General features: G+C 39.0%; 4 protein-coding genes across 7 annotated transcripts; all 4 read left to right on the forward strand.

Moving 5' to 3' along the window:
- Positions 1-8,767: 8,767 nt before the first annotated feature.
- LOC121897490 (copine-8-like) lies at positions 8,768-78,769 on the forward strand. 3 transcript variants are annotated; one of them, XM_042412011.1, is made up of 20 exons: positions 8,768-9,041; positions 27,181-27,221; positions 35,436-35,482; positions 36,660-36,763; positions 44,761-44,800; positions 49,533-49,609; positions 56,163-56,226; positions 59,289-59,392; positions 60,097-60,201; positions 62,293-62,334; positions 63,383-63,458; positions 66,294-66,350; positions 67,335-67,396; positions 67,688-67,734; positions 69,567-69,748; positions 72,382-72,509; positions 75,126-75,228; positions 76,279-76,336; positions 77,050-77,123; positions 77,394-78,769. In XM_042412011.1, exons 1-20 carry the CDS (start codon positions 8,959-8,961, stop codon positions 77,604-77,606), a joined length of 1,707 nt encoding a protein of 568 aa, XP_042267945.1. In that variant the 5' UTR covers positions 8,768-8,958; the 3' UTR covers positions 77,607-78,769. The 3 variants fall into 3 exon arrangements, 2 of the variants coding, with proteins under 2 accessions (XP_042267945.1, XP_042267946.1); XR_006096231.1 differs by lacking the exon at positions 76,279-76,336 and having other exon boundaries at positions 8,769-9,041; positions 77,394-77,408; XM_042412012.1 differs by lacking the exons at positions 8,768-9,041; positions 27,181-27,221; positions 35,436-35,482; positions 44,761-44,800 and having other exon boundaries at positions 36,699-36,763.
- Positions 78,770-94,126: 15,357 nt separating this feature from the next.
- On the forward strand, positions 94,127-101,771 carry cpa4 (carboxypeptidase A4). Its single transcript, XM_042412215.1, has 11 exons — positions 94,127-94,840; positions 96,167-96,248; positions 97,279-97,413; positions 97,580-97,678; positions 97,975-98,076; positions 98,732-98,833; positions 99,203-99,313; positions 99,601-99,691; positions 100,169-100,368; positions 101,111-101,195; positions 101,541-101,771. The coding sequence occupies exons 1-11, from the start codon at positions 94,776-94,778 to the stop codon at positions 101,726-101,728; spliced, it is 1,260 nt and encodes a 419-aa protein (XP_042268149.1). The 5' UTR covers positions 94,127-94,775; the 3' UTR covers positions 101,729-101,771.
- A 1,596-nt stretch (positions 101,772-103,367) lies between these two features.
- On the forward strand, positions 103,368-119,778 carry smc1b (structural maintenance of chromosomes 1B). 2 transcript variants are annotated; one of them, XM_042412009.1, is made up of 25 exons: positions 103,369-103,687; positions 104,007-104,195; positions 105,299-105,411; positions 105,661-105,864; positions 106,774-107,012; positions 107,397-107,652; positions 108,235-108,375; positions 108,546-108,628; positions 108,792-108,999; positions 109,813-109,998; positions 110,158-110,349; positions 111,291-111,437; positions 111,641-111,778; positions 111,958-112,074; positions 112,648-112,754; positions 113,188-113,329; positions 113,497-113,642; positions 114,122-114,275; positions 114,414-114,512; positions 114,640-114,796; positions 115,033-115,187; positions 117,248-117,399; positions 118,199-118,268; positions 118,671-118,781; positions 118,875-119,778. In XM_042412009.1, the coding sequence occupies exons 1-25, from the start codon at positions 103,579-103,581 to the stop codon at positions 119,016-119,018; spliced, it is 3,759 nt and encodes a 1,252-aa protein (XP_042267943.1). In that variant the 5' UTR covers positions 103,369-103,578; the 3' UTR covers positions 119,019-119,778. The 2 variants fall into 2 exon arrangements, with proteins under 2 accessions (XP_042267944.1, XP_042267943.1); XM_042412010.1 differs by lacking the exons at positions 118,199-118,268; positions 118,671-118,781; positions 118,875-119,778 and adding an exon at positions 118,069-118,172 and having other exon boundaries at positions 103,368-103,687.
- Positions 119,779-120,784: 1,006 nt separating this feature from the next.
- borcs5 (BLOC-1 related complex subunit 5) lies at positions 120,785-126,176 on the forward strand. The gene is made up of 4 exons (XM_042412975.1): positions 120,785-121,543; positions 122,875-123,018; positions 123,790-123,947; positions 125,274-126,176. Exons 1-4 carry the CDS (start codon positions 121,486-121,488, stop codon positions 125,505-125,507), a joined length of 594 nt encoding a protein of 197 aa, XP_042268909.1. The 5' UTR covers positions 120,785-121,485; the 3' UTR covers positions 125,508-126,176.
- Positions 126,177-129,690: the final 3,514 nt, after the last annotated feature.

The raw sequence follows: 129,690 nt of genomic DNA on the forward strand, positions 1-129,690 counted from the left end.
CTCTGCCTATGTTGTGAGCCTAACCCCCGTCTCCCAATTCTGATCCTTTTGGGGCCTTCCTGGAGACACTCGTAGTCTCCCTGATGTAACTGATCTATGTGTCAAGATTGTGTGCTGTCACATTTTGAATGTTCAGTAAAATAAAATAAAAAAAACAGTTGTAGGCATCCTTTAAGTACATATCTAATGTATGTAAACAATGTATTTAAAAAAGAAATCTGACTGAATGTTAGTTTCGTGGGACCACCGATCTGAACGGAGTCTCGCACGAGAGCCGAGAGGACCAGAATTGCAGGAGGACTGAGCTTTACGAGCAGGATTAACGCTTCGGGCGGAGCTTCTCCCTCCCCCCCCCTCAGTAAGCTGACTGATTAAGTTTATTGGCCTACGGTTAGTTTTTTTTTTTTCTTCTTCTTCTTCTTTGTTTTGTTTGTTATGCTGTCTCTGTTCCACATATCCTGGGCGTTCCCCTCTGGAGTTGTAGTAGCCATTCCCTAATGGCGGACTCTGTAGCGATTCTAATGTCAGATGCCTGGTGAGAATAAATGCCATCTGTCAAAAACGACCAACTCTGTGTGGCTTTCTTGGCTCTATTTGTCATTTATAAATGGTCTTCTGCTGTTGGTTTACAGCAGGTTGCTTACTTATAGAGATATTTACAGGTAAATGGAGTGAAGTATGGGTCATTTTTGTCATTTTTTTTTATGAATCTTAAGCTGAGAAAAGAAGTTTCAGTCATATTTCCATCTGTTAGATTTACTTGGTTTTAGACACACAGTTCACTTTTTATTTGTAACAAATTAATTTATAGTATTTTACAAGAGAAAAGGAGAAAATATACATCAGTAAAGTAAATTATACATCACTAGGTTTTATTTTTTATGTCCATAATGTCCTCAGATTCATTCAGATCCAGATATGATCCTTGTTGTTTTCAGTGAAGGTGATCTGTTCCTCCCCCTTATTCCTCAGGGGGAAGACAGCTTTTATCACAAATGTAATGTTTTATGTAAACCAGCATTAAGTTGTTGCTTTTTTGCAGGCAACAAGTCAAATTTTGCTTCCTAACATTACTTCTGTTATCTTAGATACAATATGTTGCTATTCTTGGGGCTCTCGTGGCGTAACATGTGTCATAAGGTTAAACATATGTCCTCCCACCATATGTAAATCTTTCTCATGTGACTAGAAGAAACACGGGAATCGTTTGCATTTTGCTGCATCTGCCCACGTACTCTCCAAACCCGTGAAGCAGGCTCTTCGTTTCTGTCCTTTTTCCTGCTATGATTCCCAGAATGTCTGTGTTTCTTTCCACATCACTGTGTCTTTAAAAGCTACTTTTTGTAAAACAGATGGTTTTAGAGAGGCAACGCTCTCAGGTGTCTGAAGTGATGGAAGTTGGACACAAGATGGCAGTAGCAGCAGTGACAGGACTGATCAGGGACAGTATAAGCTGTCAATATCCAAGAATACTTTCAATGACATATGAGGCATTTGGCTAATAAGGGAAACAATAGAAGAGCTTTAGTTCCTCTGCAGACAGATTAACCTGCTTGGAGGCCGCAAGGTAATGAGGATAAACATGTATTTTAGACACAGGTTTCCTTTACAAGAGTCAAGACAGAAAATAATGCAAGTGTTGCCTTAAAGACCTTGTTAATTCAGTTTGATCCTCCAACAAATCAATAATCTTTATTACAACAAACCAAAAAATGAATATGGGGCTCCTCTGGGTCTGGAGTCCAGAGGTTTTGCCATGTTAGTAATCCAGTTTTGTTGATAACGACACAGGAAGCCATCAGTGAAGAGTGGAAGGACCCAAAAAACAAAATGAAATGACAAAAGATGCATCAGCCTCTGATGACGAAGAGCTGCAGTAGGTGTGTTTGCTACAATACTCAAATGTTTTATGTTACAGTATTACAGATACTAATAATGATGGTATTATGTAGGAGAATATTTTTTTAAGATAGTGAAAGAAATTCTTTTGAAATTCGTACAGATCAGTCTGATTTAAATAAGTCACATGACACTAAATGACCACCAAAACGTTACTTCTAGGCTGGATTATTGCAGTTCCTTATTATCAGGCTGCACTAACAAGTCTCTAGAGACTCTCCAGCTGCTCCAGAATTCAATTTATTTGCATATTCATAGATTCTGGATTTTTTTAAATGTGGGAGAAAGAATAGACGTAATTTGAAGAACTTTTAGCTGGGTAATTGAACTTTTTCAGACACAAAAATAATTATTCAAAAGTATTTTTATGCATCTTGAGACATGTCTGAAGGGGATCTTAAAGATTTGAAACTGTTGGAGGCTTTAATAACTGTTTTTTTTTGTTTTTAATTACATTTTGCTTGGAATCATTAATTTGTTCACACCTTTATAAAATGATAACACAATATTATCACATTCATGACAAGTTTCCACTGGAAAAACTCTATGTGATCTATTAATATTACTACTCTAACAACTTAAAGTTACACTCTATCATGATGTCCAACATGTACAAGAGATTCTTTTTGTTGCCAAAATCCAATGAGAACACTCAAACAGAGACTCTGTTCATTCGTCTAATGAACGACTCAGGAGGCCATCAGGGTCTGCAGTCATAAATCTGCAGGACTGTCTGACAGGCGGCACCAATCACCGGCCACCTGATGTGAATGTTACAGGGTTTGCGTGTGTGTGTGCGTGTCACTGAGGTTATGTTGGGTTTAATTTGACCCAGAACCGCCTGCAGAAGACTCAGCAGTACTTTCACTTTGTCCCATAACTCCACAGACACCAACGCCAGTTTTAATCCACGTCTTTGTTGTTTTAACAAAGAAGAGCTGCTTCTCCGCTCTTCTGCTACATCTGTATACGTAACTAAATTATGCTGCTGACTTTCTCCACAAACACCAGATGTGGCGTTGAAAGGCCAGTAGCCCCTTTTCTTTGATGTAAGCCTATTAATCCTCATTTAAAAAACAGCACAACCAGCTGTTTCACAAGATGCAGAGATGTGCACATTTTACTCCTGTGTTGTTGTTCGTTGCTGAGCACATCTCTGACCCTCGGAGAGAGATTTTGACCTAGCTAAGCACAAACTAGATCTGAAAGACCCTTTTACACTGAACAATGCAGGACTAGAGCGGCTGAGTCTTGCAGAGGGTTTGTTCTTACTAATATTTAACTGAAATAAAGCTCTAATTATTATAGTTTTGGGTCTGAAAATCTTTCTTGTCATGTCTTTTTGTTGTGCTAGTAGATTTTGCTGAGATGTAATAATCCTTAATGCCTAATTTAAAGTCCCTTTCCACTCAAAAATATGTTTTTCTTACATATATGTTCCTACAGTTGGATGTTTGAGCTTCACTGTGCAGAATGATGTATTTGCTAACAATGCAAGACATAATATATATTTATATGTCCCAACACTTCATTGAAGCTATATGATGTTTGTGTTCAAACCTGAGAACAAGCATCAAATCAAAATATAGATGTTTTATGAGTCATTTCCCCCCCGAATTTTAGCTTTGATATATCTGCTATCTTGACTAGAGTTGAAGATAAAGTGTTGTTGGTTTGTAATAATGTCTCCAGCAGCAGGTCAGGCAAGGTGGAAGAGGGTTAATACAGTTTAGAAGAACTCTACATCTGTCGCAGCAAGACCACTTCTCCGGCAAATTAAGAGAAAGGGAGATTGAAGAGACGGTAATTAGGAGCAGACAGAGCTGCTTCACACTCTGATAATTTGAAATCTATTTGTGGCACCGAGGCATGAATATAATACAATTCTTTATGTCCAGATAAACTGGGGCAGCTTAAAGCAAAAACTTTTCTCTCTTTTTCTTTTTTCTTTTACAAACTGAGCGATTAAACACAAACTCAAGTCACGCAAGTTTGAATTAAGTTGCTCACCTCAAGATTCTGGTGCAATATTAAATTCTTTTTCTTTATTATTTAGATATTTTTCCATCTCAGAACAATTTAATGATGTCTTTAAGGATTAAAATATTGTCCCGATCCAAGCATTTTCAATACATTTATGACCAGTATTAATCTCCAAAGACTTAATTTTTTTTAAAAAAGAGGGAAGAATTAGAGAAATTAACTTAGTGGAAGTGCAAGAGATGACAAAACAGTTCACCAATAAAGTTCTCAATAATGAAGTTCATTTGTTTGACAAGGCCATCTGTAAATCACTACCGCTTCCTTATTACAAGTGATCAAACTAACTGCTTCATCTATCGCTCCCTCAGCTGCTGTGTAAAGCCGATGCTGCTCTTGTAATAAAGAGGAGGTGAGATGAATTAGACCCATCATATCTCCTCATATCTCTCCCAACAGAACCCAAACCGACAGAAACAAGACCACAGAGTCAAGTTAGCTGCTCTGTGAAGCAGCGCTTTTAGGCACATTGGTGCTTTGAGATTCAGTTAATCAGTTGTTCTCAAACTTTTTCACCCTTAAACTGACACAAATTAGACCACAAACCCCCCATCTGATGAGATTTTTGCATTTTAGATGTTTTATTACAGAAAGTGTATGAAACCCATGAACAAAATAGTCATATATTCTGTCATTATGTTACATAGCAGACTCTTTTGGCTTCATGCACCACTGAGAAACTTTCACAGGAATGAATGGGTGTCACCTTTGAACGCGGTCTCCATGAATGTTTGTACCAAAGTTCATGGCAACTCGTTAAAGAGTCGTTGAGATATTTCAGTCTGAACCAAAGTGGTGGACCACTTAAAATATTAGCCAACCACTTTACACTTAACATATGAACCCAGATGAAACACCTCTTGAACTATCTTAGCTGTTCAATCATTATCTACCAAAACTCATCTGACCACTTATGAAATGTAAAGGTTGGATCTGTTTCACAGAGGTCGTCACTTATCTCCCTTTCTATTTGCACTGGATACAGAGCTGATGTACCTGAAGCGGTTATAAAGAAACACAAATAAAGGTGTTTATACTGTATGCTGATATCTCTACAGACCTTTTTCAGAACACAGTGTACTTGTCAACGACTGTGATCTGCATAAAGCAATCATTAAATGTGTGAAGCTGAGACTTTTCGCACTTGATAAGGGTTTTTAACTGTCTGCTGTGTTCCTGGCTTGAAGAAGATATTTTCATTTTTGCAAGTAAGGTGCTTCCAACATTTCTGATTCTCATTCTGTCTGTTTTACCTGGATGAGTCTCAAACAGAGAAGCAGCAGCAGTGTCCGGCATGCCAACACCACCGGAAGACAAAACCAAATGGATCCATAGTGGTCATCCATTTCCAATTCATACTTTTTGCTAATTTCTTCCCGGGAAATGAGAGTTGGATCACCCTGTGGTCATTTTGTACAAATTGCCAGGTGCTGTATTCAGGTAGAGAAGATGAGGCTGCAGTGTAAGTAGGCATCATTTTAGCGAGCACTGAAATTGATGAAGCCACATTCAAGTTTCCATCCAAAATGTGACTCAGAGAAGTCTGTGAAACATAGAGAAAGATTGTGGTTTGAGCTCAGTGACAAACAGAAAACATATCATACAGCATGGAGAGACTTGTATTACTGCATATAAGTGAGGGCTGATTTGCATTAGATACTGTATTTACAATTGCATGATTTAATTGTGGAAGCTGCATAATTTCATGTTATTTTGTTATGAACGTACATCATATGCCCAACTTTTTTTCTTGGTTTGGGCCCCTTGGTTCTAGTAACATTATTGTGGTTCCAACTTTGTGTCAACAGTTTTTAGAAGGCCCTTTCCTGTGCATAAAACCGGGTCCAGTTGATGTTCAGTTGATGTGCATGAACTGACTCGCCAACACCGTTGGGAACGCCGACTGTTATCACCCAACATCATCAGTGTTGGACCGCAGTAACGCTCTCATAGCTGAATGACACTGAATCCCTGCAGCCAGTTTCCAAAATATTATGGAAAGCTTGAAGCCAGAAGAGTGGAAGATGTTATAGTTGCAGATTAATACCGAAAGGTTTTGGATTGAGATGTTAAAACACAACATTTTCAGTGTCATGTTCAGGTGTCTGAAGCAAGGCTGTGGAAGCAGGGGACTCATTTTGAACAACATATCAATTAAAAAAAACATGATAAATACTTGGAAGGACAAACTATGTCTATATAGTGCTTCCTATGGGGGTCATGAAACAAATGTGAGGATTCGCTATGATTAACTTAATAACAAAAGGGGAAAAAAAGATGAAAAATTATACTTGTTTGTTTTTTTTAACCATGTGGACAGTCCATCATTTTGGTCCAGATGTTCCCAGATGATGAATCCTATTGACATCCAAGTGAAGTAACAACAAGCAAAACACATTTTTGAGTGAAAGGGGACTTTAATTTTACATTTTGAACACTCAGAGAGCTGAAACATAAACCTTCGTAAGACCCATATTACTCAACAGAAAACACACGCCTCCATATTTGGTTCATCTAACAGGTGTTTGACCTGCAGGATGAACTTTCTGTCTCTCTCTTCAGCCTAATAGGAACCGACAGACATGTTTCCATTTTTAGCTCTCAGGTTCATGCTGAGCTGGTTAATTGAGTTTGTTTTGCTCAGGTGCTCTTTGTCATCTGGCTTCGATGTGACACTTTTCACCGCGATCCGATCACAATGTCATCAACCGTACGCCTAACCCTCTCAGGTTTGACTCTGGCCTCGAGTTGGTCGGACACACAGTGACCATGTGACCTTTATACCTTGTCGAAAGAAGCAGCTAACTCCGTGTGAGTGGAGAATGAAATATGTTGTGCAGGTTGCAGGCGTACAGATAATAATAATAATAATAATCCATGTGAAGCCTAATTAATCCATAATAATTTCACCTTTCAGCTGCAGGCATTTTCATTTTGGAAAGTTAATATTTGATAATGCCCTGCATGTATTTAATAATTTTTGTTCCTTAACTTATAACTATTTTAAAATCACACTGTTAAGTTTTATTACTTTCCAGTTCTTCTCCACACACTAATTACATTTCCTCCCACCCACGAGGATAATTCAGTTGGCTCCTCTAAGAACTATTCTTAATATTTCGATGGAGAGAAAGTCAACTTTCTTTTTATTCTTTGCCATTTTTTTCATCGCAATTTCCTCAATATTTAAAAGAACGGTTGCGAGGAAAATGAGTTTGTGAATAATTCACCTCGATTCAGACGAGGAGCTAACGAGGAAATAACAAAACAGCTCAATTAACTGTGAGTCAACCCAGAGTCTCTTCACCCCTCAAATATAACTACATTAACGAGCAAAAATTAACAAAATTAAGTCACATTTTCATTAAAGGAAGAATTAAAGTAGAAGTTTGTTGTTCCAATGTGAGTTTGCATGAATCTCAGCTCCCAGCCAAATCAATTAATGAGTTTATTGATCAACGACCTTATCAACCATCTGCAGATACTGTATATTGTGTCTTGCACATACAAGTGTTCAGCTCACACGGACTTACAAGACACCAAAATACGCTGCAAATAAATAACTTTTGTCCTCTGCAACATGTGAATAAAATCAGCCACACAAAATGTTTCCTTCCTGAAACTCAGCTCAAGTTGTTGTTTCCATACGAGAGGTGAGTCTCCAAAATATGTGAACAGATTTCTGGGATTTACAGACACATAGAATTCGCACTTTTTATCTCATAATTAGGATTTTTTTTTCTTTCAAAACTTACATTTCTTCTCATTTGTCCTGATATTTTAAGTTTTATTGTTGTAATTCTGACTTTTTTCTGAGATCTGTTTTTATTCTGACTTTTATCCCCATATTCTGTTCTAAAATTTCAGCTTTTCTCAGCCGATTTTACGCTTAATTTGACGTTCCCAACCCTCATCTGAACCACATCTGACATTTATACCAAAATCATCTAGTTTCCACAGTCGACCCAAACACCAAACTCTGAACTTTAATCCTCTGCTTCTCTTCTATCACACAGTAATAGAGTAATAGAATAATAGAGCTGTGGTTTGGCAACCAGTCAGTGCAGTTAAAGCCACTGGTCAGCAGCCTCATACAGAGGACCATGGAGATATTGTTGGAGTCAAACGACACCCAGATCTCCAGATCATATATGAGGAAAACATCATCTCTCAGGCCAGAAAAATGATTTCTGACCCCACTGTGAATACCAGCTCCTCCCCTCAGGTAGGAGAAACAGATACAAACACTCCTTCATCCTTCAGTCCATTAAAGACATAAACAAACACCCCAGTGGCCGACAGCAGCGAGGGCTGATTGTTGTTATTGATGATGATGTTTGTGTACTGCTCTGTATGGTGAATGTGTAATAAGTGATAATGTCAGGGACTAGTGCAGTAGATGAGATTCTTCACTGTTTTACCTTTTATTGTGAGAATCTCAGAATTATGAGTATTTATGGCACTTTTTAATCATGGTATCTATGAGATGTATGATGTGTAGTCATGCTGAATTATTTGGTGCTGTACAGCAGTAGCATTATGTGTCCAAGGCAAATTTCCATGGGACAATAAAGTCTTATCTTATCATATCTTATCTTATCCCCAAAACTCAGATAATGCAGAATTTATCCTTTTGCGAGACTTTGTGCTCATTATAAGTAGATAAATACATTTCTATGGTGTGTGTGTGTGTGTCTCTCTGTGCGTGCGTGTGTGTGTGTGTGTGTGTCCGTGTGTATGTGCGTGTGTCCCCTCCCCTTCACACCGCCGTCTCTCCTCCGGAGCACCGAGGCGCACAGAGAAGCGACTCCGGCGCGCTGCAGCTCCGCGTCCGCGTTTCTCTCTCCAGGCTTTGCGCTTCCAGACTGCAAAAAAAAAAAAAAAGAAAAACCCCGACTACTTGACGCTTGGTTGCAAGGCTTCCTCCTTATTCCTCCTTTTCCTTTCTCTCGGTTCCTCCCATGCCGCCGTTAAGGCGCTGGATACGGGGCGATTTGTGATCGACCAGGCAGCAGCTCGATGAATATGGCGTGTATCGGGGACGCTGACCCGTTCACCGCTGCGATACCTGCCACCAAAGTTGAACTCACGGTTTCTTGTAGGTGAGTACAAACTGCTGCTGGTCCACCACACTGTCTGCTGTAGTTAGAGATACACAAGACATGTTTATGTGTGTAAAATGATCTAATATTATTCTAATATTTGACACCTGATAAGGAATAACTGTACGCTTCTAACACGCTGGATGGTTGGATGCCTTGTGGAGAGTAAACGCACCAAAAGTCTTACGCGCTCGTTTTTATTGCAGAACACAGTTTACTATCATTGATTTTAAGCCTAAAATGCACAATTGTAATGGTCACTTCTCTCTCTGTATCACAGTAGTGTAAGATGAATGATGATATAGTGGTTTATATGTGGAGTTAAAGGGAAATACAGTCGGATTTTGTGCGTATGTTGGCAGCAGTTCGCCTTTGGATAATCGCCAGATGGAGGTCAGAGTTGACGTGCCTGGTCTTTAATGTACTGTCACATCTCTGGGCTGTAATACAGCTTCCACATAGAGCTGTGAGACTTTACTACATGTTGACAGTAGCTTCTTAAATAGTCACTTTCGGTGTCGGATTATGAGGGAGTATTATTTTAAATTCAGAGGATTTTTGTGCCGGAAAGATGGATGAAAACGTGCGCGAGCTGTGCGGTTCATGCTGTGGCAGCATCCTCTCTGACTGTAGCAGTGATAGTAGAGAGATTTACAGTAGATGGAGATGGGAAGTAAGGAAGGAGGTGGAGGGGAGGGAGGAATTTCTGGATACTGCAACTGGCTGATGAGACTCATTTAGCCACCTTTAATTATGTGTTTAAATGAATATATTTACTGTATTTAATCATCTGAATTTCAATGCATCTCTATCTATCTATCTATCTATCTATCTATCTATCTATCTATCTATCTATCTAGAGCTCAGACAATTAGTAGATTAAATGATTAGTCATCACAGTAAATGATTCTGCCAATATTTTGATAATTGATTGATTGTTTCAGTTAGTTTCTCCAGTGTGAGGATTATTTGTTGTATATGATAGTAAACTGAATATATCATCTGAAGACGTCAACATGAGCTTTATGAACTTTTCTGACTGTTATAGACCAAACGATTATTTGACTATATTAAAAAATGATTAACAGATTCGTCAGTAAGAAAGATAATTGTTAGTTGCAGCTCTTTATACAGTATCTGTCCATCTATCTACTGCATCTCTTCATGCTTAGAGGTGGGCGTTATACAGCTTCTGTTTTACATCATCGTAAACCAGTCGTTGGGTTGGTCGACCAAAACGAGACATTTGAAGATAAAACCTTTTTTCACAATTGTTTTATAATTTCATAGACGAAACGATTAATCAAAACAATAAGATTTTTATCCTAATAAAACTCAATTAGACAATTGACTAATTCACACACACATTCATTGACTGATGACACAGCCTTCGGGAGCAGTTTGGGGTTCAGTATCTTGCCCGAGGACATTTTGACATACGGACCGGAGGAGCCGGGGATCGAGCTGCTGATCTTCCGATTAGTGAACGACTCGCTCTACCTGCTGAGCCACAGCCGCCCCAATTTATCATATCCTCCCATTTGAGAAGCCACCACCATCAAATCTTTCTTTAAAAAATGACTAAAACAATTTGCAGATTAATTTTCTGTCGTCCGACTGAGTGATTGATCGACTAATCGTTGTAGCTCAAGAGGAAATAATTGGCACATAGTCAGTTGCAGTCCTACATCATCAAAGCATTCAGTGACCAATCCTGAATCTGCATCTGTTATGTTTCTAATCTCTTCTATTCAGATTTTTCCTTTAATTTGTCACCTGTCTGTATAATTTCAATATAATGATATGAGACAGTATTATGTGGGATGTGCAGTAGCTGAGGATTTCTCTCTGCCTCCACTTGCTCGATCACTGTATCACATCATTTTAACTAAAGTTTCATGTGTGTAAACTCATGAGGCCACAAGTAACGATCATTTCTAGATTATTAATCATCTGTCGGTTATTTCCTGAATGTTTTATTTATCATTTTGTCTATAAAATGTCAGGAAACACTGGGAAAATGTACATGATCTTCAGATAGTTTGTTTTCCCTGTCGTCCAGCTCTGTACGGTAAGAGTTAGGTTGTGCTTTCATGATATTATTTTACCAGAGAACTCAGTCTTGTAAACCTGGTTTGAGACATAATGAACAGAAATATACAGACTTTGGACTAAATTATGTTTCCACTGACCTAAAGTCACCCGGCTGCTGCAGAAAACCGACCTGTTGTTGCTGTTTTATGTCGGTCTAAGATAAAAGCTTGATAATGGCTGGACAGAAGAAGTCAGTCTGGTAATGACCTTAATGACTTTGAGATCAGAGTCTGTGAAGACGTACCCTCCAAAATGAGGAAGCCACCATCTGGACAAAATAATTGTTCTTTTGAAACGATGGCATTATGACAGAAAATTTCTTTTGTTAGAAAGAGTTATGACTCATCTCTAGTTTTCTTATAAAATGCTGCTCTTACAAATGCAACATACTGAATAAGCTCTTGATCATGTGACCGTGAATAGTTAGTAGTTATAGATGATTATAGATGGATGGATTAGTGTTGCAGTGCAGCATTTCATGAATGCTTTACAGGAAAGGAGTTTTGAGACATAGGGTCATTAAGTAATGCATTGTTTCTATTAGTATCAAACAGCTGCCAGTAGGAAATGGACCCATGTAGACAGGTCTATAGCAAGGTGTACGGTGGCCTGTGATGGACAAAAAAGCAAAAGTTCTAACTGAAATTAAATTGCCTTTTTTTTTTTTGGTCTGCTACATTAAACATATCTTTGCTATAAATCACTTTTCCTACATTCTCTGAATCCAAAAGGGAGAAATTAATATTTTAAATTCTTTGGTTTCATGATGTCGCTCCCTAGTGTTACATTATTATTGCTCTGTCATCCACCAACCTTGTCCCCTAGAAATAACGTTCATATACAACTAATTTGAGCCAGAAAATATGTTTGGCTAGAAATGTACGTTTTCTCTCAACATAATGAGAAAATGTTGTTAATGAACGTATGAGTGAAATGTTGAGAGACAACGTACTTAGTTTTATTTTTCTTCCACTAAAATATCTGATTTTGCAGCATCTGCTAGTAGAAACTACAACAATATTAAACTTTTTATGGTTATGATTTGTTTAGATAATGGCAGCACTTGGTTAAGGTTAGGGAAAGATTGTGTACTGAAAAAAGTTTGCATTGACTTGAAGCACAACATGTTTTGAGCCACACTGTGATCTTTCACTAACTTTAACCTTAAAGTGCTTTTGTTGACTAAACCTAATCATACGCATGACTCAGGATGCAAACTCGGGTTTCTGGTGTCAAAGTCCTGCATCTTGCTTATTTGGGTGAACTGACCCTTTAAGATACTGGCTGCTTCTTAGGGGGGGGGGACTGTATGATCCTGAAAGTGATTTTTAAAAGCTCTCTGGCCAAATGATTATTTAAAGAGCAACTTTAAAGGGAACTTCATTCATCATATTTACATCAAAATCAGTTCACTAGTCATGAAGAAGGTCTTCAGTTAGTCGTAAAAATGTTATCTTGGGCTCGGAGGCTACCAGTTATAACAGAAAGTCAGCATTATGTACTGATTGTAAAGTTTGTTAGATATTGCCATTTACTGTACAGGGACCAATGTTATATATTTGTATAATGGGAAATGTAGGATTCCAATTTTTTTGGAGCATGTGGCTCTTAATCTCTCTCAAAAAAAGTAATTTTCTATGCACTTATGTTTAACTTGCACTTGTGAAAAGTGGAACTGAGTATTGAGGCACTCGTTCTCGAAGGTTTCTCCTTGATCTGTTGCTTTGCTTGTACCTCATTTGTATGTCACTTTGGAGAAAAGTGTGAATGTTCGTAAATGTAATATAATGATCAGGGACTTAAATTCAGGCTATCTCAGCCTTTGCTGCGCCAATTTTGACTGTCACAACAACGCTTTTCAGCCTAGTATTAACTGTTTAAACAGTCTGCATAGCTTTTGATAAAGTTCCACATGGGGTTATTTTGTTCTGGGTAAAAGTTTGATTGAATGCACCTTTTAAAGGATAGGTTCTGTTTTTTTTAAGTCTGGCTTAATACAATACTGACATGCTCATATCTTGGTCGCAGCAACAATTCCTACCCTCCACTCTGAAGCTATTCTCTCAGAACTCGACTACACCATAAGGGGAAAATCCATAGCCCTTGTTCTGTGTAAAAATGTATTCAGAAGTTTGGCTGAAGCTAATGTGATGCTTCAGCAGTCTGAGTTGGCTAAATCAAATCGATATCTTCCAAAGTTTAAGTCTGTTTAGAACAGAATTCCCCCTTTTTGTTTCCCTGGAACGTTCCTTGCCAAGCTGCACCGGAGGGATACATTCTAGTAGTCACGTGTAGATTTGTCGCCAGCTTTTTACTCACACGTATACTGTGTGTTTATTTACACTTAACCCCCCCGTCAACTGTTGGCTGGCAACTGTAGCCGGTGATGACGTGACCATGTTCTTGCAGCTCCTCTTCTACTGAGCTGTACAAACGTGGTATTTAAGTCCAACTCGGTCCTATCAGGAAGGAAATCTCAGGACAGCATTTGCTCGTCACTTGTTTCTTTGATCCATATTCCAGGTCTTATTAGACGCAAAGGATAACAGCTGGAGAGTCAAAGCACGTTGTTACCAAAATATTTGTAAGCAAAAATACTCCAGCTCAAATCTGCAAAGAAAGAAATTCACTTAGAAGTTTACTCTGAGCACATCTTGAGTAGTAAAAGCCGGATAACGTCAACAGACTTACGCCTCACTACCAGAATGTTTCCCTTTACTGCAGCTCAGCGAGGAACTTAATTTCGCGGAAACAAAAAGAGGGAATTTTGTTCTAAACAGACTGTAACTTTAGAAGATACCAACTCCATTTAGCTAACTCAGACCGCTGAAGCCTAATTTTAGCTTTAGCCGAGCTTTAGAACGAGGGCTGTAGATTTTGTCCCCCATTTTTTACAGTGTAGTCGCACTCCAGGAGAATAGCTTCAAGGTCAGTATGGAGAGTAGGAATTGTTGCAGCAAGTCTCATTTCCACATATATACGAGCCCATCAGCATTGAATTAAGACAGATTTGAAAAAACCAAAACCTATATTTAAAGCTCTTTATTTCACTCACTACATAGGAAACTCTAGTTAAAACATGTATGCTGAATACCAGTGCTCTGATGTTTTCATCTGTACGCTGCAGTGATCAGTAGTTTCCACGGATTAATTGTTCAGTTTGATTATTTTTATAAACAAAAAACATCCATGAAACACAGATTTTAGCTGCTGGTGGAGTGGACACCATCAGCAGCCTCAACAACACATAATTCACCAGCCCTGAGCTGGTGGGTGGTGTGATTTTCCCACTTTGGTGTCTCTGCATGTCGGCAAAGCTACTGAAGCATTCAGTCTAGATAGATCCCATCTTTCAGTGAAAGCCCTCCTTCACTCAATAAATCCAAACCATCGCCGGACTCATCACGTGTTTATTCAAGCAGAAGAAGTGACAGATTGATTAACTCAAGTCCAATATTGTGCATCAGTGAGAAGAAAATCCCACAGTCTGCTGCAACGGTACGCACACAGCCGTTTGACTGATGAATGCCTATCACTTCTGATCACAAGGCCTTGATGACACACACACACACACAGATGGAGTTTAGTTTTGTGCAGAGATAGTATACAGCGAGGCTCGCAGGCCTATAGAGCCGCAGAATCAAACGAACCCTGCAGACGTTTGGTCCTCGGAGAATGTTTGTGCACAAAGACGTCGGTGTGGCTGTCATCTGATCTGAGTGGTCCACAGCAGAGAGATAGCCCTGACCTTTGGGCACAAAAGGTACGAAGTGTATTCCGTCGAAGAATTGACGTGCTGTGATGTGGCTGTATTGAAGCCGGACGCTGACCTGCTGAGAGGCCGGTCGATGTGTCACAGCCGATGTTGCACTTTCCACGAGGAAGGTGAAGAAAGAGACAGAAAGACTTGTTGAGGCAGAGAAGGAATCCTGTATGCATGTTTCTTACGTTAGTGCTCACACATGCACGGCCAACACGACTGCAATAATATGCAGGTTTATCAGACACACAAATTTCAGCCTTACAAGATAACAGCTGATTGATTTAGTCCCAGTGTTTGAATTCTGGAGATGATATAGAGTACGGCTGCCACCAATGATTAATGTCATTGTCCATTTATCATTTATTTTATGAAAGGTCCAAAAATTATGAAAAATGTTCATCACAAGTTCCCAGAGCTCAAGGTCAGCACTCAGAATTGCTTGAATTTTGTTCAGCCAACCGTCTAAAACAAAGGTATTGAATTTATAATGACATAAAACAGAGAAAAGCAGCTAATCCTCACATATGAAAAGCAGGAGTCATGAATGTTAGTGCTATTTTTTCTTGATATATTATAGAAATGATTGCTCTAGGTCTGCAACTAACGATTATTTTCATTATCTAATAATCTGCAGATTATTTTCTAGATTAGTCCCTTTGAAAAATGCCCATTATAATATCTTAAAGCTCAAGGCGTCTTCTTCAAAATGTCTTGTTTTGTCTGGTCAACAGTCAAAAATCCAGATATTCAGTTTACAATCATGTACTGTATATATAAATTCTCATATTTGAGAAGAAGCACCCAGCAAGTGTTGGCATTTTACAAATGGCATTGTTACTAAAATCACTAAAATGATTATTTTATCATCAAAATTGTTGCTGATTGATTTCTGATGATCAATTAATCAATTAATTGACTAATCGTTGCAGCCCTTGATTACTCAATAATTAAAACGTGTTGATTTATTTTCTGGTGATTGACTCATGGGTTAATTAATTCAGTTTGAAGAAGCAGACAAGCGGTCAGAAACTCTAAAATGTTCCTGCTGTTGATTCAGTTTTCCAAAACAGTCCCAGAAAAACAGATATATTAATTTTCTGCAGATGTTCAACGATTGCCAACATCAAAACATTGACAACCCCAGGGGATTTTTGTTGCTGTGTCCCCATATTACCTGCCTGTCTCTAATATCGTCTTTCAAATAATAATAATAATATTAACTCTATATATATAGTACTTTACAAAAACAAAGCAACAAAGTGCTTTACAATAAAAGGAATGGGGAAGGAACAGGGTGCTCTGGTAGTCCAACACCCCCAGTTTAAGTGTGGCTGGTGACCTTTCATTCCCCATCTCTTTCCTGTCATCGCTTTACTCTGCTATCTAATAGAAAAGACAAAAAATACGCCCCAAAAAATAATTTAAAAAAAACTATGAATTAGAAAACTCTAACAGCTTCTAATTAAGGCTGCAATTCATAACTTTTGAAAATTCTGAAATTTGTTGAAAACCCTGATGTGTAGGCTTTAAAACTCTGCTTTTCAAGACTCCTAGTTGTATAGGGCCTGGGGACACTGAAATAAATGGGCTCGAAGCATTGCCTGCACCAATTTTTACAAAGATTGTCTCATTTTTCTACAGTCTGAATCATTTTATTAAAATAGTAAATTGAAAAATCCTATAATCACACCAACATTCTACACATAGGGGCTATAAGCTGTAGATTAAGTTTGGTCTTGTCTGACTCACCAACTTCTCAACCATCATCCCAGAGTTATATCCCATCCAACATCGTGTTTTAACCATAAAATGTTGAATAATGTGAGGGAGACACCATCAAACTGCTATCAGTGCTCTTTCAAGGGGAACATCCTGCTCCACTTTGTATGCCATTGTGGCTCCTCCAAGTGTTATTGTGCTCTGCAGTAGCGTTTCCTCAGAAAATTAAAGCAACATTGTGCAACTATTTTACCTTAAAATAACAGCTTCAAAGTCATTTTGATGGTACACTGACTTGTAAAAGGGAGAGCGGCCCCTTCTTTCATTCCCACTCTGCACCCTGAATGCCTGTTCTTGTACTATTTAACTTGGGTTGAGAGGGTACAATCACCTGCGAGAAATAGTAGTTAAATGGATGTAACTCAATTTCCTGCTGCTGCTGTTTCAAAATAAAGTCTTTCCACTGACAAACTAACTAGGAAATGAAATGTGTTTATTGCTGAGTTAGTGGAGCTTCATTAGTGGAGCTATTTTTCAATAAAAACAGGATGACACAACAAGATTTGGAGATATTTGTTCAGTGGATCAGTTAGAAATACTGCAGAGAGGAAGAGTACAAGCAGAAACAGCCACAGTAGCCATGTTTTCATTAGATTTGCAAGAGAATTTGAAGTGAATTTTTGAAATGTCACAAGAAGGAAAATGCAAATTAGGTATGTTTCCATCAAATGGTTTGAAGCGAATAAACTAGGCGACCGAACGCATAGTTTTGTCAGAAGATGGTGGTAATAATCCGCCAGTAAACAGAGTAGAAGAAGTAAAGGTTGTCAACCAGAAACAAAACAAATAGTTATACTGCCTTGATGAGAGAAATATAAAAAACAACTTATTTTACCTCGTAGTGAGGGTACCGCATTATTGTAACTTGAGGGAACACTATTTGAAGAGGAACAGACTTCAACACTTACTGTTGTGACATCCCTCGCTGTGTTTCTGGCTGATCTTATTTCCATGATTGTAAACATCTGAACCCACAGCAGTTGTGTGCTAAAATGTAGTTGCTAACAGCTAGCATTATACTGACTGACTTACGTTACGATCCACATCGTCTTAAAAATAAGTAAAAATACAGTATGGTGGCTGCCAGTATGTATCTTAGTTCGGTTGATAACGATATAGTTACATATTGGCGGGATAACAAGTGATTGTAATTCACTGAAGGGTTCCTCATGTGAGTCAGATGTTGCTTATTAGCTGAAGACCCATCTGCATGTACTCATATAGATGTTTTCATCAGCGGTAACTTAACACGGTTCAGATAAAGCTGAAAGCAATCAAGAAACAGTAAAATAAGGCTGATATCTGAAAGTACAAACTTGGCAGCAGAGGCCTCTGTTGCTGCTGCTTAGCAGATGTTACATAGTCTTGCTTTAAATCCACCCAACAGTTGATTGTTCTTTTGGTTGCTGCAGGGGAAGCAGATGTTTAATGTACCGCTATGTTATGTATGCCTGCAAGCTTGTCATATATCCTTTGTGCTTCTTGTAAAAGTGAGGTGTTTCAAGATTGAGTAATAAATCTTGACTTGACGTGACTGAAAATGTAACCAAATGGTAAATTTGCATAAAATTATACAGTTAGTCATGATATGTAAATGAAATGTCTCAAATCCTCACAGTTCTGCTTGTCTCAGTTCAAGTTCAAGGAACAAGTCAGCAGGAGAGATATGCGTCCTCCCCTCAAATCCTGTCATCTCCAAGAAATCCACTGACTTGATGAAGAAAGAAGAGGCCTCAGGAAGTTGTGGAAAAAAGAAACAGCAGAAGAAAGAGAGAGCAAAAAGGAGAAAGCGAGAATAGAATTTTACAAAGATCCCTTTAAATTTCACAAAAGAGAAAAGCGGATCCCTGAGAGCATCAAAAGAGGAGGTTGAAGGACATCTCAGAACCATCCACACTGACAAGCTAAAAGATTAACTGATTCTTGTCCCAGCTGACATCCCATCAATCTCACCACCATGATGCGGGGTGCACCATCTCCACCCTGGCCTTCACCATGGCAATGGAGCTCATTATCAGTATCTCAAAATGGGTTGAGATGGCTACAACGGCTACAGTTTGGTCAGAGGTTACCACCGATACGAGTCTGTATGGACAATATATCAACAGTGACGACAACTGTCCCTTGCACCAAATGACTTCTGGAAAAGCTTAATCAAAACATCACATGGGTAAGGATGAAGATCAAGCCCAGCAAGTGCAGAAGCATCTCCATCGTCAAAGGTCAAGTCATAGATGAAAGATTTCCATAATGCTTAAGTCCTGCCTGTCAGACTGTACAGGAACGGCAAATAGGAATCACCAATTGCAAGTCTTGTGGAAGAATTCAAATGCACCAAAGCAAGGTTGGTCATAGGAAGTTGCCAAGAATGTCTGGAAGACCAAGATTTCCCCTGTAGAAGTGGGATGCAGGAGATTTGTTGCTACATCTACGATCAGTCTGTTGAATAAAATGGGGGTGAGGAGACGCTCCCTCCAACAAGCAATCAAGTCCTTGTCAAATGCAGCAGAAAAAAAGCAGCAGGATTTGGATTTAAAAGACAACAATGGGGCTGCAAGATGAAGATAGGAGGGTATGGAACTGAGGGGGGTGTACCTGGGACACCAGGTATCACTGTTGAGCCCTCTGGAGATGTTGTGGGCTTATCGATGAAACATCAAAGAAGGAGAGTGCACACCTGATGACCCCGATGACGTACCTACCCTCGCTTTCACCACTCCAATCCCACTGCCATCATCAAGAGTGTCGATTTACCACAGAGATTGAATCATGGAATCCTATTAACTCTACCACATGGTTCATATTTGAGTCAAAGTCATGGAGCTAAAACGATTACAGAAAACACTGTCTGGTCATGAGAAAGAGTAAATTTGGAGATGCAGAAAATCCTCCAGATTTGGACAGTTTGTTTATGTAATATGTCCATTTTTTCAATTGATTTATCTTTCTTTATCTCTTTCTTTTTTCATATACAGTACATATATTGCTTCTTGTATGTTTACTATTTTTATTATAACTTTTCTGTTTATCTGTTTCTTACCTCTCATAAAATTCCATTCAGTTAATTTTTTCTTATTAATTACCTGCTAGATCTGTTTGCTAATAACTAAAACTAAAATAATACAACTTAAAGATCAAACACCACGTTAATGAAACGTTAATGAAAGCGAAATCAATCTTGACTAAACAGATTCCTTGTTTCCCCTCCACTTCACCCTCTCCGTGTTGCTTCACCTCGCAGCTTTGCTACCTAAAGTGTATTGGTCCTTGATCTTACACATCCTCCATCATTTAGGTGGAACAGAGCAAAGAGCATAAAACCAACATATCAAGTCAGTCTCAGGTGGTGGGTCCAAACCACAGGAGGCCCAGTGGGGGTCATGCTGAGTGGATGCATTAATGAGTTTTTGAAGGAGTCATTTGATCTAATTAAGGCACCAGACAGCCACCATAGCTTCACCTGGTTACCTCAGAGAGCCGACATGGCTCCATCACATTACTAACCACCTCACCTCCTGCACCCCCCCCCTACTGCTCCGCTGCTTTCATCTTTTGCGTAGCTGCTTTCCACTATCTCTGTGATTGCTGTGGACAGATTTGAGGACATCCTGTTGATTAGCGTCCAGTGTTTGATGTCTTTTTACTAGGTACAATATGTGTTTTCAGTGCAGATTCTGTGCTTTAAGCTTTAGAACTACAGCAGCAAATGTATTTTAACATATGTAAAGTGGAGATTTACGATGATTTTTAGTTAATATAGAATGTGTATATTGTGCATTTATAGTGGTTGGAGTTGTGTGATTGAGGAGACCAGTGCCAGCTCACCTCATGTTTCAGGTCAAAATATATTCACGTTCACAGTCTCTGGTCGGCTGATGATATTTTCACTGCAAACCGACAATGACGTAAAACAACTGAGCAAATTTCATGATAGACGTTCTGCCTGGATCATGCTGAAAGATACACATCACAGCTTTTAATCATACTGTTTCAGTTTTCTCCAAAGAGAGAATACACCCTAAATACTGTATCTCCACATGGATTGAACAGGGATATTGGCATTAGACCTTTCTTGTAATTTTGACCACCTCGTCTTAGTTGAGCTATTATAATGATTGATTATCATGTAGGGCGTATTTACATTTTTCTGTTAACTTGGTTATGAAACAGATAAGTCCTCTCTATGTTGTCTATCTCTCTCATATATCTGACTGAATATTATCTGATGAAGACGTGAAGATCTCAATAAATTGACAATTTTAGCCTCTTCTTTCCTTCAGATCCTGTGGCACATCAGTTATTTAAAACCTGTTGACTGATCAATTCTTTTTTATTCAAAACCAATAAAAAAGTTTAAAATGTGTATAAAATGATGGACATAACATCTAGAAGTTATTGTGTAGCCTATTAGTTTTGAATATTTCACTCAATAAAGGTGTCGTATGTCCTAAAATTAAGGTTGCAGAACATATAGATAAAATACTTGATATTTTCAAACAGTGTGAGGAAAAACATTTTATTTTATGCCTGCTGAAATTTAAGGGGAAAGTTGTCACAGTTTGAGTAGTTATATAAATAAGATAAAGCTCTGATAAAACCCCTGGAATAAAAACTACCTGACAAAAAAGAAAACGTGAAATCCTCTTGAGATTTTCACAGCAACAGATGAAAGATGAACTAAAATAACAAAATTTAGGCAATAACTCAGTCATGACCCATGTAAATATCATATTCTGATTACATAGATGTTACTTGCTGTAATTAAAGGATGTGCGATATGACAATACGGCCCCATTTACACCTCATATTAACGTGATCTGTATCCGGCTACATCATCTGGATAATGACATCCAGTACATGGGTCAGGTGTAAATGGGGTATATACTGAATATGATCTCAGGCTCATTGCTTTTAATACGATAATCTTACATTAGTAGTTTTAGTACTTACATTTATAGTTGACATTGTGAGTGTATGTGATGTGCTTTTGTGTGTAGCTTTATATTTTGTGTCCTGTGTGTTTTTGTCATGTACTGTTTGTTATTGTGCTGTTATATGTTTTAATTATGACCTGCCGAAGGGATTGCAGATGAAAATTAGCTATAAGCTAAGTCTGGTACAGTACCTCAAATGGTAACATTTATATTTAACACTGTACATGGTCCCAATAAATACATAAATACATTTTGGCCATTATTATGAATCAATGTGCAGGACTGTTTTATGGCAATATTTTTGATTAAGTTCCTTGGTTTGTCAGGTATTTATTTTGGTAATTTAGCTTAAAACAGACATTTCTGTTTGGTTATTTTATCCAAAAATAATTCACTATATCGCAATGTTATCAATTTCACAATATAAAATGACCTATTACATCCATATGGCCCTCTCCTGTTGCAGAATATCATACAGTGTTTAGACAAGAATAAGCAGCATACTGCTTTTCAGTTGACTGTCAGGACAATGATCAGAACAGCTTAACAAGAAAAAAGTAGTACTGTGGTGCCGAAGAGCACTACTTGTTGGTGGTCACAGTGGAAGAGGCTCATGCCTGAGATCTATACAGTAATAGAGATGGATGAAGCTGTTCTGTTGTCAATTAATCATCAATTCTACCTACATCGATTCGATAATTAAATGTACTGTAATAAGAGTGTTTTCACTGTTGACATTGCTTCAGAGTTTCCCAGCAGTCGTGGCTTATTATTCTAACTCTGTTCTCAAGTTCACATGGACTGCTGATGTTGTGACTTTCTCTCTGTGAAGCAGGATTCCTTTAGTTCATTATCGGATGCACATCACTTTCCCCACCACACATACAAACACGAGGAAAATCGTTAAGAGAATGTCTTAAGTGCTTCTAAGGTGGATTGATTAGCGCAGCTCAGAGTTTTCCTCAGACTCAATTGACCTTATTGATCTGGTGTTGTCCTCAAAGCAGGACGTTCATTACTGTGCCTTTGTTTGCAACCTCTTTGTTAGCTGGTTCATGGCTCCGCTGACAACTGCTACTGTCCTAACAGTAAGCAAACCTTTACATTGGCTGCAGGGCTAAATGTCAAGCTTGTGGACTTATGTGAGGTTACGCAATGGGAATGACCACCCACACTGCAATCTGAAGCCCTCTGACTTGCTGAGAAGGTTTTCTTGCTACTTGTGCTCCCGTGGAGCTCGGTGAGCGGAGGCAGGCACAAACACTGCCGGGGTTAATGCTTCCAATCCCACCGAGGCCACACAGGCTAAAAATGTGGGCACTCACATCCATCTCATAGCATGTGTAAAGTTTGTTGGCGGAAGCTGAATAGTTGAAAATTGTTGAGGAAAGTGCTGTTTCACAAAAGTTAGTGTTAAAAATGTTACTGAAATGATCATTTCTGTGGGGAATCCCCCGCTCAGAGCTTTTACTGGTAACTGTGTGGGTGTCATCCACAAAATGTTATTTACAAGATTTCTTAAAGCCTCTACACACCCGTAGTCCATCCACACAGGTGTTTACACTGCTGTCACCTGCTAGACTGTACAGACTGAACTTGACTGACAACTCCCTCAACCTCTTCATTAGGCTGAGGGAGGCTGATTTCAGTTTTTTCAATTAATTGGGATTTTTATTTTGAATGATCCAGTATCGATTCTTGAAATCCAGGGATCAATCAGTCTTTGCGTTTGCGCCTTTACTCAGTAAACATGTGTACATGTGCACTAAATGTTATTAGTATGCGGTGTTTAATTGGTGTAAATAGTTCAGTTAGGCTTGCATGATGTGTACAATGTCTACATTGTGGAAATGAAGTTATTACAGTGTGCACAAAAAGCTGATTTTAAGTTAAAAGTAACAGATGATAGCTGGCTGTATTAGCCATCTTTGTCATGACAGTAAACGTGACGTGAACAGTTGCATTTTACGGGTTATGGTTTATGCGGTGAGTCAGGATGGTTAGCTGACTCTGGCTATCTTGAAGCAGATCTAGAAAATGCATCTATGAGAGGACTGAAAAAAGACACAGCGTTTGTTAACAGGATATTATCTCTGCCTACGAGATGTGAAGCTGTGGACGTCGACTGAACGGTGTGTGGATTCTACTAAAACAAACACAAGTGTTGCTCACTTGTGGAATGTAGAAGAAATTCCCAGGAAAGTTCCCAGCATAAATTGAAAAGTGCTTTTTGCAATATTAGTATTTATCTGATGTCAATGAATCAAGAATCAAATCCAAACCGAATTGAATTGGCCTAACAGCTAACGTTTTATCATTTTTGTGATTTAGAAGCAGACTTTTCTGCCACTTAAGTTGCACATTACCCTCTCTGTTTCCTACAGTATAAAAACAACAAAAAAAACACTCAAAATAATCTAAAAAACGTGTGCTGTATAAAGAAAATAACATACAAAATATATTAAGATGTATCAATAAAAAAAAGAAGTGATTTCCTGTAGCCAGCACTTCTACTCTTATTGTAATAAAATTCAATTTGATCCCGTTTTTATGTGTGGTTGCAAATCTCCAAAGGCGTTTATTCAGTGTTCCCTTTTTTTTTCCAAAAACACATCTTAGAGAATTTCATCTCAATTGCTCTCACAGATGGAAGTTCCCCCCCGTCTTCCCCTCCTTCCTCACATACAGGTATTTAAAGCTCTAGCTGCCATGTTTAGGTGGCTGTGATGTAACTGGTGGGATTTCAAATGTAATTCTGGTGTCAAAGAGGGACCGCTCTCGTAAATGTTTGATGAACTACGAGGCACTCTGCTCGGACCGCCCAGACGTTTCCCGGGCTGCCCGTGGTGGAAAGGGCTTTTTAAAGAGTCGCCCATCTATATAAGAGCCAGGTGGAAGCCCTCGGGTGCACATGAATCAGAGGGAGGTTACCATATCCGTATAAATGTGTGCACTTCTGCCTGTGAACACACACATACGGTTGCGTGCTGTCTTTCATACACTCCTAAGTCTCTTTTTTTTTTCTTTTCCTTCACTGCATCTTGTTCTCTGCCTCTATTCATACTCCTCTGGGAGCCAACAGGGTACAGTATTGCTTTTTATTGGACATTTATCCCATTTGGCAGGTGAGGTCGCCCACTTCTCACTCCTACACAATCTCTCAGACTTTCCGCCAGTCATAAAACACAGCCCCGATATGACTAGGCCCCAATTCCATCGCTTATTATCATTTATTTAAGGTCTCAAAGCCGGAGAAAGGCCGGTGGGTGTGCCCTGACGGCGAGGCAGCGGAGCGTGGTGTTTTACCATCTGGGCCACACTGGGATCAGCACAACACGAGTGCCTGATCTAGATACATCACTAGCCATCAACGGCTTGAAGACACTCGTTGCTTGTCATACAGGACAGGACGGGCGACAGAGTGCTCGCCCCGCAGCTAGCATGATAGCAGGAGACTCTCTCTTTCCCAGCTCTCCCCCTTCATCTCTGTCTCTGTCAGCAGAGCACAATATGCACGAAGTCTCGCTGCCGTGATTATTACAGCATAAAGTGACACCCAGCACAAAAACTACACCTTGTAGGCTGCGAGAGTGACTGTAAAAAGTTTGTTTCTTACTTCACAGAGCATGATGATTGACGTCAAGTTAAATTAATGGCAGCTACAGTCAATTTCAAATGTTGTACAGTAGAAAAACATCAAAATGTCCAGATAAAGTAACTTAGCAAACCTCTGAACAAGCATAATCGCTGTCTGGATTATGTTCACAGGCAATTATACAATCGTTTAGTCTATAAAATGTCCACCACAAGTTCCAAAGACTGTGATGTATTTAGATGTCTTGTTTGATCAATTAATAAAGATATAAAACCAAAAAAACCCAGCAAATCGTCACATTTAAAAAGCTTGAACCAGATACTATTTGGACATTTTGGTTTGATAGATAACCTAAATGATTAATCATTAATAAAAATTGTTGTCATGTAGTTATCAGACGATCATCTAATTGATTGACTAATCGTATCAGCACTACACCAGTGCTCCCATGGCCGTGGAGATTTCTCAGGTCTGGTGGGAAGATCCTTATCATATTGAAATGTTGTCTGTTACTGAAATGTTTCAGCTGCATTACAAGCTCCTTTCTTTTGTCCTGACGTCCCAACGTTTTGCTTCCACTCGATCATCACAGGAAGAAATGGAAATTATCTCTTCTCTAATCATTAACATGTCTTTGTACATAATTTATCGACACATCAAGGTGTTTTTTATTTAGCATGCCTCTGTTCAGACTACATAGCCAATGGGGACCCATTTTGCATGAAAGTGGAGAATCATAATATATCACTCTGGACTCTGAGACGTCGCTGGTTCTGATGCATCAATTTGGAAAACTGTCTTTAGGAGTTGTCAGTTGCAAATCTCCTAACTTCAGGGATGTGCAGGTTTAAAATGAGGGAATATTCTTTTCATTATAAGTGACTGTCAATTTGAAATACACAGTAACAGGAGAACCTTTGAAATCGAATGCAATCCAGTAGTAGTTTTCAGCTCTTGTTGACACGTCATTTGGAGACAGTCAATTGGATTTGTGTCTGTAGTTTCTGATTTTGGTGTTTCCCATTATCCACCCTCTGTAGAGGTAAATGGGCTTTAAGTCTACATAAGCTCTTTGATTTAAAATATCCTTTTTAATCCTGTATTACGTTTTTATGTGGGTCTTTAACTGTAGATTTTTGGGTTAAGTGTCTCGCCGGATTTCCTGCTGATGGCCAATTCACTCATATTATTTAGTCCTCTTGGGTTAGCTCTATGAAACCTTTATGAGCTTTTAACATAAGATTTGGTATGAGTACAAGCTGAGTGAGCGAAGGGTTCACTTCAGCCCCTTTGGGTGTAGTTGGACTCGTCCCCGTCCTCCTCGCTACCTCCTCCTGAGACCTGGACACAGTATATATACTGTGTCCAGGTCTCAGCACAGAGCATTAACCCCACTGCTGCGGCTGCGGCTGACGTAATATCCTGGGTCTCCCCTTTTTGAGACTTAGCCGCCCCTCGGTTTCTTTCTTCTCGGGCCTCAGGCAGCTGTGACTTGTCGTCTCTGTGTGCATATTTAATTCCCTCTGAGCTGTTTAACCGTGGAGTACCTGAGTAGTGCCGAGCATCTGCTCTGTGATGGGACTCTTCGGTGCATTTATCCCTACCCATGCAAAGAGCCAAGACTGGAGTGTCATGTAAATTTGATGGCAGCCTCTGCTGTTGTTGCTGGCACCCAGGGAGCGCAAAAAAGTGAAAAATAGGTCCTCTCCTCTGCTGTTTCCTCTGTATGTTTGAAATATAAATGGGCTCCACTTTAAGCTTGATTTTATAGTCTGTTTAATGTTGTTGCCTCAATGACTGGATGGAATGACTTTTGGTAATCAAGTCAAAGGAGGATTATGGATAAACAAGATGTCGTGGTCAGTGAGGGAGCTAATTAGTCGAGATTTAATGATGCAATAGTTTCACTTTCTTTGTTGAAGTGGGAGAGCTGTGCAATTAATTTTTATGTCAATTTGTTTTCCTGTCTTTCAGACACCTGCTGGACAGAGACACGTTCTCCAAGTCTGACCCTAGTAAGCTTGTCTCCCATCACACACACACACACACACACACACACACAAACATGAACACACATACACCAGCTCCCGGCAAGACTAAAACACACACTCGTATACTGTATGCACACACTCAGATACACGTGGACATTAAATTCTGCACACAAACAGATATATCCACAGACAAACATGCACCACAGGCAGATTTTAAACTGTGCAAACACACACAGTTGCATGCACTACACACAGACACACACACGCACGCACATGCATACTCTGCTTCGGCTGTGTGAATCAGTAGACATTTGCATATGTCAGGGGTTGTATTCGTCACTGTTCTCTGCTCCCAACGTGAGTGAGGGGAACCAGATCATCCTCACACACAAACCAGTCACTTCCCTCCTACAGATTACAGGGACACACACATTCACACATACACACTCCTCACTCCCTTGACAGCAGGGGTTCAATTTGGCAACTGGTCCAGTGGTTTTTAAAGGTCCAGTCTGCAATCGAACCATGATTTGCCTCGATAGAATAAGGTAAAGTGCTCTATTGAAGATATTTCTCCCTTTTAAACCTGCACACTGAGTTCTCAGTTCAGTGGTTTTGTGCCCAGTTAAACATGTAAACACCAGGGCTGAGTATCAAACCTCTTTTGTTACAGACTGAAATGTGTCACAGAGTATTGGATGACTGTCAAGTACTTAACGTTGGCAATGAATGAATGTCCAGTCAGATTTGTAATCTTGTTGACTCAGGTTTTGATCGGTTAGTTCCTGATTTAAATGAAAATGTAGTTAATTTCAGACTGTATGTTCTTTTGGCAAAGTTCTTGCACAGCTTTTTCTTTTTAAACATTTAACTCAAAGTCCACTGACTAGCTTTTTTCTAGAGCTTTTAATCTACGGCTGCAACTAATAATTGTTTTCGTTATCAGTTAATCTGCCAATTATTGTATTGATGAATCAACTGATCATTTTGTCTTTAAAATGTCAGAAAATAGTAATAAAACACTATCATATCTGACAAATAAAAGCATAAAATCCTCACATTTAAGAAGCTTGAACCAGCAAATAGTTGGTATTTTTCTTGAAAAGGAATTATAACAATTAACTTAAACTACAGTTGCAGATTAATTTTCTGTCAATCGACTTATTGATTAATTGACTAATCATTGCATTTCTGTTGTAATCAAATCAAATGTTTCTTCCTCAACGGATGGATTTGTATAACCAACACAGACAAGTCCATAAAGTACCATGAATGAAATCATAACTGAGATTACAAGTCAACAGATCCGTCTCTGTGACTACTGAGCTAACTCCATCTGCTGAGGAAGACTGTGTGCTTGGGCTAAAAGCCCTGGAAAAAGCTAGTAAGTGGATCTTGAGTAGGGATTGTTTTGAATGATTAGATTTCTGATAGTAAGTTTTGGTATCAGTTAGGACTGCAACTACCAATTATTTTTATTTTCATTCAATTAATCTACCAAATATTTTCTAAATTAATCATCTGTGAAACGCCAGAAAACTTTAAAAGATGTCCATCAGAAGTTCCAACAGTCCAAGGTGATGTTTTGAGATGTTGTGTTTTGTCCAACCAACAGTCCAAAACTCCAAAATATTCAGTTCACTATCATAGAAGACTAAAGAAAACAGAATATATTCACACATGAGAAGCTAAAACCTGAGATTTTTTGCAATTTTTTGCTTGAAACATGAGTTAAATGATTAACAGATTATCAACATTGTTGGTGATTAATTCTCTTTCCCAAGTATTGAATTGGCAAGAACAGGTATTGAAACATTTCAAGTAACCCAACCCTAGTAAATACTTAAAATATATCCACTCATACTCAAGTACAGAGGCACACGTGCACACAGACCAGCTTGTAAAGTAGTTCCTTGGTGTTTTTGTCTGTCGTGCCTGCTTTGTTTTCTGTAACAGACTGTGACAGTCCTGTCGGATAAAAGCCCTCTAAAAATAAACACGAAGGGAGGAAATACTTGCTCTCAGATATGTTGAAATGATGAAGTTGAAATCTATGTTCCGTTTTTTTTTACCCTTTTATTCAACCAGGGGAGGTTCGGTTATCATGCACACATTTTTTTTTTTAGCATCGCCTGTCTTCATTTCCGAATCCCTTCTCACGTTACCACCTCGGAGCTGCCTGGTGCACCCGGTGGTGTTTTTAGCGTCGATTGGTGTGTGTGTGTGTGAACCCATAATTGGTGAGCTCCCAGAATCGCGGATTGGACCTTTAAGTGTCAGATGTTGGGAGAGGAGGTGAGCATCCATGCCAGCCCCAACGTTTATGCAAGGAGGCACTTGTGCTGCGTCCATGTCTCTGCTCTGCTGACAGCACTGGCCCCAGTCACACAGCATTAGACCGCCTCAGCAGAGCCACACACACACACACACACACTCAAAAAAAAAAAAAAAGAAAAAGTGCATACATTCAGGGCCTCAGGCAGACTCACGTACCATATTCATATTAGCTTATCAAGCTGGACAACAATCCAGTGTTTCTGTTTTCTACATGTGCTTATACAGTACGTGTGTGTGTTCCAGCTGTGGCTCCTGTGGTGCTTGAATGTGGATGTGCTTGATCAGTGTGCTCCGGCAGATTGGAAAAGGCCATTAGACAGACAGGAACATTAACAAAGTATGCACCGCCGGTATCTACAACATTCAAAGCAGAGATGCTGTTGGAGGCGCTTTTGTCCTGCCATCAGCCTGATGAATAGGAAAAGTTGAAAGTGCGCAGGTACAGATGGGTAGGATGCATCACTATTTACAGCCGTGTGATTGATATATCGCTTTTTCCCCCCCCGCATAATAAAGCGGAGACCATGTGTCGTGCGATGCCTCACGACAAGATTAAAGGATGACTGTATATTCAACCAGCTGAGCCCCAGCTTATTGCACAGCATTCACAGTGTAACATACTGTAAACAACATCCACACTGACAGTTTGACAAAACACAACAAGTTTAGGCACTTCTACCGCCACAGCAGATGCATCATAATTAGGACGTTTGTTCTTTGTGTTTGCACTCAAAAAACAGTGTGACATTTTAAACACGACTGTTTGAAAAGTCATCAGATTTCTACAAAATGTTAGCAATAATATATTATATCTGGTCTTGACATGAGCTTCATTTGAAAAGATGAAATGTCAGTTTTGGGGGGAAAAACATGTAATTCATCAGATATACCTGCTGGTTTTGAAACCGCTGATGTTTTTTTGTTTTTTTTTCTAACTCACAGTCACAACTTTTAATGAATCCATGATTAAGTCAGCCATGTCATTTCATCAGTTGGTGGTAGCTCATACATTAACTCAGGCATAAATTTACAATTAATTAATGCTTTAATTAATGATAATGCCTGTCGCTTCAGTGGAAGGTGTTGCCTTCGTAATCAGATGTCATGAGATGAACACAAGTTCTTTTTTTTAATTTTCATGCAGCTTTTAAAGTATCTGGTGTGTCTGATTGCCCACGTGGGTGTTTTGTATGGGTGTCCCTGCTGACAGGACCTTTATTTTAAGAGTTCTTATGCTACATTTAAGTAGTTTCACCTTTTGGCTCCAATGAGTCTGCAGATAAAATGTAAATTGCTGTCTTCATCACTAAAGCTTGAAAGTTAATCTTTTTTTCCCCACTAACAACACACTATATAGACTTCCACATTAAATTCCTCATGAAATACTACTGAACAGAGGACGTGAAAACAGTAAATGATGCCAGAATGCAAACATTTCAGTGCTTCATCAGTTCTTACCACTGCCTTGACATTAAAATACACTCAAAAACTCCCTCCTACAAAGATGCTTGAATGTTAACACAGAGGAATTTTCAATGCTTATTTATTTATGTATTTATTGGGACCATGTGCAGTGTTAAACATAAATGTTACTATTTGATGTACTGTACCAGAGTTAGCTTATAGCTAACTTTCATCTGAAGTCCCATAGGCAGGTCACAATTAAAACATATAACAGCACAATAATAAACAGTACATAGCAACTACTACTGTTATGACAGGAGTAGTACTGGTGAAATGATTTGTTGTTATGTCTAGAAAATGAATTAAAAATAAGGTTTATGGCTATGCCAGGAACTTAAAAGCTACCTTTGCTCATACACCTGAGTACATACTGAGTCCCAGTGAGTGCGACTCCAGTGGCATAGCTTCACTTGGTGGTTTCAGTTCCTAGAACAACTATTCCTACTATTTCTTGGTCAGGCGCTGTTACTTCCTGGAATCAGCTGCTTGCACGGCTCCAGTGACAACAAAACTCCAGGGGCTAGATGCCTAAAGCTCTGTGTAGATTCATGACTAAAATTGAGTGTATGCACAAAGCCGGAAATATGCATACATTAATTTCATCAGATTTTTAAAGCGGTGCTTACTCATTGTTCTGTTTTATAAATCTCATCTCAACCAGCTGTTTTCATATCAATACGCCGCCTGCCCCACCAGTCTCCAGAGCTGTCAGTGAAACAAGAGCAGTTTCACAGATTGTGTTGCAACGGCGAGATTCTCCAACAACCAGAACAGCTGTTATTACATGCGACTCCGTGGCTCTCTAGAGCGTCTATATCATTAATTCATCATCAGTAGGAATATCTCAGAAATTTAATCAATGATTAGTTTGTAGCGCTCATATCTAAACCAACTTTACAAGATGTGTCACAACTGAGGATAAAATAAAAAGAATATTGACAGCAAAATAAAATGTTGACTCCTATGTAAATTAAAAGAATGATAAAAATGAATCACACAAAAATTATTAATGAATATTACATTTGTAAATGCACCTTTGATTGGCATTTTACAAATCTCTGTGTAAACTCAAACAATCACACAATCAGCGCAGTTGGTTGTTGTTGTTTTACTTAAAGATTCTGTCTCTCACCACATATTTCATCTCCACCTCATCACCCTCAGATAGCTTTAGAGAAATATGTGTGAGCCTGGTATGAAGAATGCATTCTCACCGCATATTCTGTGTTTATAAATACCAGTTGATATGCAGAAAATGGCGTATGCATGGTTTTTGTGTATATGCATCGTTTATGCATCTGGCCCCCAGGTAGTTACTGCATCAAGCCAATTAGTAGTGTGGCACATAACCTCACATAAAACCACACTTTTGTTTTTGTATTGACACATATAACATGTTAATTAGTGAGCTTTAGTGGTGCTTCTAGGTGGATTTTGTTATCTTTATACAGAGCCAGGTTACCTGTTTCTCTGTTTCCAGTCTTTAAGCTAAGCTAAGCTCACTCACTGTTGGCTGTAGCTTCATATTTAGTGTAAAGGTGAGAGTGGTATCGATCTTCTCATCTAACTCTCTGCATTAATAAGCAACTTTCTCAAAACTATTCCTTTGCTGACAGAAATTAAACAACATTTTGTCAGGGATGAGAGCAAATATTGATATCCAACACAGTCTTAACAAAACAAGATTTCTACTACCTTGCAGCAGCGTTTGCCTCTGAATACATTTCCTGCAATGGTGTGCAAGCATGTGTTTAGTCGCTTGTCAAATGACAAATGGATAAAGATGGACACACACTGGTTTTTGCAGGAATCAAACATCCAATAATCTGCTTATGGAGCAGTCTCTGGAACCACTGAGCAACACAACCAATTCTTCATCCACACTGTAAGTCCCCACAGGTGGTCTACAAGCCAGGCAGACCATCTCAGTGGTTACTCTTACATCTTAGCACTCAACACAAGCTCACAGGCTCATGTCCTGTTATATTTTTGCCCCCCTTTTTAGTGCTTTCGTGCAACCAGATAGGACAAGGACAGACAGAGGTTGTTGTTGTTGTGGCCCTTTAGAGTTAGCAATCATTGTTGCTCAGGTGGAATGGGTTGGAAAGAGGTTCATCTGCCTTCCTCATGAGGTGTGTTTTAAAGATGGCTCCCAAAGGATGGTGCTCAAACCATGGATGTATAAAGAGAACTGGATACAGAGGCGGGTCCCTGTTCATTCCTATGAAAGTTGCTCAATGGTGCATGAAGCCAAAAAAGTTTGACACCAACAATATAAACTCAGAATTATCTGAGTCTGAATATTACTGTTTTTAAGATAAGATAGAAAGAAGAGAGAATTATTAAATAGATAATATGCAGATAATTTATCAATCGCAATAAGGTGAAAAGAAGCAATTACTCTAACCTAGCCAATATTTTTTGGTCATTTAGTTCTTATAACATTTTGAAATTTGACGTATTTTTGTGAAATTTAATTTAAAATCTACCCAGTTTACATAATTATTAAACACCATTTTATATATATCTATTTACTTATTTTACTATTCAACCTAATGGTTTAACTGCTATAGCACCACAGTATATTAGCAAGCTAATGGCTTGTCAGTTGGTTAGCTATGTAGCGTTAACAGTTACTAGAAGTTACTGGGTGTAAATATTTAGTAGTAACTAATCTCTACATAAGAACTTTGTAAGGTGCATGCTTCCTTTGTAAATGTGGACTACAAACATTGAGAATATGCATTCAGAGTAAGTAGTATTTAACTAGAAAGAGGCAGAAATATGTGATTAAGCTAACCCAATCAACATGATTTGGTCATTCAGTTGTTATTGGTGTAATCTAAGATATGTTTAATTGTAGTGTATGTAATTTAAAATCCACCCAGTTTAAATCATTATTAAACATAATTTTGACCGTATTCCATTACCTTTTAAACTCTCTAAATTACTTAACTAGCTGAACTGTAAATTAGCAAGCTAATATTAAAGCTAGCTTTGTCAGTTGGTTCAGTTAGCTACGTAGCCACTAGCGCTTAGTTAACTTTTACATCTGCAGTTAATGGATGTAAGTATGAAGTAACTAACAACTCATCTTTTCAACTGAAAAAGCTATATGTATGTATGTATGTATGTATGTATGTATGTATGTATGTATATATTTTATCCTTTTATTCACAAAAAAAATGTATCCTGTTCAAATTTAGTGATGCATAAATCTCCAACTCTAAGTTGGAACTTAAACCTGCACTGATTTTGTTTTACGGCAAAAGTACGTTATTAGAAAAACAGTTACTTATTTATTAGCCTAGCACATACACTAACATTAGCATTGATGAGCTGATGAATGTAAGACCAACATTCACTCTCCTCATTGTTCTGTTTTTGGTTTCTACCAACTCTTTAGAGAAATATGTGACTCTTTAGCTGATAAATGCTCCACTGTGTTTTTACCAGCTAGTTGCTAACTTTGTCTGCTGTTTGGTGCTGGGCAGGTAACGTTCGTGGCTCGGTAGTGCAGTGGCTTTTTAGAGCTTTATTACTAAAAACAGCTGCCTGCTGTGGCTGAAAAATGCAATTAGAGCAGTGAGAGTGACAAGCTGTAAAACAAAGACATGAGCTGAAAGGTTTTTCTTCTCTGTGGGTTCATTGCTACAAACTATCCCTCTCAGATTACATTCATTTTATACATTAATGATAGAAAAATATTGATTTTAGCCACTTTAAGAACAAGAAGTGCAACTGGTTTACCAAACAGGCCAACTAAAAATACCCAAAACATAAATTCTGTTGACTGTTGACAATAATCTGTTGTTTCAATCATGCAATTTTAAATAATTTTATATATAAATTAGTCATGATAATGCATTGTTCATGTTTTACATTAGTGTTTCCACCATTCCACTATTCACTCTTTCATTATGATCACATTTTATCAGTTAAAACAGATTTCTAAGTGTCTGGTCTGGGGGGTTTTTTAGAGTTGCGAGTCGCTGCCATGTGAGAGATGTGTGTGAATACAGTAAAGGCAGCTAGAATGTAAATGAAATGTCATTTTAGTGCCAGCTGACTGCCTGATGTTCTCACTAGTAGTCTGTCATTCAAAAACACTCCAAGACTCCCTCGGACGGAGACACATGAATGTCAATAAGAAGGACTTTCCGACGCACCCCACCTCCCCCCCCTTGCTCCTCCACCCACACAGACATTCATTAAGCCCCATCACCATCCTCCCCCTCCCTCCCTCCTCTCCCTCTTTCTGAAATATCATCATGCTGCAAGGCAAAGTTCTAGTGACATTTAATTAGGGAGTTTTCCTCCCATGTTGGGGTCCAAGGAAAGAACACACTCTCAGCGTTGTTTGTTCACTGTTAAATACTCTCCAATCAATCTAACCTTCTCTTGTTTTTCTCCTCTCCCCTGTTTTTAATTCAACAGTTTGTGTGCTGTACACTCAAGGAATAGCCAACAGGGAATGGAGAGAGGTGAGTGCAGGGGTGAGATCGTGGGGAAATTATGTATTTATAACCAGTCAATGTTTCCAAGGATCTTGCAATGCAGCATTTCATTTTGAAAGACAAGAGGTTGGCCCATGAGCCAGTTTACAGTATCTTTATAGTTACATGGAGTTTAGAAATGTGTCTGTATAATGTCCTAGTTCATTATAATGTAGTTTAAGTGCATGCCATGTAAACTAGAGGTCTTTATGGGTCCTCTCAGTTCATAATAAGCAAGAGCAAACCCGGGACTCCACTCATCCAAATGATAATCATTGTATTGCATTTGTTGTATATTTTGTAGTGTTGGTGTTCTGTCTTTGTGTCGGTCTGTTCAGGTTGATTACATTTTGGAGCGAGTCTAATTATCCTCGGGATAATCCTCAGGTTTCTTTTGGATCAGGGGCCCATTTCACAAAAGGGATTTGTCAGCATTGCTGACATGCAGAAAATGTAAATGCTGGCATGGTCACTTTTGACAAAGGATTGTCACTTGCAAATTACAGATAGATTTTACTACACATTGAGTTTGGGTTGGTTTACCATGGGTAAATTGTCAATTGATCACTAGACAGTTGTGAACCATACCAGCCCGATGAAGCTGTAATGTCCATTTATAGGAAAAAATATTGTTGGATGGATGAAAAATGGAGAGAAATGTTTGTTTTATAGTGGGAGAAAAACTATAAAGTTTGGTCTTAAAAAAAGTAATGTTGTTACCTCCATCAAAAAGGTTTATCCTCTGTACAGTGGCCATTTTAGAACATTTCAGACTCAGCTTGTCAGACTCAGCTCTTCATCGTCAGTCTTGACTAAAGTTACATTAGTCAAACCTGTCAGGTGGATTTAGGATCAGCTCTGCTTTGAGCTGAATGCTAAGGTGCTACTGTTAGCATGCTAACATGCCAGTGGTTAGCATCATAACCCACTAGCAGAGGTAAAACATGGTATATAAAACTTTGCAAATTATAACGTTAGCATACTTACACTGCTATGTCGTGTTTTTAACAAAATACTTTAACACAGTGTAAAAACTGATCAAATTTCCAACCTTTTTTTAGTAGTGTTGTACATTTATTTCTATATTTCTTGTGTCACTCAGTGTATAATTAGGTGAATGTTGATGCCAGCCACTAATTATCACCGGTCTTGACCTTTCTTCCAGTTCGGCAGGACAGAAGTCATAGACAACACCCTCAACCCTGACTTTGTCCGCAAATTCATCCTGGACTATTTCTTTGAGGAGAGGCAGAATCTGCGCTTTGACCTGTGAGTTAACAATTGGTTTATGCATGTTGGTTTGTGTGTGTGTGTGTGTGTCTGTGTGTGTTGTGCAGGCGGAGGTGAGAGTGCTGCTCTGTGTGGAGCAAAGTTGAGTTAAGACTGAAATATTCATGGCCTGTGCAGAGGGAGTTGTAGGTCTTCTCCCTTTTAAATAAAAGACAAGTTTCCATGCCACTTTTTCACCAGCCTTCCCATTTTAATTCATACCATTCATACAATGCTTTGAGACAAAATAGGGCCAGATGCCCACAGTCAATCATACAGTAAACGTTTTGAGATGACTCATTTTCAGTATTGGACATTCACCATGGCATCCACTGAAAAGACAAGTTTGTCCTCACAGCAGTATAATGGAATCATCAAGCTAACAATATGAAAATAGACGATAGTGATAAAGGCCCTGAACTCCTGTCTCAGTCAATTTTATTACGTTTCCAAAAAAAAAAAAATAATTTCTTTGTTTTTCAACATTATTTTTTAGACATTTAAATCATGGTTTAGGGTGTCATGCAGTGCAGAGGAAGCCCTCATGAAAGAAACAAACGACCTCCTTTCAACAGCAGATGCGGGTGATTGCTCGGTCTTAATCCTTTTAGACCTAAGTGCGGCATTTTACACAGTTGATCATGCAATTTTAATTAACTGCCTTAAGCACTGGGTGGGTATCTTCGGGTCAGTACAGAGTTTGCTCAGATCTTACCGCTGAAATAGAACCTGCTTTGTTAAAACAAATGATTCATCAGCTACCAGCAGACAATAAGCATCTCTGAGGTTCCTCTGAGCTCATTTTAGGCCCCGTCATGTCCTCCCCTCTCATGTATTTTATTCTGTAGTATCATTTGTAAATATAATGTGCAATAATATTCAGATCCCTCATTAAAATGTGGCAACGCAGGCTCAACACTCTTTTAGGAATATCATAGATATCAAGAGTTGGATGTTCCTGAACTTTCTATACATAGAATATGACATTTTTTAAAGTAATATTTCACTTCCTAACTCCAGAAATTTTAACCCAAAAGGTCTTGGCACTCTTCCAGCTTCCATTTCAGGGCCATTAATTAGAAATCTGTGATACAGCATTTTAAAAGTTCGGCTTTTGAAGGTCATATTGCATTTTTGTGACTTTTCAAGATCATTATTCAGTCAGAGACATGTACGTCAAGGAATTAACCCTAACAAAAGGTTACGCAGTTCGACTTGGTGCTCTTTGAGGAAGCCCTCAAGAAATCTGAATAACAATGAGGATTCCACTGGGAGGACTAATCCAACCTTGATAAACATATATGTGGACATTAAATCTTCAAAAAACTGCAACAGCAAACAGCATTGGCATGAGTATATTTGCAGAGTAATGGTGAAAAGTGTGAAAAGGTTATAACAGCCATGCAACACTTGCATATTTTGATGGACGTTACTTGTCAGCTGGTAGGGAAGCAGCTGATGAATTAGCCAGTTAGGCTGAAGACTGAGTCGGCTGTTTATAGTGAAACATACATTATCCTGGAGAAAATAAAGAAAATAAAGAGCCATTTGTCAGGATGAGCTGTAGATATGTTACAGTTCATTTGGATTTTTTGTCTTTTTTTACTCCACATGCTTTTGTATATGTTTTACCGAAAGATGCATGTTTTGTAAAATAGCGTGTCGTGCAATCCCATGTGGGATGGGCCAGATGTTTGGGCCAGAAACCAAAAATTTAACAACTATGGTAAAGCATGACTGAAGCAGCTGATGCTGATCAGCTAATGCAAGAATGACTTTAGTGCTGTGCCTGAACTAAAGCTATAAATATGCTCCATTTATTTGTATCACAAAACATGATAACATAGAGGAGAGACTAGGAGAAAAGGTTAAACGTTAGAATATACAATTAAAAACAACTCATTTCATTTTTGACTTTAATTCGGTTTATTATAACGTACTTTTTTATTTATCATATCAAAGATGAATCATTAGTCATGCAACTGCGAACTGTTTACAAATCAAAAAGCTTTTTATTGATATATACAATATATCAATCCACATATATACTTATAACCAAACAAATATACATACACACATACAATAACATTCTCATTAACATATAAAACTAAAGATAATACTACGAGATAATTGACTATGATTCCCAATTTACTCATGAACAGAAATCCATTAACAAACCCACATAAAATAATAATAATTAAAAAATATACATATACAGAAAACCACATCACAAAAGACTACACATGTTGAGACCACAATAAATCCCTTCCCTTCCCACCCCTCCTGAACCATTTGACCAGTATAACAACTAAGTGGTAAGAATGTTACTATGACAGATACAACCTTCTGAACATCTTTTATGCATGTAAGCCATTGCACAGCTACATACTAATAAACCTGCATATCTACATAATTCTGGATGTGTCCACTCAAGGTACAAGTCTGGCATACAAGAGAGAATCCTATTCCATCTCTATGTAGTGCATGCAACGAATATATAAGGTCAATCAGTTCTCATCGTAATCAGGATAAAAAATAACTCAACTTATCTTGTTTACAGCATTGAGAACAAATGTTCAGTAAGACCTACAACTAAAGAACAACAACAAAGCTAAACTGATAAAAATATAAATGTATAGCTGGTATATAAAGCAAGCTGGTATGAAGATAGATAAACAACAATTAGACAGCAAATATAACATTTTACGACTTATTTATGATTTCAACTAAATCTTTCAAATATACTTACCGTAGGTCATAATATATACTGTATAAGTCCCATGTAAATGTTTGAATTGAATTTGTTGCCAAGCTCTTTTTTTGACAACAAGTCACTGTAGTTGTGTGATCTAGCTGGTTGCTGAGTTGGCAACGTTTAGGCTTGAAAGTAAGCAAGCAGGGCAAACTGTCCTGAATGGTTGGATAAGTTCAGGTGTGCCGAGGCTGACAGAAAAGTATTTATTGTGGCTAATAATAGAAAATACACCTGTATTTTGAGTCACAGTGTTTTTAAAAATTATAAAAAAAAAAGAGCCCTATTTCCTCATGTAGCCCTAAAAGTCGAGCTGTCCGAGTCATTATGGTAATCCGGATTTTTCTCTATTGTGTTTCAGCCTCGCGCGTATTCGCTGTATTTTCCCATGATAGCTCATGAAATATGGAAAAGGCTCTTTTGTTTGTTTACTTGTTGGCCTGTCAGCAGGGCCACATGCTGCTCACACGCTGTGGGAGGTTATAGCGAAGGTCAAGGAGAGAAGCTAGCTGTTTGATTCTGTGTGATTGAGTGAGGTTGTGTGTGTGTGTGTGTGTGTGTGTGTGTGTGTGTGTGTGTGTGTGTGTGTGTGTGAGAGAGAGAGAAGGCAGTGGTTTGTATTGTAGTTGTATATATTCCGTGTCAGATAAAATGTGTTTGTGTTTGCACTATTAGTGACGTACAGTGTGTGTGTATATAGAGTGATATTTTAGAGTGTGTGGGTGTGTGAATCTGAGCATATGTGTGTTTGTGTTTTTGTTAAGGGTATGTTGGTTTATGTGTGTGTGTGTGTGTGTGTGTGTGTAGTTTCATCGCCTGTTTAGCTTTTTGTGTGCTTGCCAAGGCAAGTATGAATAATTGTGTGATATTTTGTATATGCATGTGTTTTCTTGGTGTGTGTGTGTGTGTGTTTTACCATCTGCGTGCGCTAGAGGAATGTAATGCAGACTTTGCGAGAGTATCATGCAAGATGTTAAAAGCTGTCAAGCAATGGCGAGAGGAGTGTGAGTGCTTGTGCGTGTGTGTGACTTTCTGCAGGGCTCGTTGTGAGTGGGTTAGCATCAGGCCCGGTTACTATCCTCTGGTGATGGCCTCTCTGATGGCCTTACGATCACTTGCAGCAACAACATGGCTGCCCCCCCCCTCCCCCCCTACACACACATTCCTGTCGTCAGAACAAGTAAAACACCACAAAAAGCACACACAGACACACACACATACACTTCTTGTGTACTCATGTTGAGCTATAACATGCGTGTACACACACTCCTCAGATTTCTCATTACAGAACTAGCGGTTATGCCGGTTTTCCTCAGCCTCTGTCCTCAGGTCTGGAAGTCTTTTTTACTCCTGCAGCCCTTCATTACCTCCACTTCTCTCACTTCCACTCAGCGCTTCACATCCCTTCAGGAAATGCGTACAGCCAGACAAACACTGAGCTGCCTGCAAACTGCCAGTATAGCTGCTTGCTGAGCCATCCCACACTCTCTTTACCCAAAGACCCCAAAGCCACGACACACTTTGCTTCCTCTGCTGCTATCCGTGCCTGGAAATCCTGTTAACCCTCATCTCGCTGGTGGCCATGTTCAGTGTTTTTTTTTTTTTTTTTTTTTAAGGGGGGGGGTTGAGGGGATAAATCTTGAGATGCTCACTGGAGCCAGTGGCCGCTCCCCCGGGTGGATGGTTGTCTAATCAAGTGTGGCAAACTGGATCAGACCTCAAAAAAAAATGAAGTGAAATACCAGCCCAAAAGGAATAAACAGCCCTCTTACCCGAGAGATATGATAGTATAGGTTGTAAATTCAGTAGCCAAAAACGACCTATAGTTACGTCGGAGTGACAGATGCCATCTAGCGGCTGTAATAATCATGACCCGCAGTTCAGATGACGACTATATTAGGTGACAAATTTCCATATTAGGAGGAGGCAGGTTGGGTAGATGGATAGATACATAGATGGCAAAAAGTGGATTTAGCTGCAGGAGACGTTCACGTGGTGTTTACTGTTACCGTGGCGACATTTCAAGTGATCATTTTAACCAAAACCATCTGATCTTTCCCTAACCCCAAAACATAATTCATTTTTAACAGTGGTTTGTAACGATTATAGAGGCGGCGTATTAGAAAACGCTCCTATGGGTCATTCTGGAGTGCAAAGTACAATCGACCTATTTGGTTGTTTAGTTAAGTTAATAAAAGAAGGATGTAGCTTTATTAACTTTGTTTATTTCACTGGATTGAAGATCTTTCTTCTAGAGTAGGGGATCAAAAAATCAGATTCAAAATTCATAAAGAAAGCAACTTTTTTTATTCTACGTAGAAATTTTTGGAAACAAATCAGTCTTATTGCAAAAAAATGTGATGAAAATAAAGTTGTTTTTTGCTTATTATGCGTATTTTTGTTTCCTTTCTTGCTAAAATAATATGACCCAAGCCCGATTTCTTCTGATTAAATATATGACAGAAAGCATCAACAGCGGTTTGAAACATTTAGACATTTAGGATCTGCATATTCTCTTCCTTCCAATCCTTTCCTGTTTTTAAGCAACATTTTGGTAAAATACCCCGTTCCGAATAACACATCAGGACCAATTACAGCAACGAATATGTGCTTGTAAAACATTTGTGTAGCATCTTGTGTCAGTCGGTATGAAGACTCTATGAAGGTTTTATAAAGCTGTTAGGAAATGGAGCTGAAGTGTCAGTGTGCTGTCGTCTGTTGTTCGCCTGCCTCTTCGGCCTCGTTTGTTTGTGTGCCATCATTAGTCATCGTTGCTCAGTTCAAACGGAGCTCTGAGCGGCCCCCCCCCCCCCCCCCCCCCCCCCCCCCCTCCCCCCACCCTGCAAGACAGACAGCGCAGGACCAAAAGAAATCCTGTCTGGCCCAGTGCCGATGCAGAGTGATGTCATCCACATAAACACACACACACATACACACACAGCAAATGTGCACTCACGAGGCGCCGTGGGACATCTACTCCTGCAAACACTCTTATGTGTGTGTGTGTGTGTGTGTGTGTGTGTGTGACATGTGCAGCCAAATCATCATACATACATCAGTAGTATGTTTCTCTCTCTCTCTCTCTCTCTCTCTCTTCCTCTCTCTCTTATTATTAAATAAGATTAAATGAATCATTTATGAACATTTGGGAGCGACAGAGGCGAGAGGCGAATAGAACATGAAGCACACCTGTGCATTTTGCTGGCGGCGTGTTGCATAACAGCAGTGTGTTTCCTTGCTCTTATGGAATTACATTACTAACAGTACTGTATGCCCCCCACCCCCCCACAGTAGTAACACAGCGTCTCCCAGTTTTGTCAGCAGGCGCCTTATCGTACATGGCATGCTGTCTGTAGGAAGAAATGCCCAGACTCTTCCATTTACACACTCCGCTGCACGATGCTGCACACACACCTGAGACACCTAGGAAGATGACGGGTTACGGGAAGTAAATAAAGCTGGATAAATTGCTCTCTGGAGAGGCGAGTGGCTCACATGGTCCGCGTGATGCAACTGTTACTTCTGCTTGTGGATGAATGGTGTTGGACATTGGACAAGTATGTCAGTCATAGAGAAAATATTCTGTCTGCTAGAAGTCATGTACCTCATCTATGATAACTGTAAACATGGTGGTGAGAAATCTTTGTATGCTTTGATGCACTGGTGAGATGCAGATGTTTTGCTAATATAGTATCATTGTCTCATACTGCATGTCACAGATGGATGACCAAGTATATATTGTGCATCCTCCTTACACCAGTTTCACACCAAATGTGCGAGAGTGCATACTGTAGGCAATATAGTGCTTTGAATGAAGGTCATCACACAATCCTATAAAGCAGCTAACTAGGATGCAACACACTGCATCAAAATGTAAATAATTGTATTGTATTATGTTCGCTCTCACCTTTGGAAATCATGGCCTTGCTCAGTGTGATGTCGAACTTGTGCGTTTGGTGCAAAAGCTCTTTTTGAGTCATTATTTTAGTTTTGAAAGTATGAGAATGCAATGATGAGAGGCATTATTTCTCTATATTTAGGCAAAATCATAAGGTAAACAAACACCATAGCACTCTACAGCACTAGAATGGAGCACTGAAATGTTTTTTAAATCAAAAGTGGCATCCAAGATATCATACTTCCTCAGCTTACAGTCTTCCTTTGGACTGTCTGTCAGCTGACCTTGCGGCGTAAATCTAACAAAACAAAAAAATTACCTAAAGTACACAACAACGCCCTTAATGATGATTTACTTTTTAGAACATAATTGTGTTTGAGTCAGTTTCACATCACAATTTACATAATTTACAATTTACAATTTCATTTATTAGCCGTTTTATCCAAAGCGACGTACATCTGAGAGCTGATGCAACACAAGCAGGGATCTAGTCTGAGTCCAATAGGATGTAGGTGCCAACAGGCAGTGCAGAGAAACAATGCATAGAGTGCATTTCACATAGTTTTAAACATTTACTAATAGACACATTTTACTACTAAACCACACATACTGTACTTGGAATTACCTCATGAATGATCTTAGACATTGTCCAACTCTGACCATCCATACATTTCCTATACATGTGTATCCTTTGCGGCAAACTCAGACCTTGTTTAATCCAAACTTACTTTCACAGTGTTGCCTATAACTGAACTTTTATCTCCACTTTGGTATAATTTTTATAACATAATATACTACTAAAAATATTTAAAATGTCTGATTTCTTATTTAAATTTTGAGAGATATATCTCCTCAATTATTCTTTTATCTGCATTATTCTTTTTTACATCTTTTATTCAAGTTGTAAACCACCTTGACTTGTCATTGTGAAAAGGGCTTTGTACTTTAAATAAAATTATCTACCATATCAGGTGTGTGAAAAAATAAAAACGATAACAACAAACTTTCAATTTTTACTTCAAATTGGGAAGTGGGAAACTTGCCGAGTAAAATGTTAGATTTTCACCACTTCTGATGCTGAAGCCACTGATATTGTTGCACCCTTATGCATGAAATCAGCTCAGTAAAGCTTTCGGTGCTGTAATCACAAGCCTACTTTAAAGCTGAACAGCGTCTTTGCAGTGATTAGAGAAGAAGTGCCTTGCATTAATAGTAGGTGATGAGGGAGAGAAGCTTGTGTCATAGAGTACTAATTTGTGTTTTGGCAGCCCTTCAGTCACAGACCTGCTGCTCAAACCTTTCAGCTCCTGTTCTGATGCTTCATCTCTTCTCTTCTCTTCTCTGCAGGTATGATTTAGACTGCAAGAGCGACAACCTCTCTAAACACGTGAGTGTCTCCTTCACCTCAGCTGTTCAACAATCAGTCATGCATTCATGCAATATTATAGCAAACGTTTACCCTTCCAGTACAATAGCGGCTTGATTTGAATCTGAATGTCAGAGGTAAGAGTAGCGTAACAGGAACAAAGCAATCTTGTTGGCATTTAAGCTCCTTTTTCTGACTAGTTCCAAACACATTCAGAGGGGTTTTACACCACAGCTTCTGCCTCTGGGAAATGTTTCTGACATCCTCGCTTTTTGTATTTGTTAGCAATGGTGTTGCATGACAATCAGGTATGAAACTTGAAGCTCAGAATCACAGACAATTACTGTACAGTTCAGTTAGCATACATACAGGTGTGGAGATGTGGTGGATTGCATGCAAAAGAAATGAAAGCAAATGTTAACAACACCAGAAGAACCCTTGCAGAAATAAGACACAACCCTTCAAATTTATCATCATAATTATTTAGCAGCACTTCTGATAATATTTTGTAAAGTTTATTGGCCTTTTTTTAAATGAAATATTTTGACTTGATGAACTTGTAGTTGGCTTTTTATTTGTGTGAGGTCTGAAGGAAATCTACTGTATGTGTTCGGTTTGTTGCTACTCTGACAGATTGACAAATCTCACCACTAAAGGTCCAACTTACTGTTACCGAAGCTTTCCACCATCACTTCCTCAGCAGATAGAGTTGCTCAGTTTTCATGGAAATTGAATTTTTGGTCACAAAACAGGATATGACAGGAAGCCAAGTGGAATACTTGTTATCACATGACCAAAATTTCAAAATTTCCTGACATAATGTCAGGTGATAACAACTAAACCATCTCCATGGCAACTGGGCAGGTCTATATGCTATGGGAGGCTTATAGACCATGCTTACCAACTTAGCTTTATCAAGTTAAGATAAAAACAAAGTACATTAAAACATACTCAAGACATTTTCAGGCGTCATCATTCACAGAATCCTATATGTGTATAGTGAGGCTGCAACTAACTATTGTCATAATCGATCATTCTGTCAATTATTATTACATCTATTAATCAATTAATATATGACAGTTTATGTCAGAAGATAGTGAGGAATGACCATCACAGTGTCCCAGAGCTCAAAGTCACATCTTCAAATTGCTTCTTTTGTCTCACCAACAATTCAAAACCCAAATATATTTATTTTATAATTATATAAAACAGTAGGTTTATGGTAAAAACTTATGAAACTGCAGGTCAGTACATTTTAAACATCCTGCGCGCCTCAGTGGGAATGCAGGTGAGCTTTCTGACCTTCCTTTCGTGGTCAAGCTCTACTTCCATCTTCATTTAAAACCTGGAACTTCAGCTTCCACTGCCCTACAGCCCTATCCTTCATATCCATTTCCAACAGAAGCTCCAGCAGCCTCCTGCTCCACTTTTGTCCATAACCGAGGCTTCATCTCCACCTCCATCTCCATGCCCCTTTCCTTTTACCCCACCTAATATTCATTGCCAACTGCAGGCGGAGTTCTTTTCCTCAGTTCCAACCCCAACGTGCCCCCGGGCTTCTACTAAGAGCGCTGTGCAATGTGAGCGCAAAGACTCACTCTCAGCATGAAGGCTGAGGACGCTTGGATGCGTCCTGTCGTCGCTGTGGATGTGTGGGATTGGTGATCTGGCACGCAGTGATGGCTCCATTGTCCGAGCACAGTCCATCTCCAGTCTCATGGCTATAAATAACAGAAAATGGGGGGGAGTGGGGGGGGGGGCACACAAGTATAGTATCTCTCTCGGCAGCTTCGACGCCAGCGTTTGAGGATGCTTCCCTCCCATCATAGCAGATGTTTCCCTTTGCCATATGGTGTGCATACCTTGTGCAGATATGGCTGCAGGGGAAGATATGCAGAGACAGAGCATACAGTTAAATCCAATTAAGGGCTGGGTATCCTGTTTTCTATTAGATGAAGTGGATGTTGCTTTTTCATCCCGACAGACGCTTGTCACGGACATGTGCACAACTCCTCTCTTTCAATTTTACCTCAGTTTATTTTTGTATCCTGCTTAAACAGTAATATCATTTTCAAGTCATTGTTCATTATTATAAATTTGATGATTAGCAAGTGGATCCAGACAGGGAAATGGCTTCTTTGTTTGCAGGCAGTAATTAAGTTAATTGGCTGTGTTCCCCCATCACTATTTGAAAGCGTTCAGGATTTTACTGCAAACTTTTATTCTTCTTATTACATATACTATAGCTGGAAATGCACAGACTTTTTTTACTCATTCTTAAGGACCTCTGACACTAGCAGCCTTTTTAAATATAATATTTTTATGTTGAAAGTTGTTGAAAGTTGTGCCGCTGTTGAAAAAGAGGAAGGTGACCGCATCCAGCCATTACTGAACATAGACTAAAATGGTGATTCCCCAACTTGGGGGTCAGGACGCCTCCGAGGGGAACTGAAGATAAATCTTAGTCTTATCTTGAAATGAAGCTACACAAATTTAGATTCATTTTTCTTCCAGCTTATCTCTAATCTCTTGTTTTTTTCTTGTAAACTGCAGAATAGATTTATCTCCTAAAGCTTCGTACAGTTTTTCAAAGCAAACAATCTTAATATCAGACCCAAGATAACAACTACTGCATTTTTCATGCAACTCGCTACAGCACAGGGCAGAACAGTATCTTAGTGCATATAACAGTATTACGTCCATATTGGACAGTCCTGCACCCCATCATTTACATCCAATCCCAACATTCATTGCCATTGCAGGAAGTCGTGTGTCTTTATGTTGGGAGTTGAAAAGTGAGGGGCTGCTGGATGGGCGTGTTGCACATCAGACTTTCATGCAAAGTTAGCATCCAATTACAGACCTGCAATTAAAGTTTCCTTTTTATTGACTCCCACCACAATTTTTCCCTAAATGTAACCATGTGTTGTACACAGTTGCCACTTCTTACCATACCTTAACCATAGTTTATTTGCCATAACCACAATGTAGTTGCGATACAAAGCTATTGCAGAAAATGAGAATGTTTTAAAAAGTTGTCATTGAACATAATTTACAGTTTTGCAGAATTGTCCAATGTTGATGTTCTTATCTGGTGATAGGGTTGAACAGTGACAGTTTATGCTCAAAGACTTGGACATGATCTCTGGATGTTGTATATTAAAGTCCTGATAAGGAGAAGGACTTTAAGAGGAAGTGCAGTTCTTGAGGAGTAACTATCACTCTGTTGTCACAGCTGTGATCTTTTTTACTTGAAGATACCCTTCTAACCTTTTTTTTTTTTCCCTGCCACCACTGAGCCTGTTAATCTGGGTTCCTCAGCCTCTAGCCTTAGATTTCTGAGGCGTAGAAGGCGCTGGGCCGGGGCTGCTAGCTAGCAGCACACTTAAAAAGGCCAGAGCATTTTTGTCGTCTCTTTTTGTTTCGAGATCTCGGCTAGAGGAGGAATTTGCCCAGTACCGGCAAAGATCTTAGGAGCAGCTTTCTGCCCGCCGGACTCAACATGGCTCATCTGTCAAGCACTTTTACACACATGCACACACACACATGTGCGCTTACTCATGAACACATGCATACACAATCTGGTAGGGGAGGCCACACAGTATCACTGCATGCTCTTGTTGCTGCCTAAAGGCTTCCCCTCCCCAAACTGACTTCTCTCTTATGGTCACCCTACAGTAATCAACAAGGACACGGGTTCCTGTACACGCTGGGTTTGGGTGTTAATATGCAAATCATACATGGAATATAGAAGGGAACCCATTCAATGCCAAAAATGTGATATTTGATATGCTTAATTTGTTCAAGAGCACAGAGATTGAAACACCTTTCAGCCTGAGTGTATGCAATGCCAAGCAAAAACAAATTTACTTTTTAAAAAATTTGACCAGCTTCCTTCTTTTTTGTCATGTGTCTCCACTGACCTGAAAAACAACCAATCACTTCATTGTCTCTGCATTTATAGTCTTGATTGATGGACAAGGACTTTTTTTTTTAGCAATAAACCTCGTTATTGAGAAAAGAAGCAGGATGAAATAACATTTAATAATAATGAGCTCAGTTTTAAAAATGTACTGGATTATTTTACAATTTCATCATATAACTATTTGTTTTTAAATTAGAGCTGCAATTATTAGTTGATTAATTGATTAGTGGATCAACAGAAAATTAATTGCAAACTATTTTGATAATCAAATAATCGTTTTGAGTCATTTTTTAAGAAAACATTGCCAACGTTCTCTGGTTCCAGATTATTAAATACAAATATTTTCTGATGTCTTTAGTCCTCTATGATAGTAAACTGAATATTTTTGGATTATGGACTGTTGTTTGGGACAAAACAACATTTGAGGACGTCACGTTGGGTTGTGGGACACTGTGATCGACATTTTTCACCATTTTCTGACATTTTATAATATATGACTAGTCGATTGATTGAAAAAATATTAGACAGATGAATCGATAATGAAAAGTTGCAGCCCTATTTCAAATGTCTATACAGTGTTGAACACTTTGGTTCTTTATATTGAGAAACTTTATTTACACTTTTATTGTCATATAATCTGATTAATGAAAACTGTAAAATATACACATAGCTCTAGCGTGGCGCAGTATGATGCCTTCTGAACAGTGAACTTTATTTGCCAAATGAAGAAATAGGAGCATTGTCCTAATTAATAGTTTTCTTTCCAGCTCCCTGAACCTATTTCGTGTGTTTACTTGTTTACTCGTATGTTTACTCTCACACATGTAGGATTTCCTGGGCCAGGCGTTCTGTACACTGGGTGAGATAGTCGGCTCCCTGGGAAGCCGCTTGGAGAAACCTTTGATGTAAGTAGCACATGTTACCATGCACACACATGCACCAAACAGATAAACAAACACGCTCACTCAATATGTCTTCTGCCATTTTAATTTGACACTTTTAATTTAAAGCGGAGGGGCAAAAGGCTTGTATTGCATTGATTTTTTTCACAAGAAAAGGGGGCTCATGTTTTCGATTTTAGATTCTGTTCCATTCAGTCGGATGAATTGAACATTTTTAAGATCACTTGCTCTTGTTTGTCTTTGAAGTGAAGCGAATCAGGGGCATAAAAATGAGCCAAGATGTTGATGAAAGCGCACGCTGTCTCCATCAGCCAAATGAGATGAATAGTTAAACAGCAGCGGGCGACTGTAAACATGTTCAGATGGTTATCAGCAAGTCGTGAAAAAAGGGACAGTTCACCCAAAGGGAAAATGTCAGCGGTGAGCTCCCAGCTCATTTGCTGAAGAAGCTTAAACTGAACTGAAGCCTCATCTGAAGCCCCCAGAAATAATCAGGGACATTTTCATATGAATAAATGTCTGATTTTTATCCTCCATTGCTGATTAGGGTAACAAAGTAGTGATTAAACCTATAGCCAGTTCATGTGCTACTCTGTGTGTGGTTGATGTTGGCTTTGAGACATCCTCTGCTGCAAAAAACTCTCTCCCTCCTCTGTCACCTCTAATGGCAACTATCCAGATTTGACAATAATGTCAGAAAAGCATCTTAAAACTGCAACATGTTTAGCATAAACAGAAGAAGAACTGAGCTGTTGGCGTGATAGCTAACACGGCTGAAGAGACAAAGAAAAGCATCACCCACTGAAATGGAAATGTTATCAACAAAAGGTTCGATTTTACATAATTACAGATTAAAATTGACACCTCTCATCTCTCTTATTTGGAGTCGGGGTTTGATGTTGAATAGCCCGTAAATGATTGAAAAATGTCAAGTAGAGAAAGTTGGCATCAAGAGCTCTCTCACAGACTCCTTCACAACTGAATCATATTCCTCTAGGGTCATATTCTCAGTTGTGTTTACCAATTACTGATCAGAAACTGTGTTTATTTTGACAAAATTCTTACACAGAAGCTTTCATTTTTCAAAAGTTTTGACTTTTGATGGTTTCCCTTGAGGAAAGTACCTGAAGCAGATTTGTTTTGAAAATTCTGTGATTTTTCAAAAGGCTTTTTGTCAACAGAGAAGGTATCAAAAACAACATTATTTGGTCTTAGTAGAGAAACTCAGGCACTGAATCAGCACCAGTATCCAATTTTTACACAGCCCTGACTGAAAGTGTTTATTTATTGATTTAAAAAAGCATTCCAGGGGACCAACATGCATATATACAAAATTAATGTACTGTAATCAGCACATCCAGAATGGACAAACACATTTAAATACCATAACTTTTTACATGTAGCCACTGCACGTGTCTTGGGCAAATTGTAAAGCTGTACTATATCAAAAAAAAGCTTAAACGCAACCAAGAAGCATTAGAGATGCATTGAACTCCAGTTGTTTAAACCACCTCTGCAGGACGAGACTCATTATAGCCAGATGTTGCAAAAGGTGTAAACACATTTGTTTCTTCACGGCGATCTTTACCGCTCCTGTTGTAGCGTTTATCTGATTCCTGACTAGTTCAACCATGAAATCGTCTGTGTGGATGAGAGATCAGCCTGAGTCAGAAGCCCGTGAAGATGAGCAAGAAGTTTTGTCTTGAAAATTCAAAATAAACAAGCCATTTCTCTTCTGGTGCTTTCGGCAGTTAGCAGAGAGCTTCAGGTGCATTACCACCACCCTCCGGAGTAGAATAAGTCCGACCCTAATTTCTATGTAGCCTGGGAAAACCAAGACAGACCCAATAAAATTTGTAGTGAGGCTAATGGATGTGCATATAAATAGCTAAGCGTAAATGCAAGTGTATTAACTCACTTGAAGACTGACTTTCAGTATTTTGCACCATATAAATGTAATGAATTATAAAGGACGTGAAAGTCTCACCCCATCGGAGACCTTTAATTTGGGGCCTTTTAAAAAGACGTCAGTCATTGTTTCTGATGCTGCCTGGTTGTGTTTTGTTGTGCGTCTTATCTCTGGTCTAATTCTGTCTGCTGTACTCCGGTCTCTCTTGTAAAAGAGATCTTGATCTTAAAGAGATAACCTGATAAAATAAAGGTTATAATGAAAACGACAAGCACGAATAACCAAATAACAATGAAGTAGGTTGTAGTGTCTCATATTATTTCAGTTGCACTGTAACTGCAGCACTGCAGCAGCATCTTCTTTGGCTTACTGAAGAGAACAACTTGTTGTTGCTTTTGTTTTTCTCCTGAGGCAGCAAGCCATCAGTAGTCTGACCCTCACCTCATCCCCTGTCCTCCAGTGGTGTCCAGCGTGTGTGATAGAAAGCTAGAGAAATCGAGTGAGAGCGAAGTAAATGACTGTACCGGCGTCTACATCCATGACTGTCTGTCCGTTTCAGTCAATGTGTGTGTGTGTGTGTGTGTGTGTGTGTGTGTGTGGCTGTTTGTGTGCCAAAATCAATGAGTGGTTGCTGCTGAATGAGTCCGTTGAAGAATGACACACAAGAAATATGATGTAAGAATGCGTTGCTGTTGCCAAGTTATGTAATCACCTCTGCCTGCAGTCATTCACTGTGTTCCAGATCCGTGTGTGTGTGTGTGTGTGCGTGTGTGTGCATACCTACAAGTTTTATTTTTTCCTTTTTTTTAAGATATGTTAAGATACTATTTTTATTCAGTAATGTTTGTTTGTGTTTGTATGACTGTACGTGTGTGTTTCTGCTCTGCTCACTCCGCTGCCTCCAGGTGAGGCACAAAAAAAACAACAACAACAAAAAAAAAAACATCTTAAGTCAAAAGCATCACTTCTGCTAAGTAGAGTGGAGGCGGATCTGACAAATAAAGAGCAAGAAAGACAATTGAGATAACAATCTGCTTCAGAAACACACTACAGTTTAATTATGCTATTATGTGGCATGCTGTGTATGATATAAACGAGCATTTCACAGCACAGTCGCAGTGATGTGCCATCAACTTTGTTTTGTTGCTGCTTTTAGATTGTTTTTTGGCAGATTTGTGTCCAGGTGCAAATTAAATGCGCTTTCCATTGCGACATAAGGCTTGTGCTGTTTTCTCATGAACTGCTGCACTCAACTGAATGAAACTAAATTCTGGCACATGAATGTTTTTTCATCTAGTCAAATAGACTCTATCACATCATCACATATTCAGATCTAACAATGATATTGGACAAATCTGCTAAAGCACAGATTATGAAAAAAATGACAATGACAACAAACATTTTTTAACCTCCAGTGTCAGTATTTTTAAAATGATCTTTTTAGCCATGCTAGCAACATGGCTGTAGAGATGTCAGTTGGTTGATCTACCACTTTGATCTAGACTAAAATATCCCAACAACTATTGGGTGGATTGCCAAGAAATTTTAATAAACTAAGATTCTGACCATGGTGAACGTTATACCTGCTAAACATCAGCATGTTAGCATTGTCATTGTGAGCATGATAACATGCTGATGTAAGCATTTGGCTCAAAGTATCACTGTGCAAAGTACAGCCTGACAGAGCTGCTAGCATGGCTGTACACTCTTGGTCTTGTTCAACAATATTTGGAAACCACAGTATGCTTATTATATTGTCAAAGATAATATATTGTTAAAGATGGCAATTTTCTATATTTTTCTTTCTGTCAGCAAATCTCATGAGAGCCAAGCCAAAAATCTACTTATCCTACCCGCAAGTATTGTGTGTGTATCTTATTCTTCTGTGCCATAGACCTCCTTTGTTTGTCCAAAAACTATTAAAAACATGTCAATGAACCACACTGTTGTGCTGGGTGATATGTTCCTTCACCCCAAAGAGTTTTGGACACATTAGTTTGTTTAGAAATGGCTGCAAAGACTAATAACAGTGATCACATTTGCAGTCTCCAGAGAGCAGTTCTGTGTACAGCAGATGACACTGTGCATGTGTGAGAATGCAGAGTTTTGCTAGCTTGTTGTGCTACATATCACAACCTCTTGACTTTGTACCACATTGTACATTGTTAAGAACTTTAGTACAAAGTCAAACGATTATGAATACTTGTAAGTAGATCAGTTTATTGTTGGCTTGGTTCTGCACATGAGATTTGTTGACAATTCGAAAAATACTTCTTATGTTAAAATAACCAATTTTGAATATGTTGAAGCCTTGTTGAACTGTGTGCACTCTCTGAATGCTTTCTGGGGTTTTTTTTGTTTGTTTTGTTATTACAAATACACAAGACATTGATTATTAGCACAAGCTATCACAGTCCACAAACACCTTTAACCTCAATAACTCCACTAGGACACCAGTGTTTGCCATTCAATCAGTAGTCCAATCAGAAAGACCTCATGTTTACAAAAATATGGAGACTCCAAATGTCCTTTTTGGAAATCTGCCTGAACCTTTTTATGAAAAAAACACTGTAGAGTTGTCGTACTGTGTGCGATGTTCTTCAAAAGGGTGACATTTATTTACAGCCCCATACTGCCGACTGACTGAAAACAACATTTTTATTTTAGGTGGACAATATGTTTCCATTTTTATTGTCTTCAAAGACCTTTTGCTCTGTTTCTGTATCACCTAGAGTGTTTCTTACACTTTCACAAGAAACTTTTGGAGGTTACCTTTCTGGAAAGACTTTATTTATGCATATAGTCAATATGGTTCAGAAGCTACAGACAGTTTAATTTGAGTATGTCATTTTAGATTTTGCTCCAAAACAGGATGGAGTGGAAGAGGTTAAAGAACCTGATATTGTCTCGCTCACTCTCCCTTCACTCAATAACCTCTCATCCGCTTCTCCATCCTTCTTGTGACTCTACCCTTCCTCTCTTCGACACGGTGACTCTATCCATCTCTTTCTTGTCCCCTCCGTCTCTCTCCCTCTGCCATTTTTCCATCTGCCCCCTTACTGAGCAATCTCTCTGCCCGTACAGTGAATTAATTTCACTGAATGCCTCCCTGTGCATCAAAGGACAGCGATGTGTCTCAGGTGACAGGCGGAGTTTCAAAGCCTTGCTTCAATTTGCCGTCGGTTTCTCCACATGTGTTATTGTAGGCTCCCTCTGCCATTACTGGACAGTACTTAGCCAAATGAAATTATCTCTGCCCTTCCTCATTCTGAATCAGGCCCGGGGTCTGTGGCATTCATTTTGTCTATTTTTAGTAGTCGTTCTCCCTTGGCTTTATTGGCTGAATATTACGCTTCACCAGCTCAGGATGTAAACAAACAATGTAGCTGAAATGTCACTGGATATGGTTACGTTATATTGAGGTTATTTGTTGTAGGTTTTCATTTACCATTAATTATTATTGTTCTTTTAAACAATCAGGCAATGAATGTGAGAAAGAGAGAAGGAGAAGAGAACTTTGAACCCAGATCTGCAGGGGTCTTGTATTTTTCATTGTGGGGAATCACCTCAGGAGAAAAATCTGACGGCTACACTCTCAGATCATAAACATCACAGGCTACCTGTACTGAAGAGTGGAAGGGTCAGGACCGCAGCAGCATGATCATTATTACTGTCATTAAATACTTCAGTTTGCCTGAAACTATTGTGTGTGGTGGATAATTGCTACATGAAGAAAAAGAAACAAGAAGCACCGGTGCTTCATCAGTTTAGATTAAACTTTATTGTCAGAATATGGGCAAGTATGAAAGACGTACTTGCAGAGTGCACATAGATGGTCACTTTTCATCTGAAATTCAAATTACTGTTAGGAAAAAAGGGAGAATTTTTGATCTGTAATCATCTCTTTAATCAAATTCAAAATTCTTGGTGTGTAAGTGCAGAGTAAAAGGTTGTGCCTTATTTGCAAGGACTAATGTAAATACAGCATATATGTAAAGATGAATGAATGATATGCAAGTGAGGCAGCAGAAGCACCGGGAATGAACAGAACACAGTCAGACATCATTCCACAAATTGAGAATAATACGAAAACACTTTATTTTCAGTCCTTGTTTTCACTGCAGTAAAGCAGCGTCCCTCCTCCTCCTCCGTCTGCTGCTTGTATTATTATCTCATATGTATACAAGGTTATAAACAATCAGTATTTCCTGAATCGGGGGTCAATTTCACCCTTTCTCTCAAACCGGCTGGATGTTGGAGAGCCTCGTGATTTCGTGCGTCAGAGTTCAATCTGATTTAACTCTGTGCGAAGCGTAAAGAGGCGAGGTCACTTTGCAACCGGCAGTGAATACATATAAACTTGTATACATATACAACAACATATTTTAGGATAGGCTTCGTGGGTTGCATTCAAACTAATTATGCACACTTAAATACAAGTCAGTGTGGAACAGACATCAGGACAAAGTTAAACTATAATGCGGTAGAGTTTCTCAGTTTTTAATTAGTTGTCTTAGAACATTATTCTCTTACACCCTCAGACAGATTTTCCCTCCAGCTCTGGGTATTGAAACCATTGTCCTGTCTGTCACAAACACATCGCTTGAAGCTTATAGCTGCTAATGGAAATATTCTTGTCTCTTCTAGAGGGATCCCGGGGAAGAAATGTGGCACCATCATAGTTAGAGCAGAGGAGCTGAGCAACTGCAGGGTAAGACTCTGTTTGGTTCCTCTGTTAAACAACCAGAACTTATCTTGACACTTTCCTCTAATTAGTCCCACTGACGCATCTGGTACTTCATGCAGTTTAAGATAAAAACCGTCTGACACAAGTCTGGTTGTCTGGTTGTAAGAAGGGGATTTTGCCAAAATGCTTTGCTTACCTTGCGAGGCAGCTGGATTTGCAAGATCACGACATCATCATTATGTGCTTGTGTCTGAACCATCGGTGATTCGGACCAATCAACATCCTGTGAGGATTCTCGCCTGATCTCGTGGTCTCGTAAATCCAGCTGCCTCGCAAGGTAAGACGGTGACAGACAGATGGTTCATCCAATCACCTGCCAAGTATTTTTTTTTGTAAGTGCCTGCCTTTTTCCAAACAGCGATCAAGGACGACTTCTCAGATGTTTCTGTGTAACAAAACATCTGGCGCATCAGGTTACAAATTTACTCAAACACCTTCCTACAAACACGCAGGTGCACACAAATAAAGTCCATACACTCAGCTGCTAGCTTATTAAGTTCACCTAGCTATAACTAATGCAGTCTTACACAACAGTCATGCAATAAATCTTACTTTAGCTCCATTTATAGCGACGAGGATGGAATAAATACTAAGAGCATCTGACGTAAAACTCAATACAATTAAACAGCACCGCAAACTGCAATCTAAACATTGACATTGAGTTGAACAAAAACTTTCTTAACAAGAACTGAACATTTATTGCATGGTTGTTAGACTGCAATAGTTTTTCCTCAGAGAGCCTAATAAACTGGCAAATGAGTGTACACATACATTACACTATATATACTGTATGTTCTCTTACAGTCACACTTTCCTTCAGTGCATTTTACTGTAGCACTGATATTGCTTCACGAATGCACCAGAGATATTCTCTGTTAGACACTAGTGTTGCCATGATACCATCAATTTGACTTCAATTAGAGAAAGTGCATCATCTAAAAGTGTGTTTACTAAAAATACCACCGTACTGCTGCAAGCCAGGAGAAGCATCAAGCACTGTCACAGAACATGTGTTGTGTTTTATTTTAACAAGTTGTGTTACCACTTTTGTTGTCGACCAGTCGAAGAGGACTGGTTTTCATTTCGAGACATGGCGGACTGTTTTGTCATGTCTTCAGTTGGATTTTGTGCTGACTGCCTCGGTCCACTGTAAAGAGCCAGACTGTGACTCTGTCTATTCAAATCCTTCTTTCTTTTAAATGGGAAAAATACATCTAATATTGTCAGACTGTTCAAAACACAGCAGCTATTTCTGTGGTTTCTTGCCATTCTGGGCCCATTTTGGTGTTCGGTGGTGTGTTTCAGTCCTGTAGATGCATCATCTTACAACAATATATTTCCAGTGAAGCTACAGTTGAGGATCATAGCAGATTTTTTTTTTTGCAGAAGTCAAAATATCAAGAAAAGAAAATGTCACACGTTGTTGTCATTCCTTCATAATCAAAGAGGCTCTGAGCTGCCTTTTTGCATGAGGAAAGAAAACCATTGTAGAGGCAGAAAGAACCATTTGTCCTCTGGCGACAGACAAAATACCAGAATGTATCACAGCCACTGAAGTAGATGAGTAGATGACTAGATAATGTTTGTTCTTTTTTGTTCATCTCTCTGCACACATCCAGGGAGACATTGGAAATTGCTTAATTAAGGGGAACAGTACCAAAAAAAAAAGTTAATTACACTTCCACTTTATTAAAAAAATAACTTATAAATTGGATGTTAGATGATATCATATTAATAATGTACAAGTGTCAGAATGTCCAAGGGTGGAATTAAGTTTAATAAACTTGATTCGATCTGTTAATCCCTGTTTAGGGACAGGTGATTTCAGCTCCAAGAACTCTGTGGCTAAAAACATTTACAAATACAAATTGTTTCATCTTTGTATTCATCTTTTCATGCAAAGACGAAGGTTCGGTTTCAGAAGTGTGGGAGAAAAGAACGACGACTTCTACAAGATTATGAAAATGTTGCGAATGCTTTTCATTTACATACATTTATATCAACCTAGCAAATAGTACATTGTAATAAAACTTGTCTTTGTGCACATCCAAAGAATTTGAAATGTGGACTAATTTTTTGTTCTATTAAACCTGAAAATTATGTTTAGTTTCACTAACAAAACTGACACTGAGGGAACAAGAAAAGGAAAATTTCGTTGTAGTCACCAAAAAGCAATTTGTGTCAGAAAAACACTGTCCAGTGCTGTGTCAGACTTGACTAATGTTAAACTGTAGCATCTATTTATTAAACAATAAAATTACACATTGCAAATCAAAATATAAGATAAGACTTTATTGTCCCACAGGAAAATTGCCTCGGATACAAGAGGCTGCTGCTGTACAGTACCAAATAATCCAACAGTAATGCACATCATACATATCATAAATACCTAGATAAAATGTAGCTGCACAATAAATTACTCAGGAAAATCAAAATACAATCAAAATACTTAAAATCAATAAATACTCAGAATTCTCAATCTGATTTTTTTTTTTTCAAAAACATGTAGAGGAGAGTGAGTAGTTTTAAGTCGAGTGTCGGGTGATTCCTTTCAGGCTGCGTACTGCTCCAACAAGCTCCACCATTCAGAAAATTAGGCCAACCTCTAAGTGAGACGTGGGGCAAAAAAAAAAAAAAGGCCCCACCGCTGCTTACAAAGCTGAATATTGCTGTGAGTGCACAGTAATAATTCAAGGCAACCCAGATGAGCTGAATAGGGAAAGTGAGGGGAAGATATCCTCTCTGTCACCAGTAGAAATTATGCAAATGCACCAAAGGGAGGAAAAAATCTACTTTTTAATCAGAATCACTTTTTTCACTTGATTTAATGCTTTATTTACAACTTATAAATAAACACAGACACAAAATATGGCACAGAAAAGTGGTTTGGACTGTTACTCTTCATGATGCTTTTGTCCTATAATATTTTAATAGCAGAGAGTCATATTCTATATCATTATAGACCTCATATATAGACCTGAGCCTGAGTGTAACATCTGTATTTTGGTCCCTTCTCTCCTTTTTAGGAGTCGGTGATGCTGCAGTTTTGTGGTAACAAACTGGATAAGAAGGATTTCTTTGGAAAATCAGATCCCTTTCTCGTCTTTTTCCGCAGTAACGAAGATGGATCGTAAGTTGACATGCAATTTCCTCGTGGTATTTGTGGATGTCAAGTCATCGCCGCTATCTGCATATGCGTGTGTTACATACACACAGATACACACATATATACACCATGGAAAGATGCCTGAAATACATATAGACGCTGAACATGATTGTTCATGCTCCAAAAAGCTCCCATACAGAGGCTATAAGGACTAAACTGTAATGTGATGTTACATAATACTCGGCGCTGTATATGTGACTTCTGCCGTCCAGCCGTCAACCGGAGGAAGCAGCAGACGAAGGGATGAGCAGAGATAATAGGACAGAGTTGACAGGAAGAAGATAAAGAGAGAAAGGATGGATAAGATGGAGTTAAGTGAAAACTGTGTGCAGAGATCGCAGTCTCTTTGCCCCGCAGATGCTTTTATTCGAGTCGACTTCAGCGTCTCGCACTTAACACATTCTCTTTTTGTGCAGCTGGGTATTTACTGCTGCAGCCTAAATGTTCCGCTGCAGGGTATAACAGCAGCATGCTGCGGCTACGAAGAGAGCCAGACTTGGTGCCACATAAAAAAAGAACAGGAAGTGGTTATTTGAGCCAAAGAGCAAGCTTTATAAAATACTTACACTCTCCTTAATAACAAAGACAGGAGGTACTCTCAGGGTTTTGTTTTTACCTTTTAGGCAAATTTGTCATCTGTTAACAGCTTTGTACTTTATGTCTCACAGGTATACCATCTGCCACAAAACAGAAGTGGTGAAGAATACTCTGGATCCGGTGTGGCAGGCTTTTAAAATTCCTGTCAGGGCGCTCTGCAACGGAGACTACGACAGGTACAGTGGGAGACAAAAAGGAATCCCACAAACCTAAACATTTTACTGGCAATGTTTACAGTTAAATAATACTATACAGAATAGAAATAAGGGTAAGAATGAATATTATTTTTACAGCAGAGATCAACAAGTGCTTTGACAAATAGACATATTCAAGCCGAGTATCATTTTAAAACGGATTTGATCCAGTAGCTCAAGGATTTGATTTGTCAGAAGTGTGCCTTCTTGTTTGCACTTCCCTCACCCACATTGTTAGACAGGAGGACAAGGGAGAAATAAATACATTAGGTCTCAGCCAGTGTTTTTGTCAACTGACACAAACCTCTGGCCCATGATATCGCTCCACTTACTTGTACGACCCACACTCTAATGAGTTCCAGTGTGGTTTTGTATGTATGTATAACAGGAGGGATTAGGTGTTGACCCCAAATCACATTTGATTTAGTTTTACAGGAAGAGAAAAAAGAGGGATTTGAATATGTAAATACTTAATATATATTTAATGTATAATTAGAGAGAGCAGAACAATGAATACAGGGATGCAAGGTAAAAACTTGTAAAATGCATTCATGTCTTTAAGGGTACAGTTTCAGTAAGATTTTACTCTTTTAATAATATTTTGTGGCAGCTTTGCTTGCAAATACCAAGCAGACCACCTATTCACCTGACGATATACACGAACAGAGCACTTTATTAGGAACACCTGTGCAATCTAATGCAATCCAGTTCAACAGCTCAGATGCATAAATTCCACTTTTACGAAGTTTATACATTCTCAGCTGTTGTTTACATTGTCAGAAAGGTGATAATTCTACTTTATGTTTATTATTGAGGTTGTAGTGGGCGGCGGTGGTGTACTGGAGTGCGTTATATTGAATAGTGCTCCTAATAAAGTGTAGTACTGGAAGAATAAGACTTTATGCTGTATATCGTGACAGTATTTAGTATTTAGTATGTATTTCTATATTTTACACATATCTACACCTCTATCATTCAGCTGAATGATCACAGAGCAGCAGGTGAGGTGATGTGAAGGTAAAAGGAATAGCACATTGAGATAATGTATTGCAATGCTATCATTGCTATTAGAAATGATGGTTGTTTTGTTGTTCTGTTGTTTTCAGAAAAAGAAATTATGCCATATATGGATAATCCAGTCCAGAGTCTAACAATTATTTTCTTTAATAATCAATTCGTTATTCAGTGTATAAAATTTCCGTGAAAAATGTTTATTCCCTGATGCCCAAAGTGACATATTCAGATGACTCATTTTATCTGACCAACAGTCAAAAACCCAAAGATGCTGAGTTTACTATCATGGAAAACTAGCAAAATTCACATTTGAGAAGCTTTTACTAGTGAATTTTTGGCAATTTGACTTACCAAGTCATTTTTTAAAGCATTTTGCTTTAAAAATGACTTAAGACAAAGTCCTTGTATGTGCAAACCTACTTGGCAATAAACCTGTTTCTGATTTCTGATTTAAACAATAATTCAATTATGAAACACGTTGCCAATTAATTTCCTGTAAAATTAATCAACTAATCATTTCAGCTCTAGAGTACTACAATGCATAGTTAGGGTCAATAGGGGCCAAACAACAAACTTTTGTACTGGAGGCCCCAAAGGAGATTAATCCGAGTTTACAGAATAAGGATGTTTTCACCTTGTTAATACTGTTCATGTGACCTTCCAGTCATAATTAGGGCTGGATGACCTGGATTATCAGCCACTGAATGCTGAAAGAAGCAAACAAACAGGGGATTTGCTCACCTTAGCCAAATTATCTGAGAGCTTCCTAGTTCTTATTCTTTTTATCTTTTTGAAAATTCTAATCCTTATTTCCGCGGGTTACACAGGGTGTACTGATATCAACCCTTAAAAAAAAAAAAAAAAACACATTACCTTCCTTTGACTCCCCTTCTCTGCGTTACTGTTCATCATCTGGTCTACTTAGGACTCCAGTCTTCCACACACGAGTTGCCAGCCTTTTAAGCAGAAAGACTGTAAATCAGTGGTGCTAATTGGTTTTTTAATGGAATTTCCGTCTCTCTTCCTCCCCTCCCTCCTTCCTCTTCTCTCTCCCTACAGGAGCATTAAAGTGGAGGTGTACGACTGGGATAGAGATGGAGGGTGAAGGAACTATTTTCTTACTCATGTGCTAAGGACTAAAACGATTACGTCTGTAGTGCATTGTTTGTTATGACGCTCCATCCACCTATACCGTATTGTAGTTTTATTGACACACCGCTGTGAAAATAACCCCAATTACATTTGGAACAAGGCCCTTGAGCAGAGTAAATACAGTAATTACCTATGAGTTATAGTTTGTTGGGACCAACCTCTATTAATTAAGCCGACATACAGTAATGTCTCTCAGCATTTCAATTCAACCTTTTTGTATGAATTCAAGAATCTACACTGACAAAATAAGCTCTCTTTTCTTTGTTGCTGATAGAGTTAAGACTCAAAGATACTTGTTTTTATTGACATGCTCCTAAAAAATAAAAAACTGCCCTGAAAATATAAGAGCATATGTGTAAAGTAGGCTAGGGCGTTTGGGATTATGGTCACAGATCACACTCCAAAAATGTTTGTCCTCGTGTCCCCTCTTGTTGTTCACTGTCGGTGTAGTTACAGTAGAAAAAATATGACTGTGCATCCCCTCTGTTGACAACACCCCCCTCCTGCTTTAAATATACATTAACTATTAATGCTGCTTGAACGGTCTCTTGACAGATAACTTCACAGAGTCAGTCAGGGAATAAAAATGCTGTTTATCTTTTGAAGCGAGTGACTTCAGTGTATGCGGGAGCGGTTCGCCCCCCTTCGTTGTTAATCTCACAGGCAGTTTTTGACATTTCAAGGGCATTTTGCCCCGAGCTCCCATTAATTTCTGACCCTGTTTCCAACTGCATTGATTATCCCCATGAAATTATGAAATTGGTTGCTACGCCCACTCCTCTGGTAACCAAGGAGCTTGTTAGTGATACTCCTTGTTTTTCCCTGTACTTTGAAGAAGTCGATGTGAATTCCCAATGAATAAAAATGGATGAAATGTGTAATTCTTCCTCTGCCATTTTTTGATGCCTCACTAAAGTGCTACTTATAGTAATATAAAACATTGATATAGGATTTTTCCAATGAGGAGAAATGTGACTTTGTGTGTTTGTTTTTACAGTCATGACTTTATCGGGGAGTTCAGCACCAGCTACAGAGAAATGTCCAGAAGCCAGTCACAGTTCCACATCTATGAGGTGATATTCTTGACACACGCACACACACACACAAACACACACATTTGTACCTCTACATTTTGACATAAAGTGTTGCCCATCCCCTAATGTTTAACATTGTACCTATAGTCTAAACCAAACTTTAACCCTTAAACTACATATTAAAGTATGTGCTAACAAACTCTTCAAATCAGTCCATTGTGGAGCTGTGATTCAGGAGCGCTTTTTGATGCACAGTGCAAGGTAGGAACACAATAAAGAAAACCTTTCAGACCGCAAAGGGCAACAATCAAGTGACACAACACAGCGCCCACACACACAAACTGCATTCCCACCTTGTGGTGGTCGCAGAATTCGATATCTAGAAATATTATTATAACACAAAACAATTGTCTTGCGCTGCTGTGCCGCTCTTGGGCACAGTGTTTACAACAGATATCTTTAGAGGAGAGCTGAGTTTTTTTCTGTTACTAGCAACAGTTCAATCAATTGGAAGAGATAAATTTGAAGTGAATAACAATGTTGATTTAGGTTAGCAACAGAGAAAGAGTTTAGTGAGATTAGACTCAATTAGCTGAAGGAACTTACAGTGCAGTGATGAAAGAACAGTGAATGAAATGAATGACAGCACAGGGAATCGGAAGTGACAGAGAAGATTAGAGCGGGTAGAAATAGTCGAAATAATTCACCAATTGAGGAATGAAGGCAAAATGTCAGAGAAAAGATACTGAGCTTACTGTATGTCAAAGCTTAATTTAGATTGCTGCAGAGACTCTAACAGTGCTGTGTCTGAATGCTGATAATCTGACAAAAAAAAGCAAACAAATGTTTGTTTGTTTTTAATTTTGTCTCGATACGTGATGATTTGTTTTTGTGTAATTCTGGATATTCAGAAACACACGTTATTAAATTCTCTTCCATCTTTAATTGCAGCACGAGAGTTAGCCTAAAGCAACTGGCTGTGTACAAAGGTCAGAGCAGCTTGTGTTCAAAGTTTAGCAAATATGAACACAGTGCAACGAATACATGAGCACAAGATCATCTCTGTACTGGAGGAGACAATAATGTGAACATCTATTTCTTCTCCTCTTGCAACGTGCCTGGTGTCTCTAGTGCACCTTGTGTTTCACCGTCTCTGGGCTTTAGAGATGAAAGACAAGTGACGTACAGCTTGATTGTGACTAAAACTGGACAAACACATAAATATCACAATACAATTATATTAAAATAACCTTATACTCTCAAATATTAGGTCCAAACAATATTCCGTATACAATACAAATCTGTTAACAGATGACATAACCCAACAACAGAGTCACGTTCTAACATTTTCAGACAAGTATGCAACATAACTAAGACTCTTAAGACCAATTTTTAATTAAATCTCATGAATCTGAAGATGTAAAAGTGTGTGTCTCTCATCCTGTATGCCGGTGCCACACGTGCACAGATGTTGTTCAGTTGGTGTACGACTCCATCTTCTTAATTCAATACGAAACGTGTGACGACAGACGCAACCTTGTAAATGTAATTCTCAGGTGATCCTCGATATATGGACCACTGTTTGCACACATCAGAGATTAAATAATGTTTGAATCCATTGCTTGCATCGATTCTGTTTCAGATTAACATAACCTTGATCTCGTAATTTAAAATGTAGACACACACGTGCTCAGACACAAAAATGATGCACCGCTTGATTTAAAATGTATTTATAGTCTGAGCACAGCCGACGTTTCCCAGAACCTTCCTCAAGGTGAGCTGGGTTTATCCCATCTGAGTGCTGCTCCTTTCTATTGGGAATGCATCACCGCCTCATCCAGCTGTTTCTTATTGATTTAGAGGGCTTACATAATCATTTAAAATGTAAAACCCCTGTCTTTCTGGTCTATATTTCGATTCAGGTCATTACACTTGCACCACAACACACTCACTGACATGGAGGAATACATCAGCAATATACATGAAGTCTGGTGATGGATTAACAGGATGCTTAGCCCAGATGAACTACACAATAATGTACAGTATATGCCAATAAGCCGGCACCAGTTCCTCAAAAGACAGACTTTCCTTTAATGCTCAGTGCAGCTCACTGACCGGTCCATTAACTCACCAATCATAAATCGCCGAAGGTCAAGAGTCAGGAAAGATGCTTATGAAGCACAACCTGAATCACTTAGAAGAGCAGGGTGTTCTCTCTCTCCGTACATGTGACGTAACGTGTGATCTCAACACGTCAGATCCATGCTGCCTCCACCTTTTTTGAATGAGCTTCGTGCTGGACTTTCTCCAGATTTCCGTGACTTCGTTTTAAGCCTTGAACCATAATTTTGCTTATTGTTGGGCACAAATGCTGAACTTAACACATCTGAGGCAAAGACTTTAGGCAAATATGGAAAGAGTTCTCTGTCTGGAAGTTGTGAAGGATAAGTGTGGGTTTCTTTATCAGTTATCATTTATCAGAGCCAGATAAAACTAATTAAGGCTATAGATAAAAACAAGAACACAAAACTCAGGATATCCTCTTAACTAAGACGTACATTATAAGAATTCAAAAATGCACTGACTTCAGGATTTTTTGAGAGATTCTTGTGGTTTCTAATCATTTTAGTACAGTCAGATGTTTTTGGAGGCATCATGTCGCGAACAATAAAAGAACAGAGTAAAAAGCTACTTCCCAAATAAAGTGGGTGTCATGTGGTGACTGAAATTCTGTATTGCATATTAATTAAAAAGGCATTTATTTGAATTCTTATGAGGTTTAATTGAACCAAGAAAAAGACATGAGTCAGGATCTGTGGTCACTAATCACTGTGACACAACAACATGGATTCAAGCTCATATTTTTCTCCACAGGTGCTAAATCCAAAGAAGAAAGGAAAGAAGAAGAAAAAGTACCAAAACTCAGGAACAGTGAGTCAACAGTTTGATCAGTCTTTACGATGCTTTTTCCATAGTGACACCATGGCTGCACTTACAGTAGAGGCCCTTCGTTTAACTCCAAATTGCTGCTTATACAGTTCAGACTGAAGATCTATTCTAAACGTCAGGCACTGACATTTGACACCATTGTGAAGTAACTGTGATGTCAAAAGACAGGTAGATGACAATATATTCAACAACTTGACAGTACAATTTTCACAGTTTTGCATACAATATGTACCTGTAAAATATCATCAGGTTTTGAATCAAGTATCAAGTATTTCCCTTGACAAATACTCACCACACCAGCTACTTTGCTTTGCTTCTGTCTCATTGTCTTCCGTACTTATATTAAGACACCATGACAACTTCCCAAGAAGATTGGTTGCATATTTTACACCGCATATTTTACACTGACAATTTTGAACTTTCAGCATCTTTGTACTGTACCTGGGGATCTGTTTTTTTTTTCCACACCTCTTTGCGGCCCAGATTGCAACTGAAAAAGTATGATAAGAAGCAGTTTTTTTCACTCACACTGAATAGAAAACATCTAATTATATCCATCCAGCCAGCCATCGACATGTGCTTTAATTTGGACACTTGTTAGTGTAATAAATGTAATTTACAGAGTAAAGACTTTGTAACTGATAGTGAGAGGAACTGGCTGGAAGGCACTTCATTTAATTTCAAGTTTATTTATTCATGTAGCTCATTATTTTAAGCATGTGGCAAATTATCTTTATAGAGGGAAAAAAAACCTCTTATACTCTCACTAATGAACAATTAGTCAGGTCAAAGTAATGCAACAACATGAAATACAGAGAAGCATGTTGGAGAGACACAACAAGCCGTCCTAACCAGCCTGACCAGTGCTTTCAACGTCTCAAAATACCAAATTAGATACATACAGTATGATCAGGTGCTACATTAAGTGATTCTTGTCTAATTCCTAAACTTTTTTCCGGCTCGTAGGTCACCCTCCTGTCCTGCCTGGTGGACACTGAGCTCTCTTTCCTGGACTACATCAGAGGCGGGTAAGTTCACAATAAATGGCAGCATATAAATCTGCTGAGATAAATACACCGATATTACTCTCACTGTCAAATCCAGAGTCACCTGCAGTTGTGATGTGGCGTATAGAGATGCAGAGAGCTGAGAGGATTACTGCACCGTGTTTATCTCTCAGCTCCAATATTAGGACAGACAGCTGTCGATAACCTGCTGCTTAATTGCTCACTGCTGCACGCTTTGGAACATGCTGTGGTATAATCTAGCATGATTGATGATTCCACGTTACTCCTTACATGATGTATTTTCTCTTGCAGGACTCAGATTAATTTCACAGTGGCAATTGATTTCACAGCATCAAATGGTAAGTGTTTTAAAGCTTTGCTCTTATCAGTGAAAGCCCTTAAGTGCATCGAACAGATTAAACTACGGCGGTTAACGCTCAGATCTTTATTTGATGTGGACTCTTAGGTGATTCCTTATCAGTCATTTTTAAAATGTACTTAATCTAATGACACTTCACCTCTTTTTGCTAATTAGAGCCAAACAAACAAAGGAGAGCAACTGAAATTTGTATAATTATATGAGGAACTTTTATTGCTTTAAACTTCATAACTCAGCTTGATGTTCTTTATTAACCTTAAATTGTACAGATTGTGCCTCAGGGTAGACAGAGAAAGTCATCACACCCACTTTTTCAAATCATATTTCCAATTCAAAATGTTGTCTCCTTGTAGTCAAAGTTTATGAAGCCCCACAGATAAACTGCTGTACATTTGTCAGTGACAACATTTTAACGAAAAACAAACAAAATGAACATTTCTGCAAAGTAGATTTTGTCACATTTGTCTCATTTTAATAAGAAACTATTCAGTAAGTTAATATATTTAACTCAGTTTTGGAGACATCACTATGGGGCAGGAGAAATGGGCGGCTTTCTTTACTGTTATCAAATCACTTTCCCATGTTTACATGTGTGAGAAATGGCTGAAATAATAGTGATATTATGCACATAATTCAATTATTTCTTGGTAATGGGGACCATGCTGAAGTTTTCTTTGAGCGCTAGTTGCTCATATTTGCAAAACTACTTAGAGAAAGTTGTGTCAAAGCATGAAAACTATCTAATTTCTTGTGTAATAATGCACAGAGTAATCCATACACATATACATAATTGCATATTAAAGGATAAGGCTGGCAATATTCTGTTTTTCTCATTGTCAACAAATAAACAAAGCCTGAATCCCTCATATACTGTCCTGTGCTGTAAATACTCACTAGACAACCAAATGTGTATTAATCCACAGGTGAAAATAGTTCCCAACAAATGCACAATTTACTCCTGCATGAATAACCTTTACTAAGAACAACAATGCCCAACTGTTTTAGAAAATAACCGAGCACTTTATTAAAAATGAAACAATATTTGTGACCCGCTCTTAAATATTTATGCCGTCAGTAGGAACAAAAGGGCTTTGGGCTGAGTGCCACATACATGGCAGGGAGGTCAGAAAGACATTGTTGGTTTTGGTCTTTTCATGGCATTTGCTGACAAAAAGAAAAATATAGAATAACACCATCCTTATCCTTCAATGTCACCATCGTCTTCACAGTTTTTGGATTTACTTTGATGTATTTATTTTTATCTGTTCTCAAAATAAATAGCAAGACATGACTATAAAAACTTTTTTTTAAAAACTATTATTATCATTCCTTGGTTGTATTTTTAATTGTCAAGAGCAGCTTTTAGGACAGGAGTTGTTTTCCAAATCATGAAGTTTTAGTCACAGTAGACAACCCTGCATCTTTTCTAAATAATGGCATATTTAGTCATGACCGTGGCAGTCGAGATGCGGGGGGTCGGCAGGTCACTTTAGCTCACCACCTTATTAGTGTAGCAATTAAATTGCAGCAGTGGCTTCATGTTACTTAGTTAGAAAAAACTGCAGTTCCTCACACTTCCCGCTGAGGTTTGAGGCAACCAGTGGGATTATTCTGCCTCCAGTGCAGCTGTGCCTTGGAGAAATGTTTGTGTAACTAAAACTCTGATCTGCGTTTTAACCTCCCTCCGCCCACACACCTCCTTTTTCCTCCTTTTTTATTTTAATATGACTCACAGCCCAGGGGGGGGGAGCAGGCATAATTACAGTTTGATGCTGATGTGTGTTTTATTGTGTTCAACCATCCGGGTCCCAGGCAACCCGTCCCAGCCCACCTCGCTCCATTACATGAGTCCGTACCAGCTGAATGACTACGCCATGGCGCTGCGGGCAGTCGGAGAGATCATTCAGGACTACGACAGCGACAAGATGTTTCCTGCACTGGGCTTTGGTGCCAAGCTTCCCCCAGACGGACGGGTTTCGCATGAGTTTGCCCTGGTGAGGAGACGGCGTCATTCCATCATTGCATCATCTAAACATCCAGCCACCCACCTGTTTATGTACAGTACACATACACATACACATACACATACACATACATATACATACAGAAATCCTCCGTATCTTCCAACCATGTCAGAACTTCTTACACAACACATAGCATACAACCAAACACTTTTACACACCCATGACTAATTTCAGGCAACTGTTTATTGGTGTGTGGTAAACGAGGATGTGTAAAAAAAAAAAAGCCAAAAAATAAAAACAACAACAACCTTACAGCCAAGGCACGCTGTGGTGATGGAAGCCAAATGAGCTGGTTAGTTTTGGGCTGTGAAATTTGTTGTTTTTTTTTAGTATATTCTGCCAAGCAGCCTCACTAGAGTGAGAAAGATGGTGTCAATCATTTCAACCATGGTTTTATTTATTTATGGTAATCATACCAAGGTACGTCAATCATTGGATGACATATGGAAATCACATAGCAACCTTTAAGGATAAATAATCTGGATTATCTCTGTCTTCCACGTAACACTATTAACGATCCTTACCGCTCTGCCAATGTCACGCACTCTAGACATCCTGACCACTTCTCAACCACCCATAATCCTCTCCCTGGTCTACTGTCACTTCCAGATGTTGCTCCAGAGGCATTTACAGCCATTACAGCTGCTCAGCGTTGGGTAACAGCCTCCCCCCCGAGGCACCGAACCTTGAGACAAGGCACATATGCATTAATCTAACCATTAAGGATTTAACTTAGTCAGCTCTTAAAGAGGAAGGCTACAGCTGTGTTGCCGCAGTGGGAGGAGGCCACCACTGAATCCGACGTAATTATACGAGCTCCATTTGCAAAACAAAGGAGTCTCATGTGCAATGTTCGTACTCATGGGCGACCAAGCGCTTTTTTTTCCAAGATGGTTTCTCACTGAGATAATTAGAAAGCCCAAAACATATGGGTGGCTTAAATAATGTATTGTTTTCTTCTTTGTGAATTTCTTTTTGGTGTCTTAAACCCAGTCAACCAGACATCAATATTTAAACATTTTTGAAAGGATGTGGAGGCTGCAGAGTTACAAAAAACTCCATAAAACAACTTTTATTCAATTTATACTAATACAAGAATATTAAACTGTAGAAGCCAGGTAGATGAGCTCCTCTTAGACAAAGTCTAATCATCATGTTTCATCCTCTTGTAACCTCTGGTACAAACACGCTTTGTCTCACCACAATGAGCTCCTCCAAAATGATTTTCCAGGTATCCATTCCTCATGCAAAGTTAAAAATGTGAAATGGCTTGCCTCGGGATATTCTTCACTGAAATGCTGCAACAGAAGAATTAAACTGTCGACATTTCCCTAAAATATCTGTAATATTGTAAGATTAGATTCTACATCCTTGAGGTATTGTAACCCTCTGGTGCAATATTGGAGTATTATTGATGTTTTAGCCCTGAGGCGGCCATTTTTGATGTCTCTGTATGCATGTAATCATGTTATCCCCCAATTTACAGCCAAAACATGTCCGTTTTTAAAATAAAATGTAATTCCATTCCCTTTTTTCCATAAAGGGATATAAAATCTACAAATGCTGTGTGTGTTCTCCTTCAGGGTGGCACTGTTTTAGCTACACTGCCTCTGAATATCAAAATATATTTGAGTTAGTTTCTTTTTAGCTTTGATGCGTAGTGTTAAATGTGTTGGGTCTGTTGTTTACCACAGAGATGTAATGTAAGCAAGATATTCTAACTGCCCTTGAATATATTTAACACATTTTTCAATATATTAGCTGGATGACAGGAAATCAATGACAGTGACACACTACTGTATATGTAAAGTAAATGTGAGGTAGTGAACACCTAAAGCAATAAAGTGGTTGAGGACACTGCAGACCGAGAGCATGTACCAGAATGTAAAAAGAATAACATATAATATTCTTCATTATCAATTTATTAGCCTGTAATATGTCAAATAATAGTGGAAAATGAATGTCACAGCAAATCCCCACATTGGAGAAGTTGTAACCAGATCATTTTTGGCATTTTTGCTTAAAAATGTGCTTGAAATTAAATGACTTCATGATTACCCAGATTAATTGTCGATTGATCAACTTATTGATTAATCTCAGCTCTAAACTTAAACACAACAAACAGATCCGATCATTATCTTGTGTATTTTGCCTTAGTACACAAGAAGAACTCGTCAGCTCTTGGACTAATGCCACAAAGTGAGGTTTATAAGACTTTTATTCTTCATTCTTAGTACAGTCACATGGCAACAAAATACTTGAATTGTTTTGCTAAAGCTGCCCAAATGCAGATTTTATCCCTGATTTAATAGAGCTTCTACTGACACAGGGATTAGTAGACATAGAGAATATTTTCATTTTTGAGTGCACTGATAAAATAAACTTCTTCTCCGAGCTTACATTCCCTCCCCCATATTCTTAATGTAGTTCTAAAATAGGCCAGCATGAATTTAAAGCACTAAAGGACCTCTGTGCATTTGAAATATCTACATTTCCTAAATATTTAAACACTGAATGAGCAGTTGAAGCTGCACAATTTGTGAAACGGACACAGAATGTGATTCTTTACCCGTTAACGGCTTTGTCTTTCTCTTTTTGTGCAGAATGGTAATCCGCAAAACCCGTACTGCAACGGTATCGAGGGGGTGATGGAAGCCTATTACCAGAGTCTCAAATCTGTGCGTCTCTACGGACCCACCCACTTCTCCCCTGTTATTAACCATGTGGCCAGGTAGGTCCACTATAATCACAGACACGGACGTGGAAAGTGTAGGCTGACACACATGCACATCGAGTACAATGCCAACATGAAAGTTACAGTGCTGCAGCAGAAGTTCCACACTTATCCTAGCAGATCAACCGGCTTTGGTGAGATTCCCTCCGTGTGTGTGGGCTGCTGTACAGCAATCTGTGAAGCAAAGGGAGGAGATTAAAATAAATTTGCTAATAGCTCCGTCACCTGAGGAGGAATCAATACTTAACTCCAGTGGTTTGGACATTGACAGTCCTTTGGAAGGTGGACCAGCCTGCATGATGATTGATGGGCTGCCTTGAGGTGCAAGATGAGGCACCAAGGAAGGAAAATGACAGAAAATCCTTGAAGAAACATTGCTGTGAATTACAATAACTGTCATTACTTTCCGCCAGTTCACAAATAAACAGTGAATGAATTCCTATAGAGACAAGGAGAAAATAATTAGATCTAAACCTAATTAACATGATAAATATTGGCCCTCCAGTGCACTTGCATTTTTTATTCTAGCAGCAATTTTTAAAAGCGCTGTTTAAACTATTTAAAACAAATAATATATACTTCTGCTAGATACTACCAGCAGCTGTCAGCAGCCCAATTTACACAAATAACCGCTGGTAAAAAAAAAAGTATTATACTGTTTTGTAGTACAGCACTTTTTTCAACTCCCACCTGACGTTCCCTATTGCCAGATCTTGTCTCATGATCCTCCAGACTGACTGTAACAAGCACTTTTCTCACCTTTCATCATCGGCTTTCAAATCCCATCTCTCTCCGAGTGCCATCCGCCCACTCAGCCTGAGAATAGCTGCATTGTTCAGCGTTCACTTCTGTGGAGCATCCAACAATAAAGGAAGGAAATCTCTGTCTTTATGTTTGTTTGTCTGTCTGTATGTATGTATGTCTTTCACATATCTCAACAACTGTTCATCCGATCAACTTCACGCTTGGCATATGTATTGCCGAGGACCCAAAGAAGTGCAGTGTTGAATTTAGTGCAATTTGGACATGCAACATGTTCAGTATTAATAAACTTTGAATAAACAAGCAATCAGTGATCTGCTCCGCTCTGCAGCAGCAGGGTGGGGCTTCTGGGCTCTGCGACTGCATGTCATGAGCACAGGTGGTTCGTATCGCATATAAGCACAAATCTATTGAGCAAATATACCCACTCTAATGATCTGAACTGAAGTGACAGAAAATGAGCTCAATATGATTGATCCACTTTATTTTAGGACACACATTTTTTCAAAAGCTCTCTGTTATGTATTTTATTTTTAAATGCAGCCCTCATTATACTTGAAATGAGAAAAGATTCACTATTACAGTACTTAACATCTGGGTATAATAGAATGTTAGTTTCTTTCATGTTGTTGGTGTTAATACTCATTCACACCTCACGTCAGCAGTATTAATGTTTCTGTGCATTGAAGCAGCAACACTTAACAGTTGAACAGGCACGTTTTGAACGAGCACTAAAACACCAAGTCACATCAAATTTCCCAATTGTCTGACTGTTTGTGTGTAAGCTGTTTAACATATATCTCAAAATATTGTCTTGACATCACTTTGAAACATTTCACCCTACTTTACATAGCAGAAAACAGCTGTGAGCATTAGCTTAGAGCTAAAAAGCAAACATGACTCAAAGGTATATCAGCATAAGTCTATTTAAATTATATACCATACTATATACAAAGTAGTTTCTTCTAATGAAATACATTTTATAGATGCAAACTTAGTCAGTATAGAAGAGATATACATGTATTGTTTTAAATGACATGTATTGTGCAGTATCACCTCTCTGCAATGAGTCTTTGCACACTTTACAGGTTAAAATTTAAGACACACAAGCACATTAACACATACAGGAAGAATTACAAACATACACTTAAGAATGATGATAAAACAACATGGATCATAACTCTCATTGAACTGAATGAATACTATGAATGAAAATCATATGTATTGTTTTGCGCCCATCTACAGTAGGGACAGGCATCGCAGACTTGCTTAGGCTATAAATGCTGTTGTGTGTGGCATTAGCTCATGCTATATACTTGGCCCTATGCAAATAAACATTAGATAAATAAATGAAACAATAACACAATAAAACAATAACAGGATAAAAGTAATTAGTTGTCAATATAGAAACTAAAATCAAAGAACTAGCCAAGCTATTAAAAACGTATATGTGCTATATGTGATGTTGTGGACTGGCTGTGACTGTATGTAATGTATGTAAATAATGTTGGACATGTAAATAAAAAATTTCACATTTGACATTTCATCACATCAGTGTGTACTTACTGATGAGCCTTAATCATTAATTACATTTGTCTTTTGATAAAATAACTTTTTATTTTTTTAAATCAATCTCTGAGAGGCAATCGCTTAATTTCAGATTAAATATAATAAGGTAGCAATGTGTACAGCTTGAATCAGGAGTACATTAAGTAAAAAGTAGATTTGAGCAGAAAATAAAGTTGCTAATAGAATCTCATGTTTGTGCTTTACGAGAAGAACAGACTTTCTGTCTGCCTGCTACTGTCTTTTAGTTTTCCTCATGTGACCTCTTGTCTCTCTCCGTGCCAGGTATGCATCAGCAGTGACAGACGGCTCGCAGTACTTCATCCTGCTCATCATCTCTGACGGTGTGATCACGGACATGGCACAGACCAAGGAGTCCATAGTCAATGTACAGTACCACATCACATTAAAACTCTTATCTACATTTGTTTTGATATTCAAGCTTCATTGTTAAGACCGGTGTTGCCATGGCATTTCCAAGAGCATCTTAACTAATAAACATACAATCATCTAACAATAGGAATGTACAGTATCATAGACTGCAGCAGCAGATTAAGCCGTCAATGGCAATCCTATTAAACCAACAAACAATATGAAAAGGAGATTATAAAAGCAGTCCAGCTGCTGTATCAATTGTGTAGTGCTTTCCTCTCTCTCCCTTTGTCTCATCCTCACTAATGAGGGGAGTGAGGGAAGAGGGGGAGGTCGGCCTGGTCACCCTCCCCAGTGCACCCCCCAGTATTGCTATGTTCAGCTCTAATAACTGCTTTTATTATATATAGTTAATGTGTGTAACGATTGTGGGTGAGCTCATATATTTGGAGCCTCAGTGGCCCATCCACCCTCCCCCCTTCCTCCCCCAACGCCCCCATCTGATGTAATGTTATTGTGAAGTAAGATTTGAGAGTAATTATTTAGTAGCCCGCAGAGGATCCATACCCCCTCATATCTCAAGCAATTTGGGCATCCGTCTAATAACCACGGGAAGTTATGAAACACTGAAAAACCTTCATTCATCATTCATCACTTGAACTGTATTTAATAAACAATATTGCGATGCAGGCGGCAGTTCGGCTGCAGCTCAGGGCAGAGGAAGATGTAAATGGGAGTCATTTTTAAGCTGTCAAGCTTTAGGAGATTTAGACAAAGTTGTAGATGCATGAAATTAGAAAACTCCAGAAGTGGTCAGACGAGACGTTTTATGAAACGGGCTGCAGAGGGCAGATGGAATTGGACGAAACCCGTCTGTCTTAACAATGGGCATTGAATTTTGCTATTGAGCTTCCTTTCAATGGACTGTTAGTGTACTGTTAGTAATTTGCTGGGGTATTTCACTGACAGCCTGCAGCTTTTAAGATAGCAAGTGGTGAAAAGAAGGAACCTTGCTTCTTCCCCCTGTCTTTGATGCGCCTATTTTGCCTTCTTCCACCCCTTACAGGCTGCGTCTCTTCCCATGTCAATTATAATAGTTGGGGTTGGACCAGCGGAATTTGATGGTAAGCAGGGTGAAGATTACGTGCACATGTGTGTGCGCATGCTTTTGTGTGTATGTGAAGCTATGTGCGTGTCTATATGTGCATGAAATAATCATTCGCCTTCATTCTACTTTCTATCTCACCACCCACATGGTTCAACCCTTCCTCATGCAGCCCTTCTTTTCTTCTCTCCTCCATTCACTCGTCCTTAATTTTCCCCCCCAGAGGTGGAGTTTTTTTGTTTTGTTTTTTTTTAATAAACGATGGCCACGTTCCTCACCTCTTTCATATGTTGTTGCAAAAACATTCATGTTTACAATTCAAGGAGCAGTCCTCTGTAAAACAAGCTCACTCACAATGAGCAATTAGCCTGCAAAGTCAACAGGATTCAGCGATTAACACGCTCATGAAGTCAGTGTGTACGGTTGCATGATGTCCCCGCGGTGCACATCACTGGCTCTGCTTACACATATCGTAGCATGTTTCCCCCCCTTTGTGCACAGTAGTGTGCAACTTACAGCCCGACGACTTCACGCTCAACAACGCAAATTCTGTGTACTCATGCCACGTTCGGCATTGTCAACACTCCGAGGAAATGTAACCCCGCGGTACGATAATGGCTTCAGTAGATTAATACAGAACACACAAACTGCATGTCATGTTTGCTCTCAGTAGCTTTGACATGGCGGTTGGAGCCTCCTGACAGAGCGTGACTGATGTGCTTCCCTCCTCAGAAATGATCGAGCTGGACGGGGACGAGGAGAGGATCTCATCCCAAGGACGATATGCCGAGAGGGACATTGTTCAGGTACAAAATATTCCCAATGACATGGCTGACTGGCTGTGAGACTGTTCGCTCAGCAGAATGTCTCCGGAGAAATGTGGGATTGGTGATTAACGAGAAAGGTCACGGTGCTTGACCCTCCGCTGTGCTCTTGTTGCTCGTCGTTTTTCTATCTCCTTTCCGCTGTCTCGCTCTTCTAATATATATCCACCTTTTCCTCTGTGTCCTTTTCATTCTGTTCTTTTTCACTTGACAATCATCTTCTCTCCTTGTTTCCTCTCCTCTCTTCCTCAGTTTGTTCCTTTCAGAGACTACATCGACCGGCGAGGAAACCACATCCTCAGCATGGCTCGACTGGCTAAGGAAGTACTAGCCGAAATCCCTGACCAGTTCCTGTCCTACATGAGGACCCGAGGGATCAAACCCGGCCCCCTTCCACCTCCTTACACCCCCTGTCCACAACCAGCTATACACCCCCTCCTCACCAGACGGGTAAGCCGAATCTAAGGGCCGAGGCCTCGCCCCAACACCGGCCAGCCGACTCTACTCTCCTCTCTCTGCTTCTTCTTTTTCCTACTCTTCACTGGAAGCTTTTGAGCACACAGCGAAGCTCGCCAGCTCTATCATGTCGCACTCGGGAACGTTTGGCCATGAGCGGTAATGCAGGTAACCCAGAGTGGACACTTCCGTTTTTTAGAGGAAGGGAAATTCCCTCCCTCAGTGGACAAAGGTGGGGTTTTTGAAGGATCGTGGTGAGGGTCTGAGATCACCTAACTGCACCAGGAAGAGTGGACAGAACATAAACTGACTACTCGTAGCTGTCAGCCTGAAAGGGTCTAAACTGTGGAGGCCCTTTTTTTTTTGAAACACCGTTCATCTATTTGCTATTTCTATTTCCACTTCCTCTATCTTTCACAAAGTCATGTTTCTCTATATATAAATGTTTACAAAATCGAGGACTGCAGTGGAGGATTTTTTTGCAGGAGGAAACATAATTTATACCGATCAATGTGAAAACCTTTCAGATTACTATTTTTCGGCTGCAGAAACCGGAGTTTGTGACTTTGTACAAAAAACGTTCAGGCCCAGGAGTCGCATTCTTTGTTACAGAGTGTGTATGATTTTTTTATATAAATAAATGGAGCATGTGCTAGTTTAAGAGAAAGCATGCACTGTTGTCCTGCACTCAGGGCTTTGTCCCTCCCACACAAACCCCCCCCCCCCCCCCCCGCCCTCTACCACCTGACCACAACCACCATCACAACCACCACTGCCATGTTCCATTAAGAACAAACCAGTCACCCACCTGAAATCTTCCCACACTCCTTACCTTCTGCTCCGTCCACCTGCCTTGACTCGGAAGGGAAGCTGTGCTCCCTGAGAGTCTGGTTAAATCAAATGCAGCAGGGACTCGAACCAGCCTTACTCTTTTGTCAGATAACATTCACAGGCACCGTGTTCACCATGGGTTCTGGAAATGTGGATCTCCAAGCCCAGAAGTCAAAAACACACATTTACACTACCGAACCTGACTGTGTGTTACGTTTTAGAGTCTCTTTATTTCTACGGAATGACATTGTACTTCAGAAACATTTTTTTTGTGTTGTTTTACGTCTCTCTACCTCTCACTTTGTTTACTATTGCCAAAAAAATGTTGTTTAAATAACAAAGTGTCGGCGTGTCTGTGATTTTTGGTGAGTCTGTGGAGTTCACAGTTTTACCATTCTCACTAAGTATTCACAAAATATTCGCCAAACTGTAGGTTGAGAATTATAGCACGTTGGTTGCTATCAGATCAGGTGACTCGCACCTTTGTGGTAGCAACACACTGTGAATATGTGCACAGAAAACAGTTCACCAACAGACCAAAATGCAAAGATGCTTTTTCTTTTAAGAACTACCCATATGGATCAAAGTAGTGACTATCAGCACGGTTTTTAGTTCGATATTGTCCAACATTGTAACTAAAAGCTGAAGCCAGTAATAACCACTAATCCCTAACGTTTAGTAGCATTTAGCCATTCATCTCTTAGAGGAATACTCTACAGAAAACCTGTTTTCAGTATCAAACTCTCCTTATAAAGTCTTGAAAGGTTCCTATGAAAAGTTTGTAGCTTGCTCCTTTTGGACTGTTCCTAATCTCTGAATTGCCTGGTGTTGTGCTCATTTGCAACTGTTTCTATGGTAGGAAAATTAATTAAGCCAGTCAGAGCTTTGCAGGCAGGATTAAAGGAATTTCAGGAATACACTTATTCGCCTTCTTGCCAAGAGTTTGATGAGAAAATTGACACCACTCTCATGTCCATACTGCTATTTCGAAATAAAATCCGCTTACCGGCACTTTTAAAGCTCACCAATTAATGTATCTTTTTTATTTTTATTCATACAAAGTGTAAAGATTACACAGTGTGGCTTAATGGGGCTCCACTGGTTGCCTGGCAACCTCACAATGACAACAAGACTCTAGAAAGTTACTGCTCCTGGCTAAAGGTCAATGTTAGATTAATTCAGCAGCTAAGATGCCGTATATTGTTCTGAAATTCATCACCAAAACATTTTGAATTCGCTACCCATCCTCCATATCAAGTTGACAAACATAACATGATATCTTAGAGTCAAAGTTGAAATAATATTTTATACTATATAATTATATATGGCCATAACGTACACATATATGATCGTTATATTATCTCGGTGAGTCCCATGTTTCTGTGAAGTAACATTGAGGATATGGTTTAAAGAAAAAATTGAAATGGTAATATGGTGATCCAAACTTACCTTTGATTGCTTATTATTATTATAGTTATAAATATATTTGATCTAATAAAGAAATACTTTAGATTTGAAATCAAGTTCCTAGCAACCAAAACCTTAGCTTCTGTGTCGACTGAATGACAATTCAGTCTGATTATCAGGCTCATGGCGACCTAAGTTCAAGGTGAAAAAATAATGAAAACATCCATAGAAATCAAAATTAACCACCGCACACTGTAATGACTTTACTGTGACTTTATTAAATAAGTCACAGTAAAGTCATCACAGTGTGCGGTGGTTAATTTTGATTTTCACCTTATATGTTCCTGCGACCGACCAGCACCTGACTGAAAACACTGGCTGTGCACGGGGAGTTCTGTCCTTTTACATCCATAGAAATGTTTGAGTCCATCCTGCAACATAAATCATTCACTAGCATGGGTACCTGAGTTACATGCGTTGCTCACACCTACACTCGCTTATGCCGGTCGGTGCTGCTGACAGCAGCTGCCGACCTTCATGATGGAGCTAGCCGCCAACTTTTTCATGGTGACCTTTCAAGTCCACAGTTGGTGAATATTTGATAATGAAAACCTAGTTTTTCAGTGCAGTATTCCTTTAAAAATGGAGGAAAACTCCAACCCAAAACAGGTAACTGCACTGTCACTTTTATTCAAGTTTCAGGGTGAAACACTGATGCAGCCCTGCTGTTTTGCCCAATGTGACTTTAAGCAAAGCACAAACCATTTCCTATGAGAGAGGCTACAGTCACTGTACCCAGAGGTCCCTTTGTAACTCAGCCTCATGTAAATGTGTGAAGAACAGCGTTTATACGTTTTACTCTATATCTCTGTACTACAAACTGTAGATCTTATCAGTACTATTTAGGGCCCTATTCAGTCAAGTCATCAATGTAAGAGACGGTTTACAACATTTTTCTAAACGCACGCCTCAAAATCATCATATACATCTTAGCTGATGATGCTTAATTTAAAAGTCTACTTATAAACCGCTTGTGAAACATTTTCTTAGACATTTATACACTGTACAAATTTTTGCCTTTTTTGTGTATCGGTCAATATACTGTATGTGTAATGCTGCTTCTTTACGGCTGATATAAGTATTACATTTTATACCGAGGCCTGTAATCATATTTAAATCATGACTAACAGGCCTTATTCATGTTTATACATAAGTTATTCATATTTAAATCATGAACGACAGGCCTGTATTTTTTTTATAAGCAAATGGTTAGATAATCATGTATGTTTCATGTGTACAAGATGTTTAAAAGTAGACCTAGTGACAAAGTACACTTGGTAGCATTATTTCTCTGCCAAATTCGACATATTGTCAAGTGTAGCGTCTCGTTGTTGGCTGAGACTCATCCCAGAAAAGCTGGTCATCCAGTTTGACTGAATAGGGTCCCCCAGTGTGGGGAGAGGTGGTCTGATAGGTTTTATACTCTTATGTATTGTTGTTTCATTGCGGGGACCCCCATGTGACAGTGGGGATGTCGAATTGCACAATGTAGCACCGGTCTCATGACTGGTATTGGAATAAAGCACCACCAGACTGAACCAGATCAGGCAGGAACAGTCTTTTTATATGTGTACGTGTATATATATTCTGTATATACTGTAATGTTTTTCGGGAGAGTTGTGTTGCAGTGAACTGCCGAGACTCTGTGACTCTCCTCCTGAAACACAAGGCAGGGCCTTTCATTTATTTATCACGACAACATGTCAACTTCATCTCACACCCACACTCTCATATATACTGTACATCCAGTACATGTATTTGTATATGAAACATGCATGACACTTACATAACGAGGCGAGGGTAGAGTGAAGATTAAGGGTGCTTGTTTTCTCAGAGAAACAGTGGTTTCGGAGATAATGTCACTTGGTGTTTATTGTAGCATCAGACCCTTTAAAAGCAGGGTTTCTCAATCTTTTCGCCACATTTTCAACATGTCAAGTTGTGATGGGAATTTTAGTATGACATGTCTGTTTTCACAAGCTTGGAGGAAACTCTAAATAGATATATAGAAACTAGAACCACTCAGTAATTCATATATCTCCGTTAAGGCTGCGCAATCCTCTAAATTTGTATTTTAATTTGCATCTGGATGTTCATATCGCAGTTTGCACATCAGAACCTTTGTACAAAGTGTTCAGTAGTTCATGAGAAAATGGCAAAAATGTTCATAAATCTCACAAATCATTCCTAAAGTCCTGGATTTCATTTAAATCTGTTTAAAAGATATCTTGCAATCAAACAACTCGGACCAGAAACATAAGATTCTTAGCTGAGATACAGTAACAACTGTACATTGGTACATTGAAACCAACTGACGGGTCACTAAGGCCCGCCACCTTACTTACTGTTGCTTCCTACGCTTTTCTATTCCCGCATAGCACATATGTGGTTTATAATTATAACAAGGGTCGATTTATCATTTTAAATTCTTTATCGTTTTTAAAACAATGGCTCCTTGATTTCTATCATAGGTTCAGCCTTCTCACAGTGGGAAAATACTACACAGTGGATGTGCTGGTCTTGAACTTGGTAACTGTTGTAGTTTGTTAATGATGTGCTCCTTGGCCGTAGATGTAATACCTGGTTACAACTGTAGATTGTAAACCAGTAAACCAAACACGCTAATGGCTGCAGCTCAGATAAACACCCAGTTTATACCTCCCTTGCACTTTTGCCCTTGTGGTTTTGATTATGGAAACACTGCAACATGCAGCGTGCATGAGGACAATTAATTTGACAAAATGTTTTATAAATATAACCTCATCTTTATGTGGTGGGGTTGAAAATCTCAATGACTGCACAGCTCCATCATATAACTACATTATAGATATTAAAGCGTATAGCTCTTTGCTTTGACATGTATGTATTTGCCCTCAGGATGAGGAAATTGAATACCGTTCGCATAGCAACTCAGTGGAGTTGAAGTCTTAACATGTACTGCTGGGTTTGTCACATGCCAGTGCAATGTGTGAAATCACTGTTCCTCTGAGGCTGTGTCAGTGTAGGAGTAACAATCAAAAGCATTTATTGTGCAGGAGACTACAAGGCGAGAAAAAACCCCTGCGCTACCGGTGGACAAACAGATTTAATGAAGTAGGCTTACACCTCGCTGCCTCCCACCACCCATCGCTGCATCCATGTCACTCTGCCAAGGCGGTACCATGTCAGCATGCCAGGCCATATGAACACTCATGTAATCTTCACACATATAAAAATGAAAGTTGTTTACTGTGCGATATAATATAAACAAAGTGGTTTAATTGAATGCTCGTGATGAATATCCTGTTTTATCCTGATGTATTTTTATAGCATGCATTATGTTTGCATGGGTAGATTTTTTTTCTAACAGAGACGAACCAATGGGTTTAAAAAAAAAAGAGAGAACAATTGTAATATGACATCTTTGTGTGTTCTTTATGAGTACTTTTAGAGAACGTTTTGCCTTAAAAATCTCACTGATCAATCTTGGAATTGTGCAATGCCTTCAGATGTTTCTTTTGAAGACTGATTTCTTGTTCTCTGTTTTGCTTTTCTTTTCTTTTTCTTTTTCTTTTTTTTGGTACGCTCATGCACAGCCACTCCTCTGTCAGACTCATCAGCATTGTTCTCTCAGATCCAGTGGTTGAAGTGATGTGAATAAGAGGGAGAATGATACGAAGAGAAAAAAAAAACAAAAAAAACTGGGCTGTCTCGCTCTCAGCAAAGGCACAGAATCATTCAGCTGGGAATAATGTCCAGCCTCATACAGCCATGTTTAAACCTACAATAGATCTGCATTTCACTGGGAAATGAAATCAACTGTTACTTTTTGGATAAGGGTGATTCATGGCTTTTGCATGATCTTTGTAATTACACTATAAGACTGATCAAAAATTATTTATCCATTGATACATGCAGTTATATTTACATCTTTAATTAGCTCTTGGTTAGTAATATTACAAGACAGCACAGGTTTTACTGTTCCTATATGAAATATTGAAGCCACTAAAGATCGATTTAAAATGACTATTTCTGTAAGAATTGAACTCTTTAAATAAATATTCATATCAAACCCTTTTTGTTGTTGCTTCTATGCTCTAAAAAGAAACTGAATTACAACTAATTAGGGGTTTCTTCAGTCTCAACGGGGAGCCGGTGAGTGCCTTGCAAGAAAAAGTATCATTAAAGCTTTTCCATGAAAGTATCCAAAGTGTTAATTAACATCATTAACGTGTTTATCTGCATGGTGAGCTGTTGTATAAAAAATAACAGTTTCTCTTTTTAGAGACATTTTCTGTGTTGATAGGCACCTGTTCTGGTTGATGATGCCAGTATGATTTGTTCAAAACAGAGCCAGCACACCGGAATAGGTGTATTTCACACCATTACACCTTTAAAGTGCACATTTCAAGATTTAATATGTTATAACGGGGTGACAAGCCGTCCCGTTCCAAAGACTCCTCCGAACGTGGCTCAGGAATGTGTCCTTCTTTTGCTTGATTCATTGTCATCGTTTATGGCCTCAGTGTCCGAAAATCAATAGCAGGCCACGTTAGTTGTTTAATGGTGCGTTCAGGTGGATGCTTGTCAACAGGTAAAGTCATGAAATATCACATGACCATCAGCAGTCACTAATAAATAAACACTCACGAGCACTTTATTTAGCACCTGTGCAATCTAATGCAATCCAACACAACAGCTCTGCCATAAATTCTACTTTTACGAAGCTTATACATTTTTAGTTTTTGTTGTCAGAAAGTTGATAATTCTACTTTATGTTTATTATTGAGGTTGTAGTGGGGGGTTACTGGAGTGTATTATATGTTAATGAGGTGGGCAAAATATTAGGAACACTCTTCAATATAATGCACTCCAGGGCTGTTGTGTTGGATTGTATTAGATTGCACAGGTGTTCCTAACAAAGTGCTCAGTGATTGTGTACGTAATTATCAGGACCAATCAAAAAGCCCCTGCAGGACATAAATAACTGAAGCCAGCCATGAAATCCATCATTTGCTCATGTTAGCAGCCTGTATATGTGATTCATCACAGAGCATTACGAGTTTTCCATCATGTGTGGAAGTTTAAACGTTCATTTGCACCGGTTTACTACTGGTTTACTGCTTTACTGGTTTAGGGGAACTTTGTTATGATGAGCTTGGAAACATTTGAATTGAATTAACAAGGACTCCTCCAGTGCATCATTGAGCTGTTTTCACATTATAGCAGAAAAATTAGGCTCCACACAGAATTATTGCAGGGAGTCTGTTGGAGCAAACTAATTGGCAAATAGAAATTTGCAAAAACGTAACTTATGGCGCATTCAATTTAAGTCCGAGGTTGGAAATTTCCAAGTTGGAAATTCCCAATTCCAAGCTCAAAGCAGTCCACGACTCAAGACGTCAAATGCAAACAATCGACATGGCAGGCAGCATTCATTTTATTTACAGTGTTTTTAGGTACAGGAAATGACTAAATGGCCTTAAATTGATTACTTATCATTAACGGTGTTGACCTCCATGTTCACTTCCGAAGACGCTGCCATATTGAGTGACGTCAGAGCTTCTGCTTCTCAGTGAAGTCGGGGAGCATAAAATCGGCCTCCAGTCGGAGCTCCGGCTTCGAGAGCAGTTTCATCACACTTTTTCAAGTAGGAGGTCGTAAATTTTAGACTTCAGAGTTGTCTGAAACACAGAATAAGCTTCTAACTATTTGCAAGTTTTATAATCTCTTCTGATCTGGTCTGATTCCAAGTCAAATTACTTTCTCAAAGACCATTATGAGCTACATTATGAACATTTTCAATATGATCATGATTGATTATTGTATTGTTACATTTATAAACACTCCTCATTATATATTATTATCTGCACTTACAAAGATAAGTCAGGTAAAAGTTCATGATAGAATATTTGAACATATCTGGTCCTCCAAAGAACACACTTTCATTACTTGCATTCTTATTAGGATCCTGAATGGGAATGCCACTCGTCTTTTTATATTTATGCATCAAAAGCAATAGTATAAGCCAAGTATTCTGACACTTAATTAGTTAGTGCATTTAGGCTAATTTGAATAACTTGCAGGCTTTCACACAGTCTAATTCTGCTATCTTTACTGTAGCTCAGGCATCATTTAATTATCCTTGACTGCTGGAGAGTTCCAGTTTAAAGTATGTCTTGACTGTCTGTGAAAACTTTATATCTTCAAAATCTCATTGTTTCAGGAACTAATAAAAAGGGGCCTGCGTGTAGACTCAAAGAATTGTCTAGTTTATCTAAAGGGTTTTGTGTGTATGAAGTTTTCACATGACAACAGCAGCCAGACACTGGTGGAAGTGTACTGGCAAATACTGAAGGGTTTTCTCACAGAGCCATCTGGAGTTTACGGTTGGAGGGTTTCTCAAAGCCCTTTTACTTTTTACATTATATGACACTGACATTCTTTGTACGATCACATTTTATGGAACCTCTGCTTCATTATTTAGTGCTGTTTGAAGTGTCAAGAGAGACAAAAAAGCAAGTACATGATTTTTCCAGAACAGAGATAACAGTAGACCACGGTACCATCTGCTTCATGGTGCAGGAAATCAGACCTCCAATTGTATAATCCATATAAAAAAACAAGGTTTGTGCACATAAGCATCATGTGTTGTTTGCAACATTTTGTTTACTGAACTGACCGCCCAGTAAGAAATACGATGTGTGTGAGTATAGTAGCGTCCTGTCTATAAATACACATTCTAATGTTTCTCTATTAAATCAGAGGCATTTCTGCCTTATTATCTGGCACAGTTGTTACACGCTTTCACTCAAATGTCACATGACGGATGCACTGAAAACGTCCGATGATTAGAGACCGCGGGCCTTGATGGATATGAATTGTTTGCCTCCTGCTCTTCAGAATAGCAACAAAACAATTGCTTGATGCTGTTGGGAAGTGATCTGACATGCTAAGAGCGTGGGTTGCTTTGTAACAAGTGACAGCGTGCTAATTACAGCCAGTAGACTTTTTTTTTTCCCTTTCCTCGTTTCAGTCCTGTCCAAGATTTTAATGAGCGCCCATTGCTGTCTTCTGTGTATGTTTATCAGCATATGACTCTTAACTTCATGTTGAGTTATTATGTTATTATGGTTGACTCCCTCTTAAAGCCATAATCAGAAACTTTAATTGGCAGCCCTACACACACACACACCAAAAGCATGACAAGCAAAAAAAAAAAAAAGCAAAATTAGTAGTACTGCAGGTACTACAAAATTTTTGTAGTACCTTTCAGAAAAATAAAAATATACCAATGAAAAAGGTGAGTAAAAACAACAATAAAAATATATACAGCACATATATATTTCATGTAATATTAAAATATATATGAAACCAATAGTTAGTAAAGGTAAGACAGATATCTGCAATAAAACACTGCAGAATTAAAAACCTACATAAAGACAACAATTAACTGATTCACATCATAATCGTTTTCCTTTAAAGCAGCTTCAATGAATATTTTGATTAATTAACAGGATCATATGACTGAGGGGTCACCCACTACAAAACCACAGTTTGTAGTTCATCCGACTCTCTTCGGAGAGCTCTATGCTGCATTTTAGAGTGTTTCAGCTCATTGTTTTGGTTTTCTGGCCGCCACTTCACTGTTTTGTTACAGTGTTACCACTCTCAAAGTATCATTTTTCGTACCAGCAGGAAGCTGTTGTCAACAAAAGAGCTTTATAATCCCACTGTATGATGCCTGGCCAGCACCAAATGACAGACAAACAGAGTTAGCAACAAACCAATGAGGACAGTGGAGCATTTAGCTGGTAAAGAGCCAGATATTTCCCTCATGAGTTGGTGGTGGAGACCAAAAACAGAGCTAGAAGAGAGTGAATATTGGAATTACATTCATCAGGTCGCCAGAAACATGACTTCAAATGAATGATAATGTTGTCCTGTATCCGCTGAATGTGTAACGAGCCAACTTTTTCCTAACATGTTTGCAATGAAGTGATAATATATCAGTCACAGCTTGTTTCTGCTGGTCTCATGTGGCAGGAAATTATTACAGGTTTAAGCAAAAATTCCACAAATTCACTGGTTACAGCTTTTCAAATGTAAATATTTGCTAGTTTTCTTAGTTGTCTATGATAATAAACTTAGTACTTTTGGGTTTTGGACAAAACAATGTTCATGTGTTTGAGTACATCATCCTGGGCTCTGGGAACTTGGAGCATTTTTCACTACTTTCAGCTTAATCAATGAAAATAATTATTAGCTATAGCCGTAAAAGCAAGTCCACAAAGGTGTGTTTTCAGAGGCAGTTGAAGATATACTGATTTAATCTACTTTCATTTTACAACTTGTGAATCTAAATAAAGATAGAAAATATCTTTCAGAAATGTAATTTCTCTTAAAACAGACTAATTTAGCGTTTTACATTGCTCCATCAGACCCTGCTTCATCTTATTTGACACAAAAATTAACTTTTTAATATGCACCTCTCAGGGAATCACACATCCTAGCTGTCACACTACAGGGACCACCTGCGTGGAGCGCTGAGACTCTGAAGCAATAAAGCAGACTTGAACAACCTCAGCATGAATCTAATATCACTTGAGCTGATATGGGGAGGTACTCGAGTCTCCAAGCTGCCATTTCTGCCAGTTTTATTTCCCTTGCTCCCCCTTATCAGCTCATCAACTGTGAGCTGTCTGCATGCTGAAATAGGTGGTGATGAGTAATGGAATAAGGAATAGTGTGTAAAATTTTGATGACGCGCACCTCAAAAACCCCGCAGCCAGCACACAAACGTACACCAACCCTGCAGAAGGCAGCGTCTGTCCACTCGACTCAGAAGGTACAGGGATAGACACGACCTGGCAAGTACAAGGCATAGTTAGGATGAATATGAAACATCTCCCCTGCTATTCTTTGAAGCAGGGAAGGGGGGGCATGTTGCTAAATATAACCAGAGCGTTTTGTGCCTGCCGTTCTATTTTTACACAAGCTTAGGCCTTCCTGGGCTGTGGTTGTCTTTTCTTAGACTGTTACATAATAATCAAATCTTAAGGCATGAGGCAATGATGCACAGTCAGATCCAGAATGAAATATCCCATCATCCAGTCAAGACTGAGTATTCAGTGTAATGATAAAAAGGCTAAGAGACAGATTTGAAAGGTTTTGATGCAGGATATGTTGTATTGGATCTCTGTGAAGCATCGTGGTTGTTTTTGTATAAGACTAATGTGCGTTGGATTCTTGACAGGGTTAAACAGCCCAAAGGACAGTTTGTCAGCTCGGATGGTTGACAGGGAAGGAAAGGTAATGAGTTAGTCTTCGGGGAGACATGTCATCTTGAGTATGTAGAAGTAACAACACTAAAGAGCAAAAAACGTTGATTTTCAGCATTAAAATATGTGCCTTGGGACAGTTAACATTCACTGCTTGTCCTCATATAGTGAAAAACAAGCCAGCAGAGCCTGACCAGATGTACAGTTCCATAAAGACTCAATTGGAAAAAACTGGAGAATGTAAATGTGACAGTGCCATGAAGGATTTTCTAGAGATGTGGCTCCATTTCAGAGCTTATATAATCTTTATACAGATCTGTGTGAATGCCTGAATGCATATTTTTAACAAATTCAATGCTGCTTTGTGCTGTCAACAAAACAGCATGATGAAAAGTGTCATTTTGAGTTTTGATTCTCTATTTTACATATTTGACAGAGATTCGTTGATGTTTACAAACATTGGACTTGCTTTACAAACCCCAGAAATGGCTTCTGACTGCTTGAATGGATTCTCTTTAATTAGATGTTTTTGAAGCAGAATCACAACTATGATTCAGTACATGTTAAAGGGGTTCATTATTTCAAGTTCCACAAATCAATATTTTTAAATATTAACAATGGCTCAAATGGCTACGTGTAAGCAGTTGTTCATTGTGAATACCCCACAGAGAATTATCACCTTGCTGTGTAGCGCTACGCAGCTTCTGAGCCTCTTTTACATCACTGTTTTGGTTGTGCAACCTACAAATTTTTCTCTCTAGAACCCTGTTTCCAGTAGCAGTTAGCTGTTTTGATAAACAGCTAACTGCAAAGCACCAAACAGAAGAAAAAGTTGATGTTGGTAGCGACCATTGACTGCATATACATATGGACGACGCATCTCCACCTCCTGCCACTATGCAAAAGTGAAGCCAAAATATCTCCTTTGCGGGAGCTGCCATCTTGAGTCGGGAGGCAGGATAACGGCCCGCGGGACAGCCATCCCGCCATCCGATGGAAGTTTGAGAGTGGCTGTTACAGCTGTCAATCATGACATCACACCTCCTTTTTATGTCATCAAATAACTAATTAAAAACAAACTTATCAGAAAAATGAGCACTTGAACATACATCAGTGTGATAATAACAACCTAAAATGACAGAAACCATCTTTGGGAAAAATTCATTTGACGTGTACTTTGATTTTGAGTTTGGCTCATGTCCCATCCACTAACATGGAGGGGGCGGGACTTATGACCTATACTGCAGCCAGCCACCAGGGGGCGATCGAGATGTTTTGGCTTCACTTTTAGGCAGCTGTCATGACGTCCATATTTATATACAGTCAATGGTAGCAACTAGCTGGTGAAGAAAGTGAGACATAAATAAAAAGATAAAAAGAGACTGAATGTTGGACTTATGTTCGTCAGATAGACTGAAACACAATTCCAAATGAATGCTAATGTGGCTAATGAACAGGCGATTGTTGAAACAACAGTTAAAACAACTTTATTAGGTGATATCCAAAGTACAATGTGTGATTTTCAGCTTGCTATCAAGTTCTTCTCCCCCCATGTAGCCAAAAAATTAAATGCAAGTTTAAAACCCCACTGAGTGTTGATCTTGATATTAACACTGACTCCAATGACTCATTTAACATGACAGGATGTTGGTACTGCAACACCAACTGAGAATCAACACCCAACTTTTCTCTACACAGCTTTTAGACTCTCTTACCTCAGTGTTTGGTTCTCCAGCCCGAAAGGGATACCTTTTATGGGATAAACAGATTAGAAAATGCAGCTGCACATTACAATGCATATTTAATCAGACGTGTGACTTTTTCATCAGCAGAAATACTGTCACTTCCTTGCTCTCACCCTGCTCTCATTATGTCTTTTTCACACCCACTGTTGAAAGTTAGTCTGTTGTAGAGGCGGCAGGATGAGAGAAAGTTAGTACACCATAGAGGGAAATCACTCAGTCGGTCATGGGGGGGAACACGTTGGACATATAGGCTGATATCTAACAGTGAAACACAATCAGAGGGAAGATTTTTCATTACAGAGAGAAGTCACAGGAGACCGACTTCTCCTCGCCTCTGTCATCTGACTACTAGACTGGACAGAGGGAGGAATCACTTGAGTGAGACGTGCTCAGGTGACCAATACAAGCGAGGCATCTCATGGATTCCCATCACCGGCACTGAGATTAAATGTTATTGGACACAAAGTCATCCTTTCTCTGTTGTGCTGCAGATTTTATAGACAGAAAATATCAAAATACAGATCGAAAAGTCCTCTGTAATTTCTAAGCATAAGCTATGTGCAAAATGAGATGAACAAGTGAGTAATAAATGATTAATGGTCAATTTACTGGTGGGCCTCTGAAATATTGAGAGAGAACTCAGCCATGAAATGCAATGTAAATGGATCTATTTATAGTGTAGCAGAGGAAGTCATGTGGAACAAGCTAGTCGGGGGTTCCTTGTTCGTATAGCTTTTAGAGGCAAATGACAGGGGAGAAAAGAGGGGGAAAAACACACACACTACACCCACATTTGCATGTAAAGCCACTTTTCATGAGAACATTAAACTTTTAGACGTGCACAGCAGGAATAGCAATAAATAATTTCCACATTGAGAAAGATGGAAAGGCCCCAACTCAACTCCCACGTCCCCTGTAGCCTCCCACGCCTATTAACTGCCGCCCCACACCCCCCCACCCCCCACTTTGTCTCATGGGATTGTTTGGGAGTGAAAAGCAAGGGAAGTGACATGTTAAAACCTCTTTTTATTAATTCTCAGAGAAAGGAGGGTTTGGCGGGTTGTCACAGCAGCTGATGGAAGCAGGGAGACTGTGTGATGCACATTCTGATATCAAACAGCGGATATGAAGGATGAATAACTTAAACCACAAATCCTCGAACAGTAATAAAATATTATTGTGTTCGAACCACAGGGGAAGGCCAGGAGAGGAGTGTAGACCCAAGGGTCCCTTTTATTATATTATAACCATACTGGGAGTCGATGTAATGATAACTTCTGTTACAAGAACTACATGACATTACAATGAGTGCAAAAGATTATGGAAGTATGTGGCCAGTTCTGTAGTTAGGATCCATACCTACATATAGTTTTGAGCTTGTATTAAATCAAATTTGAGCTTTAATAAATGCCTCCTGCACAGTCGTACTTACCAACTCGATTTATAACACTGATCAAGACAAAAGAACCTCCCCGGGTGATCAATAATTTAAGATTCAGGGTAATTCCAGCCTCCTTAATTTGATGTCACTCACTGTAGCCATAAATGGGGTGCATTATTACTGTATGGCATGCAATCGTTAAAGTAATTTGTAGTGCACTGCCATCTACTGGTTACTCTGCTCACATGCAAGTGTTTGTCAACCTATTTGGCTGGTTTACTGCATACAGTGTCCACATACTACAAGTAAGTACTGTAAGTGGACACCCAAATGGTATTATTGAACATTTAATTCCAAAACTAAACCGAATTCTTCAAATATGTTATCCATCCATCTATAATTTTTCTGTCTGGTCTACTCTTTACGCGTAACATCTATTGCACATCTGTCCTTCTGAAAGCAGCTGAGAAGAGGAGGTTTCTTCCATTTTTTTTCCACATTAAAGAGTTTTTTGGGGGAGCTTTTCCTTATCAAAGGTCTAAGGATAGAGGATGTCATATTTCTATATAGATTGTAAAGCCCCCTGAGGCAAATTTGTGATATTGGACTATACAAATAAAATTGATTTGATTCTACGTGGGAAGACTTTCCTCAGGATTTTGGAGCCTTGCTGCAGGAATTTGCTCATATTCAGCCACAAGAAGCCCAGAGCCCTGAACTCAACACTATCCAACACCTTTGGGATGAACTGGAACACCGACTGAGAGCAAAGCATTATCACCAAACCCTAATGCAGGCCAGTCCAGTTCTTCCACACCTAACTGGGAGAACCTATTTTTTATGGACCTGGCTTTGTGCACAGGGACACTGTCATGTTGATTCAAGAAAGTGTCTTCCATAAACTGTTGCCACAAGGTTTGGAAGCACACTATTGTCTAAAATATAATTTTACGCTGTAGCATTGAGATTTCCTTAAGGTGTCTTGGCCAAAAGTTTACTAAAGTATGCAGACAGGAGTTTTTATCACTGGCTGAGCGAAGAAACCCATCAGATCTTAATCATATAGGCCTGCTAATCAGATTTACAGTTTAAAACTTTAGCAATTTAAAACCAATCAGTTTCTTTTGGACATTCATAAAAAAAGACTTTTGCTACAAGAAATACTGTCTGGGAGAGTTTAATCAGCTCGGTCTGCTACACCGAGTGGACCCAAAGGAGACCACAGCCTTGCCTGGAGCAGCGCTGGAGAGGAAACATTGGAAGTGATGTGACAGGACGTGGAAGCGCGGCAAGCACAGAGGAGTGCAAGCTAGGCTAACTGTTAACCCATACAAACCGGCAGTTCCAACAGTCATGTTGCCTAATGTTCTCTGGACAGCAAAATGGATTATGTAACTCCCTCATCAGAGCTGGTCACTTGTTGACCTGCAAGAGTTGTCCGCATCCAACTGAGACATGAACTTTTCTCTCTAAATGCACTTTAATGCACTGTGGTGCTAACTGCTTGTTCTTTTTTTGTTTGTTTTGTTTTGTTTCTATTGGGATTTATATGTTTTTATCATTTTTTAAAGGAAATTTTTAGATAGACATTGTATCTTTATCCTTTCTGTTGTTGTTGCACTGCTGTGGGCTGGGAGGAAGAGCATTTTGTTTTTCTATGTATGCAAATACACAAGAAAATGACAATAAACTAAATCTTGAATCTTAAATCTTGTTCTTGTGTGCTATTCCTTCTTAGTCCTGTTTTCTATTTAGGTGCAGTATATGAGTCCAACTTGTGATGTAAGTGGTTAAAATGACTGGAGAAGAATTGGTTGCTTTTCCTTAAGTTTACAGGAAATTCCACCTGTTTGATCCAAGTAAATATTCCTTTGATGTCCTGGTGGCTAAACTGTGTAAAGTCTATTCCAGTGATTCCACCGAGGAGTTGAGACTCTTTAAGGGGATACAAGATCAATTTGAGGGGTTGCAAAATGATAAACAAGTTCAGAAAGAAGGAAAAACATAGTTCTGATTCACAAAATGAAGTTTCCTTCTCCTGACTTTTAAATTCTGGACAATTTTACATTTGAACTAAGCAGACTTATGGCAACATTTGTCTCGGCTTTGTCAAAGGTGGGGTCCACAGGTTCAGACTTTGCAAACCCCTGGTGAAGCCAAAAGGTCCATTACCACTACAGCCCTGCACTTTGTGTGTCTGCACTGTGTATAGTTGAATCAAATGAATTATATCAGAGTAACTAGTTCATTAAAGGCAGAGAAATATCTGGGAAAATACCACTATCTGCAGCTGAGAACTGGAAAGGTTAAACAAAGCTTTATCAGCGTGTTCATCACTCAAAATAACTTTCCAGACAGGAAAGCTGTGTGATTATCAGTACAGTGACGAAGCCTAACCTCTCCTGGATGGGAACAGTCCACCTGTCACCTGGTGATATTAAGAGACTAGAAGAACTGGAGCCTGACACGGTAACAGTCCGGACATACAGGCGAGATGAGAGGCCTCTGGCTGCTGTTAGTGCTCGTGGCTGCGGCCAAAGCTGAGAGGGTCTTCATTGGGTGAGTTCATCTGTGCACACTGTAGGAGGAGACACTCACTGTGGGTTTATTATACAGTTTTTAGATTTTCATATTGAAATTCTGAAATTGTCAGTTTGATGTGACTTCAAATGTATGATTTTATATCGACTGTGACCTTTGAAGCCCAACTGGGGGTCTCATTGCTCTCCTCAGCAGGATACTTTTTTCTGTCTAATTATGAAACTTTTCCTTGAGAAGAAAAATACTCATTTCAAGAATATACGAATATAATATTGATATAATAAAGGAGTGTGACGCATAAAAAATCATCTCCAATGGCCCAAAAATATATTTAAACTTGTTATGATGCCTCTACAGAATGTTAACTATTGTGGTTTGGGGAATAATGATGTTTCTGGTATTAAAAAGTAAATTTTCTCACAAAAAAAGAACTACTATAACAGAATAATTCTTATTTGTGCTTTAAAATTTCAAGCAGGGACTTTTACAGTCCTTTAACTCACTATCCACTTCTGTTTGGAGGGAGCAGATGCAGTGTTAGTTATTCAATTAAAAAAGACTTTATTTCCCTCCATTAGATGCCTTCTATTCAGCATTTCAAATATCTGCAGAAGCTGAAGAAGCACATTGTTATTCTATAGGTATAGAGTATGATATTTATTTAATGTTTATTTGAGTAGGGACAAATATGTAGCATAAAGTAATGCCACACAGCATTTATAGCCTAAGCTAGTTTGCAATGTTTGTCCCTAGATGAGTCTTTAGAATACATAAAACTTAACAAAAAATACATTAAAGACACAAACAATTCACAAATAATGATACAATAAAAGTATAAAACGACCAGCACCAGATCACTCATGACTGTACGACTGATCCCTCTTTAAAAACTGTTTCAATTTCAATTAAAATGATCCCAGTCATGATCCATTTTGAGTTCTGTAGGTGACGAGTTTCAGAAGTTGATCCCTCTAACAGACAAAGCCGTCTGTCCGAATGAGGATTTACAAAAGGCACCTGGTGTTACTGAGCCAGAAACCCTGAGAGGTATCACCAGGTCACTGAGCACCTGAGGAATCTGGTTATTTAGGCATTTATAGATGAGTTTTAGAGGAAGATGAAATCATGATTACAGTGTTATTAAAACGTATGGAGCGGGAGTTATAGGTCTGAGCACCAGCTGTTCTAGTGTTCTGTACAATTAATCACTTGTAACAGTGCTAAACAATGAATTCAATCTTCCTCTGCTGCTGAATTCACTGTAGTTGACTGTGAATAAGAGCATCAACTCAGAACCTGAAATGTAAATATGAATGTTTAAAAACTGAAGTGATTTTCTTCCAGAGATCAAGTCATCAGGGTCAATGTGCAGTCTGAGGAACAGATCCAACTCCTGCAGGCTCTGGAGACTAAAGAGGAGTGGGAGGTACACACACACACACACACACACACACACACACACACACACACACACACACTGCGTTGGGTATACAATACACACACCTAAGTATGTTCAAGTGTTTTCAGCTGCTTGTGCCAAACAATTTCTCATGAACTTCCAACGAGTACAAAAGGCAAATCGAGTTCAACTTGAAATAATCCACCAGACTTTACATGGGTTGGAAGGTTAACAGAGTTATCTCCACATGTCTGAAAGTCAAAAACTCTCAGAGGGCTAGTTAGTGTTTCATGCGTCATCCTCTAATGCAGAGATCAACCTCTTATTCAGGTCTTTTTACCAAATGTTTTGCAGCTTCACTAAGATGCACATTAATGCAAAGTCAGAACAAGCAAGTATAATAAATGCGTCTATGTATAAAAGTCTTTGATAGATCTTTGCTGAGCCTCTCAGTGCTGTTCTGGTGTATCCGGTACCTTCTTCCTGACCGCAGCAGGGAGAGAAGGCTGTTAAAATACCGCAATACTCTTAAAATCAATTCTGGGAGTCAGTGGAGGGAAGCTTAAACCGGATGGATATGTTCATACATACTGGATCTGTTAGAGGTTACAACATTGAGAAATTATTAAAAAGACATGTTTAAAAGACATGCTTTACATGTTTTTTCCACAAAAAAAGTTAATTAAAAGTAGCTGTGATGCCACAAATCATGCTCGTAGGTACATGGCTTAGTTTCAAATTTAAGGTGAGCACAAAGAAACATGAAAACAGCCTTCTAATGTCAAACTCTGCACATGCATCATCCGCATCCACACAGTGAGGCTCAAGCATCCAACTGAAGTATAAATAAGCAAAACACATCTTAGAAGAAATTACTTTACTGGTCATCACACCCCTATTGTACCTTCTCAGACTGGGTCCCTCTGAAATGTGGGTTTATGGTCCAGATTGTTATTTGACACTCTTGACATAGATTGCAGCTTCCCTTTGAGTGTTATGCGTGTTTTCCAGTCAAATTGGTGATTTCTCATATTATATTTTCTACATCTAATCCCAGCTGGACTTCTGGCTCCACCCCGTCTCCACTGAGCTTCCTGTCGACATCAGAGTGCCCAGCTCCAGTTTGAGCGCTGTGAGGGACTACCTCCATGGCCACAACATCCCCTTCTCTGTCATGATTAGCAACCTTCAGGTTTGTAAAGCCCCGAAATCAATTATATATTAACACAAATTCCCTGATATCACCAGAAAATATGTAGAAGAGGGCAGTGGTAGTGTCAGTGTCCTGGGTTTAAATTTGATTCTCAGAATGAAATTATAATTTTCTGAATTGAAAATCTCTTGTATGTCACATTCAGGAGCGTCTCGATGAGGAGAAAGCCGAGATGGAGAAGAACCGGATAAGGGAGCGCGGCACCAGGAGCTTCAACTTTGGAGCCTATCATCGTCTGGAGACAGTAGGCTACTAACACAGAATCTGACATTGTTAAATTCCTCACACTTATTAGCTCAGAAATCTAGTATTGTGTCTTTTCATCATTCATCATCAATAACACATTAAGCATAGGAAGAAATCTGTGGAAAAAGACTTACATGAGTAGAGATCAACCAGTTACATTTCATCACTTTTTTCGTGATGAAAGGAAGACAAAAGTAAACAAAAGACAGACTTTTTGCATACATATATTGTACATAACGTACTTTTGTTTAGTATCAGTCATTCCACATTTGTTTGTATAACGCTCCCATTCAGATCTACAACTGGATGGACACCCTGGTGGCTCAGTACCCTAGTCTGGTCACAAAAGAGGAAATCGGGAAATCCTATGAAAACAGGCCCATGTATGTGCTCAAGGTAGGATGACTCTTCATCTTTGTGTCTTTGTGATCTTACGCCGTAGTAGCATAACAACAGTGATAAACGGACATGCAGCAATACCACGTGCGTGAGTGTGTTTCAGCACTGTAAGACATGTGTTAGCGTTATTGCTATAGCAATGAACCGACTCTTGTATGTGGAGAAAAATCCAATATTGGAGAGCCAGTGTTGCCCACTACTAACACAGTGGAGGTGTAGATTTGACAGTTTCATGGCCAAACATATGCTTTACTTTTTAAATCAGTTTGCACTTTTGACACTTCCTGCTTTTGCAGTGTTGGATATTGTTGGTCAGCTACAGACTTCCATAGATCCTTGTGTATTTCAGCTCTAACATTTTCATACTTGTATTATTTTAGATTATTTTTATGTGAGTAAATAAATTTTCTCTGTCTGTGTACTTCTGTTTGCAAACTGGCTTGCTTCCCCTCGAGGGAAGAATAAATTATCTTTAATTGAATTTAATAAAATTTTTATGGCTGCATAAAAATGCTAATTCAGCCTGACATACAGTATCTGATGTTTTTAAAAACTTTGGAATCTTAATGTGAATTTTAACTGCAGTTCTGTGGGATTGAACAAAGCTTGTTTACAACCACATGAGTTTTCACTCTGTTGACTTTGTGTTTAGTTCAGCACTGGAGGCATCAAGCGTCCCGCTATCTGGATGGACACTGGTATCCACGCCAGAGAATGGGTGTCTCAGGCCACTGGAGTGTGGACAGCCAACAAGGTAAGGCATGTCAACAACATAAAGTTATGTGTTGAATTTTAAATATGTTAGATCTCCTCCAGAAGTTGTAAAGAAAAATAATGTCAACTGTCAAAGAAGAAATCACAAATGCACTCTGTAACGGCATGTACGTTGACAAGAAAGCTACTTTTCCCCAAAAAAGGCCCAATAATAATACATCTATGTTACATTGATTGTGTTGAAATGTATGGAGCTTTACATTTCTTTACCTTACTTTGTTTACCCTTCTTCTATTTTTACAGACATTGTCACTCTGGATAAAACTGTCACCTAAAATGTATAAAATACAACAGACTGCTTTCATTTTTGAGCATTTCTACAAAATCAGTGTCTTGTGTTCTTGTTCAGATTGCCACTGATTATGGTACCGACCCTTCCCTGACCTCTCTCCTGAACACCATGGACATTTACATGCTGCTCGTAGCCAACCCTGACGGCTATGCTTACACCCACTCCAACGTATGTCACTACCACTCACTGAGAGACTTTAAGAGAAAAGCTGCTGCATCTTTGCATCGGTTTCCTGCTTTACTTTTATAATGTTTTTTGGGTGTTGTTTGTACTAAAACACATTCATTTAACTAAAAGAGTTCAGAAGGATTAAAAGGGCCCTGAAAGGTCACTGAACTCTCATGTAAAACATATTTTTCATAAGCAGGAAAAAAAGATAAAATAGCAATATTTGCAGTTTTGTGATATTTGCCTGAAACATAGTTCTTGTATAACTGAGACTGTCTGATGCACAGGATCGTATGTGGCGTAAGACTCGCTCCAGGAACCCAGGCTCCATATGCCGCGGAGTTGATCCCAACAGGAACTGGAATGCAGGCTTTGGTGGTCAGTATTGCAAAAACAGTGAACGCTTCTCATTAACATTATAAAGTTTGTTTTTGTACTTGAGCAGACTGAGAGGACAACGTTTCCTGTAAAAATACATATTTTGCAGATACAGATATCTTTTCAAACACTTAATAACTTTTCTGTTTCAGCAACAATATTAAAATGAGAAAGTCTTGAAGTTAGTTATGTGTGTATAAGTTTTAAATGAATGTATATATAAATGAAAATACACCAAAAGTTGATATGATGAAGTATTTCTGGGGAAGAAAATACATTTTTCTGTGACACAGGATATGAACATATGTACAAGTACAAAATAAGATCATATATGTATGTCGTGTTGTATGATGTATGAGTCCCTTTACACTGTACTGTATGTAGGTGCCTTCTACTGAGTTGTTGTTGTCAATATGTATTACGTGTTATATTTACTGTCTCTGCACAATGTTTTTTGATTTCACTTCTTCCCTCCAGGCCCTGGTGCCAGTAAGAACCCCTGCTCTGAGGCCTACCACGGCCCCTCAGCTCACTCTGAGATTGAGGTGAAGAACATGGTGAACCTGATCCAAAACCACGGCAACTTCAAGTCCTTCATCTCTGTCCACGCTTACTCCCAGCTGCTCATGTATCCCTACGGCTATTCCTGCAACAGCGTGCCCCATCAGCGTGAGCTGGTAAGGAAGCAGAAAATTGAGTAGACTGTGAGGATGCGTATAGCAAATTGAATCTGACACCTTTTTCCACTGTAAATGCTGTCTTATGAATCTATTAATGCGAGGGAGTTCTTCCGCAGGAGAGCAAATCCAACAGGCTGATAAATTTTCACTTTGAAATGTCTGTATTCTCAGGAAGACAGAATATTCTTGATCTGATAGGAAATGTCTATCTCTGTTTTCCTTGAATAACTTTAATGATTAAAAAAAGAAATATCTTGCCTTTTGACTGCATGCTATATTAATAATTTCTCACTTAATTAAAGTTTTACAGTTGGAAATTCTGATAATTTGCTCCGGGGTTAATGAACTGACCAATTATAAACTCCATACTACTATTTATGACAAAATTATCCCCCTTAGTGAAGCCAGATTTGCTCTTTTTCAGTAATATGCTGTTGAGAAACTGTCAAATGCTCATAGTCATGTAGTTACTCATATGTAACTATGTCCTCTGAGACAAATTTGTAGTTTTGGATTTTGGATTTTTTAACATTTCCTGTAACAAAAGAAGGCAAAGACCCTTAAAAAAAGGTTGCTGTGGTTGTCTTATTCACCTTCCCTCTCCAGATTTTTTTCTATGTGATATGGGTATTTTGTGTAGAAAACTTACTGCCCACATTCTCATTATGTCCCCTCCTGCACCAGCAAGTATAGAAATGTACCTAAAGACTGTATCTTGTCCTTCTTTGGTTCCCTGTAGGACTCTGTTGGCAGAGCTGCAGTGCAGAAACTCACCTCCCTCTATGGCACCAGATACAAGGTTGGAAGCATCTGCAAAATCATCTGTGAGTACTTTTTTCCCTCTTTGTCCATGCCACGTCTCAGTACTTTAAACATTATTGTTAAAAACATGACAAATTGCTAAAATGTGTAGCTGTAATTAAGATAAATAATAAAATGGACACTACTAATTACTTACATAAGTCAGCAAATGTAAAGAACTACATTAAATGTACCTGCACTTGGAACAAAAAAGGAACAAATCAAAATATACGTTTCAGTCCATCTAGAATAAGAGTAATATCGTTATTATAACTTATTATTACTACTACTATTAATATTAATACTACTGTTAGTACTGTTGCTATTAACACTACTGCTAGTGCTATAATGTCTCTTCCTCCCTTTAGATCAAGCCAGTGGTGGCAGCATTGACTGGTCCTACGACGTGGGCATCAAGTACTCCTTTGCCTTCGAGCTGAGGGACACTGGACGCTATGGTTTCATTCTGCCAGCCAATCAGATCATCCCCACCGCCACCGAGACCTGGCTGGCCCTGAAGCACATCATGGAGCACGTCCGTGACCATCCTTATTGATATACTCGTCTTTATCATTTGGCGCTGATGTATATCACTTGACTTCAACACCGACTAATAAATACAAATAAATACAGTCTTTGTCTGTGTTTGAGTAAACTTTTTGTCTTTGAGTGTTTTATTCTTTCCACACATATATAAGGTTGGTCCTGCTGTGTGTTGGGGTGGTGGGGGGTTATATGGGCACCTGAGTCACACAACTTTAAGTCAAGTCTCCCTCAAGGTTTACTGATTTATATACTTGAGGCTGGAATCGATAAATGTAAAGAAATACTGTATCAGAGGCTTGACTTGGGTCCTACTTGGGGCCTGGCTCAGTCTTTGATTTCTAACTTTGCTTATTTTGTGTTACTTCCTTAAATTATAATAAATTTGACAATATATTTTTTTATCCATTCCAATATTCCATGTTGTTTTAATATTTTATTTTATATTGTTTTTCATATTTTATTTCAGATATCAAATTAGTACATATAATAACATTTGAGTCTGACTTATACATGGGAGCAAAATAGGCTATATCATGTAGCTTTTTCAAACATTGTAACCTTAAATATTACAGTTATCCATAAAAGTTAAAAAAATATACTCACTGTAATAAAATGGGAAATGAAACCAATTAAAAACTAAGTATCCATTCTCTCTCTCGCTTTCTCTCTTTACTAAAATACGTAGGCCTATTATATATTTACTCCCTCTGAAATTACTTACTTTTATTTTACCTCAAAACAAGACTTAAAGGACCAGTGTGTAGCATTTAGTAGCATCTAGAAGAACAGAGTTGGCAGAAATGGAATCTAATATTCATAGTTTCATGGTCTGTTTTAATCAGTGTATAATCACCTGAAAATAAGAATGATTGTGTTTTTGTGACTTTAGAATGAGCCCTTTATATTTACCCAGGGAGCGGCTCCTCTTCTGTGAAGCCCGCCATGTTGCACCCTAACCCTAACCCATGTAGCCCAGAACAGACAAACCAGACACTGGCTCTAAAGAGGACCTTTTGCATTTTTTGCGAGTTTTGCCCTAAAACTTACATTGATAAGAAGTGAAAGCTAACTGGTCGTTCCATTGCAGCATCAGCACAGCAGCAGGGCTATGCTCTGCATTTTTGGACTGAAGGCCATTAACGTATTATAGAAGACATTAATGATGTAAGTAAAATGTCATGGCTACAAAAGTAAAACAAATCTCTTTCAGTTCTGTTGTCATATGCCTCTACTGGAATGGCCTGCATTGAACAATGAAAAAATATTATAAATATGCATACTAAGAACAACTAAGTATAACTAAGAGTCAAAGCAGAAATGTGTGAAACATTCATTCAGAATTTAATTTATTAAACAACACTGCTAGATTCCACTAAATCCTACACACTGGTTGATGGTTGCCAAATTTTTTTGTCCCAGGATGGCGAAGTCACGACCCACCCTAGCCTCTGATTGGCTAGTACTCGTTGCCTTCATTGGTTGGATTGGTTAGGTTTAGGCATGAGGAGTGCGATTGGTTAGAGTTAGGGTAAGAATTTCAGGGTAAGCCAATCAGAGGCAGAGTAAGGAGGGTTATGACTTCGCCATCCTAGGAAAAAAAAAAAAGTCCTTAAAACTACACGAGAGAAAATCTCTCACATAGCAAATGATGTACATGCAATGTGAAAAATATCATTTCCCAGTTTTAGAGTAATACAGTTCAGTGAAAATGCCGAAATATCCATAAATTGTTTTTTGTGCTTTCAGATACTTTTTTCCGTTTCCCGCCCATCCTCAGTCAGTCCACCATTACTTCAGAGGATTTTTGTCCTTGACGCTAAGAACAACTGTCTGACAAACCTCAGCAAAAGTGAGCTTAAAATGGGTTATTTAAGACAAATTGATATTGAAAACTTCAAGTCATGGCGTGGGAAGCAGGTAATCGGTCCTTTTATGCGGTTTAACTGCATAATTGGCACCAACGGCTCTGGTAAGTGAACTTTTTACAGTTGCATTAGCAGACTCTGTAGTGCGCTAACGCTAACTGTCAATGCTAGCTAGCTACCTTGAACTAAATAACCGTTACTTGCAACGCCCATTATCGGACAACGTTTAGCTATAGCTAGATCGATGTTGGCATATTTTCAGCGAAATGCATTTAAACATTTGAAGAAAATGTTAAACCACATACAGTATAATGTCGGCCTTTTACAATCGGTTAATGTTAAGTTTTCTGTTACAATATCGATCCGTAACTTTAAGTTAATAATCAGACTCGTGCTTCAGACATATGTTTGACATTGAACTAGGTAAGTCCAATGTGATGGACGCCCTGAGCTTCGCCATGGGGGAGCGGGCCGCCTCCCTCCGAGTGAAGCACCTCAGAGACCTGATACACGGAGCTCACATCGGGCAGCCGGTGTCCACCAGCGGTAGCGTCGCCATGCGGTACCGTGACGACGAGGACCAGGAGACGGTCTTCTGTCGGAGCATCTCTGGTCAGTTCAATATGTTGAGTTGTGTCAGATTTACATCTAACGTTACTGTTCTTCCATTATAGTCATCGGTTGAGAATGCCTCTCCAAAGATTTACATAAAAGCCACGGGGAATAAGCTTTTCTGTATTCACGTTGAATTGAAAAATATAATTCAAGCTAACGTACTCTGTTTACAAAGACAGCAATTCCCCAGCCTATTTTAACTCTATGCAGGCTTCATTATACATTAGTGGTAGGCAAATAGCGGCCCGTGGGCCAAGTCTGGCCCTCCAACAAAAATATTTGGCCCTCTACAAAGTAATAAAGCTGAAGTTTTCCCTTTAATAGGTAACATCAAATCTAACTCTTCATAAATCTACAGTTGATAACGATGTAAACACAAGGCTGATGTGAATCCCAATAGATTTGACCTTGTAGCATCTTATTTATTTACTAGGTAAATTACAAAGCCTACATAACATAATTTGGCTGATCTGAGCACAACAGATTTGTCTCAATATCAGTATTTTGCTCCAACCATATATGAAGCAAGCCACTGTCTATAGTGTATAGATAAGTTATCAATTACATTTCTATTCCTGTAGTGTAACACAGAGGATATGCTTGTGTTTATGAGTCCTTTTTTTGCCAAATGATTATTATCATAAGCTCCTGTCACTCTATGAGCCCCCACTTACTGATGGGAATTATGACATCGGCCCTCAGATACAACCGTAAAACTGTTATATAAATCAGTTTATTCTTGAATGAATTACAAGACATAAACAGAACATATTAAAAACATATCAGGCTTTGCAATACTGGGAAAAAAACTGGTTCATGGTTGAAAAATACTTAAACTTGCAACTTTAAGCAAGTTACTAACAATGTGTTCATAATAGGGTTGTAATTACATGTAGTTAAGTTGCTTGTCAGCGAACAGTTTTGTTTTGAACTATTAACTAAAGAAACACAAGCTAACCAACTGTCTTGACACAAGTCTGTCCAAACTTATGTATTGGTTGTGACATTCAAGTCTTGATTCTCATCTCTCTGTAAAATTAATACATTTACAATACAGTTTTTGGTCAAATCTGTCTTAACTTTCAAATTGTATTTTTCAGGTGACTCCTCTGAGTATCGGATCAATGGCGTACATGTTACTCTGGCTAAATACATGGAGGAGCTGGAGAAGATCGGCATCGTGACTAAAGCTCGAAACTGTCTGGTGTTCCAGGTAAAATGTGGAGGGACTCTACTGATATGTGTGTCAGAATCACAGTTGTTGTATTCATAAATTCATGAGACAAATGTCAGAATATTTATAGATGTGGGATGAATCGAGATCAGATTAGAAGATGACATCAAATACCCCTTACATGATTGTGAGAAATATTCCAGAAACAAATATAAAAGGTGCTGTATTAGGTGGTAGTAATAATAATATCCTACAAACAAGTCAGTCACTCTTTATTCTCCTCACCAGGGGGCAGTGGAGTCTATAGCTTTGAAGGACCCAAAGGAGAGGACAAAGATGTTTGAGCTCATCAGTCAGTCCAGAGAGTATACTGCAGAATATGAAAAGAAGAGAGAGGCCCTGCAGAGGGCCAAAGAGGACACACAGTTTCAGTTCAACAAAAAGAAATCTGCCACTGCTGAGAGGAAGCAGGTGTCCCAGGAAAAAATAGAGGTAAGGTAACACAAACAGGGGGATTATTTTTTTTCCTACCTTGCTATAATAACATGTGCATCCTAATACCTCTAAATTCACCAAACACTTACACCATTTATACCTGCCAGCTATATTCATAACCACCCACAGATAAATCAAGTGTCTTGCTGAGAGCAGGTGGCTTGTATTCATTTTCCAATCGGGAGGACTCAACGCTAGCACAGTACTACACTAATGTTTCTCTTGCTGCTTCCTAAATGCTTGAACTTGCATTTTGAAAGCAAAAGAGAAGACATAAACATCGTGATGTTACTGCTCCCTGTTTGGATTTTAAATTTGATGAGCCAAGCCACGTTCATGATGTAGCTGTTCCTGTGTTGTGATTAGATGCTGGGGAAGTTTGGACAGCAACTTAGACAGAGGTGGTCCAATAATGATGTGAAATGACTGTAAAATAATGAACTCTCAGGCTAGTATTGTAAAATACAGCTATAATGGTCATAAGTGGTACAAAATGCATATTTAACACTTTATGCATTTGGTGAAAGAAATTTCCTGGCGTATGCATGTAGCCTCATAGAATGACAGAAAATGTCTCAAGCCATAAAATCATAGTTTATCCAGTGCTGCAGCTGGAAATCCAAGCTGATAAATTTTTGAAATTTTGCTCTTTTGATCCCTTTGAATTTTTCTTCCTCTAATGGGGCTCCATACATCCATGCTGGGGTGCGGCCCAGGCTGTCTCTGTAGAATTAGATGGAGGAGAGAGCAGCAGGAGTAAAGTTGTGCTCCTAAATTACTGATGTATCTGTGCTCACAGGAGTGGTATCATGTATTGTTTTGCATCAACTGGACTGTAGTTTAGTGGCATTAGTTGAGCTCTGCTGTCCATCGATTGACTCCCCCTCTCACATCCCTCTTGTCCAGGCCCAGCGGTACCAGACGCTGGTGGACGACCTTCACCAAAACCGCCTGCAGCTGAGCCTGACTGAGCTGTACCATAACGAGCAGGGCATCGGCATCCTCAGCAACAAACTGAGTGAGAAACAGCAGGCTGCAGCTGCTCAGAACAATAAACTGGTGAATTCAGAGCAGACAGTCAAAACTCACAAGAAGGAACACGGACGCCTCAGCAGAGAGCAGCAGCACATCGAGAAGGAGATCCGGTACATAAACTTTATGCTAAAAAAGTGTTTTCAGAAGGCTTCTTGTGCTTTGGATTTATTTTTAGGTTTTGTGTTACTGTGAAACTGCATATTCGCTTTTCACATATGTACAATTTGAAAGTTAGAAATGAAAGACATTTTAAATATTATTAACCAGTATATAAGAAAGTACATTAAAGTGTAGTTAATGGAGCAGAAAATGTATTTCATTTGTTCCTCACCAGCTCTTTTGTTCCTCTCTGTAGGAATGTCTGAAAGCCTGAGATGATTGCATCTATTTAGCTCTAATAGAACCAGCTTATTATATTGATGCATAGGTGCTGTGTGCCGGTTAGTCTGTAATTAACTAGAATTAAACTGAGTCTCCTCTCACCTGTCGCCTAGTGCCCAGGAGCATGTCCTGTCCCAGTCCCGCTCCCAGTACATCAAAGCTAAAGTAAACACCTCCCATCACAAGAAGAAGGCAGAGGGGGTCCGCGATGCCCTGAAGAAGAGTCAGAAACTGATGGCTCTTAAAGAGCAGGAGCTGGCAGAGGATCGGCAGGAAATCGCTGAGCTTGAGAGGACCTGGAGGAAATACGAGAAGCAGGTCCGGAAGGAGAGCGTCTCCAGAAGGGACATCGAGCTGGATGAGGATCAGGTGTGTGTGTGTCAAACAATGGCATCTCCTTTCCCTTCTGGTCAAACCAAAAGTCAACTGACATGAAGTAAAAGAGAGCGACTGGCAGGTTGTTTTGTGCATCACATACAGAGCTGCAGCGATTACTCGATTAATTGATTAGTTGATTCATAGAAGACTATTTTGATAATCAGTAAATAATGCTTACAAGTTCTGAAATGTTGGAATTTGCTTCATTTCTGGGTCTTCCATTATTATAAATTGAATATTTTGGGGTTTTGATTGTTAGTCAGACAAAACAAGCCACTTTGAGATGTCACATTGGGCTTTAGGAAGTTGTGATGGGCATTTTCCACCGTTTTCTGATGTTTTATAGACCAAATGACTAATCTTAAAAGAAATATCCATTAGTTGCAGCCCTAATCACATATCATAAATATATAATACAGGGTTCTATTTCAGTCTCCTTAAAAACTGGAAAAACACAGGCGTAATGGCGTAAAATATTAGGATGGTGTGATTTATTACGTCGGCCTCCCAAGGTGCAAACAGTGAGAAGATTTACAAAAAAGTGAAAAGATGAAAATTGTATTTCTGTTCCAGCTAGAGCGATACAAAGAGCTGAAGGAGCTCGCTAGAAAGCAGAGTGCTGTCCTCAGCCAGCAAGCAGATAAGCTGCACTGGGAGGTGAGAGCGGACAACGAGAAGATGGCTTTCGACCAGCGCCGAAAGAAGGAAGTGGAGGTAACGTCACTGACACATTTTTGCTGACTCTACACATCCAAGTTAATATACATAGATGATTGAACAGCTGCTGAAAGGTATGTGTATCTAATCGTCTGTGTTGCACACTACTGAATCTGTGATGAATATGTCCCTGTTCATACGGCTCTTGGAACATGGCCCTGCTGTAGGTTGGGATCAGGAACAACCAGAATCAGCTGGAAGATTTAACACGCAGAGCAGAGAAGCTAGAGGAGTACACCAAGACCTGCAAGTATGTCATGATGTGTTTGCCTTATATCATATGGCTGTACCATGTAATGACAGCAAATTAAAAGTTTGTCAGTCTTAATAATATTTAGATTTTCAGGGAGGTGTTGAACTCATTCACTCACTCACTTTGAAATCAGAATGTAACATCACACCGTATGTGTCAGGTCGTCCCTTGAGGAGTACCGTCAGCGGGAGGAGAGCCTGAGTGCGGAGCTGCAGCGGGGTCGCCAGCGCAGTGTGGATGTGAACCAGGAGCTGGGCCAGGTGCTGGAGGAGCTGGGGAACGCCTGCCTGGACAGCCAAGAGAGCAAACGCCAACTGCAGCGCAAAGAGCTGCTAGAGAAGCTTCGCAGACTCTACCCTGAAGCTGTGGTGAGAGGCCAACAAGCATAATGAGAAGGGATACGGTCATTCAGCTGGAGGTCCTAACATTAAGGCAGCTTTGTTGGCAAACACCTCCCCTGATTAATTATGCTTCTTGGAGGCTGACAAAACTTCTACAATCCATCACTTTGGTCCACACTGAAAGATTTCATCAACTATTGGATCACCATGTTAGATTGCCAGTTTTAAATTCATGGTCTCCACCTTTCCTGTAGCACCACAATGACCATAGTGAGGTTGACATTTTTGTTTTTCTTTTAATGACTCAACAGTGTATCCTAATGACTTTGGGGATCCCCTGACTTTTGAATTGAAAATGAATTACCATGGAATTTGGTACAAATATTTGGAGGAAGTATTATTTCTTTGATGGTCCCTTAACTCTTCATCTAGCGCCACCATCAGGGCAAAATTTCAGTTTTCTTCAATACTAAATACCTGCAGAACATTCAGACATTTCCGTCAAGCTGTACTTTGTGTTTACTGCTAATTAGTAAAAGTTAACATGCTAACGCTCTTTAACATCAGCATGTAAGCATTGTGAGTATACTAGCATGCAGATATTAACATCTTGCTGTTTTCCTAAAGGATCAGTTGAATATAACGACCAACCACTTTGGGAAACACTCACCTGTTATTCAGAACTTTTCAGTTGTTAAAAGTCCCTCGTTTGGCTAAACAACAAGGATTATGTTTTGTGCTGCTCATGATTTCTGACCACATCTTTTGAAGTTCATAAGAGCTTTTCATTAAATCTGTGAAAACTGTTCTGAAACTATTTTTTTAAATTTCTCGTCCCAGTATGGTCGTCTGTTTGACTTGTGCAGCCCCATCCATAAGAAGTACCAGCTGGCTGTCACCAAGGTGCTCGGCCACAACATGAACGCCATTGTGGTGGCCTCAGAGAAGGTGGCCCGTGACTGTATCTCTTTCATCAAGGAGGAGCGAGCTGAACGTGAGACCTTCCTGCCCATTGACTACTTGGATGTAAGTTGAAACAGTTTCTAAAGCATGACATTGCTTTTCTCGGTGGTTGAAAACAGAAAGGTTGGGAATTACTGTTGTGATTAACTAAACACATACTTTCTCAGTTTGACACACATACATGTGCAAACTCAGTTTCAGTGATAACCAACACTATTACAGGTGAGCCCTCTGAACGAGCGACTGAGGGAGGTACCAGGTGCCAAGATGGTGGTGGATGTTGTGCAGGTTAACGCTGCCGTAGGTGGCGCCCAGCTGAGGAAGGTGGTGCAGTTTGTCTGTGGCAACGCTCTGGTGTGTGAGACCATCAAAGAGGCGAAGAGTGTGGCCTTTGACGGGAAGGAGCGCATTAAGGTATGCCTGGAACTAAAGTCATTTACCACTCAGCACAACATGTGCACAAGAAATTTTATTTGGTTCAGTCATGCTGCCACATTGCAGTCTTTTTTGCCATTTTACAATAATAATAATTTAATATCAATAGCACTTTTCACGCTAGGAGCACTTAGTGCTTTCCAGTGCAAAGAGACAGCATAAAAGAAAATAACATATAAAACTAACAACAAAATACAGTCACACAAATAAAAAAAACATAGCACAAAAGACAGTTGCAAATAAAGTCATCCATTAGTTAAAACAGTTAAAAATAAACATAAATCTAGTAGTTACACAACAGAGCTGTATTATGTGAACAGATGAGTCTAGTTGTCAGCAGACCAAACCGATTACAAGGCCTGTTCTATTAGTTATACCACACAATAAATAAGAATAAACATTTAAATTACAATATTGATTACTGCATTTTGAAATTATTAAGAGAAGACGTTGTTGCAGACAGTTTTCTATAAAGGTTGTCTCGTTCATAGGGCTGTAGTCAACCAAAGAAAATCTTGGTCAACTGAAATCGTACCTACTCTCCAACCAGTCGATTGATCAATGGGGAAAAAAAGCAACACTTGCATAATATAGTAAAGAAGCCAAATTACCCCTCTGAGCTAATGCATGCTAACTACACTGGTGATCTCTAGTGTCAACACACCAGAGTTATCTACCCCACAAACAAACAGTGCTATCTTCTCACTAAACTTTTAGGGGTTGGAAACCCTGGACAAGGTGCCCAGGGTGGGTCCAGGTGTAACACCAGTGATTGTCCAACCAATGAGAATTTAGTCGGGACAAGAGCATATTGATCAGCCAATCGACAAGGAGACTACAGCCCTACTCGTTCAGAGAAAATTGACATGGTGGTGGACTCTACTGGTAACAGACTTGTTAATCAGATGTGTTTTCTGTAGACAGTAGCTCTGGACGGGACGCTGTTTTCAAAGTCAGGTACGATCTCTGGAGGCTCCAGCGACCTGCGAACCAAAGCGCGCTGCTGGGACGACAAGGCCATGACAAGTCTGAAGGAACGCAAGGAACAGCTGACAGCTGAGCTACGCGTGAGTCAACATGTGTCCTAAACAGTAGTAAACAGCTGCCCTGTCGACAGATAACTCTCATCCATTGTTTTAACAAAAACATGTTCTGTCAAATATACTGTGTATTTATTACTGAATTACAAATTCATCTAAATGTTTGTTTTTTTAGGAGTGCATAGTTTATTCACAATAAACAGTCCCACTGTGTTTTGGTCCTGTGACAGGATCTGATGAAGCTGAGGCGGAAGGAGTCGGACCTGAAACAGATCATCGCTCAGGCTCAGGGTGCTCAGACCCGCCTCAAATACTCTCAAACTGAGCTGGATAACATCCGGAAGAAAAACATCCTCAAATGCCAAGCGGTAGGACCAAAGAACTTCAATGATATTTAATGTAATATCATAAACAAGAAAGATGTTTATTCACTTGGCTTTAATGTATGTGGTGTATCACTATCACTCCTACTTGAATCCCTAAGGAACATTAGACATATAAGCAGAGTACTCATTCTGTCTCGTCATGATCTGTTGATTGTTTTCAGGAGATTTCTCGTATGGAGAGTGAAATGGCAAATCTGGAATCTCAAATCCAGATGCAGCAGGAAAGTGTAGAGACGAAGGATGCAGAGATGAGGAAGATCAGAGACCAGATCGACCGGGTACTGTTGTCAGCACACCTTCCTCAACCTGTTTAAGCACGCTGACTTGCTCTGCAATTTTGATGCTAATGCTGAGTTGGGGAAAGTGAAAAAGCAGCGCCCGCCCCTCCCTCGTTACCACCACTGAGGCACCCTTTAGCAAGGCCTTTAACCCCAACTGGTTGAGTGGAGCTGCTCAGTGGCCAGCAGATCAGACTGGTTGTACTGGGCAGCTCTCAGGTGTGAACTGTGTGTAACTGTGTAAATGTGATCAGGGCGTTCCTGCAAAAGAGAGGCTGCCTCTCAGTGAAACTTACCTGAATAAATAAAGGTTTTAAAAAGTTACATTAAACTGAATAAAATCTGCTTCACCATTCATGTCATGACTTGACATCACATTTCTTGGGGTTATTGGGCAGAACCACTTGCATATGTTACTATAGGTGTAAACAAAACACAGAGTCTGAGACAACTAATAATAATAAACTATTTTACTGGAAAACTGCAAAAGTGGCTTACTGTAATTGCTGGATCTTTTACCAGGCATTGTCTAACTGCTGGCTGTATAACAGTGTAGATGTTCTGTGTATGCAGATGGAGGATTTGGTGTTTGATGACTTCTGTGCTGAGATCGGTGTGGACAGCATCAGACAGTATGAACAGGAGCACCTGAAACATCAGGCAGAGCTCGACAAGAAGCGGTACGATGTGATAAACACCTTGAGAGATAAACATTTGCTTGGAACAAGTGGAGAATGTCTTTGTGTTATTGTGATTTTATGAGGAAATGTATATGATTACTATATTTATTATTAAAAACATGCAAGAGAATATTTAAAATGCATATTCTAATAAAATCACAATAGTATTAGGTTTAATTTCTTATTGAATCTTTATCATTTTATTATGTGTTTTAATGTAATTAATTTCAGTTAGCTATAACATAATTACAATAAACATAAATTCCATTTTTGTCCAACAGATCTGCATAATTAAGGTTCTTTTATGTAAAATCAAATTGAGAATATTGTACAATCATTTGTAATCACATTATCTGTAACTGTTTTATAATTATGGTATGTATGAAAGTTCTCAGGTATTTATATAAGCGCTTTGATACGTCTGTCCCTTCAGGCTGGAGTTTGAGAGCCAGTGCACTCGCTTGAATGCACAACTGGAATATAAACACGAGCAACTGGAGCAGCAGAGGAAGAAGCTCCACAAAATGCTGGAGACCATTGACAAGGAGGAGAGAACGATGGCCGAGCAGATAAAGGTGATCATCTCAGGCGGTCATTCTGCGTTAACACCGATACAGTTTACTGACGTCAAACTACCTTCTGTAATTTGGCAATGTGCAAAAATGATGTAGAATGCTGATGTGAAAAACCTCTGCACCTGGAGACTTTTTCAGCCTGATGTTTTCATTCCCCCCATTTTCAGGATGAGGAGACGCTGCTGGTGGCAGTGGAGGACGGTGAGAACAAACTGCTGGAGCTGAAGAACCAGCTGCTCTCCAAGAAGAACCAAGTGGCCGCTGCCAAATCTGAGCTGGACCAGAAAACTCAGAGCCTCCAAGAAACCAACAAGTAACACTACCACTAATAATACCAGTATTACTGCTACTTTTACTGTGGTGTTGTGTGTTACTACTTAATCCACAACTGCTACTACTGTCACTGTGTGTGTCTAATCACCTCCTGTTGGTTGTATAATTACATTTTTCTGACGAAGCTGTTGACTGAACAACATGTGATATGTTGTGCAGATCATTCTGATATTAATGTTTTCTGACACATTTAAAGGTGTGTTTACATGTATGTTTTCACTTATGATCAGTTATGACATTTGATGACCTTGAAGTCGTTTCTGTATGATCTTATCGGCAATGTGATGAGTTTCTGGTTGAAACGGGATATTGATGTGGGACAAGAACAGTCATATACTGTTGGAAATGTGGGTGAATATGACATGAAGCATCATCATATTCCATTAAAAAAAAAGTCCAGACTCCTATAAAACTATAAAATACTGCAAGAAACCTTCCTCTGTCTCTCTTTTCTCTCAGAGAGTTGGTGAAGTTTCAGCGGGAGGTGATGTCTGTGGAGACAGCCTTGGAGCAGAAACGCTTGGCTAGACACAACTTGCTGCTGGCCTGCAAGATCCAGAGCCTGCCCATCACTCTGCTGTCAGGGAGCTTGAATGAAATTAGTGAGATGCAAGTAAGACATATTGCAGAGAGCTGCTGTCTGTTTTGACAAGTGATGGTTCTTCGTATTATTCCTGTCCAGTCCTGCAAAAGTGTGGGATATTAATGTGATAATTAGAGCTGAAAATATCATATTTTTTGGTCTGTGCAGCTTGACACAGAATCTGAAAGCACTTCAGTCACCATAGACATCTACGACAGAGAGGCTCAACTCGTTATCGACTACTCAGGCCTGAAAGCAGAGCTCAGGGTGAGACATCAAGCCCAGAGACTCATCGTCCTTATTTTCTCTCACTGCCCGTTATTTATTTGACCGGCATGTACTATAAAACATTTGCACGATACCACATGCCTTGAATATATGTGTGTGTGTCCAGAATGTGCAGTCAGAGCAGGAGGTGGAGGCCTGCATAGAGAGACAGAAGGAGTCAGTGTCCTCCATAGAGGGAGTGCTGCATCGCACCACCACACCCAACCTGAAAGCTCTGGAAAAGATGAGAGAGGTGAAGGACAAGTTACAGGGAGTGACAGAAGGTACTTTGTTGTTTTAGTGATTTGTTTTATGTCTATCAAAAGATTTAATATGTGATTAATATTTCATCTTTGAATAAAACTCCTGAATGGGGATATTATCTATTACAGCGCTCTGCATAAATGGTTTTATCAATGGCACCACTTACAGTACATTCCATATTTTACACCTTATTTACAGTTTTATTCTCACATGGGATTTCTGGCTGTTTTGTTACGTTCCCTTTTCCCTCTCTCAGCCTTTGATGCCAGTACCAGAGCAGCCAGGAAATGCAGTCAAGAGTTTGAACAAGTCAAAGCCCAGCGCTTCCACCTCTTCAGCCAGTGCTTTGAGCATGTGTCTGTTGTAATTGACCAGATCTATAAAAGAATATGCAGGAACAGCAGCGCTCAGGTGAAGCAACATAACCAGAAACACAGGAACACATGCATAAGTTGCTCTTATTTTTTGGCCAACCGGGGGCAGTGTAAACAAGTTGTGATATTGACATATTTATATTTATATGTTGAACTTATTAGCAAGCAGTTGCTTACTTACACATCCAGCAGTTACAGAGCAACATTATCATCCATTTGGAGTTGTGTTTCTGTCCACCTGATGAATATAAGTCCATTATTCACTCTCCTTTAGCTCTGTTTTTGACTTCTATCAACTTTTGATGGAAATATCTGGCTCTTTAGAAGCTAAATGCTCCCCTATGTTCACCAGCTAGTCTCTAACTGTGTCTGTTTGGTGCTGAGCAGGTAGTGTACAGTGGATTTTTAGAGCTTTTCTTCTGAAAGCAGCTGCATGCTGCAGGTGAAAACAACGTTAATGGGAGCGCTGAGAGTGAACCAAAACAGTAAAATTGCAGCCGGACAGCTAAACAATTAGCTTAAAGGGAAACCTATCTTTCTTACCTGGAAAATCTCCCATCAGGAAAATTGACTAATGGGTCTAATTGACTAATGGGGATGAACATTTTTGAAATTGGCACAATATTGAGCAAGAGCACTTCATTCAGCAGGCTCAGATTGTTGTTATATGTGTCTGAGAACAAAAGTAAACACAAGAACTAGTTGCACGTAGCAGCATTATGGCTAACTTTGTAGTTTCTTTACAGTCCAACAGCATGAAAGTCAGCCTCATACATATAAACAAACCGGCGTGCGTCGATGAATATGTGGGTGATTTACATTCTGTAATTCCTCACAGTTACGTGTTGAAATCACATTTTTCTAACTGTGGAGATGAACGTTTGTCCAGCCAGCCACAGATGATTCTGTAGAGGTGAAACAGTCTTCAGGGCAATAATGTAGATAAACGCTGTAAATCCATTTATAGTATTTACACAGCTGGGATTACTCTCATCCGTGGACACTTCTAGATTTTCCAAGTCTGGCAGCAACAGGTCCCACTCCACAGAAAAAGTTTTCCTCTTCACGTGTCAGTAGAGCTGTGACTGCAGGAACACCCGCGGTTTCTTTTTGCCTCCATTCTTCGTTTCAATTGTTTCAGCTCCTCTCTCTCCGCTCCAGCTCAAATAAATTGGCTGGCCTGTCGAAGTGAAATGACTCATAATAGTCCACATGATAATCCATCATTGTACTTAGTTTTTTCTTTAGTTTCTTTACAATCCAACCATCCAACCATGGTGAAAATCATCCTCCCACGCGGATGAATATCTGTGTGGTTCGGATATCGATCCCTATGCAGTTAGCCATAATGCTGCTACATGTGGCTAGTTCCTGTTTTTACTTTTATTGACACTTATAATAACAATCTGAGCCTGTCAGTGGCAAAAACAAGCACTTTTAGTGGACGTACTTTGACGGGTGCAATTGCCCCCAAGAATCACATTGCAGCCTGTTTTGCAACCACCAGCTGAAGCTCTTTCGCTCAATACTCGACTGATTTCAAAACATTTTGTCCCCATTAGTCACTTAGACACAAAATGATGGGAAAATAGGGTCCAGGTTGAAAAATACCAAAGTTTCCCTTTAAACTTGCTATAAAGCTCTAAAGCTGAGGGGAGCTGCAGAGTAATTCTCTGTAGGTTCATCACTAGAAGCGACGCCTCTGACATCACACTGTCATTTGATACGTTGTTATTGTAAAAAATATAGATTATCTCTGCTTTAAGTCATTTTTCTTAAGTCCACTACAGTCATGTTTGTAAAAAGGGCTTTTAATGTAAGACATTTTAACCAACAAGTTGGGTTTCTGTGCACTTTAGAGATGATTTACTGCACATTGAACTGTTAATAGTTGGTGTATACATACATCTACATCTCCTAACCCACTGTGGTTCCTCCTTGAAGGGCACTTTGAGTTCTGCTAAGTGTAAAAAGTGTAAACTACACACAGTTCTCACAAGCACTGGACAATGCAGAAGGTGTTACAAACGCGACAAGATGCCTTAAATGATAAGATCCAATAAAAGACATTAGAATAGACTGCTGTATGTGCTCCAGGCCATTCTGAGTGCAGAGAATCCAGATGAGCCGTACTTGGGCGGCATCAACTACAACTGTGTGGCTCCAGGGAAACGCTTCATGTCCATGGACAATCTCTCTGGTGGAGAAAAGGCCATCGCCGCCCTGGCCCTGGTGTTCGCCATCCACAGGTAACATCACACACACAAACTCCTAAACAGACTAGATAACATTACATTACAATACATCTGATTCTAATAGGTGAAACTGGAAAATTGTAGTGAGTATAATAGTAGAGAAGGTTAACGACAATGAGCAAAAGGAATTACTGGGGGTAATAAAAACTGTAATGATAGCTGTGCATAATAACAGCAAATGATAAGTAGAATAAATATAATAAAGTATTTTTACTGACAGATAAACACACCACCATTTCCTATTTTCATTTCCCCAAATCACTGAGCAAATTTAACCGGACAGCTGGATAATTACCCCCCACAGCTTTTACAAACAGAACAAACAGCATTGCTGCACAGCTGTTGACGCATGAAATATCTCTCGCAAACTACAATTTCCTCTTGAAAGTCTGGGGGCTCTTAGCTTGTAATGATCATGAGTTTCTTAAATGACGAATGGTATAATGAAGGAAAGGCTTTGAAATATGAAAAGCCTTTCGATCATTTCCTGTTTCACATCAACTTTACGTGAAAAACTCATTTAAAGAGAGAGAGAGAGAGAGACTCTCCCTGAACCCCATCCATCAACGCTGCTTCTTTTTTATTTTATTTTGCACTGAAACTGTTGTTCTTAAAATAAATACTGTTTTACCTCTTTTGATTGACACTTCTTTCCTTTTGTAGCTCTTGTCACACATGATCTAACATCTGTTGCATTAATAATCACGGCTAAGGCTCTGACAACTTGACCCACATTACCGGTTTACTGCGTCTGTGCTGTTCGGCACGCCGGTGTTTGTGTCATTCCTCGCAGCTTCCGCCCTGCTCCTTTCTTCATTTTGGACGAAGTGGATGCAGCCCTGGACAACTCTAACATCGGCAAGGTGAGATTCATCACAACAGCAGTCCTTCTCTCTTAGTCAAAAGCTGTATCCAGGTTGCACATTTAATATGTAAGGGTTAATGCCTGAGGAGGCGTCCATTATTAGGAATTAATGGACGACAGGGCGGCCTCGAGCCACAAGGCCACGGTTTCCTCCATGTTGTCCATTAATTTCTGATTATTAAGGGATCTTCTAATGGTCAGTATTAAGATCAAATAGTCTTTCCATGTTAGATTGTGCTTACAGAGAGCTAATAAAATAACTCACATAGCTAGAGTGTGATGTCATTCATGTAATTAATGAGGCTTTCATAAGGTTTGTTTGTGTTTACTCACCACTGCACTTTTACTTGTGATTTTTGTGTTAGTGCATTCCTTGTTTTGGTGTTTTGTTTACATCCAGGTGACCAGTTTCATCAGGGAGGAGTCCCGAGACAACATGCAGATCATTGTCATCTCCCTGAAGGAGGAGTTCTTCTCCAAGGCCGACGCTTTGCTGGGAGTTTACTCAGATGTAACAAACTTTTAAAAAACATTGAAAGTTTAGAGTAGGAGTCTTAATATATGTCGTGACAATACAGTTCTACATTTTTTCTCTCCTTCACAGTTTGATGAATGCATGTTCAGCCGCATTCTGACCCTTGACCTGCGTCCCTACCCTCTGGTTGACGAGGACAACGGGAAACAGACGGACAAGGAGCCCAGAGCCGCCAGAAGACAGGACTCACGTAGCCTGGAATCACCTGCATGAATCCCTTGGTTCTGTTGTCTTTTTGCTGACTGGTCATATTGGTAGTCTTCAGCATGTTCAGAGTTACTGCAAAACCACATTATAATTGTACAAGTAGTATTCTTTAACACCAAATAATGACTTCTATGTTCAGTTTTAGTCTGTTGTGCTTTTCCTGGGGTTAAAGTTCAAACCTCAAGGTATTATTTTTGATCCATGAGTCTCTTTATGAGCAGGTAGTGTGTTTAAATTTACCCACATGTGTAAATTCTTGGTCAGTATCGAGACTGAAGGGTGAAAAAATGAACCCAAAAAGGTAGTTTAAAATTTAAATGGTTAGATGAAAAATACAACATTAAAGGAGAATTCTGTTCATGTTTCTAAAAGTTGTGGCTCTTGTTTGTCCTCCAGGTTGTTATTCAGAGGTGATAACATGTTGCTATGTAACTAGCTTATTTTGTATATTTTGTACTTTATTATTTTTGTATTTACATTATATTTTTAAGTGTGACTAATGTTCTGTTCATTAAATCTCAAGAGTTAAAGATGATGTGTGTTTTATTTGGAGCTACACTGATTAGATGATTGACAGAAAATTAATCACCAACTACTTTGATAATTAATTCATTGTTTTTTCATTTTTCACATGCTCTAGTTTCAGCTTCTCCAGTGAGAGGATTTGCTGCTTTACTTTGTCATATATGAGAGTAAATTGAGTCGTTGGATTTTGGGATGTTGTGTGAAAAAATAAATTGAAGACATCACTGTGGGCTCTGCGAAATTGTGGATGGCATTTTTTTCATTATTTTTTTTAACACTGTATAGATAATTGATTAATCAAGAAAATAATCAGCAGATTCATTGATAATATAAATAATCATTAGTTGCATCCCTACTTTAATTTTCTGAGGGCCACAGTTGGCCACACAGGGGCACAATTACTCTACAAAGTTCTAGGTTTAACCATTTGAACAGTGGTGGAAGAAGTACTCAGATCCTTTAGTACCAATACAGCAATGTCAAAATACTCCATTACAGGTAAAAGTCCTGCATGAAAAACCCTACTACAGTAAAAGAACATAAGTATTATCAGCTTGATGTACTTAAAAGTATTGCAGTAAAAGTAGTGGTTTGGTCCCTCTGACTGATATATTATTATATATGACATCATTAGAAGATTAATACTGAAGCATCAGTGTTAGAGCAGCATGTTACTGTTGTAGCTGCTGGAGGTGGAGCTAGTTTACACTACTTTATATACAGTTAGCTAGTTTAGTCCAGTGGTTCCCAACCTAGGGGTCGGGCCCCTCCAAAGGGTCACCAGATAAATCTGAGGGGTCATGAGATGATTAATGGGAGAGGAAAGAAGAAAAAAAGTTCTGATACACAAATCTGTTTTTAACAAAAAAGACTTTTTCTCTAATCTTTGGTTTTTGGTGAAATTTCAGATAATTTATTGAAATTAAATTATGTGAGAAGTTTAGAGAGAAAAATCACTATTTGGTGGAGCTGTTAACAACTCATAGACATGTGAAATGTGACCCCGACTACACACTGCTTTTTGTAAGACGTCAAAAGCCAAAACAGTTGGAAACCACTGGTTTCATCTTTAACAATGTGTTGTATTTTAAAAGCTTGTTATATTATCCATTGTGTCAAAACTTCATCTGAAAAGTAACGAAAGCTGTCAAATAAATGTAGCGGAGTAGAAAGTAAAATATTGCCCTCTGAAATGTAGTGGAGTGGAAGCATAAAGTAGCATCACATAGAAATACTCAAGTAAAATTGTTCAGTACTTGAGTAAATGTACTTTGTTACTTTCCACCACTGCATTTGAAGACCATAAATCCCACATCCTCAGTCCATTTTATAGTTTGAGTGTCCATGTTATGAGGCATGAGCACTGTTATTAGCTGTTAGTGTTATTATTTGTCATGAAGGATACAACAATAACAGGAAAACCAGTAGATTTAGAGGTTTACTGATGTTATTCCTCGTTTGGACCTCAGCAGCAGTGGGGGTGGTAATGAGCTGATCTGGAGCATTAAGAAGAACCCCGTGATCAATATTTACGGAAGTGTAGCCTCACTATGAACTGGAAGAAGCGCATAGTCATTTCTTCCTTTTTTTAACCTCATGTTAATATGAAGATAGGCTAATTCTTCAAACAACGCGGGTAGTCACATGACTCTAGGATAAAAGTCTACTAACGACTTTTCTTTAGAGGGATGTTTTGTAGCATGTTAGCTAGTAGCAAACGTTAGCAGGGACGTTTGACACAACATAGCTAGCTTTGACTCGGTGGGATTGCTGAGACGACATTCACTTCCCTTCCTGCCAAATGGTAGTCATGTTGTCACTCCGGGTGTATTTGGAGGTCGCATGAAGGTTTTGCAGACGGTGTTTCGTCAGTTTCTTTTTTTCTTTCGGTGCGGTGTCTGGAAACGTTAACTGGAAGCTAACCGCTAGTTAGCCGAACGTTAGCACCATGGGAGCCGAGCAGAGTGGAGATGCGGAGAACAAACACTCCGATTACGGCTCGTCAGGTGAGACTACCTTCCCTTACACTGAGGAGGATTCATGAATTAATAATTTTCACAAGTTTCTACAGTAGTCAGTCAAGATTGAGGGGCACTGTTAACTATATTATGGGTGGCAGCGTGTGTCCAAATATGTGTGTAACAGTTAGCGGTTAATTAGATTTTTGAAGTATTTGTAATACTTTTTCATGCTTCTAGTCCACCACAATTCAGTTATATGTAATGTTTTTACTCCATTACACGCGTATATTGTTAATTATGTGTTTATAGTTACAAGTTGCTTATTTTTTCACTATAAACAAGTAATACACGCGTAGATTAAACTACCTCGTCGAATATAACGTAGTTTGCATTCATCTTCATAAACTACAGCACTGAAATATTGTTTGCATGTTAATGCGTCAATAATGATAATCTACACTCTGATTGGGGCCATTCTGATTAATCAGTATTTTCGCTACTTTTCAATATATTCAATGTATTCAAACGTCCTTACAATGTGGTTTTACTACTTTTACTGAAAGGACAGGTTCACAGTCTGTTTTAAAACAATAGTCAGATGTCCTTATGAACACTGAAAGAGGTTTTCCTCGCTGTAATCATTCCTCCTGTTAGTACTGGTTATTAAAGATCCCCTTCAAATGTGCTTACAATGTAAGTGATGGAGGCCAAAATCCACAGTCATTTTGTGCAAAAATGCATTAAAACGTTGATCTGAAGCTAATATGAGGCTTCAGCAGTCTGAGTTAGTCATATCAAGTGGATATCTGCCACATTTACAGTCTTTTAACATCATATTCCGTCTGTGTGTTTCCCTGTTGAGCTGTGGTGGAAGCATAGTAACAAAAAGAGGAATTTGGCACTTAAAAACTAAAAAAACTGGCTAATTTGGATGGTTGAAGCTTCATATTAGCTTCGGATAAACTTTTAAATACATTTTTGCACAGGAGGAGGACTGTGGATTTTGGGCCCAATCACATACATTGTAAGTGTGGTATGAAGGGATCTTCTGATGGCCTGTATGAACAGGAGGAATGATTACAGCAAGAAAAATCTATTTCAAAGTTAATTTGGGCTCCTGACGGTTGTTTTAAGACAGACTTAATTATGAACCATCCTTCAAGTAAAGGATCTGAGTTCTTCTGTCTCTGTCCAAATGACAAAACAAGTATTCTGTCGAAGAAGGCTCAAATAGAATAATAAAAACAATTGGTTAAGTTGTAGTAAAACTAAGGCTTCAAATAAAATCCTGTGACTTGATTGTAACAAGGCTTTAGGTGATGTGAATTAAGAGAGTTGGCTGTTGATGTTAATTCATAGAAATATTGTCATTGCAGTCGTTCCCTCTCCAGCAAAGCAGAAGGCAAAAATGGATGATATTGTGGTTGTGGCCCAGGGGACCCAGTCAATGCGAAATATCCACAACGACCCAGATGTCATAAAGCTTCAAGAGATACCCACCTTTCAGCCGCTTTTGAAAGGTAACTTTATAGTCTCCCAGCTGGATTTTAGTGACATTTTTACGAGACCCTTAACAAAGACAGACTTCATTAGGTACACCTTGTTAAAACTAATGCGGGCTCACCGGCAGCAGAAATCCCATATTCTCTGGCAGATATTGTGTGCTATGATATAATATTTTTGCATTTATGAATGTCCAGAAATGTGTGTATATATAAAACTGCTAACATTTATATGGGTCACTAGACAGAATAGGTACAATTTGAGTGTTAGGTGAGAGAAAATAATGATACTGAAAACCGATAGCTGCCAAGTATATATATATATATATATATATATATATACACACACACACAACAATGTTATGATCTCTGTGATCTTTGTGGTAAGTATTGACAAAGTCTGACCAAGATGTTTTTGAGCTTGAAATGTTGCTCTACCGAATTGAATTTATTGGGAGCTATTAGTGCAGTGTGTCGAGTTTTTGTCTGATTTCTATCATTTCAGTTTTCATATGAAGAATTTCATCTTATTTTCTAGCAGTCCCCACCAGTCAATTTTCTAATTCTGTGTAGTGAAGCAAATTGTTGCTGCAACTCGTTATGACTGTGTTAGAAGGTGAATAATGAGCCAAGTTTCCTGTGTAGGCGCAGTCCTGAAATAGCACAGGGATAGTTCTATCACATCCTGTGCATTGCTAATTACAGTAATTACAAAGTGTTAGGCTGTTGTCAAGTGTTACTCTGTTCCAGCACGCCCCTTTTAAGTCCTTTGGCCTTCACTCTCCACAGGAGTGCTGAGTGGCCAGACGTCACCCAGCAGCGTGTGTCTGGAAAGGCTGGATGCTGCCCAGGTTCTGCAGCTCTGCGTCCGATACCAGGACCACCTACACCAGTGTGCCGAGGCCGTAGCCTTCGACCAGAACGCCCTAGTCAAGAGAATCAAAGAAGTAAGGCTACCAATATACAGCATTGGTCAGCTAGTTTATTGCATTTCTCATTGCTCAACACAACAATAATAAATATTGTGTTCCTTGTTCAATATAGAAAGTTTATTCCAACATTTAAGAAATATATTAACTACTAGCATATAGACATTTTTGGTTCCACAGCTAGCTGTTTGGAAATTTTAGATTTTATTTCCAAAGAAGTCAGTCATCAGAAAATTGACAGCAGTTTGGATCATTAGTTGAGCAAAAATACCAGATATTCACTTATTCCAGCTTCTCATATGTGAGGATTTGCTGGTTTTCTTTGAATTATATCAGTATGAATTGAATATTTTTGGGTTTTGGTCTGTTGTTTGGACAAAACAAATAATTTGAACATCACTGTGGTTCAAATGAATTGTAATGGGTATTTTCACTATTATTTTGCCATTTTGAGTGCCCAACAATTGGTAATAAGTAGTTTCAGCCCAAAGCCAAAGACAACAAAGCTGACAAATGTGCAAGACTTCGTCAAGTCTGAGTTGTAGAGATTAAACTGATTGCAGGTGTAAATAATTTGTTTGTCTGTTTAGCAATAAAGACACATGCATCTGGTAAAGGTTATGTTGAAACTTCACACATACACTCAGCAGCCACTTTATTAGGAACACCTGTGTAATCTAATACAATCCAATACAACAGCTCTGCCATAAATTCTACTTTTACAAAGCTTATACATTTACAATTTATGTTCGCATTGTCAGAAAGGTGATAATTCTATTTTATGTTATTATTGAGGTTGGTGTACTGGAGGGCATTATATTGAAAGTGTTTGTAATATTTTGTCCCCCTCATGTATGTTAATGGAGTGGGCAAAATATTAGGAACAGCATTCAATATAATGCCCTCCAGTACACCATCACCACCCTCTACCACCTCAGTAATAAACATAAAGTAGAATTATCACCTTTCTGACAATGACAACAAAAACTGAAAATGTATAAGCTTCGTAAAAGTAGAATTTATGGCAGAGCTGTTGTATTGGATTGCATCAGATAGAACAGGTGTTCCTAATGAAGTGTCCGGAGAGTGTATATTAGACTCATAAAAACATCACTTATCCTTTATGTTTGAATTTCCATTCAATTTGTCAGGAGTGCTTCTATTGTACTGTTCTGCATATGTAATATTGTTAATGATGTTCATGTATTAGTGAGTGGTAAGTTTAAAATTTTATGAGTTTTATACACATACATAGCTATCTTCCTCTGTTTTGTTTTGAGATGATTCAAAGTTTTCATCAAAAGTCAGACCATCTTGTTTTCTCTGCCGTCTGTTTCTTTCCAGATGGACTTGTCAGTGGAAACCTTGTTCAGCATAATGCAGGAACGGCAGAAACGCTATGCCAAGTACGCAGAGCAGATCCAGAAGGTCAATGAGATGTCCATGATCCTGAGACGCATCCAGATGGGTATCGACCAGACGGTGCCGCTGATGGAGCGACTCAACAACATGCTGCCTGAGAGCGAGCGCCTGGAACCCTTCAGCATGAGGCCCGACGGGGATTCTGCCACCAAGTAGCCTCCTTTAAAGCCAACATTGCTACTTGCTACTCGAGTCTCCATCCGTCCTCAGTCCAGGAGGAAGTGCAGTTCTGTCCAGCTGTAGGAATTCTAAGCTTTTTAAATGGGTGAAAGAATTTTACCCATTTCATTTTCATAGTAGAGGAGGAGCTCAGCTTTAATGTCCGAGTCTGCTCCACTCAGCTCTCCAGCTCACGATAGCTTCTTTTTATTATTTTACTTAGTGCAGGAAGGTTTGCTGAACACATCCTACTTACTACAGCACTTCTACTCGGCACTCACACGTTCATACCTGAGTCCAACCACATTTTTCTGCTACTGGCCACTCACCAGCTCTACTGGAGCAGTTGCACATTTCAGAAATGCTGCGTTCAAATGAACCCTAACTGTACAAACAGCAGGCATGGAGATTATTACTAATCATTTCCCTGCAGGCAATAAATTGGCAATCTTCCAGGCACAGGCCATCTTTGATAATCTAAAGGCAGGAGAGGAACAGACATGTTTGTTTGAGAATGAACTCTAAATGCTCCAAAAACATGTCCTGGGCATGTGTTGCAGGTTTTTAGAGATCTCAGAATTTTTCCTGCTGCTCTGGAAATTTGCTTCTACCTGCCAAAATATCTTAAACCACTTGAGAACTTCCAGTGGATTGATTTTGGATCTTAACAATACAGACATTTGTTGTTTGTGATCCTGATATTCATTTCGCTCCCAAGCCATATGCCACCGTTTGAAGATCACTTCCATGAACTGCTTGCATGCAGATTGACTGCTTTTTCTGTATAATATCAGTGTTTTTGGGGGAATTATGAAGAAGAGACTCGCAGAGAGAACCAAGAAGGATTGTTTACATCGGATTACACGAGGAGCAAGGATGTACATTTGGTGTAAAATGAGAAACTTCAGCCACAGCACCTCCATGGACAGAGGAAAGTCTGAAACATTCTCATGAACTTTTGAACTTCAGTTTTCTGTTGACAGAAGTTGACTTTAATTTATTTGGATTATTTTGCCCAGCAGTGCCAAGCCTGTTTGCATGTAAAATAGTAAAGAAAGTGAAAAATAGGACCTAACGGGGACCCTGACGCTTCAGAGCTTTTCAGTGGATCGCTACAGAAGAGGGATGCACATGAGGACAGAAAACATTTCATCAAGTCACCCCACTCGTCAGAGAGAGATCTCCGTCCAGACAATGCTTTTACATGACCGCACCGCATTTCAGCATTAAATGTTTAGTATGTTTGTTTGCTTGTCACAATGAAAGTTAAACATCACACATACCAAAGATTCACAAGTCCTCAAAGCTGTTTAATATTAAGTGGCACTTTAGAAAAGGGAAGGTGGGGGATATCTTTAGGCTGTTCGAGGAATGTGGTCAAGTTCACTTCATTGCTTCATCTGTTGAATATTGTATTTTAAGTCATGTGTCATTTGCTTAAAGGGTTGGTTCCATCAAATTACAAAAAACAAATGTTCTCTTCTACCTTTAGTGGTATCTATCCATGCAGATAGTTTTATTTGTCTCTGAAATTTCTGCCGCCACCACAATATAATGGAGGTGAATGAATTTAGTTTGTGGTGCTCACAGCATTGAAAAGTTGCATTAAATAAATTAAACCGTAACACCGTTATCCTGTTACTCTGGATAATAAACAAAACACTCTATTAATAGTTGGATCATTTGTGTAGAAATTACCAGGACATTGATTCTGGAAAGACACATTGCTGAGTTTGTGAATAGTTTTCAAAATGTATTTAATTTAAAATATAATTACTTAATGCTGTGAACACTACAAATGAAATCCAATTCACCTCTGTTGTATTTGAAATTATCTTTAGCTGACCTTTTTAAAGCCTGCGTTTCTGAACGACTTGATATCACTAGAGGTAAGTGAGAAATTATGTTTTGTAATTTGGTTTTGACAAGACCCTTTAACTAATAACAGGCCAGTTTGCAGTGTGGCAATAAAAAAACAAAAGACACTAATAAACAAAGACTGAAATGGCATTATTACGGCAGCAGTGTGACAGTATGGGTGTGTGTAGCTCCACAAGGTGGAGCCAGAGATAACACAGTGTGGCTACTGGTCACACACACCGTTGAAGGTTAAAAGTCCAAAAGCAGCTGCTCTCAAGTAAGTCAGAGCTTGAGTGTCTTGGTGAAGGACACTTGAGCAGAAGAGCTGTTACATCGAACACACACAGGCTGCTGCAGGAATCAAACCTGGAGCCTTAAAGAAACAGTCCCAGAAACCACCAGGCCAAGCTGTTTTCATTACCATTACTTCTACCAGAGCTTCAGAAAGCCTTATCTCATGAACACCACCTACTAACACTTAAGATATAGCTTCACCAGACACATTTAGTAAGATTTCCCTTTGTCCAATCCTTATTTTTTTTGTTTGTACTTGGGTCAACAAAGTCAACAGAAGCATTGAAGCCCAGTGCATCCCTAATATGCGGATACAACTTGTATCAACCTCAAAGCTAAAATCTGAATGAGGCATTAAAAGATTTTACTTGGAAAAAGTTTACAGCTAACGGTGAGTGGTTCCTCTCTGGATTCAGTGGTGGATGGTGTTTTTTTTTGTTTTTTTTTCTTTCCCCGTGAGCCAGTGTAGTCTGATTAGAATGGTTGTGTACATTGTGCAGTTTTTCAGCAGTGTATAAACATGCTGAACTCAATTACACCTACAAAAGGATCCTCCTCCGGCTGGCTTGCTTTGAGGTACAGAATTAGCCCGGTTGGTTGACATAAGGGACATAAGGCAGAGACAAGTTTTCTTTTGAATTTAAAGCAGAACTCCTTTGATATGTTATCGCCTTTCATGTGTAAATTAAAATGGGTGAAAAATGTCTTAAATGGCCTTGGGGGTATTGTTTGAACATTGGAACAGAAATGGGAATTGTCACTGCTTTCTGTGGCGAGGAGGGGTAAAAGTTCCTCAGTCTTTGTAATGAAGAATAGTTCCTGACGCTCAGAGCTGGATATTAACGCCACAAGATGATACAATATGATCTGCCACCAGGAAATTCATTCACCGAAGTGAAATAGAAATCCAATTTCCCCTGTATACTTCTCATTTGAATATAAATCAAAGGCTGGTTTGCTCCTCTTTTCCTTCCTATTTTGCTTGCTCAAAATTGCAACATGAAAATAAGTCTGGCCTTCTTATCGCTGTCATCTTTTAGGGAGAAACACAAACCAACATTGGTTGTTTTTTTTGTTATAAAAGAAGAATTTAAGTTTCCGGACAGACAGTTGCTGAAATGTGAAAAACAATATAATTGTTGTTTTAGTTACATAATTCAAAGGCTTTTTCAGTCATGTGAGATTATGTAATACAAAAAAGTTAAGAGGGTAAATTTTCAGTTGCTCGGATGGAAACAGTTGATTAGTCCATCGACAGAATATCAATCTGCAGATATTTTAATATTTCGATAGTTGTTTGACATTTTTGAAGCAAACATATCAAACGTTCTCTTGTTGCAGTTTCTTAATGTGACGATTAGCTTTTTAAAAAAAAATCTTTTGTGTTTAGAGCTGAAATAATTAGTCCATTGAGTGATCCGCTGATCAACAGAAAGTTAATCGGTAACAATTTTGATAATCAATTTATCGATTCAGTAATATTTCTGGAGAAACTGAAGCTTCCAGATTCTCTCAAGTAAGGATTTGCTACTTTGTTTTTTTATGATAGTTAACTGAATATTCAGGAATATTTCGGGTTTTGGAGTTTTGATCGGACAAAACAAGACATGAAAATATGAAAACTTGAGTTCTGGGAAACTTCTTATATTTTATTGACCAAACAGATAATAATTAATAAAGAAAATAATCAGCAGATTAATGGATAAGGAAAATAATTCTGTCAGTCTTATATGGGATAGTACACTGAATATATTTTGAGTTTTGGACTGTTGCAATATTGTCATATTTCAGTACTCTCTGACAATTTAAAGACCAAGCGAAATAAGTTTAATTGATGATGAAAATAATTGGTTATTGCGGCCCTTTTCAGTGAGAATTTACCTGAATAGAACAGTTCCCCGTATTGTTAGGTGGCATTTATAAAAACATGTCTTACATAGAGATTTTTCACATCACACTACATTCCTTTATATAAGGTACCAAATCTTTCTGAGCAGGTTAAAACCATTTTTGCCCAGAACTGCCG

The sequence above is a fragment of the Thunnus maccoyii genome, chromosome 5 (genome assembly GCF_910596095.1).
Source record: "Thunnus maccoyii chromosome 5, fThuMac1.1, whole genome shotgun sequence".
NCBI lineage: Eukaryota > Metazoa > Chordata > Actinopteri > Scombriformes > Scombridae > Thunnus > Thunnus maccoyii.

Bases quoted from the DNA above. Each gene is read 5' to 3' on its own strand.
- LOC121897490 (XM_042412011.1), top strand. From the start codon at position 8,959: ATGAATATGGCGTGTATCGGGGACGCTGACCCGTTCACCGCTGCGATA. The intron at 66,351-67,334 runs GTGAGTCAACAG...TCCGGCTCGTAG, and splicing joins AGTACCAAAACTCAGGAACA to GTCACCCTCCTGTCCTGCCT. The intron at 69,749-72,381 runs GTGAGGAGACGG...CTTTTTGTGCAG, and splicing joins TTTCGCATGAGTTTGCCCTG to AATGGTAATCCGCAAAACCC.
- cpa4 (XM_042412215.1), top strand. From the start codon at position 94,776: ATGAGAGGCCTCTGGCTGCTGTTAGTGCTCGTGGCTGCGGCCAAAGCT. The intron at 96,249-97,278 runs GTACACACACAC...ATCTAATCCCAG, and splicing joins AGACTAAAGAGGAGTGGGAG to CTGGACTTCTGGCTCCACCC. The intron at 97,679-97,974 runs GTAGGCTACTAA...GCTCCCATTCAG, and splicing joins CCTATCATCGTCTGGAGACA to ATCTACAACTGGATGGACAC.
- smc1b (XM_042412009.1), top strand. From the start codon at position 103,579: ATGGGTTATTTAAGACAAATTGATATTGAAAACTTCAAGTCATGGCGT. The intron at 109,000-109,812 runs GTGAGAGGCCAA...TTCTCGTCCCAG, and splicing joins GACTCTACCCTGAAGCTGTG to TATGGTCGTCTGTTTGACTT. The intron at 112,075-112,647 runs GTACTGTTGTCA...CTGTGTATGCAG, and splicing joins TCAGAGACCAGATCGACCGG to ATGGAGGATTTGGTGTTTGA.
- borcs5 (XM_042412975.1), top strand. From the start codon at position 121,486: ATGGGAGCCGAGCAGAGTGGAGATGCGGAGAACAAACACTCCGATTAC. The intron at 121,544-122,874 runs GTGAGACTACCT...TTGTCATTGCAG, and splicing joins CTCCGATTACGGCTCGTCAG to TCGTTCCCTCTCCAGCAAAG. The intron at 123,019-123,789 runs GTAACTTTATAG...CACTCTCCACAG, and splicing joins CTTTCAGCCGCTTTTGAAAG to GAGTGCTGAGTGGCCAGACG.